Source organism: Rattus norvegicus, chromosome 17, assembly GCF_036323735.1.
Source record: "Rattus norvegicus strain BN/NHsdMcwi chromosome 17, GRCr8, whole genome shotgun sequence".
NCBI lineage: Eukaryota > Metazoa > Chordata > Mammalia > Rodentia > Muridae > Rattus > Rattus norvegicus.
In genome coordinates, this window is record NC_086035.1 from 54,792,384 (window position 1) to 54,936,562 (window position 144,179).

The 144,179-nt window shown below is 39.2% G+C and overlaps 1 pseudogene; it reads left to right on the top strand.

The window, feature by feature from the left end:
• Positions 1–77,278: 77,278 nt before the first annotated feature.
• Psme1-ps1 (proteasome activator subunit 1, pseudogene 1) lies at positions 77,279–78,269 on the top strand (annotated as a pseudogene).
• Positions 78,270–144,179: the final 65,910 nt, after the last annotated feature.

Consider the following 144,179-nt stretch of genomic DNA (forward strand, 5'->3'; position numbering starts at 1 on the left):
AAATGGCCATTTTTACTATATTAATCCTGCCAATCCATGAGCATGGGAGATCTTTCCATCTTCTGAGGTCTTCTTCAATTTCTTTCCTCAGTGTCTTGAAGTTCTTATTGTACAGATCTTTTACTTGCTTGGTTAAAGTCACACCGAGGTACTTTATATTATTTGGGTCTATTATGAAGGGTGTCGTTTCCCTAATTTCTTTCTCGGCTTGTTTCTCTTTTGTATAGAGGAAGGCAACTGATTTATTTGAGTTAATTTTATACCCAGCCACTTTGCTGAAGTTGTTTATCAGCTTTAGTAGTTCTCTGGTGGAACTTTTGGGATCACTTAAATATACTATCATATCATCTGCAAATAGTGATATTTTGACTTCTTCTTTTCCGATCTGTATCCCCTTGACATCCTTTTGTTGTCTGATTGCTCTGGCTAGAACTTCAAGAACTATATTGAATAAGTAGGGAGAGAGTGGGCAGCCTTGTCTAGTCCCTGATTTTAGTGGGATTGCTTCAAGTTTCTCTCCATTTAGTTTAATGTTAGTAACTGGTTTGCTGTATATGGCTTTTACCATGTTCAGGTATGGGCCTTGAATTCCTATTCTTTCCAGGACTTTTATCATGAAGGATTTTGACTTTTGTCAAATGCTTTCTCAGCATCTAATGAAATGATCATGTGGTTCTGTTCTTTCAGTTTGTTTATATAATGGATCACGTTGATGGTTTTCCGTATATTAAACCATCCCTGCATGCCTGGGATGAAGCCTTCTTGATCATGGTGGATGATTGTTTTGATGTGCTCTTGGATTCGGTTTGCCAGAATTTTGTTGAGTATTTTTGCGTCGATATTCATAAGGGAAATTGGTCTGAAGTTCTCTTTCTTTGTTGTGTCTTTGTGTGGTTTAGGTATAAGAGTAATTGTGGCTTCGTAGAAGGTATTCGGTAGTGATCCATCTGTTTCAATTTTTTGGAATAGTTTGGATAATATTGGTATGAGGTCTTCTATGAAGGTTTGATAGAATTCTGCACTAAACCCGTCTGGACCTGGGCTCTTTTTGGTTGGGAGACCTTTAATGACTGCTTCTATTTCCTTAGGAGTTATGGGGTTGTTTAACTGGTTTATCTGTTCCTGATTTAACTTCGGTACCTGGTATCTGTCTAGGAAATTGTCCATTTCCTGAAGATTTTCAAGTTTTGTTGAATATAGGTTTTTGTAGTAAGATCTGATGATTTTTTGAATTTCCTCTGAATCTGTTGTTATGTCTCCCTTTTCATTTCTGATTTTGTTAATTTGGACGCACTCTCTGTGTCCTCTCGTTAGTCTGGCTAAGGGTTTGTCTATCTTGTTGATTTTCTCAAAGAACCAACTTTTGGTTCTGTTGATTCTTTCTATGGTCCTTTTTGTTTCTACTTTGTTGATTTCAGCTCTGAGTTTGATTATTTCCTGCCTTCTACTCCTCCTGGGTGTATTTGCTTCTTTTTGTTCTAGAGATTTTAGGTGTGCTGTCAAGCTGCTGACATATGCTCTTTCCTGTTTCTTTCTGCAGGCACTCAGTGCTATGAGTTTTCCTCTTAGCACAACTTTCATTGTGTCCCATAAGTTTGGGTATGTTGTACCTTCATTTTCATTAAATTCTAAAAAGTTTTTAATTTCTTTCTTTATTTCTTCCTTGACCAGGTTATCATTGAGTAGAGCATTGTTCAATTTCCAAGTATATGTGGGCATTCTTCCTTGATTGTTATTGAAGACCAGTTTTAGGCCGTGGTGGTCCGATAGCACGCATGGGATTATTTCTATCTTTCTGTACCTGTTGAGGCCCGTTTTTTGACCAATTATATGGTCAATTTTGGAGAAAGTACCATGAGGAGCTGAGCAGAAGGTATATCCTTTGCTTTAGGATAGAATGTTCTATAAATATCTGTTAGGTCCATTTGGCTCATGACTTCTCTTAGTCTGTCTACATCTCTGTTTAATTTCTGTTTCCATGATCTGTCCATTGATGAGAGTGGGGTGTTGAAATCTCCCACTATTATTGTGTGAGGTCCAATGTGTGTTTTGAGCTTTAGTAAGGTTTCTTTTACATATGTAGGTGCCCTTGTATTTGGGGCATAGATATTTAGGATTGAGAGTTCATCTTGGTGGATTTTTCCTTTGATGAATATGAAGTGTCCTTCCTTATCTTTTTTGATGACTTTTAGTTGAAAATTGATTTTATTTGATATTAGAATGGCTACTCCAGCTTGCTTCTTCTGACCATTTGCTTGGAAAGTTGTTTTCCAGCCTTTCACTCTGAGGTAGTGTCTGTCTTTTTCTCTGAGGTGTGTTTCCTGTAGGCAGCAGAATGCAGGGTCCTCGTTGCGTATCCAGTTTGTTAATCTATTTCTTTTTATTGGCAAGTTGAGGCCATTGATGTTGAGAGATATTAAGGAATAGTGGTTATTGCTTCCCGTTATATTCATATTTGGATGTGAGGTTATGTTTGTGTGCTTTCATTCTCTTTGTTTTGTTGCCAAGACGATTAGTTTCTTGCTTCTTCTAGGGTATAGCTTGCCTCCTTATGTTGGGCTTTACCATTTATTATCCTTTGTAGTGCTGGATTTGTAGAAAGATATTGTGTAAATTTGGTTTTGTCATGGAATATCTTGGTTTCTCCATCTATGTTAATTGAGAGTTTTGCAGGATACAGTAACCTGGGCTGGCATTTGTGTTCTCTTAGGGTCTGTATGACATCAGTCCAGGATCTTCTGGCCTTCATAGTTTCTGGCGAGAAGTCTGGTGTGATTCTGATAGGTCTGCCTTTATATGTTACTTGACCTTTTTCCCTTACTGCTTTTAATATTCTTTCTTTATTTTGTGCATTTGGTGTTTTGACAATTATGTGACGGGAGGTGTTTCTTTTCTGGTCCAATCTATTTGGAGTTCTGTAGGCATCTTGTATGCCTATGGGTATCTCTTTTTTTAGGTTAGGGAAGTTTTCTTCTATGATTTTGTTGAAGATATTTACTGGTCCTTTGAGCTGGGAGTCTTCACCCTCTTCTATACCTATTATCCTTAGGTTTGATCTTCTCATTGAGTCCTGGATTTCCTGTATGTTTTGGACCAGTAGCTTTTTCCGCTTTACATTATCTTTGACAGTTGAGTCAATGATTTCTATGGAATCTTCTGCTCCTGATATTCTCTCTTCCATCTCTTGAATTCTGTTGGTGAGGTTTGTATCTACAGCTCCTTGTCTCTTCTTTTGGTTTTCTATATCCAGGGTTGTTTCCATGTGTTCTTTCTTGATTGCTTCTATTTCCATTTTTAATTCCTTCAACTGTTTGATTGTGTTTTCCTGGAATTCTTTCAGGGATTTTTGCGATTCCTCTCTGTAGGCTTCTACTTGTTTATTAATGTTTTCCTGTGTTTCCCTAAGTGTGTTCATGTCTTTCTTGAAGTCCTCCAGCATCATGATCAAATATGATTTTGAAACTAGATCTTGCTTTTCTGGTGTGTTTGGATATTCCATGTTTGTTTTGGTGGGAGAATTGGGCTCTGATGATGGCATGTAGTCTTGGTTTCTGTTGCTTGGGTTCCTGCGCTTGTCTCTCGCCATCAGATTATCTCTAGTGTTACTTTGTTCTGCTATTTCTGACAGTGGCTAGACTGTTTTATAAGCCTGTGTGTCAGGAGTGCTGTAGACCTGTTTTCCTCTCTTTCAGTCACTTATGGGGACAGAGTGTTCTGCTTTCGGGCGTGTAGTTTTTCCTCTCTACAGGTCTTCAGCTGTTCCTGTGGGCCTGTGTCTTGAGTTCACCAGGCAGCTTTCTTGCAGCAGAAAAGTTGGTCTAATCTGTGGTCCCGAGGCTCAAGTTTGCTTGCGGGGTGCTGCCCAAGGGCTCTCTGCGGCGGCAGCAACCAGGAAGACCTGTGCCGCCCCTTCCGGGAGCTTCAGTGCACCAGGGTTCCAGATGGCCTTTGGTGTTGTCCTCTGGCGTCCGAGATGTATGTACAGAGAGCAGTCTCTTCTGGTTTCCCAGGCTTGTCTGCCTCTCTGAAGGTTCAGCTCTCCCTCCCCATGGTCATTGTTTTTAATAGCTGAGTTACTACTCATTATGTAGATGTACCACATTTTCTGTATCCATTCCTCCGTTGAAGGGCATCTGGGTTCTTTCCAGCTTCCGGCTATTATAAATAAGACTGCTATGAACATAGTGGAGCACATGTCTCTGTAGTATGTTGGATCATCATTTGGGTATATGCCCAGGAGTGGTATAGCAGGGTCCTCAGGTAGTACAATGTCCAATTTTCTGAGGAACCTCCAGACTGATTTCCAGAATGGTTGTACTAGCTTGCAATCCCACCAACAATGGAGGAGTGTTCCTCTTTCTCCATATTATCATCAGCATCTGTTGTCACCTGAGGTTTTGGTATTTGATATTAGCCATTCTGACTGATGTGAGGTAGAATATCAGGGTTGTTTTGATTTGCATTTGCCTGATGACTAAGGATGTTAAAAATTTCTTTCAGTACTTCTCAGCCATTCAATAATCCTCAGCTGAGGATTCTATGTTTAGCTCTGTACCCTATTTTTAATAGGGTTTTTTTTTTTGGCTCTCTGGGGTCTACCTTCTTAAGTTCTTTATTTATATTGAATATTTGCTTTATATCACATGTAGGATTGGTAAAGATCTTTCCCCAATGTGTTGGTTGCCATTTTGTCCTAATGACAGTGTCCTTTGCCTTACAGAAGTAAGTTTATGAGGTCCCATTTGTTGATTCTTGATCTTAGAGCATAAACCATTGATTGCTGTTCTGTTCAGAAAATTTTTTCCAGTGCCCATGGAGACTCTTCCCCACTTCTTTTCTATTAATTTGAGTGTATCTGGTTTGATGTGGGGGTCCTTGGACTTAAGCTTTGTACAGGGTGATAAAAATGTATCGATTTGCAGTCTTCAACATGCTGACCTCCAGTTGAACCAGCAACATTTGTTGAAAATGCTATCTTTCTTCCATTGGATGGTTTTAGCTCTTTTGTCAAAGATCAAGTGACCATAGGTGTGTGGGTTCAATTCTGTTCCACTGATCTATCTGCCTGTCTCTGTACCAATACCATAACAGTTTTTATTACTACTGTTCTATAATACTGCTTGAAGTCAGAGATGGTAATTCCCCCAGAAGGTTTTTATTGTTGAGGATAATTTTCGCTTTCCTGGGTTTTTTATTATTCCAAATGAATTTGCAATTTGCTCTTTCTGACTATATGAAGAAATGAGTTGGAATTTTGATGGAGATTCCATTGAATCTGTAGACTGCTTTTGGCAAAATGACTATTTTGCTATATTAATCCTCCAAATCCATGAGCATGGGAGGTCTTTCCATCTTCTGAGATCTTCTTCAATTTTTTTGTTCGGAGACTTGATATTCTTGTTATATAGATCTTTCACTTGCTTGGTTAGAGTCACAATGAGTTATTTTATAGTATTTGTGACTATTGCAAAGGGTGTTGTTTTCCTAATTTCTTTCTCAGCCCAGTTATCCTTTGAGTAGAGGGAGGCTACTGATTTGTTTCAATTAATTTTATATCCACCCACTTTTCTGAAGTTGTTTATCAGGGTTAGTAGTTCTCTGATGGAACTTTTTGGGTCACCTAAGTATACTATTCTATCTTCTGCAAATAGTGATATTTTGACTTCTTCCTTTCCAATTTGTATTCCTTTGACCTCCTTTCATTGTCTGAATACCCTGGCTAGGACTTTGAGTACGATATTGAATAAGCAGGGAGAGAGTGCATAGCCTTTTCTAGTCCTTGATTTTAGTGGTATTGCTTCAAGTCTCTCTCCATTTAGTTTGATGTTGGCTACTGCTTTGCTGTATATTGCTTTTACTATGTTTAGGTATGTGGCTTGAATTCCTGATCTTTCCAAGACTTTTAACATGAAAGGGTATTGAATTTTGTCAAATGCTTTCTCAGCATCTAATGAGATGATCATGTAGATTTTTTCCTTGAGTTTATTTACATAGTGGATTAAGTTGATGGATTTCCATATATTCACCCAACCCTGCATCCATGGGATGAAGCCTACTTGATTATGATGGATGGTCATTTTGATATGTACTTGGATTTCATTTGGAAGAATTTTATTGAGTATTTTTGTGTCAATATTCATAAAGGAATTTGGTCTGAAGTACTCTTTCATTGTTGGGTCTTTGTGTGGTTTAGGTTTAAGTGTAATTGTGGCTTCATAGAAAGAATTAGGTAGGGTTACTTCTCTTTCTATTTTGTGGAATAGCTTGGATAGTATTGGTATTAGGCCCTCTTTGGAGGTCTGATAGAATTCTCTACTAAACTCATCTGGTCCTGGGCTTTTCCTTGTTGGGAGACTTTTATTAACTGCTTCTTTCTTTAGGAGTTATGAGACTGTTTAGATGGTTTAATCTGCCCTGATTTAACTTTGGTACCTGGTATTTGTCTAGAAAATTGTTCATTTCCTCCAGATTTTCCAGTTTTCTTGAATATAGGTCTTTGTAGTAGGATCTGCTGATTTTTTAAATTTTCTCAGATTCTGTTGTTATATCTCCCTTTTCATTTCTGATTGTGTTAATTTGGATAATCTCTCTGTGCCCTTTGCTTAGTCTGTATATAGCTTTATCTAACTTGCTGATTTTCTCAAAGAACCAGCTCCTGATTTTGTTGATTTTTTTTGTATACTTCTTTTTGTTTCTATATGGTTGATTTCACCTTGAATTTGATTATTTCCTGCTTTCTACTCCTCTTGGGTGTATTTGCTTCTTTTTTGTTCTAGAGCTTTTAAGTGTGCTGTCAAGCTGCTAATGTATGCTTTCTCCAATTTCTTTTTGGAGACACCCAAGAGTTGTGAATTTTCCCCTTTTCATTGCTTTCATTGTGTCACATAAGTTTGGGTATGTTGTATTTCATATTCACTAAATTCCAAAAAGTCTTTAATTTCTTTCTTTCTTTTTCCTTGACCAAGTTATTATTGAGTATAATGTTGTTCAACTTCCTTGTTTATTGGGCTTTCTGTTGTTATTGCTGTTATTGAAGACTAGCCTTTGTCCATGGTGATTTGGTAGAACACATGGGATTATTTTAATCTTGTTGTATCTGTTGAGGCCTGCTTTCTGATTGACTATATGGTCAGTTTTGGAGAAGGCACCATGAGGTACTGAGAAGAAAGTATATTCTTTTGGTTTAGGATGAAATGTTCTATAAATATCTGTTAAATCCATTTGGTTCATAACTTTTTCCTTTCCAATTTGTATCCCTTTGACCTCCTTTCATTGTCTGAATACCCTGACTAGGACTTTGAGTACTATATTGAATAAGTAGGGAGAGAGTGCATAGCCTTTTCTAGTCCTTGATTTTAGTGGGATTGCTTCAAGTCTTTCTCCATTTAGTTTGTTGTTGGCTACTGCTTTGCCGTATATTGTTAGTTTCTCTATGTCTCTATTATTTCTGTTCCATGATCTGTTCATTGATAGGTGTGGGTTGTTGAAATCTCCCACTGCTATTGTGTGAGGTGCAATGTGTGCTTTGAGCTTTAGTAAGGTTTCTTTAAGCAATGTAAGTGCCCTTGCATTTGGAGCATAGATATTCAGGATTGAGAATTTATCTTGGTGGATGTTTCCATTGATGAATATGTAGGGTCCTTATCTTTCTTGATAACTTTTGGTTGAAAGTCGATTTTACTCGATATTAGATGTCTACTCCAGCTTGCTTCTTGGGACCATTTGCTTGACAAATTATTTTCCAGCCTTTTATTCTGAGGTAGTGTCTGTCTTTGTCACTGAGGTGTGTTTCCTGTATGCAGCAAAATGCTGGGTCCTCTTTATGTATTCAGTCTGTTAGTCTTTGCTTTTTATTGGGTAATTGATTCCATTGCTGTTAAGAGATATTAAGGAATAGTGATTGTTGTTTCCTGATATTTTTGTTGTTAGATGTGGGATCATGTTTGTGTGGTTCTCTTCTATTGGTTTCATTGCAAAGAGATTAGTTTGTTGCCTTTTCTTGGGTGTAGTTTCCCTCCTTGTGCTGGAGATTTCCATCTATTATCCTTTGTAGGGCTGGATTTGTAGAAAGGTATTGTATAAATTTGGTTTTGTCATGTAATATCTTGGTTTCTCCATCTATGTTAACTGAAAGTCTTGCTGGATATAATGTGCTGAGCTGGTATTTTTCTTCTCTTAGGATCTGTATGAAATCTGTCCAGGATCTTGTGGTTTTAATAGTCTCTGGTGAGAGGACTGCTCTAATTCTGATAGTTCTGTCTTTATATGTAACTTGACATTTTTCCCTTACTGCTTTTAATATTCTTTCTTTTCTTTGTGCATTTGGTGTTTTGACTATTATGTGATGAGGGGGAGTTTCTTTTCTGGTCCAATCTTTTTGGAGTTCTATAGGTTTCTTGTATGTTTATGGGTATCTTCTTCTTTAGGTTAGGGAAGTTTTCTTCTGTAATTTTGTTGAAGATATTTACTGGCCCTTTAAATTGGGAGTCTTTGCTCTCTTCTATACCTATTATCCTTTGGTCTGATCTTCTCATTGTGTCCTGGATTTCATGATGTTTTGGCTTACGAACTTTTTCCATTTTCCATTTTCTTTGATGGTTGTGTCATTTTCTTCTATGGTATCTTCTGCCTCTGAGATTCTTCTACCTCTTGAATTCTGTTGCTGATGCTTGCATCTATGACTCCTGATATCTTCTCTAGGTTTTCTATCTCCAGGGTTATCTCCCTTTGTGGTTTCTTTATTGTTTCTATTTTCATTTTTATATCCTGGATGGTTTTGTTCAATTCCTTCACCTGTTTGGTTGTGTTTTCTTGCAATTCTTTAAGGGAGTTTTTTTTGTTTCCTCTTGTTTACCTGTGTTGGTCTGTATTTGTGTAAGTGAGTTATTTTTGTCCTTCTTAAAGTCTTCTTATCATCATCATGAGATGGAATTTTAAATCCAAATCTTGCCTTTGCAGTATTTGGGATATCCAGTATTTTCTTTGGTGTGAGTACTGGGCTTTGATGATGCCAAGCAGTTTTGGTTTCTGTACCTTAGGTTTCTGAGCTTGCCTCTCGCCATCATATTGTCTCTGTAATTAGCTTGTCTTTGACCGTGGCTTGATCCGCCTGTGTGGCAGCACTCCTGTAGACCTGTTTTCCTTCAGCTAGATCTGGGAAGAGAGAGCTGTTCCTGGGTTTGTGTGTCCTGAAGCCTCTAGGTGGGTTGCTTGGAGTGGGAGAGTTGGTCTCACTTCTGCTCTCAGGTGTGTCAGTGCTCCAGGAGACTGACTTTTGGCTCTAGGTGCAGGCAGAAACTGGAATGGTCCTGCCCCTAACTGCTCCTAGTTTCCGGTATCCAGAGGGCATTAGGGAGGTTCTTCTTGGGCCAGGAATGTAAGTAGAAGTGGAGGGTCTCCCTTGAGCTCTCTGGATTGTCAGCCCTTCTGAGAGTCCAGCTCTGACCTCCATGGGATTTGGTACAGAGCCTCTATTTCTTTAAAAATATGCTTTCTACCTATTTATTATTGAAAGAGGGGCTGAGACCCCCAAGTATTTATTCTATCACTTATTTGTAAAACATCTCAAGGATTTATTTGTTTAATGTTTTGTGTCTGAATGGATGTATGTGTATAACATGTGGAGAGGAGCCTGAGGAGTGTAGAAGTGGGTATTAGATTCTCTTTAAAGGGTTGAATTTATAGGCAGTTGTGCCTCATGGATGCTGGGAATTGAATCTCAGTACTCTAAAAGAGTAAGAAGCACTCTTGATCACTAAACTGTTTCTTTAACCCTGTTATTATTTTCATCATATCCTCTTCAATTTGGAACCTTTTTTTGTTGCCAGGTGTCTTAGCCCTGGTTCCTATTCCTGCACTAACATCATGACCAAGAAACAAGTTGGGGAGGAAAGGATTTATTCAGCTTACACTTCCCTGTTGCTGTTCATGACCAAAGGAAGTCAGGACTGGAACTCAAGCAGGTCAGGAAGCAGGAGCTAATGCAGAGGCCATGGACGGATGTTACTCACCGGCTTGTTTCCCCTGACTTTGTCAGCTCACCCTCTTATAGAACCCATGAATGACACCACCCACAATGGGTTGGGTCTTTTCCCATTGATCACTAGTTGAGAAAATGTCTTACAGCTGGGTCTCATGGAGGCATTATCTCAATTGAAGCTTCTTCCTTTGTAATAACTCCAGATTGTGTCAAGTTGTCCCACAAAACCAGTCAGTACACTAGGTATGCAATCATATAGGTTATTGAGTTTACTTATAATTTCCTTCCTCTGAATTCTCTTCTACCTAATTTTTATCCAGCAGTATGACACTCTTCCTATTTATGTATATATAGAGGATCTTCACATTCTCTTTTCATTAGTGGATCCATAGTTCATTGTTTTAAAGTAGGCTCTTCCTAGATAGCCTACAGTTGGATCTTTGTTTTGCCATTCTAAAATCTATGTCTTTTAGTCAGTTTCAGACTGTTGTGTTTCATGCAATTGTTTCTATATCTTTTTTTTTGTTTTTTGTTTTTTGTTTCTATGTCTTGATTTAGATTTGCAACTCTATTTTTGGATTTTATTTGCTGCTTTTCCTATTCTGATATTCATTTTTCTTTTTTCTACTTTGAGTATTCATTGTCGTTTTCTATTTAGTTTGGGTTTCCATGTTTTATGTAGGAGATAAGTGGGAGTGAAAATGATAATAAAACGATTCTTTGAGTTTGAGAATGCTCTTCACATCTGAAGAACCAAAGTTAGAAGGGAATAATTAGAATTTTTACCTGAATAGTGCTTACAGCCAGTTATTACAGCATATGGCAATAAAATACCTCTAACAGAATGAGAACCATAGATAAATAAACACCTTGGAGTCATCTCAACTTTTTTGGTGTGCTATCAGGTTATAGCTGATTGAAAGAATGGAGTATGAGGTAAAAAACAAGGGAGGAGTATTGCCTCTGCTATGACATACTGCTGGTGTTTGTCAAAGATAAAAATAGCAGCCAATGTTGAGAGCTGTGCTCACCTTCATGCATTTATACATACCAAAAGAAATAACTATAAGCAGTGTTTAACGTCTTGGACCCATTCTTCATCTCTGGTGCTGCTACGTTTGGGGAATACATCTTGTCTTAACGGTGGAGAATGCCTGTCACTGTCCTTGGTGGTCAACATACAATCTAGGTATCCATGTCCGACATGTGGGGAACTACATTGCCCCCAAGGCTGTCCTTTCACCAAAGGCCTTTCCTGTCCTCTGATAAGGCTAAACCTCGATGCTCTTTGTGACTTCTTTGACCCTGCATAATCTATGCAACCAAAATCTAGTACTGTGTAGAAGATGCTTGCACAGTATCAAATCTTGGTGTTGGCTTGGGATGCCCTATCTGTCCAACTCTACTATGTGCTGACCTCAAAGAAATATTCTGAGAATATTCTTCCTCAATCGCACTGATATCATGATAATCAGAGCTGATTCTTTAGCATTAGCTGATCAGAAACATTACATAAACATCCCTGAAAGTCTTTGCTTTCCTCTAGAATTTTATAAGCCAGATCTCCAACATTTATATCTCTCTATTTTCCAAGCTTTGTAACTACTTGATAATCTCTGAAAATTTAATGGTGTTTTTTGCTAGCTTACAGCACCAAAATCTTTCCACAATACTCACCCCATGTGCCCCCAAACCATGATAAAAAACAAAACATGGTCAGGTCCATCAGCACCCTATGAGCCTAATTACAACTTCCCACTGTCATGATAAACACCATGACCAAAAACAACTTGGAGAATAGACGGTTTATATTATCCTGTAGGTTATAGTAGATAATTGAGGGAAACTAAGGCAGTCACTGAAGCAGGATCAGAGGCAGGAACTATGGAGGAGTGCTGTTTACTGGCCTGTTCTTCAGCGATTGCTCTGCATGCTTCTTCTCCAACTCAGGACTTCTACCCAAGTATGGCATCTCTCCCAACAGTGAGCTGGGTGCTCCAATCAATCACTAATCAATAAAATTCCCCATAGTTCAATCCAAAGGAAGCAATTTCTTAGTGGGGGTTCTCTTTTTCAAAGTGACCTTAATTTGGGTAACGTTCACACAAAACCAACAAAATGTGGATGTGCAAATATTTCTGCAGTTAGATAAAGATTTGTTACAAGCAGGAAGATGGGGCAAGAGGCAACCTTTAGTAGAGAGACATGGCCCCCATTTGACACATGGAGCCACCCACCCATCTTCAAATTTCTTGACCCAGAATTGTTCCTGTCTAAAGGAAATGCATGGACAAAAATGAAGCAGGTATTGAAAGAAAGGTCATCCAGAGACTGGCACCAAACCCTGACACTATTACTGGTGTCATGTTGTGCTTGCTGAGCTCGTCTTGCTCAGAGAGCTAGCTGGGCAATGCTTCTTGGTGGCCTTGCATCTTTGCTGATCTTTGCTTTGCTGAGAGGCACAGCTGAGAACTTCTCCTGGTGTTCTGGTTATTCCTGCTGACTTGTGCCCAGGGTAAGGCCTGGCTGACTCTGCTAGGTAGTGCCACCAGTGTTGATTCATGTTTGCTATCCCAACTCTACTGAACTGGACTGCTGGTGTATCCTTAAAGTACTTTCAAGGGGATTGAGCTGTTGCTGCTGACCTGTGAATTGAACTGCCGATTTTCAGACAATACAGACATGAGTTGCTTCCAAGAACCTTTCTAAATAGGTTCACTGTCTCTGTATCCTTTCTTTCCCATTACCTCTGGTGGGTGGTGGGCTAAAAGGGAGGTTAAAGCATTTACAATCCATCATTAAAAACAGGTTTCAAAAAAAATTAAAGTTCTGTTTTCTTTTTTGTCTGTGAAGAATTTCCCTAGGATATTGATTGGGATTGAAATAAATGTATAGAATTCCTTTAGAAAAATGGTCATTTATATAATATTATTTGTTCCAATTCATGAGCATGAGAAGTTTTTCCATCTTCTAGTATTTTTCTTAATATCTGTTTTCAATTTCTTAAATTTTTCATATAGTCATATTTCGTGCTCATGGCTTGCTTTATTCCCTGGGATGTTAGTTTTGGTAGCCGCTGTTAAACAGTTCATCTATTTCTTACTCCTGATTTCTCTGTTGTAATTTTTTATCCTGCTACTGTGCTGAAAATGTTTCTCAGAGCTAAGAGATTTTTGATAGAGTCATTATGTCTTTCATATATAAGATCATACCAGCTACAAAAAGCAAGAGTTTGGCTTTTTTAAAATTTGTGCATCTTTTGCTTCCTTATCTTGCTGCTTTAGCTAAGACTTCAAGCACTGCATTGAATAAAGTGGAGAGAGTAACAACTTTGTCATATTCCTGACCTTAATGTAAATGCTTTTAGCTTGTTTTCATTTAGCAAAATGTTGGATATTGATTTGTAATCAACAATCATTATCATGTCAAAGTATATTCTTTCCATTCCTACCCTCTCTTTGATTTTCTTTATCGTTAAGAAATGTCGGATGTTGTCAAAGTCATTTTCTGTATTAACTGAGAGTTCTTTCCTAAAGCATATTTATGTGCTGAATTCTGTTTAATGATCTGTGTATATTAAGCCAGCTCTACATTCTCTAGAATGAAGCCAATTTGGGTATGATACATGATTTTTAAAAATATGGATCTTAAATTCAGATTTGAAGTGTTTTATTGAAAACTTTTATATCTATGTTCATTAGGGAGATTTGCCTTTAATTTTCCCTTCTATGATCTTTATTTTTTAAATGATATCAGAATAATACTGGCTTTAAAGAAGTTTAGAACCAGTGCTTCCTTTTTATTTTGCAAATTAATTTGAATAATATTGATGTAAATTTTCTTTGAAGGTCTGGTAGATCAGTGAAGTCATCTGATTCTGTTTTGTTTTTGTTGTTTCATTAAGAGAATTTTACTACTGCTTCAATTTAATTGTTAGTTATAGGTCTGTTGAAATTATTAGCTTATGTTGGTTTAGTGGCATCTAAAAATTATTCATTTCTTTTATATTTTTTAATTTATTGGAATGTAGGTTCTTAAGATATACTCTAATGATTTTTGGATTTCATTAGGATCCATTCAAAAATATTGAAAAAAACATGTACATGTATATGTATGCTTATGTATGCCACAAGTATTCTGGTGTTTGTGATAGTCAGAAGGAATCAGATGTCCTGGAACTGGAGTTACAGGTTTTTGTGAACTCTTAAGAGGCCTCCATACTGTGGGACTATTGTTTTGGGTGCAGCATATCTCTTGGAGGCCTTCAGACTGTGGGGTCTTCAGAGCGGCAGACAAGCTGATGATCTGCTCTGGCAGAAAGTACTGGCCAGATGGGGGAACATTTTGCTGTTGCTGAAATAAAACTTGAAATAACAAAAGCATCATCAGGTCAAGATCCCTTTCCTAACAAACCAAAGTATCTTAGGGGTTTATTGCTGTGAAAAGACAACAATGGCCAAAGCAACTCTTATAAAAGAAAACGTTTAATTGGGGCTGGCTTACAGCTCCAGAGGTTCAGTCCATCAACTGCATGGTTGGGAAGTATGGTAGTATGCAGGCAGTCGTGATGTTGGAGGAGGCAAGAGTTCTACATCTTGATCTGCAGGGAGCAGAAGCGGCCTGTTTTCCACAGGCATCTTGGAGGAAGCTTTGATTTCACACTGGGCAGAGCTTAAGTGCTAGAGACCTCAAAACCCTCCCCCAGAGAGACATACTTCCTCCAACAAGGTTGCACCTGCCCAAACAAAGCCACACCTCCTAATAGTGCCTTTCCCTATGGGTCAAGCATTCAAACACATGAGTCTATGTGGGGCAAACCTATTCAAAACATCACATCTAGCTTCTCTAGATTGTAAATTTAGCATTTTCATAGGATCTCCTAAATCCTAATCAAGAAGTAAAGAGGATTTAAGATTAAATTATCATATTCTTAACCCTATGTTTCATGGTCATTTTCAGGCAATGGGGGATATGTATATAAAGAAGGATCCAGTAAGGAATCTGAGGGCATTGTCACCAACCTGATTTTCTGTGACACTGTTTCAGCTTCCAATTTTGTCTGAATGGGAAAAATCTTTTTGGTTATTTTACCAATTTCAAGTTTTGACCATCTAGTTTATATTCACTGAAGGAATTAGCCATTTCTTCTGCGTGATTAACATCCTCCTTTTCTCTTTTAAGCATTTTGAATCCAAATTAAATCCTAGGTGACCAAAAATTGATTGTAATCTTTCTCCTCTGTCTATATGGCTTCTCATTATAGTTTCAGACAATGTTCCATACTTCTTCTAAAGTTCCTTATTCTAGAAACCAGGACTATATTTCGAAACAACTTACAAGCAGTCTAATAGTTGTGATTTTACTTCTCTTGATTTCTGTATTAATAATTTAAAAAATGGCACACAAGCTTGATAAAAGGAAAAATCTTCCCAGGTTTCCGCTCCGATTCTCACTCAGTCACAGTTCTCACTCTCTTATCTCACAACCAACTTCAGGTCCCTCACTGGGAGTCATTTGTTCACTTCTCTAGAGGCAGTGGAACCCTGAATGAATGGAGCCAATAAAGAAGGTGAACTAAAGTCTCATGCTATAGCCAACTTTATTCAGAGCATCAGACAATCTATACTCTGATGAAGTGAAATGAAAAATGAAAAGTATTTTCATTTTTATGACATGGGCATATGGTCTTGAGTTGTGTGTCTGATGTAATATCTAGCTTTTCTTAGATTAGGGTCATGTAGAGGATGCACATCTTGACTTCAGCCAGGTAATAGTGATAGATGGGATGTTTAAGTGGCCCAGAAAATGCTGGCAGCAAAACCAAGTAATAGTGCTAGGTTACGTAAAAGAGACTCGGGAATATAGAGGGTTCATGGCCATAGATCTCTAAATATGCTTGTGAGTTTTCATAAGAAGGATGATTGAAGGGGGGAAGGGAAGAAGGTACTTGCCCAGGAAAGTGGGTTCACACACAAATAGTTTCTCAGGCCATGGGTCTAGCCCTAGGTTTCTAGGTACGAAGATGAAAGCAAGTTTAGATAAGAGAATGGACAAAGCTACTTCTTAACTCAGAAAGGTGGCTCGTGTGCAAAGGTTGTTTCTAGGACATGGTCTGGAGCAAGGCTTATGGCTTTGCAAGTGGCAGCTGGTTGGGGAAAGAATGAGGAAATAGAAAACTCAGTTTACTTGGAAGAGATGGCTTGAGCACTGATGTGGTCTATTTTGAAGAATGCTAGCATGCTGCTGAGAAGAATAAATATTAATTAGTGTTTGAGCAGAATATTCTGTAGATAATGATTTGTTTGTGATATCAGTTAACTCAAGTAATTTCTGTTTAATTTTTCCCTTGACCGTTTGTTTAGTGACAAAGGTGGGTCTTGGTTCTTGAGTTCTTTGTATATTTTGGATATTAGCCCTCTATCTGACGGAGGATTGTTAAAGATCTTTTCACAATTTGTTGGTTGCCATTTTGTCCCAGTGACAGTGTCCTTTGCCTTGCAGAAACTTCGCAGTTTTATGAGGTCCCATTTGTCGATTCTTGATCTTAGAGCATAAGTCATTGGTGTTCTGTTCAGGAAAATTTCCCCAGTGCCAATGGGTTCCAGGGTCTTGTCCACTTTTTCTTCTATTAGTTTGAGTGTATCTGCTTTGATGTGGAGGTCCTTGATCCACTTGGACTTCAGCTTTGTACAGGGTGATAAGAATGGATCAATTTTTATTCTACATGCTGACCTCCAGTTGAACCAGCACCATTTGTTGAAAATGTTATCTTTTTTCCATTGGATGGTTTTAGCTCCTTTGTCAAAGATCAAGTGACCATAGGTGTGTGGGTTCATTTCTGGGTCTTCAATTCTATTCTGCTGATCTATTTGTCTGTCTTGTACCAATACCATACAGTTTTTATCACTATCGCTCTGTAGTTTTGTTTCGTGAAATGGAAAACATCTGTGTTTGTTGCATAATCCCCTGTTAACAGAGTGTTTCCTTCATGAATATAAAGTGGCCTCTTTATGATATATTTGGTTTAAGCATTTTTTCTTGAATAGTAGAATAGTTCTGCCAGATTGTTTCCTAGTTCCATTCACTTAGAATCTTGTGTTCAAAGGAAGTATCTACCCTTTATAATGAAGTATGCTTCTTGGAGGCATAAAAAGCCCTATATTCTATTCCTATCTGTTAAGCCAGGGTCTTTATTGGGGAGATGAGGTCATGAATATTCAAAGTAAATTTTGTAAGGTATAATCCTGTCATTTTTATGATTCTGTGGTATTTTAATAAGTATCTGAAGATTCCGTGGCATTATTTTCCCTCTAAGATGTTGCTATTTTTATCCTCCTCTTCCAAGTACTTTTTTTAGTGTCCTCTGTGGAGCAGATCTAGTGGGCAAAGAGAAGCAACTGTCATGGAGGAACTGCTTAGTACATATTGAACCAAAATGTGTGCATGAGTTCAACTTGAGCATACCTTCAGGATTTGAAAGAGGAATGGGTGCTGGGGGAGAAAGGAGATCGTACGTGAGCTGATCTGGGCTATACATGATGGCTTGGCTTTATTAGTTGACTTGTGGAGAAAGAGTCATAGGAAGTAAGACAGGATGGACTTGGTTACCTAGGTTGGACTGATCCAAGCTGGGTCCTGAGACTAGAAACACTTATGTGATCCAAGAAAGCTGCTGAAGAGGAGTGATAGAGCAGGCTCAAGATAGAAGAGAGGGTGTGGAAAAAATGCAACCAAGTATTAGTGAAAGCTGGAAGAAAGCCCTGAGTGCCTCAAAAAAGAAGGCAGTTTGACAGCACACCTAAAAGCTCTAGAACAAAAAGAAGCAAATACACCAAAGAGGAGTAGAAGGGAGGAAATAATCAAACTCAGAGATGAAATCAACCAAGTAGAAACAAAAAGGACCATACAAAGAATCAACAAAACCAGGAGCTGGTTGTTTGAGAAAATCAACAAAATAGATAAACCCTTAGCCAGACTAACCAGAGGGCACAGAGAGTGTATCCAAATTAACAAAATCAGAAATGAAAAGGGAGACATAACAAGAAAATCTGAGGGAATTCAAAAAATCATCAGATCCTACTACAAAAGCCTATATTCAACAAAACTGGAAAATCTGGATGAAATGGACAATTTTCTAGATAAATAACAGGTACCAAAATTAAATCAAGATCGGAAAAACCATCTAAACAATCCCAAAGCTCCTAAGGAAATAGAAGCAGTTATTAAAAGTCTCCCAACCAAAAAGAGCCAGGACCAGCTGGGTTTAGTGCAGAGCCCTATCAGTCCATCGGAGAAGACCTCGTACCAACACTGTCCAAATTATTCTACAAAATATAAGCAGATGGAGCACTACTATGAAGCCACAATTACTCTTATACCTAAACCACACAAAGACCCAACAAAGAAAGAAATTTTCAGACCAATTTTCCTTATGAATATCGACACAAAAATACTCAATAAAATTCTTGCAAACCGAATCCAAGAACAAATCTAAATGATCATCCATTATGATCAAGTAGGCCTTATTCCAATGATGCAGGGATGGTTCAATATATAGAAATCCATCAACGTAATACACTATAGAAACAAACTCAAAGAAAAAAAACTACATGATCATTTCATTAGATGCTGAGAAAGCAATTGACAAAATTCAACACCCCTTCATGATAAAAGTCCTGGAAAGATCAAGAATTCAAGGACCATACCTAAATGTAATAAAAGCAATATACAGCAAACCAGTAGCCAACCTTAAACTAAATAGAGAGAAACTTGAAGCAATCCTACTAAAATCAGGGACTAGACAAGGCTGCCCACTCTCTCCCTACTTATTCAATATTGTACTCAAAATCCTAGCCAGAACAATCAGGTAACAGAGGAGATCAAAGGGATATATATTGGAAAGGAGTAAGTCAAAAATATCACTATTTGCATATGACAGGATAGTATACTTAAGTGACCCCAAAAGTTCCACCAGAGAACTACTAAGCCTTATAAACAACTTCAGCAAGTGATTGCATTTAAAATTAACTCAAACAAATCAGTAGCCTTCCTCTGCTCAAAGGATAAACAGGCTGAGAAAGAAATGAGGGAAATGACACCCTTACCCAGAGTCCAGTAACATAAAATACGTCCGTGTGACTCTAACCAAGCAAGTGAAAGATCTGTATGAAAAGAACTTCAAGTCTCTGAAGAAAGAAATCAAAGAAAATCTCAGAAGATGGAAAGATCTCAAGGATTGGCAGGATTAATAAAGTGAAAATGGCCATTTTGCCAAAAGAAATCTACAGATTCAATGCAATCCCCATCAAAATTCCAACTCAATTCTTCATAGAGTTAAGAAGAACACATTTCAAATTCACTTGGAATAACAACAACAAAAAAAAAAACAATACAGAAAAGTGGAAACTATCCTCAACTGGGAGAATCAGCATCCTTGACCTCAAGCTGTATAATACAGAGAAACAGTGACAAAACATCTATGGTATTGGTACAAAGACAGGCAGGTAGAACAATGGAATAGAATTGAAGACACAGAAATGAACTTACACACATGTGGTCACTTGATCTTTGACAAAGGACCTAAAACCTTCCAGTTGAAAAAGGATGAAGTTTTCAATAAATGGTGCTGTTTCAACTGGAAGTCAGCATGTAGAGGAATGCAAATTGAACCATTCTTATCACCTTGTACAAAACTCAAGCCCACGTGGATCAAGGACTTCCTCATAAAACCAGATATACTCAAACTCATAGAAGAAAAAATGGGGAAGAACCTTGAACGCATGGGCACTGGGGAAAATTTTTTGAACAGAACAACAATGGCTTATGCTCTAAGATCAAGAATCGACAAATGGGACCTCAAAAAAAAAAAAAAACTGCAAAGTTTCTGCAAGGCAAAGGGCACTGTCATTAGGACAAAATGGCAACCAACAGATTGGGAAAAGATTTTTTACCAATCCTACATCATATTAGAAGGTGAATATGAAAATATTCAAAGAACTCAAGTTAGATTCCAAAGAGTCAAATAAACCTATTAAAAATGGGTACAGAGCTAAACAAAGAATTCTCGGGTGAGGAATATAGAATGTATGAGAAGGACCTAAAGAAATGTTCAACGTCTTTATTCATCAGGGAAATGCAAATCTAAACAACCCTTAGATTCCACCACACACCAGTCAGAATAGCTAAGGTAAAAAACTGGGGTGACAACAGATGCTGGCGAGGATGTGGAGAAAGAGGAACACTCTTCCATTTTTGGTGGGATTGCAAACTGGTACACACTGGAAATCAGTCTGGAGGTTTCTCAGAATATTGGACATTGCACTACCTGAGAACCCAGCTATACCAGTCCTTGGCATATAACCAAATGATGCCCCAACATACAACAAAGACACATGCTCCACTATGTCCATAGCAGCCTTTTTTATAATAGCCAGAAGCTGAAAAGAGCCCAGATGGCCTTCAACAGAGGAATGGGTACAGAAAATGTGGTACATCTACACAATGGAGAACTACTCAGCTATCAAAAGCAATGACTTCATGAAATTCATAGGCAAATGGATTGAACTAGAAAATATTATCCTGATTGAGGTAACCCTATCACAAAAAACATGCATGGAATGCACTCACTGATAAGTGGATATTAGTCCAAAACCTCGAATGACCCAAGATACAATCCACAGACCACATGAAGCTCAAGAAGAAAGATGACCAAAGTGCAGATGCTTCACTCTTTCTTAAAAGGGGAACCAAAATATTCATAGGAGGGGATATGGAGACAAAGTTTGGAGCTGAGACTGAAGGAACAGCCATTCAGAGCCTGCCCCACATGGGTGTACAGCCCATATATATATCCACCAAAGCTAGATATGATTGGTAAAGCTAGACAGGAGCCTGATAGAACTGTCTCGTGAGAGGCACAGCCAGAGCATGTCAAATACAGAGGCGAATGCTTACAGCAATCCAGCGAACTGAGAACAGGATCCCCGTTGGAGGAATTAGAGAAAGGATTGAAAGAGCTGAAGGGGCTTGCAACCCCATAACAGCAATTCCAACCAACCAGAGCTTCCAGGGACTAAACTACTACCCAAAGACTATATATTGACTGACCCATGTCTCCATCTGCATATTTAGCAGAGGATGGCCTCGTTGGGCACCAATAGACAGAGAAGCCCTGGGTCCTGTCAAGGATGGACCTCCCAGTGTAGGGGAATGTTGAAGAGGAAGAAGGGATGGCTGGGGAGGGGAATACCCTTACTGAAGAAGACAAGGGGAATGGGATGGGGGGCTTATGTCCAGGAAACTGGGAAAGGGAATAACATTTGAAATGTAAATTAAAAAAATCCAATAAAGCAAAAGAATAATAAAACAAACTAGGGGAAAAAAGGCATAAACTTTAAAAAATGAAGTTGGACACAAAACAGTAAAACATTCTATAATAAGCAGAATCTCTGACCAAAATTACTTGTTAAATATAATTTGAAGTAAAAGGGTTAGTACATAAGAGAAAAATTGAAACATTTAGATAAATGATACTTTCAACATATGATGTGCCATTGTTAGCATGATAACACAGAAAGGAAGAATGTGCTGCCAATCACACTGTGGCACAATGCTCTCTTAATTTTAGAATCTTAACTTTTACTAAAGAAGCTCATTTTGCTTAGATGCTCATGGATGGTTTTGTAACACATAGTATTTTTGGATCATATAAAACTATCATATAAACACAATGTCCAGTTAATGTATTTCTCACTCTTTACATAGTATCCAAAATTTCTGAATCATTTTAAACTCAGGGTCATTGATGCGTTTGTTTTTATAATGAAATATCTCAACAGCAGAGCTAATATATTTAACTATGGGCATTGTTGCTTAATAAGAAAATATGGCATTCAGTCACTCCATCGCTAAAGCCCATTTGCTTCAAAGATGATGCAGGTTACAAATGGTGGATATACCTTAATAAAAGTCAAATAATGGATACATATGCTGCTTTATAGGAGAAATACATTTTGAAGAGAAATTCTCTATCCAAGATTGACTAAAACTTGGAAACAGGAAAGGGGACCTTAACGTTTTGATTAAGGAGTCTTATTTTAAAAGACTAAATGTGTTGTATATGATATAAGCATTTCAGAGTGAAACCAGTATTGGCAGAGTTTAGACTGCCTTCCCAGTTAATTCATATTTCCTCCAGGGTCATCTATGGATGGCCTCTCTGAAGGTCGATGTAGTGTCCATTCCAGAGGGGTGACTTGAAGATTGAGTAATGACCATCCGAAGTGGTGCAGCAGTAAAACACATCACTGAGGATTGGACATGAATAGCATCCCATGACCAACTCTGTTTGTCCACAAAGTCATCATCTGTCTACCTGAAAAATGAAAAAGTGTGACTGACTCCTGAAACAAAACTTTCATGACAGTAGAGACAATCTACTTTCATGTTTCTGTGAGAGAAAATAAGAAACACCCTGAGCCCTGCAGTTACCTGAAGAGTGTTTCCAGGATGCAGTGCAGATGGTGGACCCCAAAGAGACTCCACTGTTTCCCTGGAGCTGAGTTGGAGGCCCAAGTGTCTAAGATAAAAGACTGATAGAAGTTAGAATTGCATAGACAGACAGTTCCGATTTTTGGTGGAAGCTCCACATTCAGCTTACCAGAGTATGAACCAGCATACAACTCAAGAAGGAAGTCTGAAATTAGGGAGAACCACCAAAAGAATTAGAAATGATGATTTTTGAAGTTTATAGAGAGCTTGAAACTTTCCGTTTCCAAGAACCAAACCAGAAAATCCTATAAATCTTGAGGCATTGGGCTGTATTCTGAAATGCCTACATCCCCATCACAGGAAAACTGTGAATCTAGATGTTGCTGCCTGATCTGGCCTAAATGAAACTGAGAAGTAATACACAAGCTTGAGGAATGTATCTGATTAAATATTTTGTCCATTCATTTTTCAGGTTGGATATTTTCCCTAGTACTGAGTTTTTCAGAGTTCTCTACATTTTCTTGATATTAGGTCTTAATCAGACATGTGATTTGTAAGTGACTTTTTTTTCCAGTGTGTTTCATATTTCATTCTCTAAACAGTTTTGTAAGGGGTGAAAGTTCTTATCTTGATACATTTCAACTTGTCAGTTCATATGCGCAAATATTCATTGCATCTTATTTGTAATACTCAAAAGCTATAAATAATGCAAATGTTGTTAGCAGGTTTAGATATAGCTAAATTCTGATATGGTCATACAGTGGACTGCTGCAGCAAAGCAAAGAAACGATATAATTACATACACAGCATGCATACATTTCAAAATAATGATGCAAAGTGAAGGAAGCCAGGCTCCCCTCTCCTCCAACAGAAAGCATATGTAGGATGTGATTCCATTTATATATAACTCTAGAAAATATAAGCTAGCATGAAGTGACAAGAAGCAGACCTGTGTCCTGGAAAGAGAGATTGGATACAGGAGCAGACTTCAGCCATAAACAATTGACATACGGGTGTGCTACAAGGTGGTAGATATTTTTATTATCTCCATGGCGATTATTTCATAATGACATTTCATGAAGATTTGTATATATTTAAAACCAAACCATGTGCTATAACTATATATGTTCTGTTTATTGCATGTGAACAATGCCACAATTAAGCTCTGAGATCAGTTATTCAGACATTCTAAACATAAAAGGACAATGAAGAATCGGGCTAACCTCAGATACTCCATGGCTGCATTTACTTTATTTTCTTAGTAGTTTCATGAAAGAAACTGACTGGCTTTTAAAGTGTTTAAGCGCCCTGAGTACACAGCCTCAATGAACAGTCCTTTGAAAGAATAAATAAGAACTTACAAATAACTATTAGTAAGAGGTTTTGTACACAAACTCCAGGCCAATATCATGACATATCCTAAGACCCTGACCAGTCTGTTGTGAGTTTTTGAAAGTAGTGTTCCTACTGATGGTACGTTTCTCATAAGAAAAAGCAAAGCAAAACAAACAAAATAAAAACCCAAAACACAAATCCTTACTGTGTTCAAAAGGTGTTTCTGGAGGATATACTCATACAAACAAGGTTACCCATTACAGGGAGCTTTAGCTAGAAAGGAATCATGTCAATGAAACTCAGTTCAAGCACGTTAACACTTCACAGAGTCACACCAGTAAGAGGCAAAGACCAGCCATAACCTAAGCAGCTATATTTGAACTATTGGATCCTAAAATGAAGCTGGTATTAATCATATGATCTGAAAATGCCAGAGTAGTGTTACAGCTGGGTAGATACGAAAGGTACATGCGCAAGTTCCTAAATCTTCCTGGATGAAGTCCAAATACATCTGCATGTAAGGTAAAGCCCTTGCCTCTGCTCGCCACCAGTCTGTCGGCCTGTTTTCTGCATTATCTTTCCAGTCATGGTGAAGGATTTCCAAATTCCATATGTGTCAGATCTTCTGTCCGCACACCTATGTCATTTCACTCTTCAATAATATCATTGGTCCTTTATAAACCTCTACCGGTATGATACCATGGGTCTGAAAGTTCAGTATCCTAAAACAGTGGCATTTTATGCACTACTGAGCAACATATAAGTTCCCAGGGAGAGAAAGAACTATCTAGAAGTGTTAGAGCCACACTGTGAAGTAGTTTTTTGGGGGTGTTTAATAGTAGGGTGATGATTGATTGACACATGAGACATGTTGCATTTTATCATAAAGGCTGAAATAGAACTTTGTAAATAAAAGCCTCACTTACACTTTAACATGTGCAAGGGACATAATGAATCTGAACCAGGAAACTCAGGGAAAACCAAATTTTAGTACTTAATACATGAATGCCTGTACTTTTTGATTAAGATTTTATTAAAAGTATATAACACTTTAGAATAAGACACTCAAACATTTGCAGACCTCGAAGCTGCTTAAACATTACAGCCTTACATTAGAGGAGCGGGCTGAAGCTGGAATCAATGGGCATTCAGGGAATTGAGTGCTGTTGTCTGATTTAAGCCCGGATCTTTCCAGTTCTGAAGCTCTGTGCTCTTTCCATTGCATCACTGTTCCGCAGTTTTGCAGACTCGCCCTGAGGAGCTCCAGACAGGCCTTTGCACAGTCCAGAATCACTAATTAACAGACCAGAAAATGCACTGGAGGAGGCAGAGCGCTGAGGCCACACTACTCCACAGTCTACAAGCTCCACACTTTTGTGAGGCATGCGAAGCCTGGGCAAAACCACCTTCCAGGGAAACATTTCATGAGGCCACAATTAACTGGGCTTGGGCAGCTTAACAGTGATAACAAGGGCAGGTATTTGACCTCATCCAATTACTTTCAAGAATGGCCGGTATCAAATGCATTTTGGAGGTATCTTCAGTTCAATAGAAGCAGATCACTTCTAAATGAAGTGATTGTACACAGGCTTAGAGGAAATCTGAGTCACTGCCAAACCTCAGGAGGATAATAGGCATCTCAGTACGGCCACTGGAGCTACATAAGGCTAATGCACAGATGCTGCAGGCTTCAGTCTGGCTAGAAACACAGGGAGGTTTCATGGTATATTAAACTCGCTGAATTTTACAGCTAACATCTGGCCTTTAAGACAGCTGTGGTCAGATTTAGTGAAAGGCTCCAATGAAAAACAGTAAAGTCGAAAGCTTGAGCCTCTCCCCTATGTACTAAAGTAATTTGTTAATCAGTCAATCTGCACTGGGACCAATGGTTACTAGGCTCATTTTACTCCAGGCAAGAGTAAACTTCACAAAGTGACTTAAGCGTCATCCTGTGTCTCGTGGGAGTCTTATTCACAAAGCACTACCTTTTCGGTTAGAGAAATCTGTATTTTCATTTTAAAGATATTATGAGTTTTTAATTCTTTTCTTAATTCTTGAAATGTCACACATATACATATAAACCATGAACTATATCAATCTCCATTTTTCCCTTTTAGCACCCTACCCTACAGCACTCTCGCAACTTCATGTTCTTTTTTATTTTATTTTCTTGAAATCCACTAATTCCAGGTAGGGCCACTCATATATGCATCCACTGGAGCATGAGGTACCTACAGAAACGTAACATTTCTTCACTTCTCCATACCCGAAGCTAGTCACTGCTACAGCTCCTTGGTAAGGGTTGGGGCCCGCACTTTTTCTCTAGCATCCTTCAGGTTTAGATCAGGGTGCTTTTATAGGCAGGTGATAGTGGATACAAAATGGAAAAAGAGTATGAATGGTCTTCATTCTCATTCATCCCGGTTTGAATCAAAGTACCTTTTAAAGGCATTTGTTTGGCAGAAATGTAAATTCGTAGCATACTGTATGTATGCAGACAGCTGATGATTTTTATGTTTCGGGGAAAGAACAGTAGTTCATAGTGTGTTTCGTACTCTGCAGTCTGTTTCTAATCTCTCAGAAAACCCAACATGGGTTTAATGTGACCCCGAAGAGTATAAGGAAAACAGGGCTTGCCCTCTCATCCCACATTTGAAGCTTGTTGAATTTACCCAACCACATTTGAAATGAATCAAGATGGTTAACAGCTGCCTCACTTATTAGAAAAATTCTCATTTTAACTATAAATAAACACTTTGTCCAGGGAAAGATTACAAATCCTACCAATCCAAATTGCTTGTGTTTCCTGAGCAACTTAGGCATTAGGCCAGAAGCACAAAATATATTCTAAAATATCCCCGTAGAATCCATCTGTAGACAAAGAGTGACAAAAATATTAGCTAACATATCACACTCATCCTTTTGTCCTCAAGTGCCAGTGGAGTCAGCCACTGTGAACAGCTTGGGATGTCCTGTGGATGTTTTCCATGTACATGGTCCAAGGGTCGGGGAACACACGTCTACCAGCATTTCCATATTGCTAATAACTCAGAAGAGACAACAAAGACCATTTCATGCTTTTCAGTGTCCTGAGTATGAGTGTTCTCTGGGGTCTGGGAACAAGTGAACTCAGAGGAGGTAGGTCATTGAGGGTTCATTAGGATATTGAACTTTGGGGAAAAACATGGGTTTCCTGTCTCTCACATGTGCGCGCCTTCCTCTTTTCCCCTAATGCACAGTGTGGCCTTGGCACAGCTCTTCAGGATGACTGCATTAGTACCTATGTCTCCTCTAGTGAGTATGCTGGGTCTGTGAATTCAAGCTAATAATTATTCTGTAAATACCATGTGGGCAGAGATGTAGCTCAGTGGTTAAGAGTACTTATTCTTCTTTCATAGGATCAGTTTTGCTTCTTAGAACCCAAATCATGGCTATAAACTATCTGTAGTACTAGTTATGGCATATTTGAGACATTGTTCTGGTATTAGGCATACACATGGTCATGCAGGCAAAACACAGACATACACATAGATAGATGATGGGAGATAGATAGATAGATAGATAGATAGATAGATAGATAGATAGATAGATAGATAGACAGATAGATACTAAAACAATGGCAATCTTGTGTTGAAAGTAACCCCCGCCCCCAGAAGTACTAGGTCCCTTTGCATATCACCACTCCTAGAAGAGGGATTTTAGAAGGACAATGGATTGTTACAGAGCTACTTTGGTCTATGGCTATTGGTTAACCAGTAAAAACTGAGATTAGAAAAACAATCTGTTCCTGTTCCCAAATAATATTGTGATGGAGACAAGATCAACATAACCTAGAAATAAACTGACTAGATTTTCCTTTTAGTTGAATGAAGACAATGAATCTAAATTAAGGTAATTGCTTGAACATGTCATCGTGCACAATAGTGCTACCACAGAGCCTTAAGGCATTGAATCTAAAGCTTCTGAAAAATAAAACTGGAAATTCTTATATGCCATTCCTTAGAAGTAATTCTGTATTTTATATGAAGCAAGCCATGAAAACAACACAAAGAAAATTGGATAAAATACTTTTAAAGAAATGTTAATAAAATGTTTAGTTGTTGGCACTGGAGAGATGGTTCAATGTTTAAGAGCACTGGCTGCTCTTCCAGAGGACCTAGGTTCAATTCCCAGGATGGCAGCTCATAATTGTCTGTAACTCCAGTTCCACAGGATCTGACACCTTCACACCTATGCACACAAAATAAAATAAATTAATTTTTAAAAACATTTAGTATTTGTGCTACAAATTCTCTAAGGACACAAATTGTTCCTATGTTATTCTGTATCTCCAGGACAGCCAATAGTAGTAGGAATAAGTAGATATTCCTATTTAGGTTAGTAAATGATTGATTTGGTGATCTAGCAAAATCAAATTATTATTATTTATTGGTTTCTTAGAAAAATCCAAAAGTAAAGGGAGAATATCAGGGAATGAGCATAATACTTCATCTAGTATTTTCCCTTGAGATTATCTGCTGAGCGTCCCAATTTAAGCTGTTGTGCGTAGGAGTGTGATGATCAGAAAATAAAACACAAGCTTCTTCTAAATAAAAAAAAAAGCGCATTATGAGAGGTGTCTTTGGTAGGGTTTCTATTGCTCTGGAAAAATAACATGGCCAAAACAACTTGTGGAAGAAGGAAAAAAAAGCCTTTCCATTTTACACCTTGTAGTTTTCTATCCATGAAAGTCAGGGTAGAAACTTGAGGCAGGAACCTGGAAGGAGGAGCTGAAGCAAAATCCACAGAGGAATCCTGTTCGGTGGCTTCCTTCTCATAGTTTTCTTTACTTGTTTTGCTATAAAACTCAGGACCACCTGACCAAGAGCAGCAACACCTACAGTGGGATAGGCCCTTCCACATCAACCATCTATCAAGACAATGCTCCACACACTTGCCTATAGGCCAGTCTAATGGAGGCAAAATTTTTTTTAATTAGTCTTCTGTCTTCTTAGATATGTCTAGGTTTTTCCAAGTTGTACAACCAGATCAAAAGACATCCTCCATAAAGCCCGAACACCAAAAATCTGTAGAGTATTTATTAGTATGAGGTTGACAGAAGTCATTCCTTACCAGGATAGCAAAAAGAACTAAACAGATTGAAAAGAGAAATGATGCTCTTGCTCTTTCTCTTCTCATGCCCTCTTTGTCCCTGTCCCTTCTCTCCCCATCCCCCTTCCCTCCACGTGCCCATGGTCAGCCTCCTTTACTTCTCCCCCTTTATACTCTCCTTCCCTCCTGAAACCTTTCCACGTTGGAAAAAAAGAAAAGAGAAATTACTTGTTTTCAAATTCTGGTACTGAAAAAGAGGTAGATGTCTCTGCTGCCCAAAATTCATAGAAAGTTAATTAGGGGCCATTTTATATGTGGATATGCTATATCAAGTACATAACGAAGTTGTTTATGCACCAGCTCACATGAGAGCTAATGCCTCAACTTGAGAGTAGAAAATGGCCCTAAACTTTTAAAATTATTTATTAATTGTTTATTATTTAAATTATAATATAATTATATCATTTCCCCATTTACCTTCTCCCCTGAAACACTTCCATATACACCCTTGTTCTCATTCAAATTTATTGCCTCCCTTTCCATCAACTTTTATTAATGCATATATGTATATATATATATGTTACACATACATACATATATACATACATACGTACATGCATATATATTCCTAAATATAACCAGCTCAGTCTGTATAATCTTACTTATATGTATGCTTTTAGGACTGACCTTTGGTATCAGATAGAAAACTAGTATTTCCCACTCTCAATATTACTTAGTCACCCATGAGTGCTTGTTTGTTTATTTATTAGTGTGTGTGTGTGTGTGTGTGTGTGTGTGTGTGTGTGTGTGTGTGTGTAGGTTTGAGGAAGGCATCATGGTCTTACTGCCATCTACTTTGGCTTGTCTATTGTTATTCTTCTTCAGCTCATATTTAGGGAGTCAGGTAGGTAAGATTTTATAAATGTAGCATCATATATTGCCAGACAATCTCACAGAGAACTTTCTGATTCTCTGGCTTTTGCAATCTTTTCTCAGAACCTTAGGTGTAGGACTTATTTTTAGATGTATTCATATGGATTACACCCCACGAATGATTTTCTGTAATGGTCTCCTGTCGCAAAAACAAGTTGCTTTGATAAGGGGTTAAGACTACATTTATCTATGGGTATAAGGACAAATATTTAGAACATAGTTAGGGATTGTTCTGATTTACTTAAGTGGTGGTTGCAAGTTCTAATCCAACATCCGTAATTTTACTAATCTTGGTTACTTGGTTACATGCCTTGGTCAGGCATGAGTTTTCTCTTGTTGAGCAGGCCATAAGTTCAGTCAGAGAGCTGTTGGTTATCACCAAAATGTACATGCCACTACTGCACCGGTAGAATTATCGTGGCATGCTGGATGTTGTTGTGGTTTCTAGATATCACAGTGTGGTTCTCCTTCCTTGTATGGTACCTTCTTGTAGCATGAAAGTTAGTACTCAGAGAGGAGGGATTCAGGTCCACTGTAGCTCAGTGGCCCTTTGACCCTTTTTCTGAAGCATATAGTATATTCTGAAGCAATAGGTATTTGACTTTTGCCTCTGGAAGGTAACCAAAGGCAATAGCAATAGTCTGGAACATTTTGTGAATCTCTTGAACCACCCAAAAACTCAATTCAATTAGGGCTTTTCATTCTTGTTGGTGGTGTTTTGGTGATGTAGTCTTTCACTCTTGAAAGGAGCATTGTTATCCTAGATGAGAAAATTTTATTTAAACTACATATGCGTATTTATACACAGACGTGTATATATTATAGACTTTAACAACAGTAGTTAATAATCATTTCTTATGTTTGTGACATTCATAATGTTATTTTACCGCTTTCCTTTCTTCTATATTTATCTCTCCCTTACTCCTAATTATGCCACCCATGTTTCCCAGTATTTTATCGACATAGAGGTTTCTCTCTCTCTCTCTCTCTCTCTCTCTCTCTCTCTCTCTCTCTCTGTGTGTGTGTGTGTGTGTGTGTGTGTGTGTGTGTGTGTATGGTTTTCTGTCTGTCTGTATGCTTGCATATTACTTTGGCTCTGTAAGATATCTTGAGATATGAAATGGTAATCCCTCAAGCATTGTTCCTGTTGATCAGGATTGTTTTTGCTATTCAGTGTTTTCGTGGTTCCATATGAATTTTAGAAATTTTTATTTCGGTGAAGAATGAGATGAGTATTTTGATTGGGATTGCATTAAATCTGGAAATGGTTCTTAGAAGAATGGTTACTTTTCAGGTCTTAAATCTATCAATCAATTAGCACAGTGTTTTTCTATCCTTTTTTCCCTATGTATCTTTCTGCAGAATTCTAAAGTTTTCATTGAAGAAGTACTTCATTTCTTTGGTTAGATGTATTTCAGATTTTATTTTCTTCGAGCCTATTGCAAATGAGAATGCCTATTTTTTCTTTCTCTGTGTGTTTGTTGGTGGTGCATAGAAAATGTTTTGATTTTTGTAGGATGATTCTGTTTTCTTCCACAAGCTCAATTTGTTTACCAGAGGCATAATTTTGTTCAAATCTGTGCAAAGGATTTTTAAATAAGTAAGAAGATAATTTTCTAAAGAAAAATAAATTACTTAAGTTAGCTATAAGTAAGAGAAAAAATAAAAAATATATTAAGATAAAGTTACTGGTAGTTATTTCATCAGAAGCTGTGTGGGTACTAGAACTGGCCCAAATATTTTAATTAGAGTTTCTATTGCTACAAAGAGATGTCATGACCATGGCAAATCTTATAAAGAAAAATACTTAATTGGGGCTGGCTTACAGTTCAGAGTTTTAGTCTACTACCATTGTGGCAGGAAACATGGCAGCATGCAGTGAGACATGGTGCAGAAGAAGGGCCTGATAGTTCCACATCTGGATCTGGAGGCAACAAGGAGAGAACAAACATGAGCTTGTGAGATCTCAAAGCCCATCTCCAGAGTGATATACTACGTCCAGTGGGGCTACACTTACACTAACAAGGCCCCACCTTGCAATTTCACATAGGCCAAGCTTTTAAACACATGAGTCCATGGAGGCCATTACTATTCAAACCACCACATCAAAATTGAGCATACAGCATACAAACAATATCACAACCTGCAGACCAGGCAAATAAAGGTTTAGACCAAGATGCAGATTGAGAGCTGACCCAGGTTAAAGGCCTACAGGTACATGGAGTATTTCACATCTTCGGCAAAAGTTTTTGATGCAAGGTGTGAACCATATCTGGCCCATGTTATTCTATAATACTCAGCACAAACTAAAAACTCAGGCAAACATATGACAATACTTGACCCCTATAGGAAAATTATAGATTGAGCCCCCAGCACCAAATACCAGTCCTAAAGTGGAAAGCAAAGCCTCAATCCCACTATGACTTGGTTTTTTCCTGAATGTTGTAAACATATACACTGGAAGCAGAAAGAAAATTAAAAATTAAAACAGTGAAAAGGAGAAAAGAGAAAAATCCTTAATAAACAAAGCAAGTCCAACATGCAAGTCCAAGTGCAGAAATAAAAGCATCATGAAAAAACAGGATATGTCTTTTTCCAGAAAATAATTCTATAGTCATGCCTCTGAGTGAGATTTATCTGGAAAAGATTCCAGACAAATAATTTAAAAGAATAGTTACGGGATCCCGGACCGCAGCAGCTCTCTGCTCCCAAACCCCGTGGGAGAGAGACCTCACCGCCTGATCAAGTGGGCACTCCTGAGGCTGCAGAGCGGAGGAGACCACCAACACTGCCCACCCCTGCCCACATCCCTGGCCCAAGAGGCAACTGTATAAGGCCTCTGGGTTCCCGTAGGGGAGGGCCCGGGAGCGGCAGGACCCCTGCGCCTGAGACACTGCCGGAACCTGAAGGAAACAGACCGGATAAACAGTTCTCTGCACCCAAATCCCGTGGGAGGGAGAGCTGAACCTTCAGAGAGGCGGACACGCCTGGGAAACCAGAAGAGACTGCACTCTGTGCACATCCAGGCGCCAGAGGAAAACACCAAACGCCATCTGGAACCCTGGTGCACGGAGGCTCCTGGAAAGAGCGGCGCAGATCTTCCCGGTTGCTGCCGCAGCGGAGAGGACTTAGGCAGTACCCCACGAGCAAACTTGAGCCTTGGAACTGCAGGTAGGACCAACTTTTCCCCTGCAAGAAACCTGCCTGGTGAACTCAGGACACACAGAGGCAAAATTCCTCTAAGGCCGGGCACTTCCTGTGTTTACCGGAAGTCGACACCGGCGGATCCCGGACCGCAGCAGCTCTCTGCTCCCAAACCCCGTGGGAGAGAGACCTCACCGCCTGATCAGGTGGGCACTCCTGAGGCTGCAGAGCGGAGGAGACCACCAACACTGCCCACCCCTGCCCACATCCCTGGCCCAAGAGGCAACTGTATAAGGCCTCTGGGTTCCCGTAGGGGAGGGCCCGGGAGCGGCAGGACCCCTGCGCCTCAGACACTGCCGGAACCTGAAGGAAACAGACCGGATAAACAGTTCTCTGCAACCAAATCCCGTGGGAGGGAGAGCTGAACCTTCAGACAGGCGGACACGCCTGGGAAACCAGAAGAGACTGCACTCTGTGCACATCCAGGCGCCAGAGGAAAACACCAAACGTCATCTGAAACCCTGGTGCACGGAGGCTCCCAGAAGGAGCGGCACAGATTTTCCCGGTTGCTGCCACAGCGGAGAGGACTTAGGCAGTACCCCACGAGCAAACTTGGGCCTTGGAACCACAGGTGGGACCAGCTTTTCCCCTGCAAGAAACCTGCCTGGTGAACTCAAGACACAGGCCCACAGGAACAGCTGAAGACCTGTAGAGAGGAAAAACTACACGCCCGAAAGCAGAACACTCTGTCCCCATAACTGGCTGAAAGAAAACAGGAAAACAGGTCTACAGCACTCCTGACACACAGGTTATAGGACAGTCTAGCCACTGTCAGAAATAGCAGAACAAAGTAACACTAGAGATAATCTGATGGCGAGAGGCAAGCGCAGGAACCCAAGCAACAGAAACCAAGACTACATGGCATCATCGGAGCCCAATTCTCCCACCAAAGCAAACACGGAATATCCAAACACACCAGAAAAGCAAGACCTAGTTTCAAAATCATATTTGATCATGATGCTGGAGGACTTCAAGAAAGACATAAAGAACTCCCTTAGAGAACAAGTAGAAGCCTACAGAGAGGAATCGCAAAAATCCCTGAAAGAATTCCAGGAAAACACAATCAAACAGTTGAAGGAATTAAAAATGGAAATAGAAGCAATCAAGAAAGAACACATGGAAACAACCCTGGACATAGAAAATCAAAAGAAAAGACAAGGAGCTGTAGATACAAGCTTCACCAACAGAATTCAAGAGATGGAAGAGAGAATCTCGGGAGCAGAAGATTCCATAGAAATCATTGACTCAACTGTCAAAGATAATGTAAAGCGGAAAAAGCTACTGGTCCAAAACATACAGGAAATCCAGGACTCAATGAGAAGATCAAACCTAAGGATAATAGGTATAGAAGAGAGTGAAGACTCCCAGCTCAAAGGACCAGTAAATATCTTCAACAAAATCATAGAAGAAAACTTCCCTAACCTAAAAAAAGAGATACCCATAGGCATACAAGAAGCCTACAGAACTCCAAATAGATTGGACCAGAAAAGAAACACCTCCCGTCACATAATTGTCAAAACACCAAACGCACAAAATAAAGAAAGAATATTAAAAGCAGTAAGGGAAAAAGGTCAAGTAACATATGAAGGCAGACCTATCAGAATCACACCAGACTTTTCGCCAGAAACTATGAAGGCCAGAAGATCCTGGACTGATGTCATACAGACCCTAAGAGAACACAAATGCCAGCCCAGGTTACTGTATCCTGCAAAACTCTCAATTAACATAGATGGAGAAACCAAGATATTCCATGACAAAACCAAATTTACACAATATCTTTCTACAAGTCCAGCACTACAAAGGATAATAAAGGGTAAAGCCCAACATAAGGAGGCAAGCTATACCCTAGAAGCAAGAAACTAATCATCTTGGCAACAAAACAAAGAGAATGAAAGCACACAAACATAACCTCACTTCCAAATATGAATATAACGGGAAGCAATAAGCACTATTCCTTAATATCTCTCAATATCAATGGCCTCAACTCCCCAATAAAAAGACATAGATTAACAAACTGGATACACAACGAGGACCCTGCATTCTGCTGCCTACAGGAAACACACCTCAGAGACAAAGACAGACATTACCTCAGAGTGAAAGGCTGGAAAACAATTTTCCAAGCAAATGGTCAGAAGAAGCAAGCTGGAGTAGCCATTCTAATATCAAATAAAATCAATTTTCAACTAAAAGTCATCAAAAAAGATAAGGAAGGACACTTCATATTCATCAAAGGAAAAATCCACCAAGATGAACTCTCAATCCTAAATATCTATGCCCCAAATACAAGGGCACCTACATATGTAAAAGAAACCTTACTAAAGCTCAAAACACACATTGCACCTCACACAATAATAGTGGGAGATTTCAACACCCCACTCTCATCAATGGACAGATCATGGAAACAGAAATTAAACAGAGATGTAGACAGACTAAGAGAAGTCATGAGCCAAATGGACTTAACGGATATTTATAGAACATTCTATCCTAAAGCAAAAGGATATACCTTCTTCTCAGCTCCTCATGGTACTTTCTCCAAAATTGACCATATAATTGGTCAAAAAACGGGCCTCAACAGGTACAGAAAGATAGAAATAATCCCATGCGTGCTATCGGACCACCACGGCCTAAAACTGGTCTTCAATAACAATAAGGGAAGAATGCCCACATATACGTGGAAATTGAACAATGCTCTACTCAATGATAACCTGGTCAAGGAAGAAATAAAGAAAGAAATTAAAAACTTTTTAGAATTTAATGAAAATGAAGGTACAACATACCCAAACTTATGGGACACAATGAAAGCTGTGCTAAGAGGAAAACTCATAGCACTGAGTGCCTGCAGAAAGAAACAGGAAAGAGCATATGTCAGCAGCTTGACAGCACACCTAAAAGCTCTAGAACAAAAAGAAGCAAATACACCCAGGAGGAGTAGAAGGCAGGAAATAATCAAACTCAGAGCTGAAATCAACCAAGTAGAAACAAAAAGGACCATAGAAAGAATCAACAGAACCAAAAGTTGGTTCTTTGAGAAAATCAACAAGATAGATAAACCCTTAGCCAGACTAACGAGAGGACACAGAGAGTGCGTCCAAATTAACAAAATCAGAAATGAAAAGGGAGACATAACTACAGATTCAGAGGAAATTCAAAAAATCATCAGATCTTACTATAAAAACCTATATTCAACAAAACTTGAAAATCTTCAGGAAATGGACAATTTCCTAGACAGATACCAGGTATCGAAGTTAAATCAGGAACAGATAAACCAGTTAAACAACCCCATAACTCCTAAGGAAATAGAAGCAGTCATTAAAGGTCTCCCAACCAAAAAGAGCCCAGGTCCAGACGGGTTTAGTGCAGAATTCTATCAAACCTTCATAGAAGACCTTATACCAATATTATCCAAACTATTCCACAAAATTGAAACAGATGGAGCCCTACCGAATTCCTTCTACGAAGCCACAATTACTCTTATACCTAAACCACACAAAGACACAACAAAGAAAGAGAACTTCAGACCAATTTCCCTTATGAATATCGACGCAAAAATACTCAATAAAATTCTGGCAAACCGAATTCAAGAGCACATCAAAACAATCATCCACCATGATCAAGTAGGCTTCATCCCAGGCATGCAGGGATGGTTTAATATAAGGAAAACCATCAACGTGATCCATCATATAAACAAACTGAAAGAACAGAACCACATGATCATTTCATTAGATGCTGAGAAAGCATTTGACAAAATTCAACACCCCTTCATGATAAAAGTCCTGGAAAGAATAGGTATTCAAGGCCCATACCTAAACATAGTAAAAGCCATATACAGCAAACCAGTTGCTAACATTAAACTAAATGGAGAGAAACTTGAAGCAATCCCACTAAAATCAGGGACTAGACAAGGCTGCCCACTCTCTCCCTACTTATTCAATATAGTTCTTGAAGTTCTAGCCAGAGCAATCAGACAACAAAAGGAGATCAAGGGGATACAGATCGGAAAAGAAGAGGTCAAAATATCACTATTTGCAGACGACATGATAGTATATTTAAGTGATCCCAAAAGTTCCACCAGAGAACTACTAAAGCTGATAAACAACTTCAGCAAAGTGGCTGGGCATAAAATTAACTCAAATAAATCAGTTGCCTTCCTCTATACAAAAGAGAAACAAGCCGAGAAAGAAATTAGGGAAACGACACTCTTCATAATAGACCCAAATAATATAAAGTACCTCGGTGTGACTTTAACCAAGCAAGTAAAAGATCTGTACAATAAGAACTTCAAGACACTGAGGAAAGAAATTGAAGAAGACCTCAGAAGATGGAAAGATCTCCCATGCTCATGGATTGGCAGGATTAATATAGTAAAAATGGCCATTTTACCAAAAGCAATCTACAGATTCAATGCAATCCCCATCAAAATACCAATCCAATTCTTCAAAGAGTTAGACAGAACAATTTGCAAATTCATCTGGAATAACAAAAAACCCAGGATAGCTAAAGCTATCCTCAACAATAAGAGGACTTCAGGGGGAATCACTATCCCTGAACTCAAGCAGTATTACAGAGCAATAGTGATAAAAACTGCATGGTATTGGTACAGAGACAGACAGATAGACCAATGGAATAGAATTGAAGACCCAGAAATGAACCCACACACCTATGGTCACTTGATTTTTGACAAAGGAGCCAAAACCATCCAATGGAAAAAAGATAGCATTTTCAGCAAATGGTGCTGGTTCCACTGGAGGGCAACATGCAGAAGAATGCAGATCGATCCATGCTTATCACCCTGTACAAAGCTTAAGTCCAAGTGGATCAAGGACCTCCACATCAAACCAGACACACTCAAACTAATAGAAGAAAAACTAGGGAAGCATCTGGAACACATGGGCACTGGAAAAAATTTCCTGAACAAAACACCAATGGCTTATGCTCTAAGATCAAGAATTGACAAATGGGATCTCATAAAACTGCAAAGCTTCTGTAAGGCAAAGGACACTGTGGTTAGGACAAAACGACAACCAACAGATTGGGAAAAGATCTTTACCAATCCTATAACAGATAGAGGCCTTATATCCAAAATATACAAAGAACTCAAGAAGTTAGACCGCAGGGAAACAAATAACCCTATTAAAAAATGGGGTTCAGAGCTGAACAAAGAATTCACAGCTGAGGAATGCCGAATGGCTGAGAAACACCTAAAGAAATGTTCAACATCTTTAGTCATAAGGGAAATGCAAATCAAAACAACCCTGAGATTTCACCTCACACCAGTGAGAATGGCTATGATCAAAAACTCAGGTGACAGCAGATGCTGGCGAGGATGTGGAGAAAGAGGAACACTCCTCCATTGTTGGTGGGATTGCAGACTGGTAAAACCATTCTGGAAATCAGTCTGGAGGTTCCTCAGAAAATTGGACATTGAACTGCCTGAGGATCCAGCCATACCTCTCTTGGGCATATACCCAAAAGATGCCTCAACATATAAAAGAGACACGTGCTCCACTATGTTCATCGCAGCCTTATTTATAATAGCCAGAAACTGGAAAGAACCCAGATGCCCTTCAACAGAGGACTGGATACAGAAAATGTGGTACATCTACACAATGGAATATTACTCAGCTATCAAAAACAACGAGTTTATGAAATTCGTAGGCAAATGGTTGGAACTGGAAAATATCATCCTGAGTGAGCTAACCCACTCACAGAAAGACATACATGGTATGCACTCATTGATAAGTGGCTATTAGCCCAAATGCTTGAATTACCCTAGATCCCTAGAACAAAGGAAACTCAAGACGGATGATCAAAATGTGAATGCTTCACTCCTTCTTTAAATGAGGAAAAAGAATACCCTTGGCAGGGAAGGGAGAGGCAAAGATTAAAACAGAGACGGAAGGAACACCCATTCAGAGCCTGCCCCACATGTGGCCCATACATATACAGCCACCCAATTAGACAAGATGGATGAAGCAAAGAAGTGCAGACCGACAGGAGCCGGATGTAGATCGCTCCTGAGAGACACAGCCAGAATACAGCAAATACAGAGGCGAATGCCAGCAGCAAACCACTGAACTGAGAATAGGTCCCCCGTTGAAGGAATCAGAGAAAGAACTGGAAGAGCTTGAAGGTGCTCGAGACCCCAAAAGTACAACAATGTCAAGCAACCAGAGCTTCCAGGGACTAAGCCACTACCTAAAGACTATACATGGACTGACCCTGGACTCTGTCCCCATAGGTAGCAATGAATATCCTAGTAAGAGCACCAGTGGAAGGGGAAGCCCTGGGTCCTGCTAAGACTGAACCCCCAGTGAACTAGACTATGCGGGGAGGGTGGCAATGGGGGGAGGTTTGGGAGGGGAACACCCACAAGGAAGGGGAGGGGGGAGGGTGATGTCTGTCCGGAAACCGGGAAAGGGAATAACACTTGAAATGTATATAAGAAATACTCAAGATAATAAAAAAAATAAAATAAAAAAAAAAACAAAAAACAAAACAAAAAAAAAGAATAGTTACAACTATGTTTAAACAAATCAAATACACAAACACATTTAAGGAGAACAAAACCCAAGTGCTGATTGAATTAAGCAAGTGAATAAAACTATGAAAGTAGAATTCAGAGATCTTCCTGGTTGCTGCCGCCGCGGAGAGCTCATAAGCAACACCCCACGAGCAAACTTAAGCCTGGGGACCGCAGGTAAGACCAACTTTCCTGCTGCAAGCGACCTAACTGGTGGCCTTGGGACACACAGAGGCAAAACTCCTCTAGGACCAGACATTTCCAGTTTCTAGTGGGAGTCCCAATCTCACGTTCCCTGCTTCCAGCTCACTGCTCCCAGACCCCATGGGAGAGAGAGCTCACCGCTGAGACAGGTGGGCACTCCTGAGACTGCAGAGCAGAAGAGACCACCAACACTGCCCACCCCTGCCCACATCCCTGGCCCAAGAGGAAACTGTATACGGCCTCTGGGTTCCCTTGGATAAGGGCACAGGAACAGGAAATCCGCTGTGTCTGAGACACCACCTGAACCTGAAGGGAGAGAGCATATGTCAGCAGCTTGACAGCACACCTAAAAGCTCTAGAACAAAAAAAAAAGCAAATATACCCAGGAGGAGTAGAAGGCAGGAAATAATCAAACTCAGAGCTGAAATCAACCACGTAGAAACAAAAAGGACAATACAAAGAATCAACAGAACCAGAAGTTGGTTCTTTAAGAAAGTCAACAAGATAGATAAACCCTGAGCCAGACTAATGAGAGGACACAGAGAGTGTGTACAAATTAACAAAATCAGAAATGAGAAGGGAGACGTAACTACAGAATCAGAGGAAATTCAAGAAATCATCAGATCCTACTACAAAAGCCTATATTCAACAAAACTTGAAAATCTGCAGGAAATGGACAATTTCCTAGACAGATACCAGGTACCAAAAATAAATCAGGAACAGATAAACCAATTAAACAACCCCATAACTCCTAAGGAAATAGAAGTAGTCATTAAAGGTCTCCCAACCATTGCAGACTGGTACAACCATTCTGGAAATCAGTCTGGAGGTTCGTCAGAAAATTGGCATATACCTGAGCCCCAGCTATACCTCTCTTGAGCATATACCCACAAGGTGCCCCAACATATAAAAAAGACACATGCTCCACTATGTTCATAGCAGCCTTATTTACAATAGCCAGAAGCTGGAAAGAACCCAGATGCCCTTCAACAGAGGAATGGATACAGAAAATGTGGTACATCTACACAATGGAATATTACTCAGCTATCAAAAACAATGCCTTTATGAAATTCATAGGCAAATGTTTGGAACTGGAAAATATCATCCTGAGTGAGGTAACCCAATCACAGAAAAACATACATGGTATGCACTCATTGATAAGTGGCTATTAGCCCAAATGCTTGAATTACCCTAGATGCCTAGAACAAAATGAAACTCAAGACGGATGATCAAAATGTGAATGCTTCACTCCTTCTTTAAAAGGGGGAACAAGAATACCCTTGGCAGGGAATAGAGAAGTAAAGATTAAAACAGACACAGAAGGAACACCCATTCAGAGCCTGCCCCACATGTGGCCCATACATATACAGCCACCCAATTAGACAAGATGGATGAAGCAAAGAAGTGCAGGCCGACAGGAGCCAGATGTAGATCTCTCCTGAGAGACACAGCCAGAATACAGCAAATACAGAGGCGAATGCCAGCAGCAAACCACTGAACTGAGAATAGGACCCCTGTTGAAGGAATCAGAGAAAGAACTGGAAGAGCTTGAAGGGGCTCGAGACCCCTTATGAACAACAATGCCAAGCAACCAGAGCTTCCAGGGACTAAGCCACTACCTAAAGACTATACATGGACTGACCCTGGACTCTGACCTCATAGGTAGCAATGAATATCCTAGTAAGATCACCAGTGTAAGAGAAAGCCCTTGGGCCTGCTAAGACTGAACCCCCAGTGAACGTGATTGTTGGGGGGAGGGCGGCAATGGGGCGAGGGTGGGGAGGGGAACACCCATTAAGAAGGGGAGGGGGAGGGATTAGGGGGATGTTTGCCCAGAAACCGGGAAAGGGAATAACATTCGCAATGTAAATAAGAAATACTCAAGTTAATAAAAATAAATAAATAAAAATAAAAATAAAAATAAAAATAAAAATAAAAGTAGAATTCAATAATAAGATGGATCTTTTTTTGAAGAATACACTTAAATGATGCTGGAAAAGACCCAACAAGACAAATTAAAATCAAGATGAAAAGCTTACCCGATGAAACAGATAATGTAGAAAATATGCTCTTAATGTTTAGAGACAAAGTAAAGGAATTGGATCATTTAGTAAAGGTTAATGAAGAAAAATTTTAAATGAATGGAATATGAGTGGGGACTAAAGCACCATAAAAAAAGAAAACCTTTAAACTCGGTATATAGGGAAAGGAGAAGATTACCAAATATAAAGGAAATATTTTCAATAATTGTCAGCCAAGACTTCATACCCAGCACAAGTATGTAAACTGAAGAAGAAATGCAAACTTTTCTGGATAAAGGACCACTAGGCCATCTTTAGAGGAATCAGACACACAGCAAAAATACCATAGAGGATGAACAAACAATACCAGCACGATTCACCAAAAGCGATCTTAAAACTCCACAAAAGGACAAGATTTAAAAGACAGCTTTCAATAAGTCTTAATTATAAATCATCTTGATATTTCAATAGCAAGGGACAGACTAGCAGCTTGGATTAAAAAACAGAATCTACCATTTTGCTGCCTCAATGAATACTTTTTACCACCAAAGACAGACACAAGCATAGGGGAAAAAGTATAAAGAGGCACTCCAAGCAAATATAACTAAGAATCAAGCAAGCAAGTTTAGTTATTAAAATACCTAACAAAACAGACTTCAAAAAAAGAAGAAATAAGAGATAATATCACACTTCATCCTCAACTCTTGGACATTCCATCAGGAGACATTACGATTGTAAACATATAAATGTAGAAAACAGGCACACTTAATTGCATTGTAAAGCTACCAGTTATTCCCAACATAGTGATAGCAGATGATTTCAACGTCCCATTCTCATCAATAGACAAGTCATTTGAACAAAAAATTTAAACAGAGAAACACTGGACTTGTGACACAATAAGTAAAATTAGACCTAATGGGAATCTATAGAACTGTTAACTTTAACAGTCAGAAATACATGCTCTTGGGGTTGGGGATTTGGCTCAGAGGTAGAACGCTTGCCTAGCAACCGCAAGGCCCTGGTTCGGTCCCCAGCTCCGAAAAAAGTAAAGAAAAAAAATACATGCTCTCTCAGGAGTTCATAAAACTTTCTCCAAAATTGATGGCATTTTAGTATACAAGGTAAGTCTCAACAAATTGAAAGATTCTGTATTGTATCTAATGACAGAATAAAGATAAATATCAACTGCAAGAGAAACTACTGAAAGTACACAAATTACAGAGATTAAACAAACTATTGAACTATGGATTAGTGATGAAATCAAAAAAGAAATGAAAAACAATCACAGATTTTAATGAAAATGATACACCCTACTAAAATCTGTGGGGCATAAAGAAGGTGGTTCTAAGAAGAAAGTTTACAGCACTAAGTGCCTGGATAAAAGATTTGAGAGACTGCAAGCAACTAATCAATTGTACACCTCAAGACCTTGGAAAACAAGAACAACCCATTCCCAAAAGAGTAGATGGGAAAAACTAATCATACTCAGGGCAGAAATTAATGAAATAGAAATAAATAAAACAATATAAATGATGAATCAAAGAAGATCTGTGTGGTGGTTTAAATAAACTTGACCCATGGGAAATGGCACTATTAGGGGTTTGGCCTTATTGGAGGAAGGGTATCACAGTAGAGGTGGGCATTGAGATCTCTATGCTCAAACATCACTCAGTGTTAAGAAGACTCATCTCCTGGCTTCCTGAAGAATGCAATCTGCTTCTGTCTGTCTGCCTTCATGTCAAATAGAACTCTTGACTCTCCCAGCACCATGTCTCCCTGAATATTAGCATGTTTCCTGCCATGGTGATAATGAACTGAACCTCTGAAACTGTAAGGCAGCCCTAACTGAATGGTTTCCTTTATAAGAGTTGCCTTGGTCAAGGTATTTCCTCCCTGGAATGAAATCTGACACGCTGGCTATTGGAAAAGACAAGCAAACTTAACAAACCCTCAGCCAAATTAACCAGGGAAAGACAAGAGAATAGTAAAATTAAGAAATTAGAGATGAAATTATAAGCATTTGAAATATAGGTAACATATGGACATATGTCAAGAACATACACCCTATTATAAAGTCATAAAACATTAGAGAAATAGACGAATTTTTAGATCTATATGTCCTATCCATATGTAACAAAGATGAAAAAAAGAAATGAGATACAATTCATGTTAAAATTCTCCCAACTAAAGGAAAAAAGCCAGAAACCTTTTGTATCTGTTGAAATAACTATTTGAAGTATTTCATGATATAAAAAAGTAAGGTGTCAAAATTATTTTTATAAAGTCGATGCTACATTAATATACAAACCAGATAGAGACACCTAAAAAGTAATTACAAAATATTATCATTGATGATTATAGATGCAAAAATTCTCAATAAAATACAGTTTGAATTCATTTTCACATTAAAAAGATAGTCAATCATAACCAGAATGGCTTAATTACACCAACAATAGATGTTTAACATTCATGAATCAATGAATGTAAAGCATCACAGAAATACACTAAAGAAAAAAGTCACTGGGTTATCTCAAAAGATGTAGAAAGCACCTTTAACAAATACAACATCCCTTCCTGATAAGAATCACAGAGCACCCAGAGATAGAGACTCCCTTATGTAAACATAAGGGAGTTTATTTATGACAAGTTTATAGTCAGCATCATTTTAAATAGAGAAAACCTCAACACATTTCCTCTAAGATCAGGAATAAGAAAAGTCTGTCCATATTCTCTACCCATAGTCAACATAAGCTCTAAAGTCTTAGCTGGAGTAAGATCACCAGAGAAGAAAATAAAAGGTATGTAGACAGGCAAAGAAATCAAAGTGCCCCTTTCTGCAGATGATCTCATTCATACATGGTGGACTCCAAAGGCTCAAACACTACTAGAGCTAATGAATACATTGAGGAAAGTGTCAGAAACAAAATTAGTATACGAAGATCTGCACTCTTCCTATATACCAATGATAAACATACAAAAAATAAAGCAAAACAACAATATCATTCACAATAGCTACACGAAAACCTCCCCCTCTCATAAACCTAAAGAAACGAAAGATCATAAATATATTCATATATATGACTACAGTGAATATATTCATATATGACTATTATATATAGGAGTATATATAATAAATATATTTTTCTCACCAAACTATAGTTAACTAGAGCAAAGCAAGCATATTTAACAGGTAGTGATGGGAAAACTAGATTTCTTAGTGCATAAAATGGAGCTGGATCTTTACCTCTTATCCTTCACAAAATCAAGTCCACACGAATCAAGGGCCTCTATATAAGACCTGATATTTTGAAGCAGCTAGAGGATAATTAGGAGAATATCTCACTTTTGAGGCAGTAATAAGGACATTGTAAGTCCTTATGTCTGTGTAAGTTTCTAATAGTAGAGAGAATAATGGGTTTTCATCAATCTTAAAAGCTTTCATATAGCAAAGGAATTGTGAAGCAAGGCAGCCCTCAGAATGGGGACAAGTTTTGGCAGCTTATTTATCTGACAGAGGATTAATGTCTAGAATATACAAGTCACTAAAGAAACTAAACATTAAGAAGCTAAAACACTCAATTAAGAATGAATCGTGTATGGATATGATCCTAGCTGAGACATGTAACCGTGGGGACATGGAACCTGAAGAGGCCACCTCCTGCAGCTAGGCAGGACCCCCAGTGGAGGGATAAGGACACTAATCCACCCAAAAACTTTTTTTTGACTCAAAATATGTCCTTTCTAAAAGAAAAGCAGGAACAAAGACAGAGCAGAGACTGTAGGAATGGCTAACAAATAACCAGCCCAACTTGGAATCCATCCCTTGGGGAAGGACCAATCCCTGAGACTTAATGATATTCTGTGGTGCTTGCACACAGGAGCCTAGCATAATTGTCCTCTGAGGGCTCTACCCAGCAGCTGACTAAAACAGATGCAGATTCCCACAGACAAACATTAGGTGGAGGTTGAAGACTCTTCTGGAAGAGCTGGGGGAAGGACTGAAAGCCCTGAAGGAGATAGGAACCCTACAGGGAAAACCAACAAAGTCAACTAACCTGGATGCCTGGGAGCTTTCAGAAAAGGAGCCAACCAAATGCATGCAGGGGCTGCAATGATCCCCTTGGCACATATGTAACAGATGTGCAGCTCAATCTCCATGTGGGTCCCCCAACAACTGGAGCAGGAGCTGTCCCTAAAGCTGTCGCTTGCATGTGATATCTGTTCTCCAACAGGGCTATCTTGCCTGGCCTCAGTGGGAGAGAATGTGCCTACTCCTGTAGAGACTTGATTCATCGGGTTAGAAGGATATGGAGCCAGGTGAGAGGGAAACATTTGGGATGTTAATTAATTAATTAATTAATTAAGAAAAAAGAATAAATGTGTACCTGAAGAGAAATTCTCAAAAGACAAAATAAGAATGGTTTTCAGACATTGTAAAAAGTGAGCAGTATCCTTAGCTGTCACATAAATGCAGATTAAAACTACTTTAAGATTACATTTCATTAGAGTCATAATTGCCATTTTCATGAATATGAATGACAAAAAATGCTGATATGGATGTGGTGAAAAGAGAAACCTACCTTATATACCATTAGGTGTCAAACAGTCCTGTCATCTTCAAAACTCCAGGATCTCTTCTACAAATTATGTTCTACTGCCACAGTTTCATGCAACAGGTTTGATGGGCCTCCCTTTTGGGAATCCAACCCAGTCGCACATCATCTAGCATTAGCAGCTTTCTGGAAATTTGATCAAGCCTCCCTGACCCCGAGAGAAGCTGAGTTTGCAGGACCTAAGAACAGAGATCCTCAGGTCCCTTGGAAATGGCATGATGCCCCCGTAATCCTTACTTTCCGTGTTTTCTTGCTAGGTTGTTAAATGTTTGTCAAGTCTTTTTGACTTACCCTTCCTTTTGGAGTGGAAATTCTTTCTCTGTGTTATTGTGCATTGGAAACGTGTAACTTGACTTTTTTTTTATTTTATAGAGGCAGAAAGCTATGAGTTTATCACAGACTCTTTTGTTCTGGTTACTGTCTCAATATTTTATTTATGAAATTAACCTGGTTTTAGATACAAAAATAGTTTGTTCATTCCAAGGTTTATTTAACAAAAGTGTACATATATGTTTCTGTGCATAGGCCATGTTTTTATAATAAACCAAATGAAAATAAAACTTTGATAGTTCAGATCTAATAGTTAAGTAGTTTTGTTTCTCTTTAGATGCCCATTAAAGTTATAAAAGCCCTAACAGTAAAAATATTTTGGAGAATAAGTATTCCCAGAGAAGTTGCAAATAAAGTCACTTCTCAAATACCTCTGATTTCTACTTTTACTGCTAAGTCAGACCCAGGGACAATAAACATGGGTTTTGACAAATAAGTTAAAAATTCAAGCAGCACAAATGTGTGAGTCTTACCTCCCCCACTCTCTTATGTTTATTTGCCTTTGTCCCATGTTTATATTGTTTAATCTGCATTTTCTACCTCCACACCATTATCTGATCTAGATTTCTCCATAGTTTTTTAATAGTAATACAAATGACAAACAAATCAACAGAGAAATGAGAAAGAGAGCAGAAGAGCTATAGCTTCAGGCCCTTTGTACTTTATGAAAGTTGCTAAAAGCATCAGTTATAATAGGAGAGCACTGGGAAGGTTTGTAAGTGTGTCTTTGAAGTTACATCGACTTGATATAACCCTACTTGGCTTGCAGCAACATTGTGCCATAAAAGACTGTCCATTCTAAGCAAGAGGACTTCCCCCTAGAAGGGCAATTACTTAGCTTATCCAGTGGCCTTCAAATCAGGAACCAGAGTTCCAAGATGAAAGTTAATCTTACAGGCAGAAAAATATTTCTGAGCAAATGCCACTGAAAACAATCAACCTCAAAGAGGCCTTGGTGGAAAAATGCCAACATCTATTCATTCTTCTGAGCAGGCCAGGCCATGCCTAGGAAATTCTGGCATCTACAGTTAAATGTATTTAAAGGTACAGATTTGATTGTCCGGTCGGAAACCGGTTTGGAGAGACCTGCCTGCCAGAATTCAACCTTGGACCTGATTCCAGTTATATCTAAATCTGTGTTTCTAAAGATGTTATTGCCACTGTGTTCTCCTGTGGAAATAGGTTTCAACTTTCCATCAACCATACTTTTATTACTCAAAATTGTCATGAATGCATAAAGTATATTTTAGTCATATCCATCCTGACCGTTTCCTTCCTTAAAGCATCTGGCCAACACTTGAGTCTATGAAACACAAGATGTCAGGCCTCTATTCAGATCTTATACACAATCATGGTTGAAATGAAACTCAAACTTGCATATATTTGGCTTCAAAACTCATGCTATTAAGGATACTGCCAACTATGCCTCATTTTCATTAGTTTGCCGAAAGAAGACTCAACTCCTTGTTTCTTTAGAAGTGAATTTTATGTCTGGGTGGTCAGAAGCTGCAGCAGCATTTCAAACACCCAGCCTGTTGCTGAACTTGCAAGGCTGAAGGCTGACAGGAGCACTGTAACTCTAGTCCTTGGAATGGCTACAATTTCCTGGTCACCTCATGATACTTCTCGACACTTCTCCATTTGTCTTTGGCTTCCTCACTTTCAATAACATAAAATCTTCACATTTTTCTTGGGCCTGTTCCATAGATATCTTTCTCCCTTCATAAGGTGACCTTACATCCTAAATCATTTTTGGATACTGAGTTACCATTGGAATTCTCAACATGCAGACACTTTCTTCTTGTACTATGTAGATATTCTGTGGTTCTCTCTGCTTTCTCATTAACTCAGAAGATAACTTATAACTGTTTCTCCTTGCTTTCACTCTATCCTGAACTACCACATTATTCCCTTTGGTTCATAAATATTTTCAAGACTCTCTGATGAAAAAAAAAGTCCTCAATCACTCTTGACCTAGCCCTTTTCTCTTGTGAATTGAGCAAACTAAAGAATTGGAAGAAATTTCCTCCCAAAAAATTTTCTGCCAATTCTCATCTTAAATCCTCATAAATAACATATACTTTTACCTTTTGCTTTAAAATATTTATTATTTTAAAATTGTATACAATGTGTTTTGATATTATTTACTTCCAACTCCTCCTCTCAACTTCTTTCAGATCCACCCCCAACTCCCTACCCTCTCAATTCTGTGTCTTTTTTAAAAAATCAATAATCCATCTATTTCAATTTGTGCTGTTCACAGATTTCTCTGTGTGGGGCGATTCACTGGCATGGGTTAAACTTACCAGAAGCCATACCCTAAAAAGGAAATGGATTTCCTTCTCCCAGAATTCACCAACTGGCAGTAACTTTTCAGAGTGGAGGCTCATGAATCCTTTGCCATTTGGTACTAGAATATTGATGGCTTAATCTTTGTATCTTTTGTGCAGGCAACCACATAAGCTCAGGAATCCTAGTTTTTGTTTTTGTTTTGTTCTGTTTTGGGGTTTTGGTTTGTTTGTTTGTTTGTTATTTTTCTAGAAGACATTGGTTTGGTCTGATGCTCCTTTTGTTCTTAAAACCTTTCTGTAACCTCTTTCACAATGGTCCCCAAGTCAAGGAGAAAGATGTGGTGTCCATGTCACATTTGTGGCTTAGAATACCACAGCCATTTATTCTTTTGAGTAGTTTGAGTTTGTGTTATCTACTATCCATGGTACAAAGAAATATTTCTCCCTGCAGGTCTCCATCTGTGCCCACAGCCCTCAGATATAAAACATGCTCACAGAGAACTTGTCTGCTAGCTGCGCTCTCCCTCCTAAGTGCAAAGATAGGACACCACTTTCTCTCCACTGACTATCCAAAGACAGAACGGCCAGGAATATACAGGGCTCAGGAGCCTCAAGGTGGCCTGAGAGAGGAACTGTCTGCATCTGCTTCCAGAACTGGGGCTGTCCCATAGCCCTCTGACACAAAACCAGCCTTGAGAAAGCTCATCTGCCAGGAGCATTCTCACTCCTAAGATCATAGGCTAAGAGGCTCACAGGCCCATAGGAGGGACAAGATCCAGTCAGAGATAGCAAGACCAACTAATATCAAAGATAACCAGATGGCAAGAGGCAAGCACAAGAACCTAAGCAACAAAAACCAAGACAACATGGCATCATCACAGCACAGTTGTCCCACCAAAGCAAATACTAGATATCCCAACACACCGGAAAGTCAAGATTTGGATTTAAAATCACATCTCATGATGATGATACAAGATTTTAAGAAGGACATAAATAACCCCCTTAAAGAAATACTGGACAACACAGGTAAACCTTAAAGACGAAATACAAAAATTTCTTAAAGTATTACAGGAAAACAGATGAAGGAATTGAACAAAATCAAGGATCTAAAAATGGAAAGAGAGGCAATAAAGAAAACACAAAGGGAGACAACCCTGGTGATAGAAAACTTAGGAAACAGATTAGGAGTCATAGACACAAGTATCACCAATACCATAAAATAGAAGAGAGAATCTAAGAAGCAGAAGATACCATAGAACTCATTGATACAATAGTCAAACAAAATGCAAAAAGGAAAAATCTCCTAACCAAAAACATGCCAAAATTCCAGGACACAATGAGAAGACCAAACCTAAGAATAACAGGTACAATTGAACTGAGAATAGGACCCCTGTTGAAGGAATCAGAGAAAGAACTGGAAGAGCTTGAAGGGGCTCGAGACCCCTTATGAACAACAATGCCAAGCAACTAGAGCTTCCAGGGACTAAGCCACTACCTAAAGACTATACATGGACTGACCCTGGACTCTGACCTCATAGGTAGCAATGAATATCCTAGTAAGATCACCAGTGGAAGGGAAAGCCCTTGGTCCTGCTAAGACTGAATCCCCAGTGAACGTAATTGTTGGGGGGAGGGCGGCAATGGGGGGAGGGTGGGGAGGGGAACACCCATAAAGAAGGGGAGGGGGAGGGATTAGGGGGATGTTTGCCGGGAAACCGGGAAAGGGAATAACATTCGGAATGTAAATAAGAAATACTCAAGTTAAAAAAAAAAAAAGAAAGAAATGCATTTGCAGTCTACTGCATCTGTAAAGGCATGCACTGTTTCATGTTAAAAAGAAGCAAAATGAAAATTATTGGAACACTGAAAAAAAAAAGAATAACAGGTACAGAAGAGAATCTCAACTTAAAGGGCCAGTAAATATCTTCAAAAAAAATTATAGAAGAAAACTTTCATAACTTAAAAAAAAGAGATGGCCATGAATATACAAGAAGTCTATAAAACTCCAAACAGATTGGACCAGAAAAGAAATCCCTCCTGTCACATAATAGTCAAAACACTAAATACACAAAACAAGGAAAGAATATTAAAAGCAGTAAGAGAAAAAGATCAAGTAACATCCAAAGGCAGACAGAATTACACGACTTCTCAACAGAGACTATGAAAGCCAGAAGATCCTGGACAGATGTCATTCAGACCCTAAGAGAACACAAATGCCAGCCCAGGCTTTCCAGCAAAACTCCCAATTACCATAGATGGAGAAATCAAGATATTCCATGAAAAAAACCTAATTTATACAATATCTTTCTACAAATCTAGAAATAGGTGGAATCTACAAAAGATAATAGATGGAAAACTCTAACAAAAGGAGGGAAACTACACCCTAGAAAAAGCAAGAAAGTAATATTCCTGCAGAAAAAAGCCAAAAGAAGATTGTCATATAAACATAACTCCACCTCTAACAACAAAAATAATAGGAAACAATCACTATTCCTTAATATCTCTTAACATCAGTGGACTCAATTCTCCAATAAAAAGACATAGACTAACAAACTGGATACATAAAGAAGACCCAGCATTCTGATACATGCAAGAAATGCATCTCAATGACAAAGACAGCCACTACTTAAGAGTAAAAGGGTGGAAAACAATTTTCCAAGCAAGTGGTCCCATGAAACAAGCTGGTGTAGCCATTCTAATATGGAATAAAATCAACTTTCAACCAAAAGTTATCAAAAAAGATAAAGAAGGACACTCCATATTCATCACAGGAAAAATCCACCAAGATGGACTCTCAATTCTGAACATCTATGCTTCAAATACAAGAGCACACACATTCGTAAAAGAAACATTACTAAAGCTCAAATCATACATTGTACCACACACAATAATAGTAGGAGATTTCAACACACCACTATCATCAATGGACAGATCATGAAAACAGAAACTAGACAAAGACACAGTGAAACTAACAGAAGTTATGAACCAAATGGATTTAACAGATATTTATAGAACATTTCATCCTAAAGCAAAATAATATACCTTCTTCTCAGGACCTCATGGTACCTTCTTCAAAATTGACCCCATTATCAGTCACAAAACAGGCCTTAATAGATACAAGAAGAAATAATCCTATGCATCCTATCAGATCACCATGAACACAGTCTGGTCTTAAAGAACAACAAAAAACAACAGAAAGCTTATATATATATATATATATATATATATATATATATATATATATATATATATATATATATATATATGGAAGCTGAACAATGTTTTACTCAATGACAACTTGATAAAGGAAGAAATAAAGAAAAAAATTAAAGACATTTAAGAATTTGAGCAACATACTCAAATTGATGGGATACAATGAAAGCAGTGCTAAGTGGAAAACTGAGTGTTCCCAAAAAGAAACTGGAGAGAGCATACATTAGCAGCTTGTCAGCACACCTGAAGCTCTAGAACAAAATAAATAAATAAATAAATAAATAAATAAATAAAGAAAGAAAGAAAGAAAGAAAGAAAGGAAGAAAGCAAATCTACGAGTGAGGAGTAGACTACAAGAAATAATCAAACTCAAAGCTGAAACCAATGAAAGAGAAACAAAAAGAATTATATAAGAAATCAACAAAACCAGGAGCTGGTTCTTTGAGAAAATTAACAAGATAGATAAACACTTACCCAGACAATCCAGAGAGCACAGAGACCATATCCAAATTAAGCAAATCAGAAATGAAAAGGAGACATAACAACAGAATCTGAGGAAATTACAAAAATCATCAGATCTTAACACAAAAGCCCATACTCAACAAAATTAGAAAATCTGGATGAAATGGACAATTTTTTAGGTACCAAAGTTAATCAGGGTCAGATAAACCATCTAAACAGTCCCATAACCCCTAAAGAAATAGAAGTAGTCCTTAAATGTCTAACACTACCAGCACCACCACCAGCACCAGCACCACCAGCACCAGCACCACCACCACCACCACCAACAACAACAACAAGGCCTAGGACCAGATGCTTTAGTGCACAATTCTACCAGACCTTCCAAGAAGACCCTACATCAATAGTGTCCAAACTATTCCACAAAATAGAAACAGAGAGAATACTACCCAATTCCTTCTATGAAGTCACTATTACCCTTATACCTAAACCACACAAAGACCCAACAAATAAAGAGAACTTCAGACCAATTTCCCTCATGAATATTGATTTAAAAATGTACAATAAAATTCTCCCAAACTGAATCCAAGAACACATCAAAATGATCATTCACCACGATCAAGTAGGTTTCATCCCAGGGACGCAAGTATGATTCAATATATGGAAATCCATCAATGTAATCACTTATATAAACAAACTCAAAGAAAAAACATTTACATGATCATTTCATTAGATGCTGAGAAAGCATTTGACAAAATTTAATACCACACTTTCATGGTAAAAGTCTTGGAAAGATCCAAGGTTTAAGACACATATCTAAACATAGTAAAAGTAATATACAGAGAATCAGTAGCCAACATCAAACTAAATGTAGAGAAACTTGAAGCAATCCACTAAAATCAGGGACTAGACAAGGCTGCCCACTCTCTCCCTACTTATTCAATACAGTACTCAATACAGTACAGTGCTCCTAGCCAGAGCAATCAGACAACAAAAGGAGGTCAAAGGGATACAAATTAGAAAGGAAGAAGTCAAAATGTTACTATTTGCAGATGATATGATAGTATACTGAGGTGACCCCAAAAGTTACACCAGAGAACTACTATAGCTGATAAACAACTTCAGCAAAGTAGTTGGGTATAAATGTAACTCAAAACAATCAGTAGTCTTCCTTTACTCGAAGGATAAACAGGCTAAGAAAGAAACTGGGAAACCACACTCTTAACAGTAGCCACAAATAAAATAAAATACCTTGGCATGACTCTAACCAAGCAAGTCAAAGAGGTGTATGACAAGAACTTCAAGTCTTTGAAGAAAGGAATCAAAGAAGATCTCAGAAAATGGAAAGACCTCCCATGCTCATGGATTGGTTGGATTACTATAGTAATAATGGCCATCTTGCCAAAAGCAATTCACAGATTCAATGCAACCCCCATCAAAATTCCTATTCAATTCTTCATAGAGTTAGAAAGAGCAATTTGCAAATTCATTTGGAGTAACAAAAAGCCCAGGAGAGGGAAAACTATTCTCAACAATAAAAACTTCTGGAGGAATCACCATCCCTGACCTCAAGCTGTATTACAGAGCAATGGTGATAAAAACTGCATTGGTACAGTAACAGGCAGGAAGATCAGTGGAATAGAATTGAAGAGCCAGAAATGAACCCACACACCTATGGTCACAACCTTTTACAAAGGAGCTAAAACCATCCAATGGAATAAAGACAGCATTTTCAACAAATGGTGCTGGTTCAACTGGCAGTCAGTATGTAGCTGAATGCAAATTGACTCATTCTAATTTCCTTCTACAATCTCCAAGTCCAAGCAGAACATCCACATAATACCAGGTACATTGAAACTAATAGAAGAGAAAGTGGGAAAGAGCCTCGAACACATCGGCACAGGGGAAAATTTCCTGAACAGAACAACAATGGTTTATGCTCTAAGATCAAGAATCAACAGATGGTGGGGCTGGGGATTTAGCTCAGTGGTAGAGCGCTTACCTAGGAAGCGCAAGGCCCTGGGTTCGGTCCCCAGCTCCGAAAAAAAGAACCAAAAAAAAAATCAACAGATGGAACCTCATAAAATTGCAAAGCTTCTGTAAGGCAAATGACACTGTCAATAGGACAAAACAGCAACCAAACATTTGGAAAGAGGTCTTTACCAATCCTACCTCTGATAGAGGACTAATATCTAATATATACAAAGAACTCAAGAATATAGCCTACAGAGAATCAAATAATCCTGTTAAAAATGAGGCAAAGTGCTAAACAAAGAATTCTCAACTGAGGAATACTGAATGGCTGAGAAGCACCTAAAGAAATGATCAACATCTTAATCACCAGGGAAATGCAAATCAAAACAACCCTGAGATACCACCTCACACCTGTCAGAATGACTAAGATCAAAATCTCAGGTGACAGAAGATGCTGGCAAAGATGTAGAAAACTAGAAACAATCCTCCATGTTGGTGGGATGGCAAGCTGGTACAACCACTCTGGAAATCAGTCTAGTGTTTCCTTAGGAAATTGGACACAGTACCAACTGAGTACCCAGCTATCCCACTTCTGGAAATACACCCAAAAGATGCTCCAACATCTAACAAGGATGCATGCATCACTATGTTCATAGCAGCCGTATTTATAATAGCCAGAAGCTGGAAAGTACCCAGATGTCCTTCAACAGAGGAATAGATAACAGCAAATGTGGTTCATTTACACAATGGAGTACTACTCAGCTACTAAAAACAATAATGACATGAAATTCTTAGGTAAATGGATGGAACTAGAAAATATCATCCTGGGTGAGGAAACCCAGTCACAAAAGAACACATATGGTATTCACTCACTGATAAGTGGATATTAGCCCAAAAGCTTAAAATACCTAAGGAAAAAAATCAGAGATCATATGAAGCTCAAGAAAAAGGAAGACCAAAATGTGGTGCTTCATTCTTTCTTGGAAGGGAGAACAAAATACTCCTGGAAGGAAATACAGGGACCAAGAGTGGAGCAGGAATTGAAGAAAAGGTCATCACGAGACTGCCCCATCTTGGAATCCATCCCATTTTCAGCCACCAAACCCAGTCCCTATTTCTGACACCAAGAAGTGCTTGGTGACAGGACAAATGAGGATGCTTGCAGATAATCATTGGACTAGTACCCCAATGGAAGAGCTAGAGAAAAGACTGAAGAAGCTGAAGGGGTTTGCAACCCCATAGGGAGAACAAAAATATCAACCATCCAGACCCTACCAGAGCTCTCAAGGATTAAACCACCATCCAATGAGCATATATTGAGGGACCCATGAGTCCAGGCACATTTGTAGCAGAGGATGGCTTTGTCCAGCATCAATAGGAAGAAAAGACCTTGGTACTGTGAAATGTCATTTTTCCATTGTAGGGAAATGCCATGGTGTTGAGGTGGGAGTGGTTGTGTGGAAGTGGGAGCATCCTCCTAGAAGCAGGGGTAGGGAATCAGAGAGGGCTGAAAGGTGGTAATATTTGAAATAAAGTATAACATAAACTATCCAAGAAAAATAAAATTAAAAAAGAAATATTTTTGGTGAGTACTAAGATCTGAATTAATCTACTGATAAACATGAATTTAGAGGACAACTGAATACTATTTTATGAGCAGAATAATATTAGGCTCAAATCTGGAGTCTGTGACTCCCTAGCCATGGGTTCTTGGTCAGACTTACAGCACAGGCAGATGTTCTCTCCTATGGAATGGTTAGCCTTATAATATAAATGCTCCCATTACACTGATGTATATAGCTTCCTATGCCCTTTATTATTGTAGTTGGCAGGGTTCCAAGTTAGGTAAGATTGCTGATTTCTTCCCCCTCCTAATCTCATCAGCCTGCATAGCACCTTCTAGAACTAGGAGAAGTAGCCAGCCTCAACTTCCTGGTCAGGATCAACTCAATTTCTCCATGTTGTGTAACTGATATATGTGGTGCTACCAGCAATAGTGTTTCACCATCAAATCCTTATGAGCAACCAAAAGCAATTAGCAATGGCTTGCATTGTTCTGAGGATCTCAGGGACACCTATGACCAACAACTCAAGGGGACATACTTCACATCAGGTACTGGGTTTTTTTATGTTGTTTTTTGTCTTGTTTACATTGGCAACAGTTGCATCTGAAATGAGCATAATTCTCTGTGTAGGGTAGCACAAATTAAGCTCTTTTGTGTGAGTATAAATATGAAGCTTAAAAAATAGAGGGTTTCCAAATGGCATATGGATATTTTAGAATATTCTTAGAATTAATGTCCTTATAGACATTTTAATTAAAATGCTTTTTTCTCTTTCTTTTACTGGATATTCTTTACTTACATTTCAAATGATATTCCCTTTCCAGGTTTTCCGTCCATAAACCACTTCTCCCATCCCCTTCCCCATCTTCTATAAGGGTGCTTCCTCTCCACAAACACACTCCTTCCCACCACCCAGCCCTGAAATACCCCTACACTGGGGGTCCAGCCTTGACAGGACCAAGGGTTTCTCTTCCCATTGATGCTCAAAAAGGCCATCCTCTGCTACATATGCAGCTGGAGCCATGGGTCTGTCCATGTGTAGTCTTTGGGTAGTGGTATAGTGACAGGGAGCTCTGATTGGTTGATATTGTTATTTTTGTGGGATCGTAAACCCCTTCAGCTACTTCAGTCCTCATGTCACCCCTCCAATGGGGTCTGCTCAGTTCAATGGTTTGTTTCTAGCAATCCCCTCTATATTTGTCACTCTCTGGCTGAGCCTCTCAGGAGATGGTTATATCAGGCTCCTGTCACCATGCACTTCTTGGCTTCATCACTATTGTCTAGTGTTGGTGGATCTATATATATGGGCTGGATCCCCAGGATGAGCAGGCTCTGAACAGCCATTCCTTAAGTCTCTGCTCCAAACATTCTTTACATATGCCCTCCTATGAATATTTTTGTTCCCCCTTTTAAGAAGGACTGAAGCATTTTGGTCATCTTTCTTCTTGAGCTTCATGTGGTCTGTGGATTGTACCTTGGGTAATTCCAGCTTATGGGCTAATATCCACTTATCAGTGAGTGCTTACCATGTATGTTTTTCTGTGATTGGGTTACCTCACTCAGGATGGTATTTTCTAGTTCCATCCTATGGATTTTATGAAAGTCATTGTTTCTGATACCCGAGTAGTACTCCATTGTGTAGATGTACCACATTTTCTGTATCCATTCTTCTGTTGAATGGCATATGTCTTCTTTCCAACTTCTGGCTATTATAAATAAGGCTGCTATGAAGAGAATGGAGCATGTGTCTTTGTTTTATGTTGAAGCATATTTTGGGTACATGCCCAGGAGATATATAACTGGGTCCTCAGGTAGTGCAATGTTCAATTTTCCAAGGAACCTCCAGATGGATTTCCAGAGTGGTTGTACCACTTTATAATCCCACCAACAATGGAGGAGTGTTCCTCTTTCTCCACATCCTCATCAGCATCTGTTGTCCCCTGAATTTTTATCTTAGCCATTCTGACTGGTATGAGGTGGAATCTCAGGGTTGTTTTGATTTGCATTTCTCTGGTGACAAAGGATGTTGAACATTTCTCTCAGTACTTCTCAGCCATTTGATATTCCTAAGCTGACAACTTTGTTTAGCTCTGTACCCCATATTTAATAGGATTTTTTTGCTCTTTGGAGTCTAATATCTTGAGTTCTTTGTATACATTAGATGTTACACCTCTGTCAGATGTAGAATTCGTAAAGATCCTTTCCCAATCTTTTGGTTGCCATTTTGTCCTAATGACAGTGTCCTTTGCCTTACAGATACTTAGCAGTTTTATAAGGTCCCATTTGTTGATTCTTGATCTTAGAGCATAAGCCATTGGTGTTCTGTTAAGTTAATTTTCTCCAGTGTCCATGTGTTCGAGGCTCTTCCCCACTTTTTCTTCTACTAGTTTGACTGTATCTGGTTTTATGAGGAGGTCCTTTATCTACTTGTAATTGGGCTTTGTACAGGGTGATAAGAATGGTTAGATTTGCATTTCTCTACATGCTAGCCTTCAATTGAACCAGCACCATTTGCTGAAAGTGCCATCTTTTTTTTTCCCCTAATGGAAGGTTTTAGCTCCTTTGTCAAAGATCAAGTGACCATAGGTGTGTAGGTTCATTTCTGGGTCTTCAATTCTATTTCATTGATTTGTCTTTTTCTGTACCAATACCATACATGTTTTGTCACAATTTCTCTGTAGTACTGCTTTAGGTCAGTGATGGGGATTCTCCCAGAAGCTTTTTTATTGTTGAAGACAGTTTTCACTATCCTTATTTTTTGTTATTCCAAATGAATTTTCAATTTGCTTTTTCTAACTCTATGAAGAATTTAGTTGGAATTCTGATGGGGATTGCATTGAATCTGTAGATTGCTCTTGGCAAGATGGCCATTTTTACTATATTAGTCCTGTCAATCCATGAGAATGGGGATTTTCCCAACTTCTTAGATCTTCTTCAATTTCTTTCTTCAGAGATTTAAAGTTCTTGTCATACAGATATTTCACTTGCTTGGTTAGAGTCATACCAAGGTATTTTATATTATTTGTGACTATTGTAAAGGGTGTTATTTCTTTATTTTCTTTCTCAGCCTGTTTATACCTTAAGTAGTGGAAGTCTACTGATTTGTTTGGGTTAATTTTATGCCCAGCCAATTTGCTGAAGTTGTTTATAAGGCTGAGTAGTTCTCTGGTAGAACTTTTGGGGTCAATTAATTATACTATGCTACCATGTGCAAATAGTGATATTTTTACTTCTTCCTTTCCAATTTGTATCCCTTCAACCTCCTTTTGTTGTCTGATGCTCTGGCAAGGATTTTGAGTACTGTATTGAATAAGTAGAAAGAGAGTAGGCAGCCTTGTATAGTTCCTGAATTTAGTGGGATTGCTTCATCTTTCTCTTCATTTAGTTTGATGTTGGTTACTGGTTTGCTGTATATTGCTTTTAGTAGGTTTAGATATGGACCTTGATATTTCCAAGACTTTTAACATGAAGGGGTGTTGAATTTTATCAAATGATTTTTCAGCAACTAATGAGATGATCATGTGGACTTTTTCTTTAGGTTTGTTTATGTAAATCCATGTTGATGGATTTCCATATGTTGAACCATCCCTGCTTCCCTGGAATGAAGCCTACTTGATCATGATGGATGACCATTTGGATGTGTTCTTGGATTCAGTTTGTGAGAATTTTATTTAGCATTTTGCATTCATAAGGAAAATTGGTCTGAAGTTCTCTTTCTTTGTTGGGTCTTTGTGTGGTGTAGTTATAATTGTGGCTTCAGAGACGGCATTGGGTAGTGCTCCTTCTGTTTCAATTTTGTGGAATAATTTGGACAGTATTGGTCTTAGGTCTTCTATGAACATCAGATAGAATTCTGTACTATCTCATCTCATCCTGTGCGATTTTTTTGGTTGGGAGACTTTTAACAACTCCTCCTATTTCTTTAGGAGTTATAGAACAGTATAGATAGTTTATCTGATCCTAATTTAAATTTGATAACTGGTATCTGTCTAGGATATGTTCCATTTCACCCAGATTTTTCAGTTTTGTAAATATAGGCTCCTCAGTTTCTGCTGTTACTTCTCTCTTTTCATTTCTTATTTTATTAATTTGGATACTGTCATTCTGCCCTCTGGTTAGTCTGGCTAAGGATTTATCTATATTGTTGATTTTCTCAAAGAACCAGCTTTTGGTTTTTTTGTTGGTTCTTTTTGTTTCTATTTGGTTGATTTTTCATCTCTGAGTTTGGTTATTTCTTGTTATCTACTCCCCTAGGGTGAGTTATCTTTTTTATTTCTAGAGTTTTTTAGGTGTGCTGTCAAGCTGCTAATGTATGTTTTCTCATGTTGCTTTTAGCAGGCACTCAGAGCTATGAGTTTTCCTCTTAGTGCCACTTTCATTGTGTCTCATATGTTTGGGAATGTTGTGACTTCATTTTCATTAAATTCCAACAAGTCTTCAATTTCTTTCTTTCTTTCTTCCCTGACCAAGTTACCATTAAGTAGAGCATTGTTCATCGTCCATGTATATGTGGGCTTTCTGTCATTTTTGTTGTTATTGAAGACCAGCCTTAGTCCTTGGTGATCTGATAGGATGCATGGGATTATTTCAATCTTCTTATATATGCTGAGGCCTGTTTCTATAACCGATTATATGGCCAATTTTGGAGAAGGTATCATGAGGTGGTGAGAAGATATATTCTTTTGTTTTAGGATGAAATGTTCTATAAATTTTGTATAAATATCTGTTAAATCCAATTGGTTCATAACTTCCATTAGTTTCTCTATGTCTCTGTTTAGTTTCTGTTTCTATGACTTGTCCATTGATGAGAGTGGGGTGTTGAAATGTCCTGCTATTATTGTGTGAGGAACTATGTGTGCTTTGAGCTTTAGTAAGGTTTCTTTTTTTTTTTTTTAGATGTCCTTGCATTTGGAACATAGATATTTAAGAGAGTTCATCTTGGTAGATTTTTCCTTTGATGAATCTGAAGTGTCCTTCCTTATCTTTTTTGATAACTTTTGGTTGAAAGTTGATTTTATTCAATATTAAAATGGGCAATCCAGCTTGTTTCTTCAGACCATTTGCTTGGAAAGTTGTTTTCTAGCCTTTTACTCTGAGGTAGTGTCTGTCTTTGTCACTGAGTTATGTTTCCCATATGCAGCAAAATGCTGGGTCTTCTTTATGTATCCAGTCTGTTAGTCTATGTCTTTTTATTGGGGATTGAATCCAGTGATATTAAGAGATACTAAGGAATAGCAATTGTTGTTTCCTGTTATTTTTGTTGTTAGAGGTGGAATTATGTTTGTGTGGCTCTCTTGTTTTGATTTCATTGCAAGGAAATTACTTTCTTGCTTTTTCTAAGTGTAGTTTTCCTCCATGTATTGGAGTTTTCCATCTAGTATCCTTTGTAGGGCTGGATTTGTAGAAAGATATTATATAAATCTGGTTTTGTCATGGAATATCTTGATTTCTCCATCTATTTTAATTGAGAGTTTTGCTGAATATAGTAGCCTGAGCTGGTATTTTTCTTCTCTTAAGATCTGTATGAAATCTTCCCAGGATCTTCTGGCTTTCATAGTCTCTGGTGAGAAGTCTGGTGTAATTCTGATAGGTCTGCCTTTATGTGTTACTTGACGTTTTCCCCTTACTTCTTCAATAGTCTTTCTTTGTTTCATGCTTTTGGTATTTTGATTAATATGTGACAAGAGGAATTACTTTTTTGGACCAATCTATGTGGCATTCTGTAGGCTTCCTGTACATTTATGGGCATCTCTTTCTTTATGTTATGGAAGTTTTCTTCTATAATTTTGTTGAATATATTTAATGGCCCTTTAAGTTGGGAATCTTTGTTATCTTCTATATCTATTATCCTTAGGTTCACTCTTGTATCCTGGATTGCCTGGATGTTTTGTGTTAGGAGCATTTTGTGTTTTACATTATCTTTGAAGGTTGTGTTGATGTTTTTTATGGTATGTTCTGCCCCTTTCATTCTCTCTTCTATCTCTTGTATTCTGTTGTTGATACTTGCATCTATGACTCATGATCTCTTTCCTATGTTTTCTATTTCCAGGGTTTTCTCCCTTTCTTTATAGTTTCTATTTCCATTTTTAAATCCTGGATGGTTTTCTTCAATTCCTTCACCCTTTGGTTGTGTTTTTCTGTAATTCTTTAAGGAATTTTTGTGTTTCTTCTTTAAAGGCTTCTACTTGTTTAACTTTGTTGTCATGTATTTCTTTAAGGGAGTTATTTATGTCTTTCTTAATGTCCTCTCATCATCATCATGAGATGTGATTTTAAAATCCAAATTTTGCTTTTCCAGTTTGTTGGGATATCCAGTATTTGCTTTGGTGGGATAACTTGACTGATGATACCAAGTAGTCTTGATTTCTGTTGCTCTGTGCTTGCCTCTCGCCATCAGGTTGTCTCGGTGTTATTTTTTCTTGCTGTCTCTGACAGTGGCTTGACAGCCCTGTAAGCCTGTGTATCAGTATTCCTGTTTTCTTTCAGCAGAGTCTGGGAACAGAAAGCTGATCCTGGGTTTGTGTGTCCTGAAGCCTCCAGGAGGGTTGCTTGGAGCAGAAGAGTTGGTCTTACCTCTGCTCTCAGGTGTCCTAGTGCTCCTGGTGACTGGCTTTCAGTTCTGGGCTCAGGAAGAAACCAGAAGTTTCTCCTGCAGACTGCTCCTATATTGCTATATCCAGCGGGCACTAGGTAGTTTTCTCTTGGGCCAGGAATGTTAACAGAAGATGGTCTCCCCTGAGCTCTCAGGAATGTCCTTATTTCTGAGATCCTAGCTTTCTCCCCTAAGGGATTTGGATACAGAGAACTGTGGGAGTGGTTCAGCTCTGGGAGCAGGCAGAAACTGGAAGTGTCCTGTCCTAGGCTGCTCCTGCCTTTGTGTGTTCTGAGGCTACCAGGTGGGTCTCTTGCAGCAGAAGAGTTGGTCGTACCTCTGCTCTCAAGTGTGTAGGTGCTCCTGTCAACTGGCTTTCAGCTCTAGGCTCAGGCAGAAACCAGAAGGGTCCTGTCCCTGACTGTTTCTAGGTTCCTGTGCCCAGAGGGAACGGAGGGCACTAGGCAGGTTACTCTTGGGTCAGTAATGTGGGCAGAAGTAGTTGTAACCTCTGAGCTCTCCAGATTGTCTGCACTTAGAGAGTCCAGCTCTCTCCCCCTTGGGTTGGATACAGAGCACTGTAGGACCAGTTCAGTACTGGGAGCAGGCAGAAACTGGAAGGCAAAACGCTTATTTTGTGTTATTATGTTTGTCTTTCTCCATAAATTTGTATATCTTATTTGTCCACTTGAAATTCTGTATATACTTTGTTTCTCATAATGACCCTTTACTCATTTTACATATCTCTAAGTATACTTTTTCTCTTTACTCTTATCTGCTGTATTGTCCTCAAACACAAGAATTTCTTTTCAGTGTATATCACAGAAACACCACTGGCCATTTTACCAAAAATGATCTGCAGATTCAATGCAATCCCCATCAAAATTCCAACCCAATTCTTCATACAGTTAGACAGAACAATTTGCAAATTCATCTGGAATAAAAAAAAACCCAGGACAGCTAAAAGTATCCTCAACAATAAAAGGACTTCTGGGGGGATGACTATCCCTGAACTCAAGTATTATTACAGAGCAATAGTGATAAAAACTGCATGGTATTGGTACAGAGACAGACAGACAGACCAGTGGAATAAAATTGAAGACCAAGAAATGAACCCACACACCTATGGTCACTTGATTTTTGACAAAGGAGCCAAAACCATCCAATGGAAAAAAGATAGCATTTCAGCAAGTGAACCATAAATTGTGCTGGTTCCACTGGAGGTCAGCATGTAGAAGAATGCAGATCGATCCATTCTCATCACCCTGTACAAAGCTTAAGTCCAAGTGGATCAAGGATCTCCACATTAAACCAGATACACTCAAACTAATAGAAGAAAAAGTGCGGAAGCATCTCGAACACATGGGCACTGGAGAAAATTTCTTGAACAAAACACCAATGGCTTATGCTCTAAGATCAAGAATCAAAAAATGGGATCTCATAAAACTGCAAAGCTTCTGTAAGGCAAAGGACACTGTTGTTATGACAAAACAGCAACCAACAGATTGGGAAAAGATCTTTACCAGTCCTACAACAGATAGAGGCCTTATATCCAAATTATACAAAAAAACTCAAGAAGTTAGACTGCAGGGAGACAAATAACCCTATTAAAAATGGGGTTCAGAACTAAACAAGGAATTTACCGGTGAGGAATGCTGAGTGGCTGAGAAACACCTAAAGAAAAGTTCAACATCTTTAGTCATAAGGGAAATGCAAATCAAAACAACCCTGAGATTCCATCCCGCATTAGTCAGAATGGCTAAGATCAAAAACCCAGATGACAGCAGATGCTGGCGAGGACGTGGAGAAAGAGGAACACTCCTCCATTGTTGGTGGGATTGCAGACTGGTACAAACATTCTGGAAATCAGTCTGGAGATTACTCAAAAATTGGACACTGAACTTCCTGAGGACTCAGCTATACCTCCCTTGGGCATGTACTCAAAAGATGCCCCAACATATAACAAAGATACATGCTCCACTATGTTCATAGCAGCCTTATTTATAATAGCCAGAAGTTGGAAAGAAGCCAGGTGCCCTTCAACAGAAGAATGGATACAGAAAATGTGGTACATCTATCTACTCAATGGAATACTACTCACCTATCAAAAACAATGACTTTGTGAAATTCATAGGCAAATGGATGGAACTGGAAAATATCATCCTGAGTGAGGTAGCCCAATCACAGAAAAACACACATGGTATGCACTCATTGATAAGTGGATATTAGACCAAATCCTCGAATTACCCTAGATACACAGAACACATGAAACTCAAGACAGATGACCAAAATGGTAATGCTTCACTCCTTCTTTAAAAGGGGAACAAGAATACCATTGGGAGGGAATAGGGAGGCAAAGTTTAGAACAAAACCTGAAGGAACGCCTATTCAGAGGGTGCCCCACATGTGGCCTATACATATGCAGCCACCAAACTAGGTAAGATGGATGAAGCAAAGAAGTGCAGGCTGACAGGAACCGGATGTAGATTTCTCCTGAGAGACACAGCCAGAATACAGCAAATACATAGGCGAATGCCAGCAGCAAACCACTGAACGGGACCCCCGTTGAAGGAATCAGAGAAAGGACTGAAAGAGCTTAAAGGGGCTTGAGACCCCATATGAAGAACAATGCCAACCACCCAGAGCTTCCAGGGACTAAGCCACTACCCAAAGACTATACATGGACTTACCCTGGGCTCCAACTGCATAGGTAGCAATGAATAGCCTAGTAAGAGCACCAGTAGAAGGGGAAGCCCTGGGTCCTGCCAAGACTGAACCCCCAGTGAATGTGATTGTTGGAGGGAGGGCGGTAATGGGGAGAGGATGGGGAGGGGAACACCCATAAGAAGGGGAGGAGGAGGGGTTAGGGAGATGTTGGCCTGGAAACCGGGAAAGGGAATAACAATGGAAATGTAAATAAGGAATAACCAATTTAATGAAGATCGAGAGGTCAGCTGTTGCATCTCTATAAACTCTCCACTCCTCTTCCTCTTTCCTTTCTGCCTTCATATTGACTTATATTTCCTGATTGTTCTTTTTCTCCCATTTTGAATGATGTTCTGACCGATATTTGGCTCTGTATATAGCTCAGTGAGCTTTCTTGGAATTGTGGGATTGGGTCCTTTCAGCATGGGAATGTTCTTACAGCTCAGTGCCCAGTTGCTCACAGAATGTGTTTCCAATTAAATTTACAAGGATATTTCTTGCATATTGTTGTCAAGTTACATCACTATGTAGCTTTAATTTTTAGGTGTCTAGACATCACATGGAAAGGCCAGTCAGTTTTAATCAAAGCAGACCAAAAGGCTAGGGCCTGACATAAGGGCAACTCTTTTGCTGGAACCAGTCATCACTGTGAAAGAAGTATAAGGCATCTGCTAGCATCATTTGTAGACTACCCAGAGACACAGATAAACAGCAGGTACAGAGGCTAGTGCAATCCCAGCCAACCAGTGGATCCAAACACTCATTTATTTCTTTCATTAAAGGAGACAGTTTTCCCTATGTTCCTTCTAGTTTCCAGTTGTATGATAGACAGACAAATACACTTAATCATACTTACCTTCATCTAGTTTCCTATCTAATAGATATTAGAGACAAGGTATGTTTGGTCATTGGGTATGTCTTGATTATCAACTTTTTGCATTGAGATGTACCCTAGGTTATTAGCAAAATGCCCCTCAGGAGGGGTCTGCTTTCAGAGAGAAGACCTGCCCTGAGTCTGGGCATCAATCTCACAAACTTGCATCCCAGATGGAAATCCCCCATTGCCTGCAATGTCCTCCTTACCTGTCTTCCTTTCTCATTCTCTCCCTTCTCCTGCCATCATGCTGTGAGTTGCTCCTGTTAACCATGCCTTCCCCATCATGATAGACCAAAAAGACCAAACATAGCTTTCTTCCCTTATATTGTTCACAAAATGTACTTTTATCACAGTGTTAAAAAGACTAACAGCATGACCACAGAACCTTGTAGGCAGGTACAGTACAAAACAGAGAGGGATGAAGAGGCTATCACAGACTTACTTTTGAAGTGGAGAGTACTATTTAAAGAAGGATCCCTCAGTGTAGGGTCATCAGTACTAATATGTATAAGGGGAGGAGGTAGTGGGGGTGAGAGGGGGAAAACTTTGACCCTGTTAGATGTAAAAGAAAGGCAGTATAGAAAGGACAAGAGGGAGAGTGGAGAGAGACCTGGGGTTACACTGATGATGGGGTAGCTGATGAGGCTGGGAACTCATACATATATTACAAAAGGGCAAGGATCCCAAATATAAAGGACCTCTAACATTCTAAAAACTTAGACTATGTACTAAAGGGTTTTGGTGGTGGCGGCAGGCATGGGGGAGGAGGGTGGCTGTTGAGTGATTAAATCAGGAGTCCTTGAGCCATGTTGTCTGAAGGTTACATTTGCCTTGTTCCAAGAGGGATCAACCCTGTGTTCATTTTACCCTCAGGCCCCTCCTTCCCTCCTATAGTAGCAAAGATTACCACTCATTCTTCTGTCATCATTCCTAAGGGAGAGTTTGCTGATGGCTAGAGTGTGAGCAGGAAGTAAACGTGGTTTCCTCTTTGCTATCTTGTGTACATACAGGACCTTCTTTTGGATTCTCTAATCAACCAAGAGAGCTGGAACCTGCATGGGTCCAATAGAACATCTGGACTCCAGAACACTGGGTGGACATGCAGAATCTCAGCACACGTGTCTCCTGGGGTCAAATCCAGCCTGGGCATCTACCTGGTGATTCTCTGTAGTAACAGGACTCTGAAAATCACTCTTGCTTAGAGATTCATGATTCGCAGTGCAAGTGGCTCACTGGGCCATAGGGCCAGGCCCTGCAGCTAGCCTTTCTGAGTATAAGGCACATGGGGCTGCAGCGCTCTTGGTACTCTGAGAACAGCACCTGCCTTATATTTGCCTTGTTCGTCATGGTGACACCATGCAAGCCCCTGGTATCTTCCATATAGGGCAACATTCTCCTGACCCAACCCTCTTGGGGCAAAATCCAGTTAGGCAGCTGCCTAGTAGTTCTCCTTAGTAATAGTGGCTCTTCTAAATGCTTATCAAAGCACTGGCCTCAGACCACAAGCAAGCTCTGCAAATGCCTTTTGCCAAAAGATCCCAGGCGTCTGCTCCCAGCATTTGGTTTGCAGGCTCTTGGAAACAACTGCATGTTTTATTCAGCTCACTGTTTTTGCAGCCAGTTTCTAAGTCCCAGAAGACGTGTGTTAAATGGGTTTCTGCGGCCTGTTTGCTGCCTGTTTATTAGCTGTGCTGGAGCTCCTTATTTATTAGCCATGCTGGAGAACAGCCGTTCAGGAAGAAGGTTCTCTCTCTAATGCGTGGGTGTTTCAGGGTATCTGGGATTATCTTAGTCAGAGAGTGGGAGGAAGGTGTTTGACCTATGTTGGTTTTGAAAGCATTAATGCCATCTGAAGACGAGAATAAAATCCCCAGGGTTGATGGCTATTCCTTGAGGATAAGACTACGAGGACTAAAAGCCAGACTTTACGTTGTATCTAGTAACCTCTGGGTGTCTCCCACTGCAAATCCTCTCCGTTAAGTAACTCACCTCCCTCTACTTGGAGAATTTATTCTTCCTTGTCTCATAGATCAGAGAGGGGAAATTTGCAAATTCTTACAGGCTCACATCCATGAACATTTTCAGTGAGACAGAGTCAGGAAACAGATACCTTCCATCTCTTAGAGAAGCTTTTTTAAAGAGAAGAAAAACAGATTCTCAAGATAGAAAATGCACTGGGAGTCATTCAGGTCAGCCACGGCTGGGGACCACAGGCTCCTGGACATCTTCTGATGTGGCAGGCAGAAGCTGGGAATGACACAGCACTCTGATTGCCTGTGATCTGGAAGCAGGGGCTGATGCAGGGAACAGATTCATCAGATACCCCAAATCCCACTTGGAACGCCTCCAGAAACTTAAAACCAGTACCCTTAACTATAGTGTATGGAAGTTATTTAAACATTCTTTTAAAATTATTATTGTTGTTATTTACTTACTTTTGTGCTTGCCTTTGAGCACACACATGTCACAGAGGGAATCAGTTATCCCTTGCCATCAGTGAATCCTAGGGATTGAACTTGGTTGTCAGGCTTGGTGGTTGCCCCCTTTACCCATAAAATTATCGCCTCAGCTCCATTTAAGCATATTCTACTCTGAAGCCTTCTATTGCCCACCTATGCTATGATGTTCATTCTTTAGATCTGTCAATATCTCTTTTCTACAATAAGTAAATCTTTTAACAATTCATATCAATTTTTGATTCTAAACCAAGGTTAACCAATGTTGATCTATTTACCAACCACTTATTTTGTAATGCCTACAATATCTAAAGTTGTCTTCAATTTTGGTTTTGTAAGTTAGTAGAAAAGAGATAATAAAAACACTTCCAGATTTGCCTATATTTGATGAAATGATGATCATTATGCTAATATCTTGTTGACATACAGATATACCAACTACTTATACTTTTATTCTTTTTTCTTTTCATAGTTCTTTTTGACTTTTTATGATTTACAATTATTTTTATTTTTTAAAATGAAAGCATAATTATTCTGTTCCTTCCCTTTATTCCTTACAATCGCTGTTTCTCAAATACATGGCCTCTTTTTCCTAATTATTACTCACACACACACACACACACACACACACACACACACAAACATGCAAATACAACACTCTACCTATATAAATACAATCTTCTCAGTCCATATATATATATATATATACACAAATGTGCATACATATATACATGTGCATATAAATCATATATATATACATATGCACATATACATGCATATACATTCAGGGCTGACCACATGGAATTAGTCATGCTTAATTAGTGTGCTGATGCTTGAAAAGTAAAGTACTCCACTCTCAGTATTGATTTTTCTGTAGCTCTCTGTCTAGGAGTGTGGACCCTGAAGATTTTCTTCTTTCACTTTAGGGTGTCTATTATCATTGTGCTTGCTCAAGTTTTATTTTGGCAATCATATTGGTGGTCATATTGTTGAGGATTCCTGGTGAAGCCTCCCGGGAGACAATCTCACAGCAGATTTCCAGGTCAGGTGGACTTTATCATCTTTCCATCATTGGTCTGCCATGTTCCCTGAGCCTCAGGTCTAGGAGTTGTGCTGTAGATATATTAATTGGAATGAGCACCACATAATCACTTGTTCTCAGTAGTCTGAACAGTTATGGTTTTCTGTAATGGTTACCAGCTCTTGTAAAAAGAACTTTATTTGTTGATGGGCAAGAATTATACTTACCTTTGGCATAGAATAATTAGATTGAGGCTATCAACAATGCTGCTTGATAAAGTGGCAGTAGTAGATTCCCTCTTATGATCCATAACCTTGATCAAGGGCTAATATCCAAAATATATAAAGAACTCACGAAGTTAGACTCTAGAGCACCAAATAACCTTATTAAAATGGGGTACAGAGCTAAACAAAGAATTCTCAACTGAAGAATCTCGAATGGCTGAGAAGCTCCTAATGAAATGTTCAACATCCTTAGTCATCATGGAAATGCAAATCAAAATGACCCTGAGATTCTACCTTACACCAGTCAGAATGGTTAAGATAAAAAACTCAAATAACAGCAGATTGTGGAGATGATGTGGAGAAAGAGGAACACTCTGCCATTGCTGGTGAGACTGCAAAATGGCAAAACCACTTTGGAAATCAATATGCAGTTCCTGAGAAAATTGAAAATAGTTCTATGTGAAGACCAAGATATACCACTACAGGTCATATACACAAAAAATGGTCTAACATATAACAGAGACACATGCTACACTATGTTTATTGCAGTCTTATTTATAATACTCAGAAGCTGGAAACAACCCAAATGTCCCTCAACAGAAGAATGGATACAAAATGTGGTACGTTTACACAATGGAGTACTACTCAGCTATTAAAAACAATGGCTTCATTAAATTCACAGGCAAATGACAGTGTCATTCTAAGTGAGATAACCTAGACACAAAAGAACACACATGGTATGTCCTCACTGATGAGTAGATATTAGCCCAAAAGCTCACAATGCCCATGATACAACCCACAGACCATATGGAGCTTATGAGGAAGGAAAACCAGGGTGTGGATACTTCAGTCCTGCATTGACAGGGGAAGAGTATGATCACAGGAGGTAGAGGGAGGGGGGAACTGGGATGGAAATAGAAGGGGGAAGAAATAAGGGGGCAGTATCAGGTATGGAGAGAACAGGAAAGAGGTATGTAGTGTCAGGAAACAGAATAAAAATATATAGTAGTGAGTGAGGAACTGGGGGTAGCCACTGGAAGATCTCAGGCACCAGGGAAGCCAGAGGCTCCCAGGACCAAATTGGAATGAGTTTAGCCAAAATGTGTGCAGTGAAGGGGAGATAGAACCTGTAGAGACTACCTCTAGTAGCTAGGCATGGTCCCCGGGTCCCCATTTGAGGGATGAGACCACCCACCCATCCCAAAATTTTTAATCCAGAAATGTTCCTTTCCAAAGGAATTCAGGTGCAAAATAAAACGGAGCAGAGACTGAAGGAAAGGCCATCCGGGGACCACCCTACCAGGGGTTTCATCCTATCTGCAGACACCAAACCCCAACATTGTTGGAGTTGCCAAGAGGAACTTGCTGGCAAGAAACTGGTGTTCCTTGGGAGGTCCTACCAGCAACTGACCAAAATGCAGATCTGGATGCTTAGAACCAACCATCAGACTGATCTCAGGGTGGGGGAGCTAGCAGAAAGACTGGAAGAACAATGTTGGCTGGCCAGACCACCCAGCTTTCCCAGGGACTAGACTACCAACCGAGAAGTGTACAGGGAAGGATTTATGAATATATATATATATATATATATATATATATATATATATATATATATATCAGAGGATGGCCTTGTCTGACATCAATGGGAGGGGAAGCTCTTGGCTCTGTAAAGTTTTGATGCCCCAGCATAGGGGATGTTGGAGGGTTGGGGTGGGAGTGGGTAGCTGGGTTGAAGAGTACCCTCATAAAGGCTAAGGGGAGAGGGGAGGGCAGATGTGGGAAAAGGGTTTGTGGAGGGGAAGAGGGATTTCATTTGAGATGTAAATGAACAGAATGAATAATGATAATAAAAAAAATTCCATGACCTCACTAGTTCTGGCTGAGTTTATAGAGCCAATCATATATTTTCCTCCTGTTCAACTGGCTTTATTTTCTAGTTGCCTGGTCACTGCCAAGGTATGCGTTACCCTACTGTACCTTTAGAAGTATCTTAAAAAGCTCCTCAGTATTGTGGATCATATGTGTCACACGTGGAAAGCACTACTGTTTATGTTCACCCATCCCTTGGAAGCTTTACATACTCTTCCATTACTCTGAAAGCTAGTCATCAACGAAGAAAGTTTTAGCTTGGATCCAGCTCGAATCCTCTGGGTGCAATTACACAGCATCTTCAGCAATAGCTACTTTACTATTTTTGGAATGAGAATCATAAACAAGACAACTTATAAAAGAAAGAGTTTGTTTGGGGCCTTTGAGTTTCAGAGGGTGAGTCTATGACCATCATGATGGTATGGCAGAGGAGGGAGAATGGCACCAAGAAGACAGGCATGGTGCTGGAGAAGTCTCTGAAAGCTTACATCTTGAAACACAATTCACTAAGCAGAAAGAGAGGTAGCTGGGACTGTGTGGGCTATTTAAACCTGTATGCTCACTTCCAGAAATACACCTCCTCCAGAAAGACCATACCTCCTAATCCATCATTAACAGTTTCATCAACTAAAGACCAGGTTTTCAAATATATTAGCCAATGGGATCCATTCCCATGAGAACTATCACAACCCCTACCCCCACCCAATTTTTTCTACTTCCCCCTTTAAATTAGTTGTTTTCTGCTATTCTTCTCTTTTCTGGTCTATGTGGTTACTTCACGTTATATGTTCACATCTGAAGATTTGAAGCTAGGTATTGAAGATGAGAAAGAAGTTGTAGTGTTTGCCTTTGTGGGTCTGCATTTCCCCATTCAATATGATCTTTCTAGTTCAATCCATTTACCAGCAAAATTCACCATTTTATTTTTCTTTATTGCTTGTAAGAGGTATGTAGGTCCTGGGGGTCACTGAGCCCTGCTGCAATTGTCGAATAGTGTTTCATAGTGTACACAGTTTCATTATTCATTCCTTATCTAAAGGATATTTAGCTTGTTTCCATCTTCCAGCTATTACAAATAGAGTAGCAATGAGCACAGCTGAACCAATAGCTGTGGAGTATTTATGGAGACCTCTGGGCATATGTTGAGGAATGGCATCTTTGGGTTGTATGATGAACTGTTTTATCTTGTTTTGGTTTGGTTTGATTTGATCTGAACATGTTTCACAGTGATTTCTAGAAAGACTGCCCCAGTTTGCAATCCTATCAATGGTGAATTGGGGTTCTCCCTTTCTCCATATTATGTCCAACATTTGTTGTTGGTTGTTTTGTTGATTTTAAGTCATTCCCACTGTGGTAAAAGAAAACCTCAAAACTGTTTTGATTCTCATTTCCATGATTTCGAAAGGTGATGATCACTTTTCAATATATTCCTCAACCATTTTTATTTCTTCTTTTGAGAATTCTTTGTTCAAATCCATAATACATTTTTGAATGGTTCATTGTTGTTGTTTGGTTGGTTTGGTTTTGTTTCAATTTTTTCATTGTTTAAATATTCTGGATATTAATCCTCTGCTTGATGTATAACTGGTGAGACTATTTTTCCATTCTGTGTGCTTCCTCTTCACTGAATTGACTGTTTCTTTAGTTGTGCAGAAGCTTTTTTGTTTTCTATTGTCACACCTGTAATGTTTTGACTTTGATTCTCAGGTAAATGGAAAGTCTGTCCCAACAACTCTGCTTTGTAGGATACTGTCTGTATTTCCCTCTATAAATTTAAGTGTCTTGGGTTTTCCAATAGGTCTTTGATCCATTTGGAATTAGTGAGATAGGGGCCTAATCTCATTATTATACATTGATATACTCAGTTTACCCAATACTATCTGTTGGTGGTGGTTTTTTGTTTTTCTGTTTTTGCTTTTGCGTTTTGGGTTTTTGGTTTTTGGGTTTTTTTGGGGAGGAGGGATTTCCTTTTTTGGTCAAATATTAGATGATTCTCCTTGCATGTGCTCGTGTTCAGTCTTCTTTGTTCCACTCATCTTCATGCCCAATTTGTTGGGATATTATATCGATCTTATTACTAAGGCTCTGTAATACATCTTGAAGTCTGGAATTTTTTTTTCAGAGCTGAGGACCGAACCCAGGGCCTTGTGCTTGCTAGGCAAGCCCTCTACCACTGAGCTAAATCTCCAACCCCTGAAGTCTGGAATCTTAATCCCTTCAGGATTACTCTTGATGTTCAGGATTGCTTTGAGTATCCTGTACCTTTTGTTGTCCCAAATGAGTTTTGGGATAACTTTCTCCACCTATTCCTATGAAAAAAAGATATAAATTTTGACTGGAATTGCATTTAATCTGTAATTTGGGTAAAATGGTAATTACCACAATAATAATTCTGCTAATCCCTGATCTTTTTATTTTCTAGTATATTTTCACTATCCCCTCCTTCAAAGTCTTCATCGTAGAGGTCTTTCACCTGCTTGATTAGATTCATTTCTACATGTTTAATTTTCTTTGAGTCTATTGTGAGTGGAATGTATCCATGATCTTTTTTCCCAGTGTGTATCTTATTGGCATATAGAAAAGGTATTGAATTTTGTAAGCGGACTCTCTAATGCCATTTCTCTGAGTTTGTGTCTAGAAGTTCTGATATAGTTCACTTATTCTTGCAGAGAAGTTGACTGAGATAGTCTTTTATGATTTTTACCTGCTTTAACAGTATGTAAGATTTATACAAAACCTTTCCAAATGTTAGAAGTATCTTCTCTCATCCAAGTCTAGGTAACCATCCCCTTCCTGTTAGAATATGTGCTGGTACTTTATAGTTTTAGATGATTGGTCACCAAAAGTTCATCATTTTTATAGGCTGTGTACTACAGTATAAGGAATAAATCATTCATGACTCTTTTCTCATAATGATTCAGGAAGAAGAAAGAATGAATCTGTTTCCTCTAGATGTCCTGTGACCTTTACAAATGTCACAACTGAGATGTAGTCATGTGATTTTAACAGGGATATTGTTCAGGCTCTTTATATCCACATTTCTGTTGTGTTTTAGTTTGAAAGTTGACATCATGCTTACAAATATCTAAGTTGAATCACATCTTCTGTGAGCCTCTCATTTCTCCTTAAACACGGAAATATCTTTTTGAGATGAAGATACAAGACCTGTTTTTATAAAGCAAGATGGTCTGGTAGAATAACTTCACTTGTTAGGGGATTCTGTTTTCCCTTAAGACTGTTCTCTCCATTTTGTTTAAAGATACTAATGGCTTTCAATAATGTTCACTTAGTAAGGATACTTGGCTTTAAGTGATAGAGACTAATTTAAATCTGAGCCAATGAAAAAGATGGTATTAGTGTATATCATAAATAAAGACTTAAGCACATGGGTATGTCCCTCAGTAGTTAGAGCATTTGGATAACATGTAAGAACTCTGAGGTTTAAACTATAAAACTACAAAAATAAAAGATTCAAAATCAATACACAACAACCCAAGCAGCCATAACCTTGGGTATTAGAATGGTAATTTAAGAAATCCCTCTCCTCTATCTCTTTTGACTGTTTCTCACTACTTTGTTTCCTGTAGTAGACACATACCAACAGCCTTATGCTAGCATTATATCCCAAAATGCTTCTTACCTAATTCTTTATGGTGAGATGGCAGATAAAGAGTTGACTAGATCTGCGATACCTACTACTGCCTGGACCAATCTCTGTATCCACATTAATGGGGATAAATTTATGAGCCATCCTTAGATTCTGTTGAACCACTCTCATTTTACCTACTACTCTGGCCTGCCTGTTGATGAGAAAAATGTACAGTAAATAAAATTCGTGGTAGACACAGAAAACAATTCTGTTCTCTACTCAGAGATAGTGGGAGTAAGATAGGTTTCTTTAGTTACTGTCTATAGAACTTTGAATATGATATGTATACTTCATTTTTTAATCAATATATGCTGACACAAATTATCCTAGCTTAAAGTTATTTTTTGTTCTTTTCCTTTTATTATTGTGGATACTTTTGTTTTGTATCAGGATCTTAGTATATACCCCAGTCTGGCCTTGAAATCTAGGTTCTCATGCCTTGTGAAAGCTGGAAAGGTAGCCTTGTGCCGCCATGGCTTAAGCCTAATTATTGGTTTGTCTTTAAATGTATATTCTCTAGTCTTGTCACTCTACCCACCTCCCTCAGGCCCACACATGTAGAAGAACATGTTGACCAGTGACATAAAGTAAAATGTATTAGTGCTGTGTTTGAGACAGAAACAGCTCTACAGACATTTTGAATTGGGAGAGATTATCTGTGACATTTCAACTGAGGTTGGAAGGAAGTGTAGGATTTCAACTGGCAGCAGTGGGGAGAAGAGGACAAGAGCTGGGCAGTCCTCTCAAGCAAACAGTCTGAAAATACTGTATGGTGATCTTTAGATGGCAGGTGAAAGTATTTTGGGAGCCAGGAGTGACTGAGCTTTGCTGTCTCCAAAGGCCAGAGGATCAGTCAGCATAAATTCTCGCATGCCTTTGGGAATCTCAGTGTCATTTCCTTATCATCTCTTGTTGAGGATCAGTTTTTACTCATTGAATTTCAAGCTCCCTGAATCCTCAGGGGACAAGATCCTGTTGTGGGAAGTTAGCTTGTGCTGCTGTTTTGTTTAGTCTCCATAAGTCACGGGAGCCTATCCATCATCCTCACAGAAATGCCTTGGTTCTGCAGCTGCACTGCACAGACACTGCAGCGCCATGCTTCCAGTTTGTTCCAGGCAAAATTGAAGACTTCTGCAGCTCTGGGCTTTTCTTATTCTATATAGTAGTTTTTCCTAAGCCTTTCTTTGCCCAAGATCTTTATGTCTTCATTTTACTCTTCTTTCACACTCACTACAGCCATTCCAAACAGGAATGACTTTATTAGTTACTTATATTTGATGATGGCCTGATAGTTGTATTCTAATGAAGCTCAGTCCCTCACAAAGATGTGACCTGACTTCACTCAGTATTCATTTTCTTTTTATTTCCTTATCATCTATACGTAATAAAAGACTATTTTTCATATTAAAAAATTCCAAGTTTTAATTAGTTTGCAGGGCTGTTTAAGATGATAGCAGTGGTAAAGGAGAAGGAGGAAAAAGAGGAGATTAAAATCAGAAAAAGAAAAGGAAACTGGAAGGACAGAGAAAATACAGAAGAATCAAAAAAGGTATAACAAAACCCCGAGAGTATGCCTAAGATATACTAATAAAAACTTTGTTAAATAAGTGAATACTAAATGAAAAATGGGTGGATGATTCATTTAGAAAATTTATTGTTGCGCTTTCCCTTCCCGCTGCCCACCCCAGGCTCCACGTGCGGCGCTCAGCCCCTGGCTCTGGCCATGGCTACACTAAGGGTCCATCCCGAAGCCCAAGCCAAGGTGGATGTGTTTCGTGAAGAGCTGTGTAGTAAGACAGAGAACCTGCTTGGGAGCTGTTTTCCCAAGAGGATCTCAGAGTTGGAAGCCTTCTTAAAGGAGCCAGCTCTCAACGAAGCCAACCTAAGCAATCCAAAGGCTCTATTGGACATCCCAGTCCCTGATCCTATCAAGGAGAAAGAGAAGGAGGAGCGGAAGAAGCGACAGGAGAAGGAAGAGAAGGACGAAAAGAAGAAAGGGGACGAAGACGACAAAGGTCCTGCCTGTGGCCCAGTGAAGTGCAATGAGAAGATTGTGGTCCTCCTGCAATGCCTAAAACCCGAGATCAAGGATGTCATTGAGCAACTCAACCTGGTTACTACCTGGTTGCAGCTACAGATACCTCGGATAGAGGATGGGAATAATTTTGGCGTGGCTGTCCAGGAAAAGGGGTTTGAGCTGATGACCAGCCTTCATACCAAGCTGGAAGGCTTCCAAACGCAGATCTCTAAATACTTCTCCGAGAGGGGTGACGCCGTGGCCAAAGCAGCCAAGCAGCCCCACGTGGGAGATTATCGGCAGCTGGTGCACGAGCTGGACGAGGCAGAATACCAGGAGATCCAGCTGATGGTCATGGAGATCCGTAATGTTTATGTTGTGTTATATGACATCATCCTGAAGAACTTTGAGAAGCTCAAGAAGCCCCGTGAAGAGACAAAGGGGATGATCTATTGAGCCCCCTCGCTCGTTCTATGATGGGTATAGCAGAAACCTTCCGGCTCTTGACTAGGAACTCTAGACTGCACCCAGTCTTCTTCCTCCTCGGGTCTCCTCCCTCACTCTGCCTTCCAAACACAATAAATACATAGTTGTCCACCCAAAAAAAAAAAAAGAAAGAAAGAAAGAAAAAAGAAAAGTTATTGTTTTCTCCTTACAACTATGTGCAAGTTCATAGGTAGGCAATAAGTAAGACTTCTATTTTTATTCTATGACACCTCAAATATAATGCCCTTCTCACTACTAAGCACAGGTACAATTATTAAGGGCAGAACAAGGAGCCATGTTTACAGTTGGCAAGTCCTGATGATATGTGTGTCAGGCTCATAGATCATACGCAGATAAAACAAATGAAAGAGGCCCAAAGTTCATCCATTTGCTTCTGTGCATGTTCCTGTGCAATTATCTTCTGTGCCACCTCAGCTAACTTTTCTGTTTCCTTTCCCTTGATAAAATCTTGAAATTTTATAAACATTTTGGTTTGTGCTGTACAGAATACTGCAGGTTTCTGAAAGTTTCCTAGAAGACATCAAGAAGGGAATGAGAAATGAACTAATGAAATCCAATGAAGCTCACCCCTTCCTTCAACTGGAAACTGCCTCTTTACCTTTACCTGTTCCAGAGGTCTGAGCTCACTTTTATTTGGTAAAGAAGAGAGCTTAAGCACTGGGGCACCTAAATATTTATTTAAGGTATTTAGTCACAGAAGTAGTATATCACAATGAAATATTCTTAAAATTAGGAATCTAAAACAATGCATTTTAAGGCACTTGCTATGAGCCTTCCACAATTTTCATGATCTTACCTTATATTTTTTAATTTTTTATTAGATATATTTCTTTACTTACATTTCAAACTTTATTCTCATTTCTGGTTTCCTGTCCATAAGCCCCTATTCCCTCCCATCCCCATTGCCCCTCTCCCATGTGAGTATTCTGCCTATATACTCCCTTATTGCTTCCCCCATATGCACCTGCACTAGGGGCCCAACCATGGTAGGACCAGGGTCTTCCCCTTCCTCTGGTGCCCCAACAAGGCTATTCTCTGCTACCTATGCAGTTGGAGCCCTAGGTCAGTACATGTATAGTCTTTCGGTAGTGATTTAGTCCCTGGAAGCTCTGGTTGGTTGGCATTGTTGTTTTTATGGGGTTGCAAGTTCCTTCAACTCTTTCAATACTTCCTCTAATACCATCCAAGGGGGTCCTATTCTCAGTTCAGTGGTTTGCTGCTAACATTGACCTCTGTATTGGACATGTTCTGGATGTGTCTCTCAGGAGAGATCTATATCTGGTCTATTTCAGGATGCATTTTCCAGCTTCATCAATCTTATCTAGTTTTGGTGGCTGTTTATATGTGGGCCACATGTGGGTCAGGCTCTGAATGCATTTCCTTGAGTTGCTGCTCTAAACTTTGCTTCCATATGCCCTCCTATGGATAGTTCCCCCTTTTAAGAAGGAGTGGAAGCTCTGGTTGCCGCCCTCACAGAGAACTGAAGCACAGCTCCCCAGGAAAAACGTCAGGCCCTGGACCAGAGGAAAGACCAACTTTTCTGCTCCAAGTGACCTGCCTGGTGGACTCAGGACACACAGAGGCAAAATTCCTCTGGGACCGGACACTTCCAGTTTTTAACTGGAGCCCGATCCTCACTGATCCCGGCCCACAGCTCCCTGCTCCTAAAAACTGTGAGAGAGAGAGCACACCTCCCAGAAAAGTGGGCACTCCTGAGACTGCAGGGCAGGAGAGACCACCAATACTGCCCACACTTGCCCACATCCCTGGCCAAAGAGGAAACAGTATAGGGCCTCTGGGAACAGGAATATAGGGGCACTCAAGCGGCAGGTCCCCTGAGTTCCAGACACCGCCTGGATCTGAAGGGACCCGGTCAACATCTCCCTGGACCCAAATCTCAAGGGAGGGAGAGCTAAATCTTCTGAGGGGCAGACATGCCTGGGAAGCCAGAAGAGACTACACTCTACCCACATTTCTGACTCCAGAGGAAATCACCTAATGCCACCTGGGACCCCTGAACACAGGGGCCCAGGAAAAGGTAGGGCAGGCCCTTCTGGTTGCCTCCCTCACTGAGAGCTCAAAAGCAGCCCCCCACGAGCAACTTCAGCAAATGGTCTGAAGAAACAAGCTGGAGTAGGTATTCTAATATTGAATAAAATCTATTTTCAACCAAAAGTCATCAAAAAAGATAAGGAAAGACACTTCATATTCATCAAAGGAAAAATCCACCAAGATGAACTCTCAATCCTAAATATCTATGCTCCAAAGACAAGGGGACCTACATACATAAAAGGAACCTTAATAAAGCTCAAAGCACACGTTGCACCTCACATAATTAAAGTAGGAGATTTCAACACCCCACTCTCATCAATGGACAGATCATGGACACAGAAATTAAACAGAGACATAGGCAGACTAACAGAAGTCATGAACCAAATGGATGTAACAGATATTTATAGAACATTCTATTCTAAAACAAAAGGATATACCTTCTTCTCACCACCTCATGGTACTTTCTCCAAAATTGACCATATAATTGGTCACAAAACAGGCCTCAACAGATACAGAAAGTTAGAAATAATCCTATTCGTCCTATCAGACCACAACCGGCTAAAGCTGGTCTTCAAGAACAATAAGGAAACAACGCCCACATATACATGGAAGTTGAAAAATGCTCTACTCAATGATAACCTGGTCAAGGAAGAAATAAAGAAAGAAATTAAAGACTTCTTAGAATTTAAGAAAAGGAAGGTACAACATACCCAAACTTATGGAATAAAATGAAAGTTGTGCTAAGAAAAAAACTCATATCTCTGAGTGCCTGCAGAAAGAAACAGGAGAGAGCATATGTCAGCAGCTTGACCTATAAGCTCTAGAACAGAAAGAAGCAAATACATCCAGGAGGAGTAGAAGGCAGGAAATAATCAAACTCAGAGCTGAAATCAACCAAGTAGAAACAAAAAGGACCATAGAAAGAATCAACAGAACCAAAAGTTGGTTCTTTGAGAAAATCAACAAGATAGATAAACCCTTAGCCAGATTAATGAGAGGACACAGAGAGTGTGTCCAAATTAACAAAATCAGAAATGAAAAGGGAGACATAACTACAGAATCAGAGGAAATTCAAAAAAATCATCAGATCCTACTACAAAAGCGTATATTCAACAAAACTTGAAAATCTGCAGGAAATGGACAATTTCCTAGACAGATACCAGGTACCGAAGTTAAATCAGAAACAGATAAACCATTTAAACAACCCCATAACTCCCAATGAAATAGAAGCAGTCATTAAAGGTCTCCCAACCAAAAAGAGCCCAAGTCCAGACAGGTTTAGTGCAGAATTCTATCAGACCTTCATAGAAGACCTCATACCAATATTATCCAAACTATTCCACAAAATTGAAACAGATGGAGCACTACCGAATTCCTTCTATGAAGCCACAATTACTCTTATACCTAAACCACACAAAGACCCAATGAAGAAAGAGAACTTCAGACCACTTTCCCATATGAATATCAACACAAAAATACTCAATAAAATTCTGGCAAACAGAATCCAAGAGCACATCAAAACAATCATCCACCATGATCAAGTAGGCTTCATCCCAGGCATGCAGGGATGGTTTAATATATAGAAAACCATCAACGTGATCCATTATATAAACAAACTGAAAGAACAAAACCACATAATCATTTCATTAGATGCTGAGAAAGCATTTGACAAAAGTCAAAATCCTTCATGATAAAAGTCCTGGAAAGAATAGAAATTCAAGGCCCATACCTGAACATAGTAAAAGCCATATACAGCAAACCAGTAGCTAACATTAAACTAAATGGAGAGAAACTTGAAGCAATCTCACTGAAATCAGGGACTAGACAAGGCTGCCCACTCTCTCCATACTTATTCAATATAGTTCTTGAAGTTCTAGCCAGAGAAATCAGACAACAAATTGATATGAAGGGGATACAGATTGGAAAAGAAGAAGTCAAAATATCACTCTTTGCAGATGATATGATAGTATATTTAAGCGATCCCAAAAGTTCCACCAGAGAACTACTAAAGCTGATAAACAACTTCAGCAAAGTGGCTGGGTATAAAATTAACTCAAATAAATAATTAGCCTTCCTCCACACAAAAGAGAAACAAGCTGAGAAAGAAATTAAGGAAATGACACCCATCATAATAGGCCCAAATAATATAAAATACCTCAGTGTGACTTTAACCAAGCAAGTAAAAGATGTGTACGATAAGAACTTCAAGCCTCTGAAGAAAGAAATTGAAGAAGACCTCAGAAGATGGAAAGATCTCCCATGTTAATGGATTGTCAGGATTAACATAGTAAATATGGCCATTTTACCAAAAGCGATCTACAGATTCAATGCAATCCCCATCAAAATACCAATCCAATTCTTCAAAAAGTTAGACAGAACAAGTTGCAAATTCATCTGGAATAATAAAAAACCCAGGATAGCTAAAACTATCCTCAACAATAAAAGGACTTCAGGGGAAATCACTATCACTGAACTCACATATTATTACAGAGCAATAGTGATAAAAAAACTGCATGATATTGGTACAGAGACAGACAGATAGACCAATGGAATAGAATTGAAGACCAAGAAATGAACCCACTCACCTATGGTCACTTGACTTTTGACAAAGGAGCCAAAACCATCCAATGGAAAAAAGGTAGCATTTTCAGCAAATGGTGCTGGTTCAACTGGAGGTCAACATGTAGAAGAATGCAGATCGATCCATGCTTATCACCCCATACAAAGCTTAAGTTCAAGTGGATCAAGGACCTCCACAACAAACCAGATATACTCAAACCAATAGAAGAAAATGTGGGGAAGCATCTCGAACACACGGGCACTGGAGAAAATTTCCTGAACAAAACACCAATGGCTTATGCTCTAAGATCAAGAATTGACAAATGGGATCTCATAAAACTGCAAAGCTTCTATAAGGAAAAGGACACAGTGGTTAGGACAAAATGGCAACCAACAGATTGGGAAAAGATCTTTACCAATCCTACAACAGATAGAGGGCTCATATCCAAAATATACAAAGAACTCAAGAAATTAGACTGCTGGGAGACAGATAACCCTATTAAAAATGAGGTTCAGAGCTAAACAATGAATTCACCGCTGAGGAATGCCAAATGGCTGAGAAAAACCTAAAGAAATGTTCAACATCTTTAGTCATAAGGGAAATGCAAATCAAAACAACCCTGAGATTTCACCTCACACCAGTGAAATGGCTAAGATCAAAAACTCAGGTGACAGCAAATGCTGGCAAGGATGCGGAGAAAGAGGAACACCCCTTCATTATTGATGGGATTGCAGACTGGTACAACCATTCTGGAAATCAGTCTGGAGGTTCCTCAGAAAATTGGACATTGAACTACCTGAGGACCCAGCTATACCTCTCTTGGGCATATACCCAAAAGATGCCCCAACATATAACAAAGATACATGCTCCACTATGTTCATAGCAGCCTTATTTATAATAGCCAGAAACTGGAAAGAACCCAGATGCCCTTCAACAGAGGAATGGATACAGAAAATGTGGTACCTCTACACAATGGAATATTACTCAGATATCAAAAACAATGACTTTATGGAATTCATAGGCAAATGGAGGGAACTGGAAAATATCATCCTGTGCGAGGTAACCCAATCACAGAAAAACATACATGGTATGCACTCATTGATAAGTGGCTATTAGCCCAAATGCTTGAATTACGCTAGATGCACAGAATACTTGAAACTCAAGATCAAAATGTGAATGCTTCACTCCTTCTTTAAAAGGGGACCAAGAATACCCTTGGCAGGGAATAGGGAGGCAAAGATTAAAACAGAGACAGAAGGAATGCCCATTCAGAGCCTGCCCCACATATGGCCTATACATATACAGCCACCCAATTAGACAAGATGGATGAAGCAGGCTGAGAGGAACCAGATGTAGATCTCTCCCGAGAGACACAGCTAGAATACAGCAAATACATAGGCGAATGCCAGCAGCAAAACACTGAACTGAGAACGGAACTGCTGTTGATGGAATCAGAGAAAGGACTAGAAGAGTTTGAAAGGGCTCGAGATCCCATATGAACAACAATGCCAACCAACCAGAGCTTCCAGGGACTAAGCCACTACCCAAAAACTATCCCTGTCCTCCAACTGCATAGGTAGCAATGAATAGCCTAGTAAGAGCACCAGTGGAAGGGGAAGGCCTTGGTCCTGCTAAGACTGAACCCCCAGTGAACGTGACTGTTGGGGGAAAGGCGCTAATGGGTGGAGGGTGGGGAGGCGAACACCCATATGGAAGGGGAGGTGGAGGAGGAGAGGTTAGGGGGATGTGGGCCTGGAATCTGGGAAAGGGAATAACAATCAAAATGTAAATAAGTAATATTCAAGTTAATAAAGAAAAAAAGAAAAAATATATCACTATTTGCAGATGATATGATAGTATATTTAAGCGATCCCAAAAGTTCCACCAGAGAACTACTAAACCTGATAAACACCTTCAGCAATGTGGCTGGGTATAAAATTAACTCAAATAAATCAATAGCCTTCCTCCACACAAAAGAGAAACAAGCTGAGAAAGAAATTAAGGAAAGACACCCTTCATAATAGTCCCAAATAATATAAAATACATCGGTGTGACTTTAACCAAGTGAGTGAAAGATCTTATGATAAGAATTTCAAGCCTCTGAAGAAAGAAATTGAAGAAGACCTCAGAAAATGGAAAGATCTCTCATGCTCATGGATTGTCAGGATTAATATAGTAAAAATGGCCATTTTACCAAAAGCGATCTACAGATTCAATGCAATCCCCATCAAAATACCAATCCAATTCTTCAAAGAGTTAGACAGAACAATTTGCAAATTCATTTGGTAAAACAAAATCCTGGGATAGCTAAAACTATCCGCAACAATAAAAGAACTTCCGGGGGAAATCACTATCCCTGAACTCAAGCTATATTACAGAGCAATAGTGATAAAAACTGCATAGTATTGGTACCGAGACAGGCAGATAGACCAATGGAATAGAATTGAAGACCCAGAAATGAACCCACACATCTATGGTTACTTGATGTTTGATAAAGGAGCCAAAACCATCCAATGGAATAAAGATAGCATTTTCAGCAAATGAACCAGCAAATGGTGCTGGTTCAGCTGGAGGTAAGCATGTAGAAGAATGCAGATCGACCCATTCTTATCACACTGCATAAAGCTTAAGTTCAAGTGGATCAAGGACCTCCACATCAAAACCAGATACACTCAAACTAATAGAAGAAAAAGTGGAGAAGAATCTCGAACACACCGGCACTGGAGAAAATTTCCTGAACAAAACACCAATGGCTTATGCTCTAAGATCAAGAATCGACCAATGGTATCTCATAAAACTGCAAAGCTTCTGTAAGGCAAAGGACACTGTGGTTAGGTCAAAACGGCAATGAACAGATTGAGAAAAAGTCTTTACCAACCCTACAACTGATAGAGGTCTTATATCCAAAATATACAAAGAACTCAAGAAGTTAGACTGCAGGGAGACAAATAACCCTATTAAAAATGGGGTTCAGAGCTAAACAAAGAATTCACAGCTGAGGAATACCGAATGGCTGAGAAACACCTAAAGAAATGTTCAACATCTTTAGTCATAAGGGAAATGCAAATCACAACAACACCACTCAGAATGGCTAAGTTCAAAAACTCAGGTGAAAGCAGATGCTGGCAAGGAGAAAGAGGAACTCTCCTCCATTGTTGGTGGGATTGCAAACTGGTACAACCACTCTGGAAATCAGTCTGGAGGTTCCCCAGAAAATTAGAGATTGTACTACCTGAGGACCCAGCTATACCTCTCTTGGGCATATACCCAAAAGATGTCCCAACATATAACAAAGACACGTGCTCCACTATGTTCATAGCAGCCTTATTTAAAATAACCAGAAGCTGTAAAGAACCCAGATGCCCTTCAACAGAGGAATGGATACAGAAAATGTGGTACATCTACACAATGGAGTACTACTCACATATCAAAAAGAATGACTTTATTAAGTTCATAGGCAAATGGATGGAACTGAAAAATATCATCCTGAGTGAGGTAACCCAATTACAGAAAAACACACATGAAATGCACTCATTGATAAGTGGATATTAGCCCAAATGCTCGAATTCCCCTTGATGCATAGAACACATGAAACTCAAGAAGGATGACCAACATGTGAATGCTTCACTCCTTCTTTTAAAGGGGAACAAGAATACCCTTGGGAGGGATAAGGAGGCAAAGATTAGAACAGAAGCAGAAGAAATGCCCACTCAGAGCCTGCCCCATATGTGGCCCATACATATACAGCCACCAAACTAGATAAGATGGATGAAGCAAAGAAGTGCAGGCTGACAGGAACTGGATGTAGATCTCTCCTGAGAGACACAGTCAGAATAGGGCAAATAAATAGGCAAAAGCCAGCAGCAAACCTCTGAACTGAAAACAGGACCCCCATTGAAGGAATCACAGAAAGAGGAAGAGCTTGAAGGGGCTTGAGACCCCATATGAACAACAATGCCAAGCAACCAGAGCTTCCAGGGACTAAGCCACTACCCAAAGACTATACATGGACTGACGCTGGACTCCAACTGCATAGGTAGCAATGTATAGCCTCGTAAGAGCACCAATGGAAGGGGAAGGCCTTGGTCCTTCCAAGACTGAAACCCAGTGAACCTGATTGTTGGTAGGAAAGCGGTAATGGGGGAGGATTTGGAGGGGGAGGGATTAGGGGGATGTTGGCCCAGAAACAGGGAAAGGGAATAACATTTGAAATGTAAATAAGAAATACCCATGTTAATAAAGATGAAAAAATGAAGGAGTGGGAGCATCTGCATTTTGGTCATCCTTCTTCTTGAGCTTCCTGTGGTCTTTGGATTGTATCTTGGATAATTCAAGATTTTTAGCTAATATCCACTTATCAATGAGTGCCTAACAAGTGTGTTTTTCTGTGATTGGGTTACCTCGTTCAGGAAGATATTTTCCAGTTCATTCCATTTGCATATGAATTTCATGAAGTCATTCTTTTTGATATGTGAGTAGTACTCCATTGTGTAGATGTACCATATTTTTTTAATCCATTCTTCTGTTGAAGGGCATCTGGGTTCTTTCCTGCTTCTGGCTATTAAAAATAAGGCTGCTATAAACATAGTGGAGCATGTTTCTTTGTTATACATTGGGGCATCTTTTGGGTATATGCCCAAGAGAGGTATAGCTGGGTCTTCAGGTAGTTCAATGTCCAATTTTCTGAGAAACCTCCAGACTGATTTCCAGAATGATTGTACCAGTCTGCAATCCCACCAACAATGGAAGAGAGTTCCTCTTTCTCCACATCCTCGCCAGCATCTTCTGTCTCCTGAGTTTTTTAACTTAGCCATTCTGTCTGGTGTTAGGTAGAATCTCAGGGTTGTTTTATTTGCATTTTCTCTGATGACTAAGGATGTTGAACATTTCTTTAGGTGCTTTTTTGCCATTCAATAATCTTCAGCTGAGACTGTTTTGTTTAGCTCTGTATCCCATTTCTTAGCAGAGTTATTTGACTCTCTGGAGTCTAACTTCTTGAGTTCTTTTTATATTTTGGATATTAGCCCTCTATCAAATATAGGATTGATAAAGATCTTTTCCCAATTTGTTGGTTGCCATTTTGTCCTAATGATAGTGTCTTGTTCTTTACGAAAGGTTTGAAGTTTTATGAGGTTCCATTTGTCGATTCTTGATCTTAGAGCATTAGCCACTGGTGTTTTTTTAAGGAAATTTTCTCCAGTGCCCATGTATTCTTCCCTACTTTTTCTTCTATTAGTGTGAGTGTATCTGGTTTGATGTGAAGGTCCTTGATCCTCTTGGATTTAAGCTTTGTACATGATGATAAGAATGGGTCAATTTGCATTCTTCTACATGCTGACCTTCAGTTCAACCAGCACCATTTGTTGAAAATGCTATCTTTCTTCTATTGGATCGTTTTAGCTCCTTTGTCAAAATGAAGTGAGTATAGGTGTGTGGGTTAATTTTTGGGTCTTCAATTCTGTTCCACTGATCTATCTTCTTGTCTCAGTACCAATACCATACAGTTTTTATGACTGTTGCTCTGTAATACTGCTTGAAGTCAGGGTTGGTGATTCCCCCAGAAGTTCTTTTATTGTTGAGTACAGTTTCCAATATCCTGGGTTTTTTTTTTTTTTACTCCAGGTGAATTTGTAAATTGCTCTTTCTATCTCTATGAAAATTGAGTAGAAATTTTTTGTGGGGATTGCATTGAATCTTTAGATTGCTTTTGGGAAGATGGCCATCTTTACTTTATTAATCCTGCCAATCCACAAGCATGGAAGATCTTTCCATCTTCTGAGAACTTCCTCAATTTCTTTCTTCAAAGACTTGAAGTTCTTGTCATACAAATCTTTCACTTGCTTGGTTAAAGTCACACCAATATGTTTTATATTATTGGGAATATTGTGAAGAATGTCATTTCCTTAATTTCTTTCTCAGCCTGATTATCCTTTGAGTAGAGGAAGGCTACTGATTTGTTTGAGTTAATTTTATACCCCGACACATTGCTGAAGTTGTTTATCAGTTTAAGTTGTTCTCTGGTGGAACTTTGGGGGTCACTTAAGTATTCTATCATATCATCTGCAAATAGTGATAATTTGATTTCTTCCCTTCCAATTTGTACCCCTTTGACCTCCTTTTTCTGTCTGATTGCTCTGGCTAAGAATTCAAGTACTATATTGAGTAAGTACGGAGAGAGTGGGCAGCTTTGTCTAGTCCCTTATTTTAGTGGGATTGCTTCAAGTTTCTCTCCATTTAGTTTGATGATAGCTACTGGTTTGCTGTATATGACTTTCACCATGTTTAGATATGGGCCTCGAATTCCTGATCTTTCCAGGACTTTTATATGGAGGAGTGCTGAATTTTGTCAAATGATTTCTTAGCATCTAATGAAATGACCATGTGGTTCTTATCTTTGCATTTGTTTATATAGTAGATTACATTGATGAATTTTTGTATATTGTACCATTCCTGCATTCCTGGGATGAAGCCTACTTGGTCATGATGGATGATCTTTTTGATGTGTTCTTGGATTCAACTTGTGAGAATTTTATTGAGTATTTTTGGGTCAATATTCATAAGGGAAATTGGTCTGAATTTCTCTTTCTTTGTTGGGTCTTTTTGTGCTTTTGGTATAAGAGTAATTGTGGCTTCATAGAAGGAATTTGGTAGTACTCTATCTGTTTCAATTTTGTGCAATAATTTGGACAATTGGTATTGGTATGAGGTCTTCTTTGAAGGTCTCATAGAATTCTGCACTGAACTCATCTTGTTCTGGGCTCTTTTTGGTTGGGATATTTTTAATAACTGCTTCTATTTCTTTAGGAGTTATGGGGTTGTTTATGGGGATGGTTTATTTGTTCATGATTTAACTTTGGTACCTGGTATTTGTCTAGGAAATTGTCCATTTCCTCTGGATTTTCCAGTTTTGTTGAATATAGGCTTTTGTAGTAGGATCTGAAGATTTTTTTGAATTTCTTCATATTCTGTTGTTATATCTCTCTTTTCATTTCTGATTTTGGTTTTTTTTTAGATATACTCTCTGTGACCTCTGGTCAGTCTAGCTGAGGGTTTATGTATTTTGTTGATTTTCTCAAAGAACCGGCTACTGGTTTTGTTGACTGTTTGTATAGTCCTTTTCGTTTCTATTTGGTTGATTTCAGCTCTGATTTTGATTATTTCCTGCTTTCTACTCCTCTTGGGTTCATTTATTTCTTTTTGTTCTAGAACTTTTAAGTGTGCTGTCAAACTGCTGACATATGCTCTCTCCTGTTCCTTTTTGCAGGCACTCAGAGCTATGAGATTTCCTCTTAGTTCTGCTTTCATTGTGTCCAATAAGTTTGGGGATGTTGTATCTTCATTTTCATTAAATTCTAAGAAGTCTTTAATTTCTTTCTTTATTTCTTCCTTGACCAAGTTGTCATTGAGTAGAACATTGTTCAACTTTCATGTATATGTGGGCTTTCTGTCATTATTGTTGTTGTTGAGGTCAGCCTTAGTGCGATGTGATCTGATAGGACGCATGGGATTATTTCTATCTTCCTTTCTCTTTTAAGGCCTATTTTGTGACTGATTATATGGTCAATTTTGGAGAACGTTTCAGGAGGTGCTGAGAAGAAGGTATATCCTTTTGTTTTAGGATAGAATGTTCTATAAATATCTGTTACGTCCATTTGGTTCATGACTTATCTTAGTCTGTCTTTGTCTCTGTTTAATTTCTGTTTTCATGATCTGTCCATTGATGAGAGTGGGGTGTTGAAATCTCCTACTATTATTGTGTGAGGTGCAATGTGTGTTTTGAGCTTTAGTAAGGTTTCTTTTACGTATGTAGCTGCCCTTGTATTTGGGGCATAGATATTTAGGATTGAGAGTTCATCTTGATGGATTTTTCCTTTGATGAATATGAGGTGTCTTTCCTTGTCTTTTTTGATGATTTTTGGTTGAAAATCGATTTTATTCAATATTAGAATGGCTACTCCAGCTTGTTTCTTTAGACCATTTGCTTGGAAAGTTGTTTTCCAGACTTTTACTCTGAGGTAGTGTCAGTCTTTGTCTCTGAGGTGTGCTTCCTGCAGGCAGGAAATTCTGGGTCCTTAATATATATCCAGTTTGTTAATCTCTGTACTTTTATTGGGGAATTGAGTCCATTGATGATGAGAGATATTTAGGAATGGTGATTGTTGCTTCCTGTTATTTTTGTATTTGGAGGTGAGATTATGTTTGTGTGCTTCTTTCTGTTTTGTTGCAAAAATTTAATTTCTTGCTTTTTCTCAGGTGTAACTTGCCTCCTTGGTTTGGGCTTTACCATTTTTTATCCTTTGTAGGGCTGGATTTGTAGGAAGATATTGTGTAAATTTGGTTTTGTCATGGAATATCTTGGCTTCTGCATCTATGTTAATTGAAAGTCTTGCCCAATAACCTGGGCTGGCATTTGTGTTCTCTTAGGGTCTGTATGACATCTGTCCAGGATCTTCTAACTTTCATAGTCTCTGGTGAGAAGTCAAGTGTAATTCTCCTAGGTTTGCCTTTATATGTCACTTGACCTTTTTCCCCTACTGCTTTTAATATTCTTTCTTTGTTTTGTGCATTTGGTGTTTTAACTATTAGGTGACGGGAGGAATTTCTCTTCTGGTCCAATCTATTTGGAGCTCTGTAGGCTTCTTGTATGTTTATGGGATCTCTTTCTTTAGGTTAGGGATGTTTTCTTCTATGATTTTATTAAATATATTTACTGGTCCTTTAAGTTGGGAGTCTTCACTTTCTTCTATACCTATTATCTTTAGGTTTGATCTTCTCATTGTATCCTGGATTTCCTTTATGTTTTGGGCTAGGAGCTTTTTGCCTTTTATATTATCTTTGACAGTTGTGTCAATGTTTTCTATGCTATCTTCTGCTCATGAGATTTTCTCTTCTATCTCTTGTATTTTCTTGTTGATGCTTGTATCTATGGCTCCTTGTCTCTTCCTTTGGATTTCTATATCTAGTGTTGTCTTTCTTTGTGCTTTCTTTAGTGTTTCTATTTCCATTTTCAATTTATTCTCCTGTTTGCTTGTGCTTTCCTGTATTTCTTTCAGGTGTTTTTATGTTTCCTCTCTAAGGGCTTCTATCATGGCATTTTGAAGTGGTTTTCAAAATAGATATAAAATCCTCACACTGTGTAAACCTATTTATTGAATTAAGAAATTAAAATTAATTTCTTAAAAGTCTCTCTTTTCCTAATTAGGCATGAGAATCATTTTTGTGGGTTTTGTGGGAAGAATTTTTTAGTTAATGATTCTTCTGTTGTGCTGCAACTTCAATGTAAAAATCTCATATTAATTAATATAAGAGCACTGATTCTCCTCCCCATCACATAATAAAACACAAAATGCATGGAACAAATAGAGAATACTGAAAGTGGTAAAGGGAAATAGGTCATGTAACATATAAAGGGAGACCCATCAGAATTACACCGGACTTCTCAACAGAGACTCTAAAAGGCAGAAGATCTTGGGCAGATGTCATACAGATCCTAAGAGAACAAAAATGCCATCCAAGAATACTATATCCAGCAAAACTCTCAATTACTATAGAGGGAGAAACTAAGACATTCCATGAAAAAAACAATTTTAAATAATATCTTTCCACCAATCCAGCCCTAAACAGGATAACAGAAGGAAAACTCCAACACATGGAGGGAAACTATACTCTAGAAAAAGCAAGAAACTAACCTTCTCACAACAAAACCAAAAGAAGAGAACCACACAAGCATAAATTGGCTCTAACAACAAAAATAGCAGGAAGCAACAATCATTGGTCCATAATATCTCTCAACATCAATGGAAGAATTCTCCAATAAACAGACATATATTAACAGAGTGGATACTTAAATTGAATTCTGAACATCTATGCCCCAAATGTAAGGGCACCCATATATGTAAAAGAAACCTTACCAAACTCAAAGCACACACTGAACTTCACACAATAATAGTAGGAGACTTTAATACCTAACTCTTACCAATGGACAGATCATGGAAACAGAAATCAAATAGAGACACCATGAAACTAACAGAAGTTATGAACCAAAGTTATAACTTATCAACAGAACATTTCACCCTACAACAAAAGAATATACCTACTTCTTAGCACCTCACAGTATCTTCTCCAAAATTGACCATATAATTGGTCACACCATAAAGAAATTGGAGAAAACATTCTCTAGTAGCTTAACAGAATATTTGAAAGCTCTGGAATTAACAAAAGTAAAAACTCTCAAGCAGAGTAGATAGCAGGAAATAATAAAACTCAAGGCTGTAATCAACCAAGTGTGTGCAAAAAGAAATATGCAAAGAATCAATAAAATCAGGAGCTGTTTCTTTGAGAAAATCAACAAGATAGATAAACCCTTAGCCAGACTTACCAGAAGTCACAGACACAGTATCCAAATTAACAAAAATAGAAATGAAAATAAAGACAAAACATTAGAAACTGAAGAATTTCAGAAAATTATCAGATTCTTCTACAAAAGCCCATACTCAATAAACTGGAGAATCTAGATGAAATGGATGATTTTCTAGACAGGTACAAAGTATTAAAGTTAAATCAGAATCAGAGAAACCATTTAAACAGTTCCATAACCCCTAAGGAAATAGAAGCAGTCATTAAAAGTCTCCCAACCAAAAAATCCCTATGACCAGACAGTTTCAGTACAGAATTCAATCAGACCTTCAAAGAAAACCTAATATCAATCCTTCTCAAAGTATTTCATAAAATAGAAACAGAAGGAACACTACTTAATACACTCTATGAAGCCACAGTTACACTAATACCTAAACCACACAAAGACCCAAGAAAGAAAGAGAACATCAGACCAAATTCCTTCATACATATTGATGTAAAAATACTCAATAAAATTCTCCCATACCAAATCCAAGAAAACATCAGAATGATCATTCACCATAATCAAGTAGACTTCATTCCAGGGATGCAGGGATGGTTCAATATATGGAAATCCATTATATAAATACTCTCAAAGAAAATAAACACATAATCATCTCATTAGGTGCTAAAAAGACTTTGACGAAATACAATACCCCTTCATGCTAACAGTATTGGAGAGAATAGTAATCCAAGTTCCATACCTATATATAATAAGAGCAATATAAGCAACTGAATAGCCAACATCAAACTAAATGGAAAGAAACTTGAAGCAATCCCACTAAAACTAGGTACAAGATAAGACTGCCAATCTCTACCTACCTATTTCATACAGCACTTAAAGTTCTAGCAAGACCAATTAGGCAACCAAAAGAGATCAAAGGGATAAAAATTGGAAAGGAGGAAGTCAAGATCTCACAGATAATATAATAGCATACATAAGTGACCCAAAAACATTAAAGAGAGAACTCCTTCAGCTGATAAACAACTTCATCAAAGTGGTTGGATACAAAATTAACTCAAACAAATCAGTAGCGATCTGTATGAGAACTTCAAGTCTCTGAAGAAAGAAATTGAAGAAGATCTCAGAAGATGGAGAGATCTTCCATGCTCATAGGTTGGCAGAATTAATATAGTAAAAATGGCCATCTTACCTTAAGCAATCTACAGATTCAGTGCAATCCCCATCAAAATTTAAACTCAACTCTCTACAGAGATAGAAAAAGAAATTCTCACATTTATCTAGAATGACAAAAAATCTCCAATAAACAGGATATCAAAAACCAATCTCAACAGTGAAAGAACTTCTGGGGGAACAACCACTTCTGATCTCAAGCTATACAGTGGAAACAAGGCAGCGTTTCAACAAATAGTGCTGGTTCAGGTGGCAGTCAGTCTGTAGAGGAATGCAAATTGACTCATTCTTATCTTATATAAAGCTCAAGTCCAAGTTGATCAAGGACCTCCACATAAAACCAGAGATAATGAACACATTGGCACAGGGGAAATTTTTCTGAACAGAACACCAATGGCTTATGCTCTAAGATCAAGAAAGGACAAATGGGACCTCATAAAATTGAAATGCTTCTGTTAGGCAAAGGACACTGTCAATAGGACAAAATGGCAAATCACAGATTTGGAAAAGAACTTTACCAACACTACATGTGATAGAGGGCTAATATCCAAATGTACAAAGAAATCAAGAATTTAGACTCCAGAGAACCAAATAACCCCATTAAAAATGGGGTACAGAGCTAAACAGAACTCTCAACTTATTTATCTCAAATGGCTCAGAAGCCATTAAAGAAATGTTCAACATTCTAAATTATCATGGAAATGCAAATCAAAACAACCTTGACAGTCCACCTTACACCAGTCAGAATGTCTAAGATCAAAACTCAGGTGATAGCAGATACTGGTGACAATGTGGAGAAAGAGGAACATCCCTCCATTGCTGTTGGGACTGAAAGCTGATGCAACCACTCTGGAAATCAATCGGGCAGGTCTTCAGAAAATTGGAAATATTTCTACCTGAGGACCCAGCTCTACAACTCCTAGGCATATATCCAAAAGATGCTCGAACATACAACAAGGCACATGCACTACTATGTTCACAGCAGCCTTATTTATAATAGCCAAAAGCTTGAAAGAACCTAGATGTCCCTCAAGAGAGGAATGGATACTGAAAATGTGGTACATTTACACAAAGGAGTACTACTCAGCTTTTAAAAACAATGATTTCATGAAACTCTCAGGCAAATAAATAGAACTAGAAACTATTATCCCGAGTGAGGTAACCCAGTCACAAAAGATCACATAAGGTATTTACTCACAGACCAGTGGATATTAGCCAAAAAGAAGCTCATAATACCCACGATACAACTCACGGACCATATGAAACCCAAAAAGAAGGAAGACCACACCAAAGTTTACAGTCCTACTCAGAAGGGGAAGGAAATAATCTGCTGGAAATAGAGGGAGAAAGGTGTCTGGGAGAAAGAGAGGAGGGGGAGGGAAAAAGCTGGGCAGTTCAGATATGGGAGGAGATAGGGGAGAAATACAGAGCGTCAGGAATTTGAATGTAGGTGTGTAGCAGTTGGGGGGTGGTTGGGGGAAACCACTAGAAAGTCCCAGATGCCAAAGACTCAAGAGGTTCCCAGGACCCAACATGAAAGACTTAAGCTGAAATACCAAACAAATGAGAGATCGGATCTATAGAGACCATATCCAGTGAATAGGCAAAGCCCCAGTTTGAGGGATGGGGCCACTTGCCAACCTCAAAAATATTAATCCAGAATTTCTCCTGTCAAAAGAAAACGCAGGGAGAAAGAGTAGAGCAGAAATGAAAGGAAAGGCCCTCCAGAGACCATTGCACTTCAGGATCCATCCCATTTGCACACACCAAACCCAGACACTATTGCTGATATCAAGATGTGCTTACTGACAGGAGCCTGGTATAGTCCGCTGAGAGGCTCTGCAAGAGCCAGATAATATAGATGCTAATGTACACAGCTAAACATTGGGCTGAGCATGGAGATCCCAATGAAGAAGTAGGGCAAACAACTATAGGAGCTAAAGGGGTTTGTGACCCCATAGGAAGAACAACAATATTAACCAACCAGACCCCCCCCCCAAAGCTCCCAGGGACTAAACCACCAACCAAAGTGTATACACAGGGGGTTGAGTTACCATGACTTCAGCTGGATATGTAATGTAGCAGAGGATTGCCTTATCTGGCATCACTGGGGTGAGCCCCTTGGTCATGTGGAGGCTTGATGTCTCAGGTAGGGGAATGCTAGCATACTGAAGTAGGAGTGGGAAAGGGGGGAAGGGAGCACCATCATAGAAGCAGGGGGAGTGGGGAGGGGATAGAGGGCTTGTGGAGAAGAAACTGGGAGTGGAGATAACATTTGAGATGTAAATAAAATAATCAATAAAAATGAAAAAACGACAGATTCTGAATGGGTTGATAAAATATCAGTCTTCTTATCTTCCAGATATATATGTTAACACCCTGTAGATACTTGAAAAGAGCAAGTAGTTCTGAATCCTATATGTAAAGTGCTTTCTATACATCTATATTTATAAAGTTTGATTTGTAAAGTATGAACAAAACAGATCAGTATATGATAACTAAAATATAGCAATATATTATAATAAAGCTGTGTGAACACACTCTTTTTCAGAAGACCTTTCTTGTGATAAAGTGGGATAATTTATTGCATATCTAATAAGATAAAATGTGGTAAATGACATAGGCTACTGTACAAATGGTTGCTTGAATATAATACAAGTGCTATCATACCTTAACAACCAATCTGATCATTGAAATAGATACTAAGCAACTAATGTTAAAAGATGTATCTAGAACAGGTACGCTGAACAAAAGAAGAGTCACATGTTTGTCAGGATGGAGCAGGACAAATGAGAATTCATCATGTTTCTCAGGGTGGCATGCAAATGAAAATATATGGACACATTTTCTAAAAAATATTTAAGAATATTTTCTTTTTTTTTCAGATACAATGTATTTTCCTACAATTTATTTTTTCTTGATTTTTTTCAATTCACTTATACATAGTTTACTTCAGGAAATTATGATATACAGTGGTGTCCTAAAGTTTCAAATTGCTTCAAGGCCCACTTCTCCTCATATCAACATTTTTTTTAATTTAGAGAATACTTTATTAGTTTTTGTAATCAAACCCACGTATATAAGACCTTACATATTTAATACAGTGTGTTACCCCTGTACAAATGGAAAAAACTTAAGTTCAACATTTCTAGACCAATATGGCTGTTAATTTCTGTACAGTGCCAACTCAACACAGTAAACGGGGATACTTTTTTCGAAAGTTGACAGCACAGGTAAAGTTTCAAAAATTCAAATTATATATCTCTATATATATATTTATATTTATATAAAAAGACCAATAATAGCAGTGTGTTATGCATCAACAGCAGCAACAGCTTTTCCAGGTTCTGCAGTCATCTGAACAAAACTGTAGAGACATCCAGCACACTCCATTAAAAAAAAAAGTAAAAAAACAAAACCCGAGAAAACAGCACAGTTCTGTTACTCTTGTGGTACCTGGCACCATTTTTTTTTTAAATTAGCTTCTCAATCATCATCTGGAAAGAAAACATTCTGAGCAACATCATTAAAAACAGCTCTGATAAAGCACGGTCACTACTACGTATCATAAAGCAGGTACAAGCTATTTTACATCCACAGAGGTATGATACAGTACTGTCCTACATCTATAATACTAGAGGATACAATTTAAAAGGCATTATTTGAGACTTGATTCTACTTTTCCAGCAGAGGGCCCAAAGGATGGTGTGACACAGCTTTGTAAAGAAACATACTCTAGACAGGATTTCCTTTCACTAGTGGCACAGTTCTAAGGATTCATTCTCTCCATGAATGTCAGCTAAAACCGTTATTAAAAAAATGAAATATCCCTAGAACAAAACCGTATAACCACCGGATTCACATGAAGATGACCTAGTGGAGACAAGCTGGACCTCACCTTACCAACAAGCTATCAAATCTGTTATATTTAAACAGTGAGACCTCCAAGGAAGGAGATGCCAAGTAGTGCTTCAAAGCTTCGGACCACAATCAAACACAGCATCCTTTTCAACAGAAGCAGAAGCTCATCTGAATATGCTCATGGATGCTGACATCAACATTTAATCATCTCCTCACTCATCCAGGAAGAGGGGGAGATCAGTTACTACTGTACTTTATTGTGTTCAACCAAATCACCATGTTACAAAAATAGCAAGCTGCCATAATAAAAAATAAGGCTCCTCTATCCAGCACCAGATAGCATCATTTTACTTTCAAGCCTAGAAATTGCACACTTGTATATAAACCAATCGAAGATGAGGATTGAGAGTTCATCTTGGTGGATTTTTCCTTTGATGAATATGAAGTGTCCTTCCTTATCTTTTTTGATGACTTTTAATTGAAAATTGATTTTATTTGATATTAGAATGGCTACTCCAGCTTCCTTCTTCTGACCATTTGCTTGGAAAGTTGTTTTCCAGCCTTTCACTCTGAGGTAGTGTCTGTCTTTGTCTCTGAGGTGTGTTTCCTGTAGGCAGCAGAATGCAGGGTCCTCATTGCATATCCAGTTTGTTAATCTATGTCTTTTTATTGGGGAATTGAGGCCATTGATGTTGAGAGATATTAAGGAATAGTGATTATTGCTTCCTGTTATATTCATATTTGGATGTGAGGTTATGTTTGTGTGCTTTCATTCTCTTTGTTTTGTTGCCAAGACAATTAGTTTCTTGCTTCTTCTAGGGTATAGCTTGCCTCCTTATGTTGGGCTTTACCCTTTATTATCCTTTGTAGTGCTGGATTTGTAGAAAGATATTGTGTAAATTTGGTTTTGTCATGGAATATCTTGGTTTCTCCATCTATGTTAATTGAGAGTTTTGCAGGATACAGTAACCTGGGCTGGCATTTGTGTTCTCTTAGGGTCTGTATGACATCTGCCCAGGATCTTCTGGCCTTCATAGTTTCTGGCGAAAAGTCTGGTGTGATTCTGATAGGTCTGCCTTTATATGTTACTTGACCTTTTTCCCTTACTGCTTTTAATATTCTTTCTTTATTTTGTGCGTTTGGTGTTTTGACAATTATGTGACGGGAGGTGTTTCTTTTCTGGTCCAATCTATTTGGAGTTCTGTAGGCTTCTTGTATGCCTATGGGTATCTCTTTTTTTAGGTTAGGGAAGTTTTCTTCTATGATTTTGTTGAAGATATTTACTGGTCCTTTGAGCTGGGAGTCTTCACTCTCTTCTATACCTATTATCCTTAGGTTTGATCTTCTCATTGAGTCCTGGATTTCCTGTATGTTTTGGACCAGTAGCTTTTTCCGCTTTACATTATCTTTGACAGTTGAGTCAATGATTTCTATGGAATCTTCTGCTCCCGAGATTCTCTCTTCCATCTCTTGTATTCTGTTGGTGAAGCTTGTATCTACAGCTCCTTGTCTTTTCTTTTGATTTTCTATGTCCAGGGTTGTTTCCATGTGTTCTTTCTTGATTGCTTCTATTTCCATTTTTAATTCCTTCAACTGTTTGATTGTGTTTTCCTGGAATTCTTTCAGGGATTTTTGCGATTCCTCTCTGTAGGCTTCTACTTGTTCTCTAAGGGAGTTCTTTATGTCTTTCTTGAAGTCCTCCAGCATCATGATCAAATATGATTTTGAAACTAGATCTTGCTTTTCTGGTGTGTTTGGATATTCCGTGTTTGCTTTGGTTGGGGAATTGGGCTCCGATGATGCCATGTAGTCTTGTTTTCTGTTGCTTGGGTTCCTGCGCTTGCCTCTCGCCATCAGATTATCTCTAGTATTACTTTGTTCTGCTATTTCTGACAGTGGCTAGACTGTCCTATAAGCCTGTGTGACAGGAGTGCTGTAGACCTGTTTTCCTGTTTTCTTTCAGCCAGTTATGGGGACAGAGTGTTCTGCTTTCGGAGGTGTAGTTTTTCCTCTCTACAGGTCTTCAGCTGTTCCTGTGGGCCTGTGTCTTGAGTTCACCAGGCAGGTTTCTTGCAGGGGAAAAGTTGGTCCTACCTGTGGTTCCAAGGCTCAAGTTTGCTCGTGGGGTACTGCCTAAATCCTCTCCGCGGCAGCAGCAACCGGGAAGATCTGCGCCGCTCTTTCCGGGAGCCTCCGTGCACCAGGGTTCCAGATGACGTTTGGTGTTTTCCTCTGGCGTCTGGATGTGCACAGAGTGCAGTCTCTTCTGGTTTCCCAGGCGTGTCCGCCTCTCTTAGCTCTCCCTCCCACGGGATTTGGGTGCAGAGAACTGTTTATCTGGTCTGTTTCCTTCAGGTTCCGGCGGTGTCTCAGGCACAGGGGTCCTGCCGCTCCTGGGCCCTCCCCTACGGGAACCCAGAGGCCTTATACAGTTTCCTCTTGGGCCAGGGATGTGGGCAGGGGTGGGCAGTGTTGGTGGTCTCCTCTGCCCTGCAGCCTCAGGAGTGCCCACCTGATCAGGCGGTGCGGTCTCTCTCCCACGGGGTTTGGGAGCTGAGAGCTGCTGCGGGCCGGGATCCGCGGGTGTGGGACTTCCGGTAAACACAGGAAGTGCCCGGTCCTAGAGGAATTTTGCCTCTGTGTGTCCTGAGTTCACCAGGCAGGTTTCTTGCAGGGGAAAAGTTGGTCCTACCTGCGGTTCCAAGGCTCAAGTTTGCTCGTGGGGTACTGCCTAAGTCCTCTCCGAGGTGGCAGCAACCGGGAAGATCTGCGCCGCTCTTTCCGGGAGCCTCCGTGCACCAGGGTTCCAGATGACGTTTGGTGGTTTCCTCTGGCGTCTGGATGTGCACAGAGTGCAGTCTCTTCTGGTTTCCCAGGCGTGTCCGCCTCTCTGAAGGTTTAGCTCTCCCTCCCACGGGATTTGGGTGCAGAGAACTGTTTATCCGGTCTGTTTCCTTCGGGTTCCGGCAGTGTCTCAGGCACAGGGGTCCTGCCGCTCCCGGGCCCTCCCCTACGGGAACCCAGAGGCCTTATACAGTTGCCTCTTGGGCCAGGGATGTGGGCAGGGGTGGGCAGTGTTGGTGGTCTCCTCCGCTCTGCAGCCTCAGGAGTGCCCACCTGATCAGGCGGTGAGGTCTCTCTCAGAATATTTTCAAATAGTGGTTGACCACATTTAATTGCAATTATAGGAAGCAAAAACTCAAACAAGTATAAACTACTAGAGTGAGTTATCTGTTATCTGGCTTATGAAAACATACAGTGAAAGGTTATAGTCAATGTCTAGTTTGGTGATAACAATATTCAAATAGTTTATATATTTAACCTGAAATGATGTCTCATGACAAAGAGGTAGGAGGAGACAAAATAATATATCACATGATAGAGTCTAAGTGATTTCAAATTGATGTACTGCATCATACTAGGAAAACAAAAACAAAAACAAATAACCAGGCCTAGGATAATCTGTGTAGGTGAATAGCTACACATGTGGTTATGCTTAACATGCTTTTACAGATATTTCTGGTGCATAGCAACCTTGTACCTTCTAGCTTATGAGAATCTTTTTGGCCAATGTTTCTTGTGGATTGGTTTAGGGCTAAGCATTTCATTGGAAGTCATTACAGAGCTCTTGTTGCATAGGATATCTCTGTGTCCAAGATCTAGATGGTAGCTACTTAAAATAACCAGAGATCAGAGGCCCTGGCAACACTGATGAATGGATATTTGTCCAGGATGACAGAGAGAAAAACCACTGTGGGTTTCATATTTGAGGCTCGTCCGGTTAATCTACGTGACCTGACAGTGTGAAAGAGATGTTGATTTCAATTGGTAGAGAGCACCTTCCTTATTCCAAGCAAACTGGAAAACGTGCAGAGACTTGGGTCCTCATACACACCAAGGACTTGGAGAATGGTTGCAGTGTACCCTTTGTGAAAAAGGAGAAACAAACAAGATCTAAGAATAAGCAACAGCAGAACTCCTGCACTTACTCCCCAAGTCCTGTGGATACTTAAGTTCTTACTGGAAGATTTCAATCATCTATTTTAATTGCAAGGATTTTCTTCTCCTATCTTGAAGTTTTTAAATGACATGTGTCATATTTGTTTAAAAGCAAGACCCAAGTTTAAAAATAATTCCTGGAATATTTTTCATTTGAAAAAACCTTTGGATTCTTTCCACAAAGCTTTGTTCTTCAGCTCTGGTTTGCTTTGAAGGAAATGCAGGAGAAAGTAAACAATTCTTCAGAGCATTTCACTTGTCAGCCCTGTGTATCGTCTTCAGATATGTGGATGATCCCACAGTGTCCTCCCACCCCTAAGATAATTTTGATGGTTTCTAATACGTTTGATACGAGAAGCTCTGCTCCTAATGGATGATGAAAGGGGTCAAGTCCCTTGTGAGAATGCACAGGAAACATTCTCTCAAGAATGCTGCACAGGGCTCTCGTGTCTATTGAACCCAGAACCTGCCAGTCAGCTGAGCTACAGTTTTCACTTCCTTGCTTCTATTTTTACAGCCGTGCTAATTCTGTTACTGTTGGGTTGAGGTTTGGGTATGTTTCTTGTTTTAAAAAGCATACTAACAGTGAATCAGGATGGGCCACAAATAAGGGGAATATAAAACCACACAACACTTCTGGATGATCCCATTAATATTGACATAAAGATGCTCTTTTGTTACATTTTATATTTCTTCCCCATCATTTAGACTTACTTGGAAAGATGTCTTCAATAGTCTTTCATCCATCCTCCAGTTAATCAAGTAGTCACTACAACTTTGAATTATTGGTAAAATAAAATGGAAGTAAATAATTTATTTGATTGATACTTCTTAGAATTTTTAAAATACAAATGTCAAGTGTTATGTCTCTTTTGAAATCTCAGAGGGTATTGTAGCTAGACATGTAATACACATAATTACTCCATTAACTGTTACAATTTTTCAGGTTATTTTTAAAATTTAAGTTCTTGAAACATTGACCAAATATACCTTTATTTTCAAGCTAATGTATACTTGCATCTTTAAATGTTATTTATTTTACCTTCTCATATCATAACATAGTTACATCACTTCTAATTCCTTTTCCTCTCTCTAAATCCTCCCATGTACTGCTCACAACTTCTGAACCTGTTACTCAGGCATCATTGCAGAAGAAAGCGAGAAAAGACGTAGGATCCAGAAGAACAGGGAGTTTGCTGTGAGGTGTGTCTCCTAGAGCATCAGGAGCTGCACACATAAAGTATCACCAACACTAATGTCTTAAAATGAGTTGAACAAGGACAAAACCAATAGAGATGCTAGTGTGGATGAGGTAAAGGCCAGGAGGCCTCAACCCTATACAAATAGCTATAGAGAACTAAGGAATGCTAGAAGTGGTAAAATAGTCTTTCCCAGGAAAAGTAACACCAACTGGCTAATACAAAATAATCACTTCTGAAAACATATATACAAGGAACATTATACAGATAGAGCGGGTTGTATTTATGTTTTTAGGAATATATCTGTATGTACATATAAATGAAACAATAATCAATGAATAAAGAGGCTATGAATCTGAAAGAAAGCAAGGAACTCTATTTTCCATTTTAACTTGGAGATTTATGAACTGAAATCAAGCCTCACAAAGGTCTAAAAATGAAGGCTGATAATGAACAGTGTTTCATGACAGTCCATGGACAGCAATTGTGTGTGTGTGTGTGTGTGTGTGTGTGTGTGTGTGTGTGTGTGTGTTGATATTTGGTATATTGAAAAGGCAGACACCTTGTTTGGTGGATAATAGCAATGTATTGGTAGCACTTGGAGGTCTATGGTAATTGTCTAGGACTGACATTTGCTTACCAGTTGCTATGTTAAGGAAAAAGTCATAATACTCATGCTATTATTGTTATAGCAATGTTTCTGATAATAGGAGAGAAATCCTGATCTATTTTCAAGAATAAAAGGAAAGATAGGGGGTTGGAAAGATGGCTTGGCAGTTAAGAGCACTGACTGCTATTCCAGAGGTCCTGAGTTCAATTCCCAGAAACCACATGGTGGCTCACAACCATCTGTAATGGGACCTTATGCCCTCTTCTGATGTGTCATATGGTGTATACATAAAATAAATAAACCTTAAAAAAAAGAAAGAAGGAAGGAAAGATAGAACTCTTCAAATTTTGGTCATCTACTAGGATAGTGAATAATATTAACTTAAATTTTTTTATGAGTTTCTCTTTGAAATCATGTAATTTGATAAGGATTTGGTAGCAGCATCATTATAAGAAGAACGTGAGCTCTGAACACCAACAATAAATTTGTGACATGTTCCTTTTAAATTAATACTTACTCATGGGTGTGACAGGGGAGAGAGATAGAGGGAGAGAGGGAATGTGAGGGGGAGAGAGAAAGTGGTTCCACTGCTCTTGATGGAGGTCAGAGGAGAGCTTACAAGAGTTTCCTCCTTCCACCATGTTAGTCACCAACATTTGAAATAAGCATTCTTATCTATAGAGCCATCTTGCCATCCCTGGACTTTTTAAAGCACAAAGAGACAGTCTACTGCACGCTGAGAATGCTTACCACCACCATCACCAGCATTCAAGGATAGTTCTATTGGGCTCTAAGTGGAGGAGGAAGCTATCATGACCTCTTTTCTGTTTGAGTAAAAGATTCTAAGTGTGTTGCAATCAGCTGTAGTAGCCAGAGAGCTTTAAGAACATCAGTGGATCAAGGACCACCACATCAAGCCAGATACACTCAAACTAATAGAAGAAAAACAAGGGAAGCATCTGGAACACATGGGCACTGGAAAAAATTTCCTGAACAAAACACCAATGGCTTATGCTCTAAGATCAAGAATCGACAAATGGGATCTCATAAAACTGCAAAGCTTCTGTAAGGCCAAGGACACTGTGGTTAGGACAAAACGTCAATGAACAGATTGAGAAAAGGTCTTTACCAATCCTACAACAGATAGAGGTCTTATATCCAATGTAGATCTCTCCTGAGAGACACAGCCAGAATACAGCAAATACAGAGGCGAATGCCAGCAGCAAACCACTGAACTGAGAAGAGAACCCCCATTGAAGGAATCAGAGAAAGAACTGGAAGAGCTTGAAGGGGCTCGAGACCCCTTATGAACAACAATGCCAAGCAACCAGAGCTTCCAGGGACTAAGCCACTACCTAGAGACTATACATGGACTGACCCTGGACTCTGACCTCATAGGAAGCTATGAATATCCTAGTAAGAGCACCAGTGGAAGGGGAAGCCCTGGGTCCTGCTAAGACTGAACCCCCAGTGAACTAGACTGTTGGGGGGAGGGCAGCAATGGGGGGAGGATGGGGAGGGGAATAGCCACAAAGAAGGGGAGGGGGAGGGATTAGGGGGATGTTTGCCCAGAAACCGGGAAAGGGAATAACACTAGAAATGTAAATAAGAAATACTCATCATAGAACTCTCAAAGTTAATTATGATGATTTTCCACAATTTATTAAGCACTTGGTATGAAGTAACTTAAACAATGCACCTTTTTCTTGAGCTAGAATTTCACTGTATAGCCCAAGCTGGTCTATAACTCACAATTCTTCTTCAGCCTCTGTGGTACCAGGATTCCAGGCATGTTCACAATCCTGAGCCAGCGCTTTCATTATTAATGGACTATTAGACACTTTGCATCAAAGAGGAAACAGAAGTAGAGAAAGCTTAAGAAAGATTTTCTTAAACTTGTGAATTGTAGATTCTAAATTTGCATAGATATCTAAAACCACATATATGTACACGTGTATGCATATACATGTATGCATGTGTGTGTATGTCTATATAGTAAATTTATGGCAGGAGGAATGGAGTAGGAGGTTCAGGAAACAAATGAGATGATATTAAGATATTCAAACATATACAGCCACCCAATTAGACAAGATGGATGAAGCAACGAAGTGCAGGCTGACAGGAACCGGATGTAGATCTCTCCTGAGAGACACAGCAGAATACAGCAAATACAGAGGCGAATGCCAGCAGCAAACCACTGAACTGAGAACGGGACCCCCGTTGAAGGAATCAGAGAAAGGACTGAAAGAGCTTGAAGGGGCTCGAGACCCCATAAGAACAACAATGCCAACCAAACAGAGCTTCCAGGGACTAAGCCACTACCCAAAGACTATACATGGACTGACCCTGGGCTCCAACCTCATAGGTAGCAATGAATATCCTAGTAAGAGCACCAGTGGAAGGGGGAAGCCCTTGGTCCTCAAGACTGAACCCCCAGTGAATGTGACTGTTGTGGGGAGGGTGGTAATTGGGGGAGGATGGGGAGGGTAAGCCCATATAGAAGGGGAGGGGGAGGGGCTAGGGGGATGTTTGCTGGGAAACCGGGAAAGGGAATAACATTCGAAATGTAAATAAGAAATACTCAAGTTAATAAAAAATTCTGTAAAAAAAAGATATTCAAAGTACATAACTTACTTGAAGGAGTCAGACTGTCTTTGTGGAACCCAGCACTCTATAAAATGAGTGGATTCCTGTAAAAAGTAAAGCTCTTATCTATGTGAGAAACAAAAATAGGTGCTCAGATATGTTAAATGCTTGTCCATTTCCCTTCAATATATTTCTAAAGAAGGCGGAGTGTTAAATAGGCAAATAATAGAAAGAGAGAGCGAAGAAATCAGAGAACTATGCTTTTCAGACTGGCAAAAACAAACAAAAATGAAACAAAAACAAGAAACTCTGTTTCAGAAACTATAGTTGTCAGGGCAAGCCTGCAGTGAGCCAAAGGACATCCTCTTTTCCTTCTTCAGCTTCACATTCCTTAAAAGGAATTTTGTCACTAACTGGAAACCATGGGTTTCCTTCCACTCAAATGCAAAGTAAAATCATTCCTTCTATTAAGGGGAGCACAAGTGGGAGGTTCTCCAGGTCAGGCTTGTAGAGAGCACACCAGCTCTCAGCAGAGAGTAGAAATTCACCAGGATGGAGGAAGTTCCACAGTCACAAACATTGAAACCTAAACTAAGCTCCATGTGCCACGAGCTTTCTCACAGGAGACACAAGGGGCTGTCCATCTTCAGATGCATGTATGTACATGTATGCAAACATATTCACAGCAACAGTGCTTTGCTTGGATAGCTCAACAAAGCTTTGACTTTAAAGGCTACAAATGGGGGAGGGGGTTAAAAAAAAAAGGCTACAAATGTGTAGCCATAGGGCCTTTGTGCTGTTTACCTCACTACAGTACTCAGCAGAAAGCCAGCACCTCAGTGTAAATAAGTTTGGGGTTTTGAGTACATTTAGGCTAGACTGCTTTCAGCTCTTACACAATACGTAAGTATTAAATGTATTTTTTTTAAACGTACTGTATTTTAAGTTTGCAATGAATTAGCTTGGACATGAAACCTCTATGATTCAAGAAAAACTTGAATTTTCAAATATGGATTTCCATTTAAGATACTAAATATAACCTTACATTAAGTCTAGCTATGGAATCATCCCAAGAATATGTTGAAAAGAAACCATGCAAAGTGGCAAGATTCCTTGAAACTACCTGAAGAAATACATGGCATTTTGCTGTGAACTAGTCTCTCTGCTTGTAAGTACAAGCACCACTGCCCGTATCTAGTTCCTAGCCATCTGTTGCAAGGAACTTTCTTTAAAGAATATTTAGGATCCCAAACACCCAGGTTGTAGATGTAGAGGTTTGGGTGATTTTAGACGGAACTGCCAATTTTCCCTCAGGAACAGATATGACTTAAGGATTATGACCAAGTCTTGTCTTCCCTGGTTTTGCATTTCCGAAGTAGAATGATTTTTACAGTGCGGAGCAAAATTTCATCCTGTGGATAAGCACAACTGAATTGCCCCCTAAGGAATGTAGTCCAAGGAGGAGGAACTTCCAGCTCACATACTGGATGCACTCAGTAAGACCACAATGTCTACATTTTTATACCAGTTCACTGGGTGACCACCTCTGTCTTCTAGAAAGAGGAGTGGGGTGAAAATAGGTATTGATCAAATGGCTTTTCCTCTGGTCAAATCTTTCTGCTTCAGTGATGGACTACAAAGGGAACATTTTTCTTTTTTAAGATTTCCAGCCATCCTAGTTAGTCTTGTTTCTGCCAAATTGCACACAAATGTTCCCTTGAAGCCGGACACTTTTCAGGCTCCATGTTGCATGTTGATTTCCCCTGGTTAGGGTTCCATGCTGGGCCTGGTGCTCACACAGCTTTACACATGGGGGGAATGGCCTAATAAATCATAGTGCTCACAGGCTCCAGATATAAATATAGTTTTTCTTCATAGCTTCTACATGGTACAGAATGCATTGAGGACAGATTCTTTATGTGCAATTTTATGCATTTGCAAGAACCAGGGATGTTAATAAATCAAACTTTTGGAGTCCTGGGGTATTTTTCTTTTTACCAAGGTCTGTATTTTATATGGCTTGTGGTCATTTGTTTTTTTAAACATTCTGGCTGGTTCTCAGTTTACTTGGAAATGTTGGCTTTAGATTGTAATTTCAAGTTGAATTTTCCACTTGAATCAGTTTTATAGCTCTTCAGTGGTGTGCACAGAGGTGAGAACAGACATTTTTGCCAGTTCAACCAACTTCATTGAGACACTCAGAATCTTAGTAACAGTCATGATTTAGATCTTACAACTACTCCCTCAGATTTGCTCAGAATCTGCCTCTGGTCTCATATGAATAACGTTCTTCAGTTTTCCATCAGGGTGTCTGGGAGTATGAAAACTCCTGTTCTACATGGCAACACAAATGTTATCTCTCATTGGTGAAACCCAATATTGAGGTCAATCAAATCCTTTGTAAGAAATGAAACATGCATAAAAACATGACTATCTTCATGGTTGTGACTGGGGAGAAAGAATGTTTAGGGCTCAGAGCTGATGGAGAATTGTCATTAATGCAACGATATGTTTATAAAGGGAAAAATGCAATAGCAGTTGGCTGCCTAGGAAGACAAAATGATTTTCAAGAAATTTCTTTACTTTGTCTTAGAAGCATGAGCTCAGGAGCATGACAGGAACCTAGATGTCATTTAAGGATAGCTGACATAAGACATGATTTACGTAATGTCACAGAACTAGACAATCAATACTCAGCACTCAAGTGACTGTATATAATCCAGGCAGAGCTAAAAGTAAAGCTAATTATTATGTATGAGTGGATATTTTAAGTTAATTCCATGGAGAAAATAAACCTTCAGAGAAGTTGAAGGTAGGGAATTATCAATACTTAAGCAATACGGGAGTATATAATCCATGCCTTACCACCATGGAAGAACTATTTACAAATGAGCGTCTCAAACAGAGAGATGAAAACTTAAGCCTTTACTACTGATGAAGAATTCCTGCTTCATAGACATCTCCTTAAACTCAAAGTCATAAGGTTAAGTTTGGATTTTTTAAACCAAATTTGGGAAACGTTCGTATGGGATTATAGGCACTGCTAATTGAACTGCCCTTACTTCAGAAGGGATTGCCACATAATGATTCTTCTTTACAGGAATTTGTGCCATACATTGTGCTAAGGGACAGGGAACATACACATGGAATGTAAGATCACACCTGCCTGCTAGAAGTTTGGAGTCTAGATGAAAGGCATGAGATGACCATATAATGAGTCTTTAAGAACTAAGTAGTAGGGGACTGGAGAGATGGCTCAGCGGTTAAGAGCACTGACTGCTCTTCCAGAGGTCCTGAGTTCAATTCCCAGCAAACACATGGTGGCTCACAACTATCTACCATGGGATCTGATGCTCTCTTCTGTTGTGTCTGAACACAGTTACAGTGTACTCAGATACATTAAATAAGTAAAAAAATAACAAAGTAGTATGTCACTTCTTTTATACATTTACTTGTGATTTCATTTACAGTAAGGAAAGCTATTTTTCTAAAATATAATCTATATTTGAATGAGTTTATGAAGTTTTATTATATCAAGATGTATTTAGTAAGACATGTATTGGTTCATCTACTAAATATGCATTTTTTAGTTAGCAAATGAACACCATTGGGTGCCACAGAATTCTCTCTGGGAATGCTTTGTTTTCCCTAAATGATCTTGGTCTCTAACTCTAGTTTTCTACCTAACACACAGCCCCTGATAACCACACTTAGACTTTTTGTCACAGTAAATCTAACTACTCTAGGATGAATGTAATCATACAATATATTTTTCCATAAAAATACAATTTTATTGTGCATAATTAAGGTATACACTGTATTGTTGCTATATGATTCAAAACATGTTCTGTTGTGAAACAAACATCTTCATTATCTCATCTAAGTACCACTCACATTCTACTAAGGCTATAATTTTAGAAAAATTCTGAACATATAACTAGCATAACTATTCATGTTATGCTAGATCCTCATAACTTCTGCTCTGCACATCTCTCCTTTGTACCATCGTATTCAATTACTTCCCATTGAAAATCAGGTTTTGTGTTTTCTTGTTATTTAGTTAAAAATAAAAAAGCATTTCATGTTTCTGGATACTAACTCTTACTAGGCATAAAATTGGCAGATACTTTTCTCCCAACTTGGAGGTTTTCTTTTGACTTTGTGCCATTTTGCTGTGTAGCTTGATGTAATCCAATTTGCTTTCTTTTACTTTTGTAACCTCGAATTTTGGTATGATATTTAAGAAATATTGCCAAAGTCAATCTCAAGGAGCTTTTATGTGGGTTTTATAGAATTTATCATTAATGTTCAAGGGTTTAAAATCCATGTACACACACACACACACACACACACACACACACACGGCTCCGACTTTATTTTTCAAAGCACTATTTATCAAAGAGATATTCCTTTTGCCATAGGAACTAAACCTATGTCCCTTGTAGGAACAACAAATTATCTTAATGTCCGAGTCACCTCTGGAGCTCTCAACTATTGTTTGTGACAAGATCTTAACAAGTTGCCCTGGCTGGTCATAAAATTAGAGAAAACTTGCCTCTATCTCTCAAGTACTGGGATTAAGGGCACATACCACCATGCTTGGCACTATTATGATTTAGTTTTTCAATATCAGATACTAAGCTTTCTCTATTTGGGGTAGTTAATTGAAATGCCCATGTGAAGTGGAAACTTAGGGATTATTTGGAAAGTCAATTGTGTTGGATGGTGTTTTGCTAAGGCAAACACATGAAGGAACGTTTCGATGAAGCAGACATAGGTGAAAGGCTAAGGCAGACTTGTAAAGCAGACACAGGTAAAAGGATGTTCTGCTAAAGCAAGCATGTGAAAAAGACATGATGAAGGATTCTTTGAAAAGAACACACATATATTCGTCAACCTTACATTGCATAGTTGAGCTCTATTTTTTGGGACCCTACAGGGAGATATGCACCAAAACAAAACAAAACAAACAAAAAAACCAACCAAACAAACAAACAAAGAAACAAAAAACCATCTAGTGGTTTGCTGAAGCTTCTTCCTGCTTCCTCGGGCTTGATCTGATTGGCAAAATGATGTCAGCTGAGACAGACTCACATGCCAAGGTAAGACCCGTGGTGAGGCAGAACCCATGGAGAACATGTGATGTTTGGAGGGAATATAAAAAGGACTTGACCAACAGTGAGAGAGGCTGAGCTTGGCTTGCTTGCTTAGCTAAATGCTAAGAACAAAAATATCAATTAACCAGACACCCTAGGTTTGGTTCTTAGTTTTGTATCTTAGCTGATCTTCGCTTCCAAGAGAGAGGCACAGCCAAGAACTTTTCTTGGTGTTCTTATTGGCCTAGGTCCCTCTTGCTGTCTTGTGCCTGGCTGTCTCTGCTAGGTAGTGCCACCCTTGCTGATTCATGTTTGCTATCCAGACTCTACTGAACTGGACTGCTGGTGTGCAGGTGAAGTGTTTATGAGTGGACTAAACCTTGGACTAAACCAATGTGTATACATGGATGTGTCCATGGCTCCAGCTACACATGTAGTAGAGGATTGCCTTATTTGGGAGGGAAGGCTCTTGGTCCTGTGGAGGTTTGTTGCCCCAGCATAGGGGATGCTAGAGGGGTAAGGTGGGAGTGGATGGGTTGGGGAGCACCTTCTTAGAGGCAAAGGGATGGGGGATGGGGGTTGGCAGAGAGGTACAGCAGTTGAAATAAAAATAAATAAAATAACCAATTGAACCAAAATGAATACTGTTAGGAAAAGCATATAAAATATAGGCAGAGAACAGTTAATTTTTTGTTTTAAATATATGAACACCCAATAGTAAATAAATATAAAATTGTTTTGAAAAAATTAAAGTTACATCCATGCCATTTGGCTTTTGTCTCACTGTGTACTTGAAAATTTAGCATAATTCAGCTCTGCTGCCATTTGGTTTTGACCTATGTAATTCTGTGTATTTTAAATTAATATTCCAAACTGGTTTTGATATGTTCATAATTAAACTTTGGTATATTACATTTTCTAGAAAGTTCACCACATCATGTAAGCTATCAAACATGTCACATAATTATTAATGTGGCAACAAGCTAAACTTTATCATCCTGTTTACTTCTGAGGTGTTTGCTATATTAATGTATAAGCTATATTATTATCTACATATTAATTTCTTTTTATCAGACTTTTAAATTTACATTTCAAATGTTATTCCCTTTCCCGGCTTCCTGTCCATAAGCCCCCTATCCCATCCTCATCTCTTTCTGCTATAAAGGTGTTCCCCTCCCCATCCATCCCCTTTCCTCCCGCTCCTGACATTCCTCTACACTGGGGATCCAACCTTGGCAGGATCAAGGGCTTCTCCTCCCTTGGTGCCCAACAAGGTTTTCCTTTGCTACATATGCAGTTGGAGCTATGGGTCAGTCCATGTATAGTCTTTGGGTAGTGGTTTGGTCCCTGGGAGTTCTGGTTGGTTGGCATTGTTGTTCTTATGGGGTTGCAAGCCCCTTCAGCTCTTTCAATTCTTTCTCTAATTCCTCCAATGGGGGTCTCGATCTCAGTTCAATGGTTTGCTGCTAGCATTCACCTCTGTATTTGACATGCTCTGGCTGTGTCTCTCAGGAGACATCTATATCCGGTTCCTGTCAGCATGCCTACATATTAATTTCTGAGTTCATACACAGATATTGTAATTTTTGCAAGTGTTAATTGATTTCACTTATTTTTTTAATGCTTGTACTTTTATTGATTCCCTATGGCTGACTTTATATTTGTATTCTGTTTATATCATTCTCTGAAGCATAGCATTAAGCTATTTATTAGAAAACTTTATTCCTCTTTAAATTTTATTTTTAAATTATGTTATATTTATGAATAAAAGTATATATTCGTATATATGGTTGTTGTTGGTTCATTACAGAGTTTGTGAGTTGCCATGGGTTCTGGGACTTGACCCTGGAACCTCTATAAGAGCAACAAGAGCTAACTCTCCAGTTCTATATTATCCCTTTTAAAAGTAAAGCATTTACTACAATTAAATACTGTGATTGTTAATATTGAGGAACAATTTGACAGGATCTTGAGTCACCTAGGAAATAATCCCCTAGACAAGCCTATATGAGATATCTAAATAGGTTACTTTTAGGTTGCAAGACTTACACTAAATGTATCCAATAACCATTTCATTGGCTTGGGTCCTAGGCCGAACAGAGAATAGGGGCTAAATAATGGAATTAATCAATCTGTGCTTTCTTCCTAAGAGAAAGTACACTGTGACAGGCTGTCTTATGCTTCTTCTAAGATGTATTGTACTACAAACTGTGGGTCAAAATGAACCCCACAGTTTTGGGTGTGACCCTTTAAATGTTGTAGAGAAATTTTAATCCAGCAACATGACTACTCTGGCAAGGGATCACATCCAAAGACCTAGGTCCGTGTGATCTGGCTAGAATGCAGACACACCACATACCTATAATTTCTCTGGCTGGAATACAGACATGCTCTTAACTCACACCTCTAAGCCCAATCAATAAAGGGAAAGTTAGTTTGTAGGAGGATGCAGCCGTGTTGGAAAGTGATGTCTAATTGAGGGGCAGACATCATATCATAGAAAGATTTAAGAGAATGAGTCATAGATAGGGTATGCCCAATCCTCATGAGAACAGCACAGGAAAGAGGTACGTAAGAGCAGTGCAAAGTAAGTGAGAGTGGAGGGCAGCTCTGTGAACTCAGGCAGTACGGGAAGTTCAGTGAGGTGCATTGCAGTGCAATTGAGTTTGTGCATTTCCATTCAGTTTCCTTTGATTAAACAGTCAGTGAAGTTAGTGTAGCTAAGTTTGTGGAATTTAGAGGCAGTTTTTTTCTGAGTGTGACTATTTAGAAACCAAGGGAAGCCAGCTTGAATCAGTCAGCTTGGAAGATTAGATTGTATTGAGGCTAAAATCTTCTAAACTTAGGCCTAGGGAGGGTTAAAACAGTGAAAGAAGTGCTCTATGCTCAGCCCAAGCTACATATTTGCACAGCTTGATTATAACTCTTAAGTCATGCCTCCACCTGAAGAATTAAAAGAAACATTTACAAATGTTCTTTTTTTTAACATTAATTTTTTAGGAACTTGCACTCAAAGCAGAATTGGGCGCTGGTTCTGCATCCACTCATACAAAACCCAGAGGGAGCTGCACTCCCAGGTGCACTGACATGCCCAGGATCAGAGGATCACAGAGGACTCCCAGGAGATCTGACACACCCAGGGTCACTGGAGCCCTGACACACTCAAGATCACAGTTGAGGCCACATCTTTTCCAACACCCAGTGTAACTGGGAAACCTACAGGAACCAGGGAAATATTAATGCTGTCCAGAAAGGGGCATGAATTCCTTCCAGCTTGAACCTGTCTCCGGTGCAGACTCAGACTCTGACTCCCCACTCACTCCTGCAACACCTAGAAGCTTGACACCTAGGAGCTCTGACACACTGAGGATCTCAGGATTACAGGATCTCAGAATCATAGAATCATAGAGACAGCTAGACTCTGAAGAGTTCTAAAACAGCCAGGATCATAGGAGAAACAGGCTCCAGTCAGAGACAGCAAGGGCAGGTAACGTTAGATAACCAAATGGTGAGAGGCAAGCACTAGAACATAAACAAGAGAAACCAATAATGCTACTTGATAACATCAGAACCAAGTTCTCCCACCACAAGCCCTGGATACCTTAACACACCTCAAAAGCAAGATTCAGAGCTAAAATCCCATCTCATGAATAGGGTGGAGGAATTTAAGAAGGACATAAATAACTCATTTAAAGAAATACAGGATGTATTGATTAGGGTTTTACTGCTGTGAATAGACACAATGACCAAGGCAAGTTACAAATGACAACATTTAATTGGGGTTGGCATACAGTCCATTATCATCAAGACAGGAGCATGGCAGCATCCAGGCAGGCATGGTGCAGAAGCTGAGAGTTCTACATCTTCATCCAAAGGAAGCCAGGGACAGACTGGGCATCCTCAGCTACCTAGGAGGAGGGTCACTGTGAGGGTGGGCTTGGAGATGCCAAAAGATGCTCCAACATGTGACAAGGCCACATGCTCCACTATGTTCCTAGCAGCCTGGTTTCTAACAGCCAGAGCTGGAAAGAACTCAGTTGTCTCTCAACAGAGGAATGGATACTGAAAATGTGGTACATTTACTCATTTCACCCATACTGTCTCATCTCTCTTCACTCATGAATCTCTTCAAGCTGCTAGACCTTTGCCCTACACTGGAACCCTCTCTAGCTGCCAATTCAGCACAGAATCAGGCTTGGTACTTTTAACTCTACGCTCTTGGAATGCTCCCAAATGAAGATGGTTGCCACCATGCATGGCAGGGTAAAAACCCATACTGAAGGACACCATCTACAACCTAACATGAAATGTGTATGCCCCAAAATTCAATATGAGACCCTGAAAATATGTGCCCTCCAGAGATCACCAATACCATAGCAGTGGTTCCCAGTGAGAACTTAGAGGAAACTCAACACACAGAAGTCAGTAGAACAATTGTAAAAATGTTCAAAGACTTCAAAGACTTTTATAAACTACTTGAAGTAAAAACCTGCAGTGATTTAACAAAGACAGGAGGGGAAAGTGATGGAAGTTTAGGAATATACAGGCAAATAACTGAATGAAGTATTGATGAAAACTCAGGATATGAAAGTTGAATTCGATAGAAATGCTGAAGAAAACCCAAACTGAAATGAAGGAAGTGACAAAAGCTTTAATAATTGTAACAAAATTCCACTGGTTGGGGTTACCAACAGAATGTAGGACAGGAAAGATTGAATAGTAATGCTTGAAGACAAAGTGGAAGAATTAGATAATTCTATCAAGGAAAATAATAAAAATTTGAAAATCCATTAAAGAGATGTATGAAAACTCTGAGACACCATGAAAAGACTAAATCTATTCAATTCTGGGCATAGACAAATTCTAGGTCAAATGTGTAGGACATATCTTCACTGCAGTGATAAAAGAAAATGGTAAAAGAAAAGAAATTCACATTCAGCTATAATAGGCACACAGAACACCAAGTAGAAAGTACTAGAAAATACATTTCCCATGCAAGAGAATACTTAAAACACTAAATAAACAGAACAAGGGAAGGAGATTGAAAGCTACAAGACTCAGTCATATATTAATTTCAGACTTTTCAGAATAACTGAAGGTCACTCAATGGAAACTCTAAAGCTAATAGAACTTGGAGCAATGCGCTTCAAGTTTAGAAAGAATACAGATGCCAAACCAGACTATGTTACCTGGCAAAACTTCCCATCATAAATGAAATAGAAAAAAACTTACCATAAAAAGCAGTGTAAAAAATTATAACCATTAAACAAGCCTTACAATTTTGAAAGCAATATTTTGGACTGAAGAGGGGGGTAATTATACCAAAGGAGGGAATTGGTGCATACATAGAAACTTCACCCCCATGTTCCAGTGTCTTTAGAATGAGAAAGTACCATGCAGGCTACCAATAGAAAATGTAAGTCTCAACCCAGTCACAAAACCTCTAATCTACAGTCTGTCCTGCTTGCAAAATATGCTAGGGCAATGTTGGCACAAAGCTTGTGGGAGTAATGAACCAATGTCTGGTTTCACTTATGGCCCACTCCACGAGATGGGATCCATACCCAAAACTTCTTGGGTGACCATGAATCAGAGACAAGATGGCCCAGAGACATAGAGTAAAACCAAATACTTTTGATCTAAAACAAAATTAACAATAAAATGGCTTCTAATGACGTTCTGCTATTCTATAGATCAGTGCTTTATTTAGCCATCATCAGAGATGCTTCTTCCCGAAGCAGATTGGAGCTAATACAAAGACCCACAGACTGGAGAGAGAAAGGCACAGCTCTAAACAGGAAATCTTCATCAGGATTTCTTCCCTCAGAGCTCAGGGAACCCCTTAGAAGAGGTGTCAAAAAAATTTGAAAAGAAAGAAAAGATTCATGAAAATCCTAAAAAGTGTTCAAATGAATACTTTAAAGATGTTCCTTCAGACTTTGGAAAAACAAAGACAAACCAATCTCCAAGGCAGTAGATGGGAAGAAAAAAATCAAAACAAGAACAGAAATTAACGAAATGGAAACAAGCAAGCAAACACGTGCAAATATTCAATGAAATGAGTGGTTGCTTCTTTGAAAATCTAGAAAATGTTAACAAACCCTTAGCCAAATTAACTAAATGAAAGATAAGGCCAAGTTTAATATAATTAGTGGTGACTCGGGAGATGTCAAAACAGTTATCAATGAAATTAAAAACACAATGAAGGCCTACCTTAAAAAGTAAGCTCTAGTTTGGTTGTGAGTCTACCCTTTAGCAGCCGAGTCACCTCTCAGAACTAAAAGAAATGTACACAACATTAACTCTTCAAAGTGAAGCAAAATTGAGATCAATAATTTTAGCAGATGTCTAACAAGGATCTTGACATAGTAATAAAAAATATCTCAGGTAAAGAGCCCAAGTACAGGTGGATTCTCCGTAGAATTCTACAAAAACATTTAAAGAAGTACAACCAATGATTTCAAAAATTACTTTAGAAGGCAGAAATAGAAGTAACATTTCCAAACTCATTTTATGAAACCAATGCTACCCGAATACCAGAGCCAGATAAAGATATATATATAAAAAAAGAGGACTACAGACCCATATCTCTAATGAACATAAAGATGCAAAATTATCAACAAATATTTGCAGATCAAATGCAAACACACATCACAAGGATAATTAATCATGACCAAGTTGGCTTTCACCCAGAGATAAAGGAAAGTTTGAGCATATATAAGTAATCAAAATAATAAGCAATATAAATATAAGTAATATGCAAAAACACATGATCATCTGAATGGATTCACAAAGAGTTTTTTTTAATACAACATGTCTTCATGTTAAAAGTATTAGAGAGAAGTTTGGAGGAAAGCAAACCTCAGTATAATAAAGGATAGTCAACAAACGCATTGCCAACATTATTCCAAATGAAGAAAAACTTGAAGAAATATCCAGAAAATCAGGTTGAAATGGCCCTCCACTATGTTCACTTCTATTCAACATAATGTTTAAAATAATAGCTAAAGAAATAAGATAAGAGAACTAAAATTCTGCAAGTAGGAAAGAAGTCAAATTACCCTACCTGCAGATAATACGACACTTTATGTAAGAAACACTAAATACTCCACCATAGAGCTTTTAGAACTGATAAACATTTTCATACTGCAAGATTGTCTTCCACCTGTTTATCTGTGTTGTCCTGTATTTCTTTAAGGGAGTTATTTATGTCCTTCTTAAAGTCCTCTAACATCACGAGTTGTGGTTTTAGATCAAAATCTTGCTTTTCCTGTGTGTTGGGGTATCCCGTATTTGCTCTGCTGGGGGAACTGGGTTCTGAAGATGCCAAGTGGCCTTGGTTTCTGTTGCTTAGGTTCTTGCCCTTGCCTCTCGCCATCTGCTTATCTCTGGTGATAGCGGTTTTGTTGTCTCTGACTGTGGCTTGACCCTCCTGTAAGTCTGTGTGTCAGTACTCCTGGAACAGGTGGAAATGGGAAGGATTCTGTCCCAGACTGCTCCTCTGTTCCTGTGTCCTGAGGGCTCCAGGCAGGTTCCTTGTGGGCCAGGAATATGAGCCAAAGAGGTGGTCTCACCTGTGCTCTCAGGACTGTCCACACTTCTGAGAATTCAGCTCTCTACCCACAGGATCTGGGTACACACAGTTTTGTCCCAGGGTCAGCTCTGGGCACAGGCAGAAACTAGAAGGATCCTATCCCAAACTCCTTAGTTTTCTTTAATGTTGCCAAAATTTCTTTTCCTATATGAATGCATGCATGAACACAGCCATACTTTCTATTATTAGGTTTTAGTAGCCATTGAAATGTTTTTAAATAAAACTTTGGGTTTGAGAAGAATTAACAGTGTATGAGAAACTTGTGGATACACCATTCTTGACTATATCTAAGAGATCAGATAGTCAGCAAACACTAACTTACCCTGAACCTAAGTATTATTTTATGGTTGAATGCTTGAAAGTCCCACTAAGTCCAAATGGCCAAAACTCTTTGCATAGAATAGGGGAGAGAAGAACACCATTTTGGTTTTGTTTTAGGCTTCCACCTAAGTCTAAGCATATTCTAGTTGATTCTGGGAAAATGACCTTCTTGTCTGCAACAGAAAAGCAACTTAGCCTACCCCAGGATTTAGATTAGCATATGGCTTCTGGGAAAAATATAAATGACCCACCTGTGGCAGAGAGTAGGGTGTCTCTGCAAATGATTCATGGTGATGACTCCCTTGCGGTTGTTAACATCTAAGTTCCGGTCTACCTCTAATTGCTGGGTGAACAGTCAGACTAGCCGATGACATCGCTTCTCTGTTCCTTGTTGGGACCACAGAATCTGTCTCTTCCTTGAACTTTGAACCTTTCTGTGGTAAAGATTTGTTCTCATTTCTCTTGCATCCAGAGTGTTTAACCAACTTCCTTCCTGCAGCAGACACTTGAGAATATTTATTGACTTGACTTTGAACCCAAGATTATGGGGTAAGATGCTAGCCTCTCCAGTTGTCTTTAAGGACACGGTTATACATGTGCATTTAGCAGTAGTCAATTTTGAGAGTAGCACTGGAACTATGCACACCAAGGCTAATATTTCAGAATTAAGTTGCTTTATCCAGAGCAGTAAAACCTCAATTATAAGGAACTCTTAGAGGCACTGGTTACCCAGTTCCTCTGTATGCATGTCAACTTTTCCAAAAGGCACAGTCACCAATTTGATTGAAAAATGTACTTGGGTTTGTAAATAAATTCTAATTTTAATTTGTAGATGGGAATTATTTCACTCCCTTTTCTTTTTCTTATTAGGGAAAAATGTAGGAAAGAAATATAAATATAAAGTGTCTCACAGTGATCTTGAACCACATTATTTATGGAGTGGAAAAATTTAGATTTCTAAATTAAATCAAGAAAACTAAAGGCATATAGCATGGCATCCCATGCATATAATGCATATGTGCACAGAAGTGCAGTTGGTAACCAGCATTATTTACTATATGGCATCTTCCCCTTGTTAACAGAAAAAAAGCAACTGGGATGTAATTGAAGGAGCTATGTGAAACTATAGTAGTGGTTATACAATAAGAGAAAAGGAAAGAAAATACTGATAAAGAAAGGAAGATTAAGCCAGAAAATGTCAAGAAGAGAAATGGAAACAAAGACTTTTCCTTGGATATATAGACACTTATTTATTCTTCTATCCATGGCAATAGGCTTTAGAATTTTCCACAGATACCAAAGCATGTAGGCGTTCAAATGTCTTTAATATAAATTTGTGGCATATATGCCACATACATCCTTCCATGTTCTTTAAGTCTTGTCTAGATTACTGATATCTCAATACAAGTAAATGTTATATAAATATTTTTCAAATTGAATTAAGGAAGAATAAAAAGAAATAAAACTATGACTACCATTTTATCCTGGTTATTCTCAACTCACAGTTGGTATACATAGATACAGATAAAGAAACATCCAAGGCAAAGAACATGAGACCAATGTCAATGGCAGTCTGCGTTCCTCAAATTCTTTCAGGAAAACTGTTCTCAGTTTACCATGCTTCCTCTGAGAGCCCTAACACCTCAAGTAAAATCAAAATTGGAATTCACTTTCTTTATCTATTCTCCTAACTTTATCCTCCATTCTCTACCAGCCACATCAAGTCATATAATGTATCCAAACATGGCCTTTTAGATCAACTTTTTAGAAATAATTTTTAGTGTTAATACTGGCTAGCTTTATGTCCATTAAACATACTAGACTCATCAGAGAGGAGAGAGCCTCCATAGGATCAGACTGTAAGGCGAGCTTATAAAACATGATCTCTATTAGTGACTTATTGGTGGAGGACCCACCCCATTGTCGGTGGTGCTATCCCTGAGCTGGTGGTCCTGGATTCTACAAGAAAGTAGGTTGAGAAAACCATGAGGATCAAGCCAATATACAATACTCATTTAGCTCCCTGCTCTGGGCTCCTGCCCTGCTTGAGTTCCTGTGCTGACTTCATTTTATAATTGAGAAGCTTAAGCTGAATAAACACTTTTCATCCCATTGCTTTGGTCATGCTGGTTCACCACAAAAATAGTTACCCTAACTAAGACAGTATATGCTTGTGCATATGCATACATGTGTGTGTGTATGCACGGGTGTATGTATGCTTGTGTGCATGCGTGTGTGTGAGTGTGTGTGCGCGTGAGTGTTTGTGTGTGTGTGTGTGTGTGTGTGTGTGAATATGCATGTTCTACATTGCATGTGCAGAGGGCAGAAAACAACATCAATTTACCATAGTGGGTAGCAAAGATCAAACTTGGGTTCTCAGGATTGTGTGACAAGAACGTTTATGTACTGAGCCATCTTACAGACCTCAGATCAAATTCTGAAATATCAGCTCAAATGTATGTGATAGGGGGTTACTTGATTTTTGACATGTTGGCTGTGAAAGTCTTAAAAGCCCAAATTATCTTAAAGTCTAGACAAATTGGTGTGCTTTTTTTTTACAGCCCAGGCTTTGTCAGTTCACATAATCATTAAACAGAATAATTCTGATCTAGCCCTGTTAGATTTCTCCAGTGTTGTCATAAGCACATAGCCTTTACCTGTGAGAAATGAGATCATGGTACAAAAATCAATATATTAGTTAAGATACACAAAACACAGACTTTCACAGCAATTAAGACTGCATCATCTCCCTCAGGATAATCCAAAATAAAATTTGATAGGTATATTTCAATTAGGAACTTCTGAAGACATACATTTTTCTCAAGCCCCCTGTAATAGTGTTAGTTCTATATTATATCTCAGCTTCGTGGACATTCTTAGTATCTTACAAAATGAGTCAAATAAATTTGACATGTTTGAACTAGGCATTTAAGGATGCTGTCAGAGTCCATACCATTCCTAACTAAATATGCAAAGGTGACCCAAAGTAGCATGGCATTGTTCATTGCCACTTTCCTTACTATTCTGAAAGCTTCTGCTACTTGCTAACATAAAATATATACCCAAGAAAACAGGGAAGTGGAGGTGAAACTAAAACTAAGTTCCTGGAGAAATGCAGATATGTGCTTTGGAGAAGGTTCCTGTGGACGAGGATGTGATAGGCAGCCAATGCAAGCAAGTCCCGGAGTCCATATCTGACTCCCAGTGCCAAAGCCATCAGCTACAGCTTTTTAATTGCAATGTGTTTTCAACACAATATATTTACAAATGCATGTGTATATCTAAGTATGTATACAGTTTTGGATGCTTGTTTAGACATTTATAGACTGCACCCATCCATGTAGGCTCTAGCCAACTTAAATAATAAAAGTTTGAAATTCCCTGAGAGTGAAGTAGACGACTGGAGGGAGGGAGAAGGGAGAGAGGAAGGCAAAACAGAAGGAGGGAGGAAAGGAAGGAAGGAGGAAAAAGGAAAAAGGAAAGAAAAGAAGGGGGAGAAAGAAGGGAAAAGAAAAAGAAAGAAAGATGGAAGAAGGAGAGAGAGGGAGGGAGGGAGGGAGGGAGAGAGAGAGAGGGAGGGAGGGAGAGAGAGAGAGAGAGAGGAGGGAGAGAGAGAGAGAGGGAGGGAGGGAGAGAGAGCGGGAGGGAGGGAGAGAGGGAGGTAGGGAGGGAGAGAGAGGGGGGAGGGAGAGAGAGAGAGAGAGAGAGAGAGAGAGAGAGAGGGAGAGAGAGAGAGAGAGGGGAAGAGAGGGAGAGAGAGGGGGGAGGGAGGGAGGGAGGGAGGGAGGGAGAGAGAGAGGGAGGGAGGGAGGGAGGGAGAGAGGGAGGGAGGGAGGGAGGGAGGGAGGGAGAGAGAGAGAGAGAGAGAGAGAGAGAGAGAGAGAGAGAGAGAGAATCTTTAAAAGGCATCTTTCATGCCACATGCCAGCCACAAAAAACTCCAGGGGTCAAAGACCAGTGTTTAACCATGACATTTCAGTTAGCACTATCTACTGCAATTATTTGACATGCATTCGTATTCAATATTTATCAGGTAAGCAGAAGAGCAGAACAGATAGACAGATGGACAGATGAACGCAGGGGAAAAAAGCCTGCTGTACCCTCACTGGTTCCTGTTGTGATAGATTTCAATGTTGAAATCTGCCTCTCACTTCTACAATGGATTAATGCAGAGAGTGATTTCAGCTGAAGTCTGCAATACATTTTGAGGTTGTAACCAGAGAAACAATAGAACAATTACAATCCACTAAATGCTAGTAAAATGTATTCAGGCAGAGACTCATAACCTTGGAGTTGAAGAGAAGTTGTTGGCCAAGAGGCAAAATTATCTTGTTTGAATGATTTGATTTCCTTGAAATACAAGGTCACATATGGCCAATTTAATTCTTTCTACTTATAAAGAAGTCCAGATCAAAACAACTAAATTGAACTCTAAATTCACAGTTCTTTTCTCTGGAAGTCCTAGCTCATAAGTGCACAGACTTCAGTGACCCATAGTTTTATGGCAAACTCCAGGCTTGGCATAATGGTGTCCCTCGTTAGTTTAAGAGCTTTTCATCTGTGATATAACAGTTCTGTTGTTGGCAGTGCTCAATAACATCACAGTCATAAAACTCTGCAACAAAAAGAAGATTGTTTTGGTGTCAAAGTGAGAATTTTGCTGTGGCCAGTATCACACCTTCTTGTGTTCTTTGTTTTAGCTCAATATTAGGGCCGGGTTAACTGCAGCCTGTTGCCAGCTAGCGCTGGTATTGAAGGCTGCTCCTTCTTCATTGATCTTCCCAACAGTGAAACAAAGTTTTTCCCTGACACTTGACTCCAGCATTCTCTTCTATTCTTTCCTTTATAGTCTGTAACATAGGAGGCCACATCTATGAGAGTTACTGATGAGTGTCTAAGAAGGGCAAACATAAAATGTTATCCTAGAAATGCATACCTTAAGATATAGACAGCAGTCACCACTTTATTGAACTAAATAAAATTTAAACGCTATAGGAAAAGCCCATTTGGGCTGTATGGGAATGTGAAGGCCAGTAGACATGTGGGCTGCAATCATTGGTCCAGTTTCATCTTTACTGTGGCCACATCCCAAAGTAGTACACTAACCCAGTCCTGGGCTATGTATCCAAGGCTCCTGTGTATCAGGTACTGGCTAACTTAGGCAGTAAGCCAGCTTGAGAACAGGCATGCCTAGCAGTGTCAAGGCAAGGAACATGGACATCATCTATGCACCATCAGTACTTGAGGGAAAAGTGTTCAAATGCATGTTACTAAAAATATCCTCCAAAGGAAAAGAAGAAATGAACATAACTTGGGCCAGTTGTGGGAGATTATTGCTATACAAATCTGTAGATAACAACTAAAATATGAGTATCCCTAGGTACAAAGCAGACATGAAATGGCTTTAACAGAAGGTAACTATATGAAGTCACAGCCTGGTACACTGGAAGTTCCACATTCAAAATACTTTTTAAAGAGGGTTGCCTTGAAGAAGATGCTCTGGGCCATTGTTTCAGGCTTGTTTATAATTTAAAATATTTTTGAGAACTTCCTACATGTATTATATTTATATATTTTCCACCCCTGCCCACTCTCCCATTTTCAACTCCTCTGGTGTCACACACATGATTCAATTTCATCACATCCTTTTTAATTATATATAATAATATTAAATAATTACATAATATATGTGTTTTATATTATATAATTATATAAAATGTATACTTGTAAATATATAATGTATATTGTATATATATATAATGGTGTTTCTTTAAGGCTCCCAAACAGCCAATTTTATTTTCAAGCTTGCTTCTCCATAGTTTAATGGAGCAGTAGAGAAATTCAAATTTTCCTATTGGGGAAAAATTTCCTCCTTGTTAAACAGTTATGGTTTCTGACTGATGTCTTCAATGTCTCTCCACTGAATTCATGCCAGGAACTCCCCATTTCCTCAATTATATTGTCCACAAGGCTCGCCTTTCCTCACAGAGACACCACGGCTTTAAATTGCCCTTCCAAGTATTTCAAAAGTCTTGAGAAGCCACCCTTCAAGAGATATTCAGAGATTTATCTCTCCTATTCCCATTTGCCTACTATGCAGGGACCAAAGCTCTGTGTGGTAAATGGAGTGACACTGGAACTTCCAGAGTATTCCGTGGTGAACTATTTGATCTACCAGCCTTCTTGAAATAACTTTTTAAAAAGACTTATTTGCTTATTGCATTGTGTGTGTGTGTGTGTGTGTGTGTGCGTCTGTGTGTGTGCGCGCGCACGTACTCACTTGCCTCTATCTGCCTAAGAACACCAATAAAGGCCATGAAAGGCATCAGACCTCAGTAGAACTAGGGTTACAGAGGACTTAAAGATGAAACTTAGGTCCTCTGTAAGAGTGATAAGTGCTTTTAGTAGCTGTGTCACCTCTCCTGCTATTGCTTAGTTTGGGTCATCTGCAAAGAAGAATCTCATTTGAGAAATTGCCTCATCATGTTAGCCATTTGGGTATTCTGAGGGGAGCTGTCTTGACTAATAATTAATATGGTAGGGCCCAACCACTGTAGGCAGTATCAATCCCGGGCACATAGTGGTCCTGAGTTGTTTAAGAAAGTAGGCTGAACAAAGTGTCTGGGTATAAAATTAACTCAAACAAATCAGTAGCCTTCCTCTACTCAAAGGATAAACAGGTTGAGAAAGAAATTAGGGAAATGGCTCCCTTCACAATAGTCCCAAATTATATAAAATACCTCGGTGTGACTTTAACCAAGCAAGTGAAAGATCTGTACAACAAGAACTTCAAGTCTCTTAAGAAAGAAATTGAAGAAGATCTCAGAAGATGGAAAGATCTTCCATGCTCATGGATTGGCAGGATTAATATAGTAAAAATGGCCATTTTGCCAAAAGCAATCTACAGATTCAATGAAATCCCCATCAAAATTCCAACTCAATTTTTCATAGAGTTAGAAAAAGCAACTTAAAAATTCATTTGGAATAACAAAAAACCATAATAGCGAAAACTGTACTCAACAATAAAAAAGCTTGTGGGGGAATCACCATCCTGACCTCAAGCAGTATTACAGAGCAATAGTGACTAAAAACTGTATGGTATTGGTACAGAGACAGGCAGATAAATCAGTGAAACAGAATTGAAGACCCAGAAATGAACCCACACACCTATGGTCACTTATCTTTGACAAAGGAGATAAAACCATCCAATGGAAAAAAATAGCATTTTTAAGAAATGGTGCTGCTGGTTCAACTGGAGGTCAGCATGTAGAAGAGCGTAAATCGATCCATTCTTATCACCCTGTACAAAGCTTAAGTCCAAGTAGATAAAGGACCTCCACATCAAATCAGATACACTCAAACTAATAAGAAAAAGTGGGGAAGAGTCTTGAACACATGGGCACTGGAGAAAATTTCCTGAACAAAACACCAATGCCTTATGCTCTAAGATCAAGAATCAACAAATGGGACCTCATAAAACTGTAAAGCTTCTGTAAGGCAAAGGACACTGTTTTTAGGACAAAACGGCAACCAACAGATTGGGAAAAAGATCTTTACCAAACCTACATCTGATAGAGGGCTAATATCCAAAATATACAAAGAACTCAAGAAGTTAGCCTCCAGAGAGCCAAAAAACCCTATTAAAATGGGGTACAGAGCTAAACAAGAATTCTGAGCTGAGGAATATTGAATGATCAAGAAGCACCTAAAGAAATGCTCAACATCCTTAGTCATCAGGGAAATCCAAATCAAAACAACCCTGAGATTCCACCTCACACCAGTCAGAATGGCTAAGATAAAAACTCAGGTGACAGCAGATGCTGGCAAGGATGTGGAGAAAATGGAACACTCCTCCATTGTTGGTGGGATTGCAAACTGGTACAACCACTCTGGAAATCAGTCTAGAGGTTCCTCAGAAAATTGGACATTCCACCACCTGAGGACCCAGCTATACCTCTCCTGGGCATATACCCAAAAGGTGCTCTAACATACAACAAAGACACATGCTCCACTATGTTCATAGCAGCCTTCTTTATAATAGCCAGAAGCTGGAAAGAAACCAGATGCCCTTCAACAGAGGAATGGATTAAAAAAAATGTAGTACACAGTGGAGTACTACTCAGCAATCAAAAACAATGACTTCATGAAATTCATAGGCAAATGGAATGAACAAGAAAATATCATCCTGAGTGAGGTAACCCAATCACAGAAAAACACACATGGCATGCACTCACTGATAAGCCCAAAAGGTCCAATTACCCAAGATGTAATCCACAGACTTCATGAAACTCAAGAAGAAGGATGACCAAAATGTGAATGCTTCCACTCCTTCTTAAAAGGGGGAACAAAAATATCCATAGGAGGGGATATGGAGGCAAAGTTTAGAGCAGAGCCTGAAGGAATGGCCATTCACAGCCTGCCCTACAGGTGTCCCACATATATACTGCCACCAAATCTAGATAAGTTTGATGAAGCTAAGAAATGCATGGTGACAGGAACTGAATATAGATCTCTCCTGAGAAACTCACCCAGAGCATGTCCAATACGAAGGTGAACGTTAGCAGCAAACTACTGAACTGAGAATGGGAAGCACCTTTGGAGGAATTAGAGGAAGTAATGAAAGAGCTGAAGAGGCTTGAAACCCCATAAGAACAATGCCAACCAACCAGAGCTTCCAGGGACTAAACCACTACCCAAAGACTATATATGGTCTGACCCTGGGCTCCAACTGCATATGTAGCAGAGAATAAATAGCCTTGTTGGGGCACCAGTGGAAGGGGAAGCCCTTGGTCCTGCCAAGGTTGGACCCCCAGTGCAGAGGAATATGGGGGGTGGGGTTGTAAGGGGTGTTGATGGGGGAAACACCCTTATGGGGGAAAGGGAGGGGAAGGAATAGGGGCTTATGGACAGGAAACCAGGAAAGGGAATAACATTTGAAACGTAAATAAAGAAATATATCCAATAAAAAAAAAGAAGAAAAGAACGCAGGCTGGAAGAGCAAGTAGGAATGAAACCATAGCTAGCTTTCTTCCATGGTCTCTGCTTGAGTTCCCATCATGGATTTCCAAGCTGTAAAATAAAATAAACTCTTTTTCCATAAGTAGTATTTAGTCAAAGTTTTATCACAACATCAGAGAAGAAAAGTAGGGTATCAGTCTTAACGAGCTAGATTTTAAAATTGTCGTGAACACACATTTTTATTAATGATTTTATTATTTATATTTCAAATGATACCTGCTTTCACAGCTTCCCCTCCACAACTCCCCCATCCTATTCTCCCATCCCCTTTGCCTCCATGAGGGTGCTCCTCCACCTACTCACCCACTCCTGCCTCACCACTTTAGCATCCCCCTTTGCTGGGTTCATCAAGCCTCCACAGGACCAAGGGCCATCCCTCCCATTGATGCCAGGTAAGGCCATCCTCTGCTACATATGTAGTGGTCATGGATTCTCTCCATGTATACTCTTTGGTTGGTGGTTTATTCCCTGGGAGCTCTGAGTGGTCCGATTTGTTGGTATTGTTCTTCCTATGGGGTTGCAGTCCCTTTCAGCTCCTTCAGTCCTTCCCCTAACTCTTCCATTGGCTCAGTCTGATGGATGACTATGAGTATCTCCATCCATATTAGTCAAGTGCTGGTAGAACTTCTCAGAGGGCAGCCATACCAGGCTCCTGTCAGCAATCGCTTTTGGCATCAGCAATAGTGTCAAGGTTTGGTGTCTGCAGCTGAGATGGATCCCTAGGTGCAGCAGGTGGCCCCATCTCTTAACTGGGGGCTGTGCCTATGTACTGGAGGTGGTCTTTATAGAATCTATCTCCCCTTTGTTGGGTATTTCAGCTAAAGTCATCCCTGTTGTGTCCTGGGGGCCTCTTGCTTCCCTGGCATCTTGGATTTTCTAGTGGCTATCCTCAGTTCCCCATCTCCTACTGCTACATATTTCTGTTCAATTTCCTGACCCTCTGTACTTCTCTCCTATCCCTTCTCATACCTGATCCTCCCTGCCTTTCCATCCCCCTCCTGTCTCCTCCAGATCCCTCCTTCCTCTACCTCCTGTGAATATTTTGTTCTCCCTTCTGTGCAGGATTGAAGTATCCACACTTTGGTCTTCCCTCTTCTTAAGCTTCATATGGTTTTGGGGTTGTATCATGCATATTCTGAGCTTTTGGGCTAATATTCGCTTATCCCTGAGCACAAACCATGTGTGTTCTTTTGTGTCTGGGTTACTTTACTCAGTAAAATATTTTCTAACAGTTATATTTTTACTATGGCATGTTATTTTAATGTAAATTTTACTTGCTTTAAAATGTATAATAATGGTGCAGCAAATAAAAAGACAGCAAACACCTATCAGGCTCAAAGTTTAAATAACTCAATGAATTATATAATTAGAATGGCTATCCAATTAGGGTATATAACGTTGGGATTTATATTATCATTCTTAAAAATCTTTAAAAATTGATTTATTCTACAAATTACTTTTTGTTTTTGATATTATAATTCCATCATTTGCCCCTTCCCTTTCTTCCTTCCAACACTTCCATATAACATCTCTCATTGTTCGTTATCAAATTCATGGTCCATGCTTTAATTAATTATTCGTATGTGTGCATGTGTGTTCAATCCTGAATGAATAAATACAACCAGCTCAGACCGTATGGCGCTAATGGTACGTACGTCTTTAGAATTGACCATTCGGCATTAAATAATTGATTGGCCTGTTCTTCTCCTGGGAAGAGTATTTCTCCCACCCTCAGCATTCATTAGTTGCCTGTTTATCTTTATTTAGTACTGAGGCATCCTGGGTTTCTCTCATTCACATTAGAATGACTACTACACCTGTCTTTGTTCAGCTAATGTTTAGGAAGCCATATGGATGAGAACTTATTGGGTATAGTTTCTGACATTTCTAGGAGACTCAATCTCATAGCAAAGTCTCTTATCCCCAGCTTGCACTCTTTCAATCCCCCCTTTTAATGATCTCTGAGCTCAGAAATGTTGGGGTGTTTATATTTTGATGCAAGAAGGGCTGCCTAGACATGTACTCAGGACTCAGGTGACTTCACCAGAACCTTCTCTCCATTTTAACTTGTAAAATAAAGGCAAGAGCTGGTGATTGGGCAGGGGAAGGGAAGGTGGAGCTGAAGAGTGGGGGAGGGGAGAAAGAGAAGAGAGAAAGAGGAGGTGGAAGAAAGATGGAGCTGAAGCTTGTGGCCCGGAGAAACTGCAAGTTATAAGGGATCTCATAGCTGGGGAATAGAGTAGTGTAGTGGTAGATCTGCCCAATCTAAGCCTTTATTCAGATTAATTTAGTTGTGTTTTGTTTGTATGGTTTGTTGTATGCTTTGAGACTTTACTGCATCACAAGGTTATCTCTTTGTAATGTCTTTATGTTTCTATTTCCATTTTTAGATCCTAGATTGTTTTGTTCAGTTCCTTCACCTATTTGGTTATGTTTCCCTGTAATTCTTTAAGGGATTTTTTTTGTGTTTCCTCTTTAAGGGCTTCATTCCATTTACCTGTGTTATCTTGTATTTCTTTAAGGGAGTTATGTCCTTCCTAAGTCATCTATCATCATCATGAGATGTGATTTTAAATCCAAATGTTGTTTTTCCAGTGTGATGGGGTATCCAGAACTTGCTGTAGTGGGAAAACTGTGTTCTTATGATGCCAAGTAGCCTTGGTTTCTGTCGTTTATGTTCTTGAGCTTGCCTCTTGCCTCTTGTTATCTCTAGTGCTACCTGCCCTAGCTGTCTCTGACCAGCCTGTCCCTCCTGTGATCCTGATTGTGTCAGAATTCCTCAAAATCCAGCTATCACTGGGATCCTGGGATCCTGATATCCTGTGTATGTCAGAACTCCTGGGACTCAAGCTACTGCTGGGATCCTGAAATCCTGGTGTGAACAAGCTCCTGAGCTCCTGTTGTGTCAGAGATTCTAGGAGTCAAGTTTTCTCAGGGTGTTGTAGGAGTGGGGGAAACCAGAACCCTGAGTTTGCTCAGGGTACAGGTGCAAGCTGGAAGAAACCCGTGCCTCTGACTGGGCGGGAGTTTGTGTTTTCCTGGTTCCTGTGGCGTTCCCAGTTACGCTGGGTGTTGGGACAGATGTGATGACCTCAACTCTTATCTTGAGTGTGTCAGAGCTCCAGTTTCCTGGTTGTGTCCAATCTCCTGGGAGTTGAGTTTCCTTTGTGATCCTGTGATTCCATGTGTTTCAGAGCACCTGGGAGTCTGACTCCTTCTGTGTGTTGTCAGAGTGGATGCAGAGCCAGCAACCCATGTCTGCTCTGGGTCCAGGTTCAGTCCAGAAGAAATTCATGCCACTGTGATCCAGAATGTGTTAGAGCACCCGAAGTCAGGCTTCCTCTGGGTGTTATGTGAATGGGTCTGCTCCGGGCGGAGGTTTAGACTGGAAAGAACCAGTATTCCTGGCTAGGCGTTGGTTCCTAAGTCCCTGGATCCCGGGGGACCCAGTTACTCTGGGTTTTGTGGCAGATGTCATGGCCTCCTCACCTGTGATCCTGAGTGTAATAGAGCACCTGGGAGTCGAGCTACCTCTGGGTGTTTTGGGACTAGGTGCAGAGTCAGTGCCCAATATCTGCTCAGGGCACTGGTTTAGACTGGAAGGGTTGTTTTAATTTTCATTTCCCTAATTACCAACATAATGAATTCATTTTGAGATAGTTCTTGACAATTTCTATCTTTTAATTTGAGAATTCTATTTTCAAACGCATAATTTTAATTAGGCAGTTAATGTTTTTTAAAAGATTTATTTATGAATGCATGTTATTTATATACGCGTTTTGTCTGCATGCACACATACATACCAGAAGAGGGCACTCTCCTGGAACTAGAGTTATAGATAATTGTGAACTGCCATGTGGGTACTGGAAATTGAATTCAGGATCTCTGGAAGAACAGCCAGTGCTCTTAACTACTAAGTCATATATCCAACCTCACTAAATGTTCTTGACTCTTTTCTTTTGTGCTGTTTATATGTTTTAGATATCAATCTTCTACTAAATATATTGCTGGCAATGATTCATTCCAACTCCACAAGCTTCACTGTCACTTCATCGTTTACTTGTCTGTGCAGAATATTTTTAGCCTCATGAGGTTCCACCTATCAATTGTTGACCTTAACTTTTAGGCACATGAAATCCTATTCAGGAAATCCTTCCTTCAGTCTGTGTCTTGCAGGGTATTGCCTCTGCTTTCTTCTAGTATTTCAGATTTCACATTGGAATAGTGCATGCATTTGGAGTTGATTTTGGGGCAGATGATAGACATAGGGCTAACTATGTTCTTTCTTCCACATGTCGATATTCATTTTTCACAGATCATTTTTTTAAAATGCTGTCTTTAAGTGTGTTTCTAGCATCTTTATCAAATATCAGATGGGTGTCATGTGACTCCACCATTGGGTCTTCTGTCTTTTTGTCTATTTTTCCGTTCTGTGCCAACACTAGTCTGCTTTTATTACTGTAGTTCTTTAATACATCTTGAAATCTGCTGTGTGTCCTTTTTCACCAGGATTACCTTGGATAGCTAGGGTTCTTTTGGTTCTATGTGAATTTTAGTAGGATTTTTTTCCATTTCTGTGGAGATTTTCATTGTGATTACTTTGAGCCCATAAGTTTCTTTTGTTAGAATAATAATATTTACAGTATTAGACCCCATGAGAGAGAGACCCAACTGCCTGGTCAGGTGGGCACTCCTGAGGCTGCAGAGCAGAAGAGACCACCAACACTGCTCACCCCTGCCCACATCCCTGGCCCAAGAGGAAACTATATAAGGCCTCTGGGCTCCCGTGGGGGAGGGCCCAGGAACGGCAGGACCCCTGCCTGAGACACCAACAGAACCTGAAGGAAACAGACCTGATAAACAGTTCTCTGCACCCAAATCCCGTGGGAGGGAGAGCTAAACCTTCAGAGAGGCAGAAGCCTGGGAAACCAGAAGAGACTGCTCTCTGCACACACATCTCGGATGCCAGAGGAAAAAGCCAAAGACCATCTGGAACCCTGGTGCACTGAAGCTCCCGAAAGGGGCGGCACAGGTCTTCCTGGTTGCTGCAGCTGCAGAGAGCCCGTGGGCAGCACCCCACGAGCGAACGTGAGCCTCGGGACCACAGGTAAGACCAAATTTTCTGCTGCAAGAAAGCTGCCTGGTGAACTCAAGACACAGGCCCACAGGAACAGCTGAAGACCTGTAGAGAGGAAAAACTACACACCCGAAAGCAGAACACTCTGTCCCCATAACTGACTGAAAGAGAGGAAAACAGGTCTACAGCACTCCTGACACACAGGCTTATAGGACAGTCTAGCCACTGTCAGAAATAGCAGAACAAAGTAACACTAGAGATAATCTAATGGCGAGAGGCAAGCGCAGGAACCCAAGCAACAGAAACCAAGATTACGTGGCACCATCGGAGCCCAATTCTCCCATCAAAACAAAAATGGAATATCCAAACACACCAGAACAGCAAGATCTAGTTTCAAAATCATTTTTGATCATGATGCTGGAGGACTTCAAGAAAGACGTGAAGAACTCCCATAGAGAACAAGTAGAAGCCTACATTGAGGAATCGCAAAAAATGCCTGAAAGAATTCCAGAAAAACATAAATAAACAAGTAGAAGCCCATAGAGAGGAGACACAAAAATCCCTGAAAGAATTCCAGGAAAACATAAATAAACAAGTAGAAGCCCATAGAGAGGAGACACAAAACCCCTGAAAGAATTCCAGGAAAACACAATCAAACACTTGAAGGAATTAAAAATGGAAATAGAAGCAATCAAGAAAGAACACATGGAAACAACCCTGGATATAGAAAACCAAAAGAAGAGACAAGGAGCTGTAGATACAAGCTTCACCAACAGAATACAAGAGATGGAAGAGAGAATCTCAGGAGCAGAAGATTCCATAGAAATCATTGACTCAACTGTCAAAGATAATGTAAAGCGGAAAAAGCTACTGGTCCAAAACATACAAGAAATCCAGGACTCAATGAGAAGATCAAACCTAAGGATAATAGGTATAGAAGAGAGTGAAGACTCCCAGCTCAAAGGACCAGTAAATATCTTCAACAAAATCATAGAAGAAAACTTCCCTAACCTAAAAAAAGAGATACCCATAGACATACAAGAAGCCTACAGAACTCCAAATAGATTGGACCAGAAAAGAAACACCTCCCGTCACATAATTGTCAAAACACCAAACGCACAAAATAAAGAAAGAATATTAAAAGCAGTAAGGGAAAAAGGTCAAGTAACATATAAAGGCAGACCTATCAGAATCACACCAGACTTCTCGCCAGAAACTATGAAGGCCAGAAGATCCTGGACTGATGTCATACAGACCCTAAGAGAACACAAATGCTGGCCCAGGTTACTGGATCCTGCAAAACTCTCAATTAACATAGATGGAGAAACCAAGATATTCCATGACAAAACCAAATTTACACAATATCTTTCTACAAATCCAGCACTACAAAGGATAATAAATGGTGAAGCCCAACACAAGGAGGCAAGCTATACCCTAGAAGAAGCAAGAAACTAATCGTCTTGGCAACAAAACAAAGAGAATGAAAGCACACAAACATAACCTCACACCCAAATATGAATATAACGGGAAGCAATAATCACTATTCCTTAATATCTCTCAATATCAATGGCCTCAACTCCCCAATAAAAAGACATAGATTAACAAACTGGATACGCAACGAGGACCCTGCATTCTGCTGCCTACAGGAAACACACCTCAGGGACAAAGACTGACACTACCTCAGAGTGAAAGGCTGGAAAACAACTTTCCAAGCAAATGGTCAGAAGAAGCAAGCTGGAGTAGCCATTCTAATATCAAATAAAATCAATTTCCAACTAAAAGTCATCAAAAAAGATAAGGAAGGACACTTCATATTCATCAAAGGAAAAATCCACCAAGATGAACTCTCAATCCTAAATAACCATGCCGCAAATAAAAGGGCACCTACATACGTAAAAGAAACCTTACTAAAGCTCAAAACACACATTGCCCCTCACACAATAATAGTGGGAGATTTCAACACCCCACTCTCATCAATGGACAGATCATGGAAACAGAAATTAAACAGTGATGTCAACAGACTAAGAGAAGTCATGAGCCAAATGGACTTAACGGATATTTATAGAACATTCTATCCTAAAGCAAAAGGATATACCTTCCTCTCAGCTCCTCATGGTACTTTCTCCAAAATTGACCATATAATTGGACAAAAAACGGGCCTCAACAGGTACAGAAAGATAGAAATAATCCCATGCGTGCTATCTATCAGACCACCACGGCCTAAAACTGGTCTTCAATAACAATAAGGGAAGAATGCCCACATATACGTGGAAATTGAACAATGCTCTCCTCAATGATAACCTGGTCAAGGAAGAAATAAAGAAAGAAATTAAAAACATTTTAGAATTTAATGAAAATGAAGGTACAACATACCCAAACTTATGGGACACAATGAAAGCTGTGCTAAGAGGAAAACTCATAGCGCTGAGTGCCTGCAGAAAGAAACAGGAAAGAGCATATGTCAGCAGCTTGACAGCACACCTAAAAGTTCTAGAACAAAAAGAAGCAAATACACCCAGGAGGAGTAGAAGGCAGGAAATAATCAAACTCAGAGCTGAAATCAACCAAGTAGAAACAAAAAGGACCATAGAAAGAATCAACAGAACCAAAAGTTGGTTCTTTGAGAAAATCAACAAGATAGATAAACCCTTAGCCAGACTAACGAGAGGACACAGAGAGTGCGTCCAAATTAACAAAATCAGAAATGAAAAGGGAGACATAACTACAGATTCAGAGGAAATTCAAAAAATCATCAGATCTTACTATAAAAGCCTATATTCAACAAAACTTGAAAATCTGGAGGAAATGGACAATTTCCTAGACAGATACCAGGTATCGAAGTTAAATCAGGAACAGATAAACCAGTTAAACAACCCCATAACTCCTAAGGAAATAGAAGCAGTCATTAAAGGACTCCCAACCAAAAAGAACCCAGGTCCCGACGGGTTTAGTGCAGAATTCTATCAGACCTTCATAGAAGACCTCATACCAATATTATCCAAACTATTCCACAAAATTGAAACAGATGGAGCCCTACCGAATTCCTTCTATGAAGCCACAATTACTCTTATACCTAAACCACACAAAGACACAACAAAGAAAGAGAACTTCAGACCAATTTCCCTTATGAATATCAACGCAAAAATACTCAATAAAATTCTGGCAAACCGAATTCAAGAGCACATCAAAACAATCATCCACCATGATCAAGTAGGCTTCATCCCAGGCATGCAGGGATGGTTTAATATACGGAAAACCATCAACGTGATCCATTATATAAACAAACTGAAAGGACAGAACCACATGATCATTTCATTAGATGCTGAGAAAGCATTTGACAAAATTCAACACCCCTTCATGATAAAAGTCCTGGAAAGAATAGGAATTCAAGGCCCATACCTAAACATAGTAAAAGCCATATACAACAAACCAGTTGCTAACATTAAACTAAATGGAGAGAAACTTGAAGCAATCCCACTAAAATCAGGGACTAGACAAGGCTGCCCACTCTCTCCCTACTTATTCAATACAGTTCTTGAAGTTCTAGCCAGAGCAATCAGACAACAAAAGGAGATCAAGGGGATACAGATCGGAAAAGAAGAGGTCAAAATATCACTATTTGCAGATGACATGATAGTATATTTAAGTGATCCCAAAAGTTCCACCAGAGAACTACTAAAGCTGATAAACAACTTCAGCAAAGTGGCTGGGTATAAAATTAACTGAAATAAATCAGTTGCCTTCCTCTATACAAAAGAGAAACAAGCCGAGAAAGAAATTAGGGAAATGACACCCTTCATAATAGACCCAAATAATATAAAGTACCTCGGTGTGACTTTTACCAAGCAAGTAAAAGATCTGTACAATAAGAACTTCAAGACACTGAGGAAAGAAATTGAAGAAGACCTCAGAAGATGGAAAGATCTCCCATGCTCATGGATTGGCAGGATTAATATAGTAAAAATGGCCATTTTACCAAAAGCAATCTACAGATTCAATGCAATCCCCATCAAAATACCAATCCAATTCTTCAAAGAGTTAGACAGAACAATTAGCAAATTCATCTGGAATAACAAAAAACCCAGGATAGCTAAAGCTATCCTCAACAATAAAAGGACTTCAGGGGGAATCACTATCCCTGAACTCAAGCAGTATTACAGAGCAATAGTGATAAAAACTGCATGGTATTGGTACAGAGACAGACAGATAGACCAATGGAATAGAATTGAAGACTCAGAAATGAACCCACACACCTATGGTCACTTGATTTTTGACAAAGGAGCCAAAACCATCCAATGGAAAAAAGATAGCGTTTCATCAAATGGTGCTGGTTCCACTGGAGGGCAACATGTAGAAGAATGCAGATCGATCCATCCTTATCACCCTGTACAAAGCTTAAGTCCAAGTGGATCAAAGACCTCCACATCAAACCAGACACACTCAAACTAATAGAAGAAAAACTAGGGAAGCATCTGGAACACATGGGCACTGGAAAAAATTTCCTGAACAACACACCAATGGCTTATGCTCTAAGATCAAGAATCGACAAATGGGATCTCATAAAACTGCAAAGCTTCTGTAAGGCAAAGGACACTGTGGTTAGGACAAAATGGCAACCAACAGATTGGGAAAAGGTCTTTACCAATCCTACAACCGATAGAGGGCTTATATCCAAAATATACACAGAACTCAAGAAGTTGGACCGCAGGGAGACAAAGAACCCTATTAAAAATGGGGTTCAGAGCTAAAGACAGAATTCACAGCTGAGGAACACTGAATGGCTGAGAAACACCTAAAGAAATGTTCAACATCTTTAGTCATAAGGGAAATGCAAATCAAAACAACCCTGAGATTTCACCTCACACCAGTGAGAATGGCTAAGATCAAAACCTCAGGTGACAGAAGATGCTGGCGAGGATGTGGAGAAAGAGGAACACTCCTCCATTGTTTTTGGGATTGCAGACTCTACAACCATTCTGGAAATCAGTCTGGAGTTTCCTCAGAAAATTGGACATTGAACTACCTGAGGACCCAGCTATATCTCTCTTGGGCATATACCCAAAACATGCCCCAACATATAAAAAAGACACGTGCTCCACTATGTTCATAGCAGCCTTATTTATGGTAGCCAGAAGCTGGAAAGAACCCAGATGCCCTTCAACAGAGGAAAGGATACAGAAAATATGGTACATCTACACAATGGAATATTACTCAGCTATCAAAAACGAGTTTATGAAATTCGTAGGCAAATGGTTGGAACTGGAAAATATCATCCTGAGTGAGCTAACCCAATCACAGAAAGACATACATGGTATGCACTCATTGATAAGTGGCTATTAGCCCAAATGCTTGAATTACCCTAGATCCCTAGAACAAACGAAACTCAAGACGGATGATCAAAATGTGAATGCTTCACTCCTTCGTTAAATGAGGAAAAAGAATACCCTTGGCAGGGAAGGGAGAGGCAAAGATTAAAACAGAGACTGAAGGAACACCCATTCAGAGCCTGCCCCACATGTGGCCCATACATATACAGCCACCCAATTAGACAAGATGGATGAAGCAAAGAAGTGCAGACCGACAGGAGCCGGATGTAGATCGCTCCTGAGAGACACAGCCAGAATACAGCAAATACAGAGGCGAATGCCAGCAGCAAACCACTGAACTGAGAATAGGTCCCCCGTTGAAAGAATCAGAGAAAGAACTGGAAGAGCTTGAAGGGGCTCGAGACCCCAAAAGTACAACAATGTCAAGCAACCAGAGCTTCCAGGGACTAAGCCACTACCTAAAGACTATACATGGACTGACCCTGGACTCTGACCCCATAGGTAGTAATGAATATCCTAGTAAGAGCACCAGTGGAAGCAGAAGCCCTGGGTCCTGCTAAGACTGAACCCCCAGTGAACTAGACTATGGGGGGAGGGCGGCAATGGGGGGAGGGTTGGGAGGGGAACACCCATAAGGAAGGGGAGGGGGGAGGGGGATGTTTGCCCGGAAACCGGGAAAGGGAGTAACACTTGAAATGTATATAAGAAATACTCAAGTTAATAAAAAAAATATTTACAGTATTAATTCTGCCAACTCATGAACATGGGAAATATTTCCATTTTCAAGTTCCTTCTTCAATCTCTTAAGATATTTAAATTTTCATTGTAGAGGTCTTTCAGTTCTTGATTATGTTTTTTCCTAGATAATTTTCTTTGAAGCTATTGTGAACGGAAGTGTTACCATGAACTTTCTCAGCATGTGTGTTGTTGGTATATGTAAAGGATACTGATTTTTCTAAGTTGATTTTGCATTCTGCCATTTCATTGTAAATGTTTATTACTTCTAGAAAATATGTGATGTAATCGTTAGAATCTCTTATATATAAATATTATCTCATGTACAAATGGAGATATTTAGAATTATTTCTCTATTTTTATATCTTTAATTTTTTTGGTCTTGCCTCGCTGTTCCAGGTAGTGCCTTTAGTAGTGTACTGAAAAGCAGAAAGAGGAGTGGACAGCCCTATTTCATAATTGCTGTTAACAGAATTGCTTGAATTTTCTTTGCCATTTGTGTTTTGGCTTGTGGTTTTCTTTTTTCATTCTGTCTTTACCTGGTTTTGTTTCTAGAGTATTACTATCAATAATAAGGCGTTTGGAATTGTTTCTTTCTTTATCTTTTTCTTTTTTTTCCCTTTCTATGCCTGTAATCTACATCTCCTTTTCACACTTGCTGGTTTCCCTTTTGTTTTCTTTTACAAAAGTCTTCATGTTACATGAGTTTTTTGTTATAAAGCCATAAAACCTGCACACAGGATGTCCTTGACCTTTGGTTTTTTGTTTTTTGGTTTTTTTTTTTGTTTTGTTTTGTTTTGTTTTTTTGGGTTGGTTCCTTTTTGTTTTTGTTTTTGTTTTGTTTTGTTTTTTGGTATCTTATAAAATTCATGTAGCTGGAGGATGGCATTAAAGCTTTTTTTTTTATTAACTTGAGTATTTATTATTTGCATTTCGAATGTTATTCCCTTTCCCGCTTTACCAGCCAACATTCACCGAACCCCTCCCCCTCCCCTTCTATATTGGTGTTCCCCGCCCCATCCTCCCCCATTACCGCACTCCCCCAAAAATCACATTCACTGGGGGTTCAATCTTAGCAGGATCCCATTTGTCGATTCTTGATCTTAGAGCATAAGCCATTGGTGTGCTGTTCAGGAAATTTTCTCCAGTGCCCATGTGTTTGAGATGCTTCCCCACCTTTTCTTCTATTAGTTTGAGTGTATCTGGGTTGATGTGGAGGTCCTTGATCCACTTGGACTTAAGCTTTGTACAGGGTGATAAGCATGGATCGATCTGCATTCCTCTACATGCTGACCTCCAGTTGACCCAGCATCATTTGCTGAAAACGCTATCTTTTTTCCATTGGATGGTTTTGGCTCCTTTGTCAAAAATCAAGTGACCATAGGTGTGTGGGTTCATTTCTGGGTCTTCAATTCTATTCCACTGGTCTATCTGCCTGTCTCTGTACCAATACCATACAGATTTTATCACTATTGATCTGTAATACTGCTTGAGTTCAGGGATAGTGATTCCCCCTGAAGTCCTTTTATTATTGAGGATAGTTTTAGCTCTCCTAGGTTTTTTGTTATTCCAGATGAATTTGCAAATTGTTCTGTCTAACTCTTTGAAGAATTGGATTGGTATTTTGATGGGGATTGCATTGAATCTGTAGATTGCTTTTGGCAAAATGGCCATTTTTACTTTATTAATCCTGCCAATCCATGAGCATGGGAGGTCTTTCCATCTTCTGAGGTCTTCTTCAATTTCTTTCTTCAGTGTCTTGAAGTTCTTATTGTACAGATCTTTTACTTGCTTGGTTAAAGTCACACCGACGTATTTTATATTCTTTGGGACTATTATTAAGGGTGTCGTTTCCCTAATTTCTTTCTCGGCTTGTTTCTCTTTTGTATAGAGGAAGGCTAGTGATTTATTTGAGTTAATTTTATACCCAGCCAATTTGCTGTTTATCGACTTTAGTGGTTTTCTGGTGGAACTTTTGGGACACTTAAATATACTATCATGTCATCTGCAAATAGTGATATTTTTTATTCTTCTTTTCCAATCTGTATCTGCTTGATCTCCTTTTGTTGTCTGATTGCTCTGGCTAGAACTTCAAGCACTATATTGAATAAGTAGGGAGAAAGTGGGCAGCCTTGTCTAGTCCCTGACTTTAGCGGGATTGCTTCAAGTTTCTCTCCATTTAGTTTAATGTTAGCAACTGGTTTGCTGTATATGGCTTTTACTATGTTTAGGTATGGGCCTTGAATTCCTGTTCTTTGCAGGACTTTTATCATGAAGGGGTGTTGAATTTTGTCAAATGCTTTCTCAGCATCTAATGAGATGATCAAGTGGTTTTTATCTTTCAGTTTATTTATATAATGGATCACGTTGGTGGTTTTCCGTATATTAAACCATCCCTGCATGCCTGCGATGAAGCCTACTTGATCATGGTGGATGATTGTTTTCATGTGCTCTTGGATTCAGTTTGCCAGAATTTTATTGAGTATTTTTGCGTCCATATTCTTAAGGGAAATTGGTCTGAAGTTCTCTTTCTTTGTTGGGTCTGTGTAATTGTGGCTTCATAGAAGGAATTCGATAGTGCTCCATCTATTTCAATTTTGTGGAATAGTTTGGATAGTATTGGTATGAGGTCTTCAATGAAGGTCTAATAGAATTCTACACTAAGCCTGTCTGGACCTGGGCTCTTTTTGGTTGGGAGACCTTTAATGACTGCTTCTATTTCCTTAGGAGTTATGGGGTTGTTTAACTGGTTTATCTGCTCCTGATTTAACTTCTGTACCTGGTATCTGTCTAGGAAATTGTCCATTCACTGCAGATTTTCAAGTTTTGTTGAATATAGGCTTTTGTAGTAGGATCTGATGATTTTTTGAATTTCCTGATTCTGTAGTTATGTCTCCCTTTTCATTTATGATTTTGTTAATTTGGACACACTCTCTGTGTCCTCTCGTTAGTCTGGCTAAGGGTTTATCTATCTTGTTGATTTTCTCAAAGAACCAACTTTTGGTTCTGTTGATTCTTTCTATGGTCCTTTTTGTTTCTACTTGGTTGATTTCAGCTCTGAGTTTGATTATTTCTTGCCTTCTACTCCTCCTGGGTGTATTTGCTTCTTTTTGTTCTAGAGCTTTTAGGTGTGCTGTCAAGCTGGTGACATATGCTCTCTCCTGTTTCTTTCTGCAGGCACTCAGAGCTATGAGTTTTCCTCTTAGCACAGCTTTCATTGTGTCCCATAAGTTTGGGTTTGTTGTACCTTCATTTTCATTAAATTCTAAGAAGTCTTTAATTTCTTTCTTTATTTCTTCCTTGACCAGGTTATAGTTGAGTAGAGCATTGTTCATCTTCAGTGTATATGAGGGCGTTCTTCCCTTATTGTTATTGAAGACCAGCTTCAGGCCACGGTGGTCTGACAGGACGCATGGGATTATTTCTATCTTTCTGTATCTGTTGAGGTCTGTTTTATCACTGCTTATATGGTCAATTTTGGAGAAAGTACCATGAGGTGCTGAGAAGAATGTATATCCTTTTGCTTTAGGATAGAATGTTCTATAAATATCTGTTAAGTCCATTTGGTTCATGACTTATCTTAGTCCGTCTACATCTCTGTTTAATTTCTGTTTCCATGACCTGTTCATTGATGAGAGTGGGGTGTTGAAATCTCCTACTATTATTGTGTGAGGTACAATGTGTCTTTTAAGCTTTAGTAAGGTTCCTTTTATGTATGTAGGTGCCCTTGTATTTGGAGCATAGATATTTAGGATTGAGAGTTCATCTTGGTGGATTTTTCCTTTTATGAATATGAAGTATCCTTCCTTATCCTTTTTGATGACTTTTAGTTGAAAATTGATTTTATTTGATATTAGAATGGCTACTCCAGCTTGCTTCTTCCAACCATTTGCTTGGAAAGTTGTTTTCCAGTCTTTTACTCTAAGGTAGTGTCTGTCTTTGTCTCTGAGGTGTGTTTCCTGTAGGCAGCAGAATACAGGGTCCTCATTGCGTATCCAGTTTGTTAATCTATGTCTTTTTATTGGGGATTTGAGACCATTGATATTGAGAGATATTAAGGAATAGTGATTATTGCTTCCTATTATAGTGATTATATTCATATTTGGGTGTGAGGTTATGTTTGTGTTCATTTATTCTCTTTGTTTTGTTGCCAAGATGTTTAGTTTCTTGCTTTTTTCTACGGTGTAGCTTGCCTCTTTATGTTGGGCTTTACCATTTATTATCCTTTGTAGTGCTGGATTTGTAGAAAGATATTGTGTAAATTTTGTTCTGTCATGGAATATCTTGGTTTCTCAATCTATGTTAATTGAGAGTTTTGCAGGATACAGTAACCTGGGCAGGCATTTGTGTTCTCTTAGGGTTTGTATGACATCTGTCCAGGATCTTCTGGCTTTCATAGTCTCTGGCGAGAAGTCCTGTGTAATTCTGATAGGTCTGCCTTTATATGTTACTTGACCTTTTTCCCTTACTGCTTT